The sequence below is a fragment of the Adiantum capillus-veneris genome, chromosome 7 (genome assembly GCF_014529385.1).
Source record: "Adiantum capillus-veneris isolate H3 chromosome 7, ASM1452938v2, whole genome shotgun sequence".
In the NCBI taxonomy this organism is placed as follows: Eukaryota; Viridiplantae; Streptophyta; class Polypodiopsida; order Polypodiales; family Pteridaceae; genus Adiantum; species Adiantum capillus-veneris.
This window is the reverse complement of record NC_140937.1, coordinates 85782726-85926904: the sequence shown is the minus strand read 5'-3', so window position 1 is coordinate 85926904 and position 144179 is coordinate 85782726. Positions and strand designations below refer to the sequence as shown.

The following is a 144179-nucleotide window of genomic DNA, read 5'->3' as shown; positions in this document are numbered from 1 at the left end:
CATATGCTTGTGAAGTACTCCTTTGAATTTTTCTTTAGCTAATGTAATGTCTGAGTCGCTTCCCTATTTGTTCATGATAAATTGATGACATGATGTAGTACTTTTTTCCTACAAGTCTTTGAGAGAGATCCAAAACATCTCAAAGCAATTCTTTTTGAGAAAAACAACAAGTTGTTTGCCCTTGTGTTTTACACCTTTGGATTTAATTAACTTAGATGTGAAGAGTCTCTTGGCTAGACCTTGAATTATCAAAAAAAACTTGAGTATGATTGAGTTGTGCATGGCCTCTTAGAGAGTAATTTTAAGATAGCTTTTTTTAGAAAAAATCCTTAAGGAAGCATGTATTGTTGAGCTGGCCAAGTATGGGATCGATTATAGATGTATGCAAGATATAAGCAGAGAAATAGTGTGAAGAGAATGTTTCCTACCCAAGATAGGGCCACATTCCTTATGCCCAACACAGCACTGGTATTTCTTTGTTGTTTTAGATTCCATCCTTGAAGCACCAGTTGCTACCTACCAGGTTGCAAGGGGGTAGTCCAATGAAGCTCAAGGAGAATGAAGCAAATGTCCTCCTAGGCTTTGGAGAGGCTCTTGGGAAAGTAATTCACTCACACAAGTTGCCAGGGGGTAGTCCAATTAAGCTTAAGGATAATGATGCGAATGTCCTCTTAAGGCTTTGGAGAGACTTTTGGGAAAAAGATTCATTCTCACACACAATGCTAGTAAAATTAAAGTGAAATCTCAAATCAAAGTAAAAAAGAGATGAACTTAATTAATCCAAATTTTTTGTAGCTAATTGAACCATAGGTATCCAATGTGCATGCACAATGATAGTTAGTGCAAGATTTACTAAAATGAAGGATTTAAAAATGGCTTGAAAAGAAAAATTGATACTCGATTAAAGAGCTTGTTAGGAGCTGGTTGGAATTCACAATTAGAGGCTAATTAATGTAATCTACACACTATTTACTTATTTCTAAATATGGGTGTGTGTGCGTGATCACACCTTTATTGATGCAAGAATCCCATATAAATTGAGCCCTAGTCAACTAGAAAGGTGTGGCTCAAGAGATTAATTAAGAGCATGCCCACATTAGCTAATTAGACACTAATTAGATGATGAAAATGCTAAAGGATAGGGAGTCGTTATTACAAGAAAATGATTTATTCTACAATTAGAAAGTATTTAACACCCTAAGGCTCTAATACCTCTTAATAGGGGTTAGGGTTATCAGTGAGAGTAGCATTCATGGTGTGTGTCTATGTATGTGTGTATATGATCAAAGAGAGCAAGAGAGTCTCAATGTAGACTCACACTTATCTTGATTATTCATTATGAAAAGAGATTACAAGACCTTATATAGGCATAACTCACATGGTTCTTACCTCACACAAGCGTCTTGTTTACACTCTTTTTACCTTCAAAATGATTCATTATTGTAGGCACATGATGCTCATGCTCTCTTGACTATTGTAGGTTCTCATCAAAGGGCCACATGACAGCGCATATCCGACATTTTGTGATGATATTATGCATGCGCGGCTCCACTTGAAAGTTGTATAGGGAAACCTTTGTCTTAAAAAGAAAAGAGATACGATTGGAGAATGTATGCTTGGTGTCTACCTACACACATGCTGTCTTCCTAAGGAGCATATGTATATATCTCTTGGGACATAATGCAAGCATGTCCATACATGCAACACTTATATAAACTATGTCGTTAATCTTTTCTTCGTATCGTGATTTATATTAGATTACATTACCATTTATCTATGGAAGCTCCTCACTTTCTTAAAAATAACAAAATTTTAATGACAGAAGAGGCTATGTGGAAAGGGGACAGAGAAAAGACAAACATTAACACTAAGACAACACACTTGAAAGTTGCCAAAACATTTCATATCCTTGAAGCCCCTTATTTGGAAAGAAAAACTTGAAATCAAGGCATGAGTCCGGAGCATATTTTCAGAGAAATCCCTATAGTGGGTACAATTGATGACCCCTTGGAGGTGATAAGGATGGATATGGAAATAGAAATAAAAAATTGTTGAGCTGCCTATGCAGATAGAAGAGTTTACATGTGTCCTAGAGGAATCAGTAGGGTTTGATTTCAACAAGAAACTAAATTGAGAGCTTAAAGAATGTTTTAAGGTCCACTCCAAAAGCTCTTGAAGTTGTATTGTAAGAGATTAGACAATATATCTAATGCAAAAAATGTGCATCCGTAAAGAAATGGTGATCCCACATATTAAGGATGAGATGTTTGACGATGCAATAATTGAAAATTCTACTATCTCTACTACTCCCAAAATAGCTAGATGAAGATCTACCACAAAACTGTGGGAAGCGGTGCAATAAAAGTTGCAAGGTCTAGAGGAAATTTCTCCTTGCCTCTATCTATGATTCCTCCCACTCCAAAAGTTCAAAGTGAGGATGAATTAGACGTGCCCAAGAGAACTATGGGATGGATTAAATGGTGAGGATGATGAGAGGCTAGCTATCACTATATATGTGCTATGCAAATACATAGAATAGATGAGGCTCATTCAAACCTTTTCTCAATACCTTCTAGGATACAAAATTGGCCTACGAGCAAAATACTTCAAACTTACAAGCCATGACGATGGGTCCAATCACCTACACCATACCTGTGTAGACCTTTTGCACATTATATCCACCTTCTGGGGCGACATTGTTAAGCTACCTAAGGTCCATCAGTTCCCTCAAAATCATATACCTCTACTCAAAAATCATGAAAAAGGACCTAAATTTTTTAAGGTAAGTGCCATCCTTTTTAAAAGAGAAAGAAAAAATATGAGAAATACTACTCTATTGGTAGATCAAAGGCTGACAAAACCATTTCCATATTAGACACAAGTACATATAGGATGATTGTCATCGAAGTAATGTAAAGTAATGAAGAAATGGAGTATAATAGAGTGCTAGTTCAATATTAATATGTTGGTAGAACAAAAGACTGAAAGGACCACATCGATAACAAGTAGAGAGCCCATTGAGGTGTGTAAAACGCATAGACTAACAATTAGTCTTTTTTTGTACGAATGAAGGTGAGGATCTCTCTTTCTCTCTTATTTCCGGATGGATACTATTCAAAAGAAGAGTGAAGGTCTTCAACTATAGATAAACAACTTGTTTTTAAAATTGCTCATCCCTCTTGCACTGCGTCTAAAGAACTTTTGGGTTTTAGTAAATACAACTTTATTGTCTCCCATTAGTTGTCATTTGTAACAAAAAAAATTGTTCAATTGTGGATATTTTAGTTTATATTAAACAAATAAACACACACACACACATAGATACAACACAAATAAATGTTATAGCAAACCCACACATGTAGAAAGTAGATACACAACACCAAAATTTTTCTCCACTTGAGATTTATGTAGGAACCTTCCTATAGTTTTAAAATTTCTATCATTAAGCATTTTTGGCTAAATCTATAAGAGTACCAAGTGACCTGGGCAGCTATTATGCAAGAGGGGTTAACACTAGAATGGTAACCTAACAGGACGTAAAAGTGTCCTTTCAGGGTTTTGGGAAAAAATTCCAAAACCATAGTAGATCCACTCATTTTGAAAAATCCTTTCATGAGCTTATAGTTCAATAACTACTACATATGGAAAAAATGAGAAACTTGTAATTTTTCTCATCACTTGGTCACTACAAGCCTCCAAAGTTGATGGACCAGTGCATTTTGCCTAAAACAGCAATTCCTTACGGTTGATTGTATATAAATAAGAGTGGGGATTTTTGTAGGACATGAGATAAAATGCCCCGTTAACTTCAATGGGTTGGTGACCAAAACATATGGTTGCTTTTACCTCACTAATTTTGTTTTGGGCAAAAAAATAGGTACAAAAAAGTTGCATTTTTGCCATTCTTCGGACCTATCATCAAAGTTTCTATAGTCACGCTCAATACAAATAATATATACATGTTTTCTTGGTTCCCTTTGGGCCTTTGGATTCAAAAGGAGCCATGGAGCATGTCAAAAGGATAATGGATCTCTTAGAATTGGAACCTTGGGGGCAATGATAAAGTGCTAAATACAACAAATATGAAAAAACTGGGTTTAGCATTATGACCTCTAGAAACCCATAGAAACTACTCAATATTCAGCCAAGTTTGTAGTCTATGATTAGATATGGTTACTACCTACAAAATACACACAATTGGCCTAAGAAACTAGCAATATTGAGAAAATTATACTTGTTACTCTAAAACGTATCGTATTCTTCAGCAATCAAAAAACTCAACCATCATCATATACTATGCTATATAGCATATTAGGTCCCCCAAAACTCAAGGAAGATTAGCTTTATGTTATACATTACACTTACACAATCAAAATTGAATTTAGATATCAAGAAAGCCACCAAAAAAATCATAAAAGTGCTAATTTTGGCCAAAAAACAGGATTATGCAATTCTTGTAAATTGGTCATAACTTTCAATCTTAACACTTAGCTCTCCCTACAAGCATCAAAACATGTTGAGAACTATGAAAGCCTAACCTCTAGCCATCTAAAACTCACAAACAGGAAGTTTAGAGTGGTATGGTTACCAAAAATTGAAAAAAAAACCAAAAACAGGACCCGTTTTTTCACACAGTTTAGGTTCAAAAATGTTGTGCAAGAGTAAGGTTAATGGTGAGATCGATACTCCAAAAAAAATGCTAAGTTTTTTTCAGCTCATAAGGCAACTTTGTGGATATATAGCACCTAGAAATTCATTTTCACACTCTTCAAATAATTCAAGCAAAATGGTCACTTAACAGGACACAAAAGTGTCCAAGGACATAAAAGTGTCCTGTTACCATTCTAGTGTTAAATCAAAGTACCGCCCTACACAAATCCACTATTTCACTATCTGGGCTTAACCTTGCATGGTAGGTGTGAGAAGAAAAACCTCTTGCAAGTCCACCACCTCTCCCACACCTCCCACACCTTCACCACCGCATTCTACAATTCGAACTGCCATCAAATCCCGCCAATATTCTCATGCATGGTGCATCTTCAATTATATATGAAGGTGGTGGTCTTTGATCGTGAGGATCTCAGCTTGCAGGACTTCCTTACATGGATATCCCTACTCAAGTTTAAGGAAAAGCACGAGTAATTTCTTATCTTATTTGTGTTTAGCATATAGTGGACATAGATGGCAAATGTCCCACTTACAAGACACCTGCAGTCTATGAGTACAGTACTAACTTGTTCTTTTTCTCATAATGGATGCAGGTATCATTTGTGGAGCTTTCTATATTCTACACACAAATTCTTCTAAAAAGCACTCTGTTGTAACTACCTTTATTGAAAGCTACCTACACACACACACACACACACACACACAACTTGTTTTATGTGTATGTGTTGCACAAAAACAGGTGGCTAATAGCTTCTACACAGGTTGCTTGGCCTATGGAGCATGGTATTGAAGAAGGTGCTACAAGGAAAAGTAAGTAGGAAGCTGCCACCATGGAGAAGAGAGAGAGAAAGAGAAATGTTCAAAAGCTAGTATTGCAGACATTGATGTAGGTTTAGATACTTTGCAGCCATTAATGTTCATACTTTTTCTTGTTAGATTTTCCCAAAATTTGAAAAATAAACTGGTAGATTCGTGCCCACCCTATTTCTTCATATTCAAGTCTTCAGAAAGGGGTGACTTACGTGTGTCCAAATCACCTCTTTTTGGTACCACCAATACATACTTTGACCCTAATAACATTTTGAATGATTACTTATGACCTAAGGACCTCTCAATGACTATATGGTAGCTACCAAAAGCAAAATGGCAATAATATGTATTTTTTGTGTTTTGCTTGATTCCTTGAATCAGACGTTGAATATGACCTTTTGCTTGGATAAATCTACTTCCAATATCATGGCAAGAGTAATTATTTTTTTCTCTCTATTGCTATGCTATTGACATATTCAATGTTTGTCCTTGGTGAGAGCAATAAACATTAAGAACCCAAACTTAAAATAGATATTCAGTTATGAAGATTTGATGTGACCAAATTGGGGTATTAGCTTGGAACATAAATTTGAAACTCAATGCTAGACTAGCTTTATGCCGCTACGAGCAATCCTTCTTGAGATGGTAAGGTCGTCAGCTCTTCACCAAACTTTGAGAGAATGATGCTTGCCCCTCACTCCTAGACCATATATAGATGTGTGGCATGTCTTCTCCCCCTGAACCCTGTCCTCATGGTAATATGGTGAGAGGGTGGTTGACCTAGTCACAATCATTAGAGGCTATGTGACATAAAGAGTTTTTTCTCTTGAAAATAACATGGGAAACTCTTTTGGCAATCGCACTACGGTGTTCCCATGTGTCCATCTAACTAGTATCTCCTAGTACATCTTATGGCAGGTTTGTCTATCATGATACCTTAGAATCCTTTCTTGTTCATGCGGTATCTTTGAAGGCTTAATCAAATCAACCAAAATCTGTGTAGAAGCTGCGTTCTTTGATGAGTGATTTGATTTCTTTAGTTTACTAACGCGAAAAATAAGGTGAACTTGATAAATCTTTGGTAACTCAAGTTTATATGCTACATCCCAAATCTTTTTAATAATGTTTAAGGGATCATAGTATCTAGGAGAAAGTTTGTCACAATTTCTTGTATTTATGGTTTTCATTTCAAGAATACTTTTTCTAACTACCTTCAACATATCATTCATATATGAGGAAATCCTTGACATATTAAATCTTCTCCTTCTCTAGGCCTACATCCATAGGAGATCTCGGCTGGAAATCATACATCAACATGAATGGTGTAAATCTAGTTGTTGAATGTTTGGATCTATTGTAAGCAGTTTCCAAAATGGGTAATTACTCTTCCGAATTGGACTGCTTCTTGTTCTTCTTGTTTACATAAGAACACAACATGTTCTCTAGGATTTGGTTAACTCTTTTGGCTTGATTATCAAATTGAGTATGATATGGTGTACTCATGCTTAAGAGTAGTATCCAGATTTTTGAAGACTTCCCTCCAACATGACTATTGAACTTCCTATCTCTATCTGACACTAGATATTCGGGTAGGCCATATAGCTTGTAGAGATGTTCAATAAAGGGTTTTGCCAACTCTCATTTTCTTCGTGGCAATAAACTTTGCCATTTTAGTTTACTTATCCACTACCACCCACACTAAGTCATTCCCTTGACTAGTCTTGAGTAAATCGATAATGAAGTCTATGGAAATGCTTTCCCATTTCCCTTGAGGAATCTCCAAAGGATGGAGTAGTCCCCCAACCTCGAGATGCTCATGTTAATTGACATGACACTTATTGCATTGTAGCACATAAGTCTGGACGTCCCTAAATAAACTAAGCCAGTATATTGTCTTTTAACTAGTGCATAGGCCTTTTGAATCCTTGGAAAAAATGCACTCAGACTATAGTGACTTTCTATAAGAATGTGACGCCAAAAGTCAGCAATAGTTGGTACGCACACTCTACCGGTCGTCAATGGAGTAGTTGGCATACTTCTCCCCCCGAAGAAGTTTATTACCCCCCTTTGAATTCGTGGCTATGAAAGTTGATGAAGGGTCTATGGCAGAGCCCTCGAGTCCCAAACTATACCCAGCAGTCTTGGTTAGTCTCTTTGAACTAACTCACGGGTCCTTACCTGTCACACCTAGGCCGAGTCTCTCCGGACTAGCATTACATGCCGATGAGGGAGGTGGTCGTGGTTGTGAGATTGTGCGATCACGTATAATGCACCAGACCTCTGTAAAAGATGGATCGTGTTCACATAAGCCACACATTGACTCCAAGAATTTGTTCTTGAAGATTGTGAAGCTTAATTCATTAATTTGCGGCATGTGACTAAGTGCATCTGCCACTACGTTATATTTACCCCTTTGGTAACGTATTTGAAGGTCAAACTCATGTAGGATCTCTACCCATTGAGCTTTTCTTCCCTTCAATTCATTCCAGCTTGAAAGCCATTTTAGACTTTCTTGAAGATTGTGAAGCTTAATTCATTAATTTGCGGAATGTGACTAAGTGAATCTGCCACTACGTTATATATTTACCTCTTTGGTAATGTATTTGAAGGTCAAACTCTTGTAGGATCTCTACCCATTGAGCTTTTCTTCCCTTCAATTCATTCTAACTTGAAATCCATTTTAGACTTTCAAGATCCGTACGGATCTCAAAAGTGGCACCATATAAATAGTTTTCTTCACTTTTTAAGTGCAAATACTATAGCTAGTACCTCTCGCTCATAGGCCGAGTAGTTATGCTAGGCACGATCTAACTTTTTACTCTTAAATGAAATCGGGCATCCCCTTTGCATAAGTACAGCTCCAATGGCCTCATTACTTGCGTTTGTCTCGAAGACAAACGACACATTTGGATCCACTATAGTCAATATAGGTGTTGTTGCTACTATAGCCACCTTAAGCTTTTCAAATCTTTTTTGTTGGGCTTCCCTCCAACTTCTACTTTTTGCAATCTTTGCGTAGTCCTTCACAGATTGTTGGTAAAACCTCAACATACCAAGAAAATCCTACAAGTGTTTGAGATTTCTCGGTGTTGGCCACCTGAAAATAGCTTCCACTTTCTCAGGTTCCATCCATGTTCCCTCTACGGATATAATGTGACCCTATTAATGAATCTCAATCTCAAAAAATTCACATTTGATTTCCTTCGCAAATAGTTTATCAAAAACTCAAACACTAGACACAAATATTCTTTATGTTCTTTTTTAGATTTACTATAAACCAGTATATCAACTAGCAAAACTACTACAAAATTTTCTAAGTACGGACGTAAAATGTTGTCCATAAGCATTGTAAATGTTGATAGTGCTTTGGTTAGCCCAAATGGCATGACCAAGACTCAAAATGTCCAAAATAGGTCCTAGATGCTATCTTCGTAGTCCTTGTCATCGTCATCCAAGGGTTCCTCATCATCCCCCTTGATGACATTGGTCTCCATAAAGTATGGCTCAGCATTCAAAAGTGGGTCATGAGGATTGGTGGCCTCTACGTGAGCGTTGGGTCCAAGGGCACGGTCTACGGACATGGAGATCGTTGTTAGGTCACTTGAAGTGATCAACGAACGTGCTCTAGAACAGGAGAGAACTTGGCTTCAACGACTGGATAGTTTGGTTGGGGTTAAGCCTGCAACCGATGAGAGTAAATCCAAAAAACCCAGAGAGCTAGAGGCTTGCGAGGATACACCCGGCGAGCAAACTTTTTGTAAAAAAATTCTAGCAAATGAATGCGAGGAAAAAACAAAAAATTGATGAAGATTTGCAAAAACAAGCGCTAACAAATGAGCAATAAAGAAAAATACACCCCCATCTCTTTTGAGAGTTGCAAACTGATGTTGAGGTCAACACTGCATCGTTGTATCCACCGTGGGAGTCAAATGTGCCAAGAATTTTGTAGCTGAACTTTGCAAAACCTTCCTTGGAAAACCGTCCCTTCCTTGCACGTGAAGAGCCCCTTAGTGAGCTTAATACTTTGAATCTTTGACGTAATAATGCTTCTGTGAATACCTCAGAACTTTTCCTTAATTCTTGCTTAATAATGACGTTATTACTGAGGGCGTATCGAAGGGGCAATCAATGGCGGTGGTACAATGGCGACAAAATGGTGGTGTAACGTGTGTTCCCTGGCGGCGACGCTACAATGATGACACAACGGTGGTGTAACGCGTGTTTTCAATGACGACGGTGCTACCAAGTGCTAACAGTTGCGTGTTCAAGCAGGCGACAACTATGATGGCAAACAATGGTGGTGGTGCATAAATCTGCTTACGAGGACCTCGAAGAAATCATAAGTAAATGCGACTTTTTTATCATAATTTGAATAGCCTTAACCCAAGCAAAGCCACTATAAGATGCCAAAGATAGTGCTTAGTTCAGCTTTGATTTCTTAGAGAACTTCAAGGATCATATCTCTAAGTGCATAAATGCAATTTGGGCAAGTACTAATGGCTTGGCCTATTCGCCCAACCAAGAACAAAATAGGGAAAGTTAGTATTCGGTTATGTTTTCGGGGAAGAGAAGGTCCAAATGGTTGAGAACATACCAAATGGGAGATCAAACCACATAATACTAGACTCACATATGGGAACATGTTGTCCAGTAATTTACAAGCACAATTGATGTAAGATTGATAGATGCTCCAAATACAGTCAAAATAGTATTATGTTGTACCTTTAAAGAAGTCCATACTGCCTTTGGGTCGACCATAAAGTCATGTGGTTGAGAAGCATTTTGATGTATCCAAAAAGCTCATGGTAGTGAAGGTTTTAATAAATTCCCCTTTATCTAAGCACTATATTCCTTTCAGTACTTTAAACGGCATTCCTCAAGTGATACAGTAGGTAGACTCTCAATGAATAACCAAGTCTCCGGGAAGGGTCCATAACTTGTGTTCAATACCCATGGATTCGACTTCGATTTCTTAGACAGGTAAGAAAGGGAACACCTTCAAGACTTTAGGGACCAAGTCTCGTAAAGTGCATTCACTCATAGCACAAAGATGTGCCTAGAACTCCTTGATTGCTTCCAAAACAGTAGGACTATGAGAAAAGATATTTCCACTAGTGAGCACACTAAGGGTTGATGGGGTAGTGACAAAGGAGAGACCGTGGTCTCATAGGTTTTTTGGAAAATGCTCACAATGACTAATGGAAGAAAAGGAAGCAAGTTCCTCACTATGTGATTTCAAAAGGACAGGGAGTTGATAGACGTCATCTTTAAAGAATTTGTTACCCCCAATGGGGTTCTTATCAAGAGTAGCCAATAGCTTAACCTAATCATTAAAAGATAGAACTTAAAGCAAAGAGCCATGTGAATCAAACACATTAGAGGCCGAAATCCTTTGAGAAGCACTTTCATCATTAATACAATTAATACATTTCAAAACATAAGATCTTGCCTCGGCAATTGTCTCCCTTTTAGAGGTTAATAAATCACCTATATGTGAACAATTTGTTTGAAGTTGCCTTGACCTGACAAAATCAAAGGTCAGAGTTTAAAAAAAAAGCAGTAAATTTGATTATCTTTTCTTCCTTTAACATTGGTCAAGTCAACAAAGGACTTGAGGACTGTGAGAAGGGACCCCATTTTTTTGAAACCCTTTGAGGCCATACCAATCAGGTCTAAAAAGCCACAAGGGATATTTTCTACAAGATCCAAGAAAATAAAAATGGTATGAGTCAGTGTCATGGTATCTGCAAAAGTAGAAACCTTATGTATAATTTATGTGATTTTGTTTAATTAAAGCCAAAATGGCCACAATTGAATAGAAAAACTATTACAAATGACAATTGACAAAAGACAATAAAGTGGTTTCTACTAAAACCCAAAAGGTTCTTTAGATTCTTGAGGCTTCCCAACTAGTTTTGCTAGCATGGATTATTTTCAACAGGCTTCCACAACAAGTTCGTGCCAAAACATAGTGTTTCAATAGGATTCATGCTAACATGTGGTGTTTTCAAGAGGTTATTAAACTAGTCCATGTCCCAAGGGGTGTTTCAATAGGTTGTGCAACTAGTCCATGTAGCATAGAGTGTTTTGAGAGGATTCAAACCCACCTTATGCCGGCCCAAAGTAGTTCAATAGGTTCTAAACCAATGTGCGTTTGCACGGATTGTTTTAAGAGGCTCCAAAGTTAGTCTATGCTAGCATGAATTTGTTTTTAAGACACTTCCTTATAAGATTATGTGTTAGTTGTGAATACATTAAGAGGCTATAAAATTAGTGCATTCTAGCATAATTTATTTTTAGAGGCTTGAAAAATATCTTGTGTTCACACAAAGTGGCTCAAGAGGCTTCTAAGAATGAGGGGGCTGGAGCATGCCACTTTCCACCCAATCATGCCCTATATAGGTTTTACGTAGCTAATTATAGGGACCCCATATATCAAATGTCCATCCTGGCCCTTGGCTTGCCTGGTCTTATCCTAAGCTTGACATTACTCCCCCCTTGGAGAAGCGTTTTTGTCCTCGAAAACAAAAGTGGGTGTATCTTCATAAGAACACTAATGTTTTCCACAGTGGCATCCTTCATGAATCCAACTGTTTGTTGGACCGGAACATGGTTCATTAGGAGGTTCGATCAAATCAAGAATAACATCTTGATTTTTCACATTGTTGTCCATTTGCAATCGTTTTGTTTAACCGGTCTTTATCCAACATAGTGTGTAGACTCCATTTAGAACCCACTTGAGTATGCTAAATGAGTTATTACAACTAAGATGTAACCAAAAGAGTACCTCTTTTCACTTTTCCATGAAAGTAACTAGTTGACGTAACTTATCAGCAAAGTATAAGTCCTTGACTTGTTATCAATTTTCAGTAGTAAACAACCCCACCATAATTAGTGCTCAAGGTTTAGAACATCCTAGTTCTATCCTCTTTTGTCGAGGGAGAATTAATCTTCCTATTGCAAAAATGAAAATGTTTGGAGATCTTTGCCATAATAATAAAGGTGCATTTAAGAATTGTGGTTGCATAAATTACAAGGGTATTTTGGTAATTTTTCCCAAAAAAAAACCTTGAGCAAAGATTGAAATAAGATGCTTTGAAATTTCAAAAATTTTAAGGAAAATTTTTTCAACAGTGTCAAGCAACAATATTCCAATGGGGATTCACTAAGGGTTACCGTATGGTATCACATGAATGTACAATAGGGGGGTTTTCTAAGGCCAAATGGATAGATTTTATATAGGAGGGTCCCGTATGTAAGGGTTAAAAAGGCAATTTTGTTGCACGTAGGTGGCGTCCCCCTATTACTACAAGTGAATCCCCCGTGCAATATTCAACAGACTTTAGGTGAAATTTTGACAAAATCTTTAAAGTAACAACAAAATATTGGCTTTATCCAAAAATAGATTCTTTGCAAAGCTAGGGGAAGCAATTGTTAGCATCTCTAACCACTACAAAGATTAGGGCATGTGATATCAATCCTCCAGTTTGCACTCCCCACTTCTTATTTGCATATCATAAAGGAATAGCCCTTCAACATTGCTACTTTGCAAGCTCTATCTATGTGCCATGGGATGTTAATCCTCTAAACACCATTGTATTCCCTTCTACTACCCCGATAACTTTGCCAGCTTATAATCTTGCTGGCACCATTTGTAGAGACAGAATTCCCCATTGAAATTTGGAAATTGGAGCTTAGAGTTTATCTACCAAGGGTCCAAGAGAAGGGTAGACAAAATATATGATGGAAACAACAAGTTTCAAGGATTGTGATGCAAGCTTGGAAGCACATTTTTCCAGCACAACTGAGCTATGAGTTCTACCCCTCTATCTAGAATCCAAAGTTTCACGATGCCAAATTTCCAAATTTTAATTTTAATAATTCCATATTGCCATACATTGCTAGATGTTGTTTTAATACTATTAATATGGCCTCCTTATAGCTCTTTATTTTTTATCTTTGGAACTTCTACAACGACCCCCATGTTTTGCTTAGTTTAGGCATGGAGTTGCCCCTCTCTTACACGTTGTGCTTTTTGTGCTCTTCTTGTGTTCGCGACATTTGGAGCCAAAAAATGGATGGACATATTTTTTTAAGACATGGGTCCTAAGGAGCAGAGTTTCAAGGCTACGAGCCTAGGATGGCATGCACAAGTGGCTATATATAGAAGCCTCTATACAGGGCTGGTCAAGAGGAGTGCATAGCTATCCTATTCCCCATTCCTCATATTGGTTTTAGAGGTAATCAAGATTGGGGAATGTTAGAAGGGGATCAATGGAATGAACTCTCCTTAATGGGACAATTTTTACATTGCAATTGCATGTAACTAATTGCAATGAGTGTGCAACCTATTTGATATGCAACCTTAAGCTAAGTGTAGCTTAAACATAAAAAACAGATCAAGACTTGTTATTGACCTGAGAGAAGAAGTCAAACCAAGAGACGAAGGCAAAGCTAGGGAGGATTGGATTGCAAGGGCCAAGAGAGATTAAGAACTCTCTGTCTCATCCTCTTGACCTACAATTAGCAAATCTCTTTTTCTTTGTCATTCTGTGTGTGTGTGTGTGTGAGTGTGTGTGTGTGTGTGTGTGTGTGTGTGAGAGAGAGAGAGAGAGAGAGAGAGAGAGAGAGAGAGAGAGAGAGATAAAATCACCTGTATATGATGAGAGCATATAGTTTTCAAAATTTCCAAACAAAATTTTTAGCTCAGCATACTCTGCTTTCATCATGTTGATCACCAATGTTACAAATTAAGGAAGGCAAGTATAAGCCGGCATATACCATCATATAGTATCATGCTTGGCCTTTTACTAAACTTTTGAACCCTTCTCCTTCAACTTTTGAATCTTCAACATTTTTTTCATGTGAAACAATGCTGCAACATATTAATTGTAGCCAGCAAATCCTACATGTATGCTTTCTTACTGCCCTATCCATACCTTCCCTTGTTGCCCCTTTTTTCACTCCTCGCCCTCTTGTGGCTTCTCTTTACCTTGCTCTCTACCATTTTGTGCGCCCCCCGCCCCCCTTTCCCGCTGTCTCTCGGCCTCTCTCTATGTTGCTCTCACTCCCACCTTCTCCCCCTAAAAATGGAATGATCATTCATGTGTCCTAAGTTGTAGGGTCTGCCCATGATTCCCCCTACCAAATTTGTGCTATCTTTCTTGTCCATTACCCATGATGTCATTCAAAGCATTTCCCTTGCAATTCTATATTGGAGGCACCATTGTACTCACTTTTCAAGTTAATTCATGGTGTACCTAGAGTTATTTTTGAAATTTCACTCTAACCGTCTCACAACTATGAATGCCACTTTGGCTACCCACCTTATATTTTAAGACTTTATCTTCAAACACTCAGTGTCAGCATAAACTAGTTTGGGAACCTCTTAAAACATTTTGTGCCAACCTGAACTAGTTTCGAAGCCATTTGAAAATGCTATGTACTAGAATGGTCTAGTCATAGAGCCTCTTGCAAAACTCCATGCCATGACAAATTAGACAAGGAGTCCCTTGAAAACACATGTGTTGGGCATAGAGTAGTTATGGAGCATCTACAAGCCTTCCCTGCTAACATAGACTAGTTGTGGAACCTCTTTAAACACTTTATGCCAGCATGGTCTAGTCTTAGAACCTCTTGAACTAATGAGGGAAACACAAACTATTTTTGTAGCCGCTTTAAACATGCCATGATGGTGTGGACTAGTTGTAGAGCCTCTTTAAAAAATTTGTGCTAGTACAAATTAATTTTGAAGCTTTGAAAAAACACTCAATGTTGGCATGGACTAGTTTTATACCTTATTAAAACACTTTGTGCTAGCACACACTAGTTTTGGAGCCTTGTCAGGCCTAGGGTAAGATCAGACAGGCCAAGGTCCAAGAAGAACATGCGGTATAGGGGGGTCCCTATAATTAGCTAGGCAAGGCCTATATAGGGCACAACTGGGTGGAAAGTGGCATGCTTCGGTCCCCTGAGTCTTAGATTGGTATCATAGCTCAGGGGATGGGGAAGCTATGGAGGAGGGGGGGAAAGCAAGGCTTCTTGGCTTTGCATTCTCTCTCTCTCTCTCTCTCTCTCTCTCTCTCTCTCTCTCTCTCTCTCTCTCTCTCTCTCTCTCTCGGCGTGCTTGCATGGCTACAAGGACGACAATGGTGTCAGCTATGGGAGCGGTTTCTTGCAACCGAGACAAGACGAGACTCAAGTTTGGTCATGTGTAGGTGCCCTTGGAGCGGGGGAATGTCGATACTCGACCATCACGGAGATCGCCAAGCAAGTGGGCTCGTTGAAGTTGCAGGGACCTGCTGGGGAATTCTCGACCCTGCACCGGAGACCGAGAAAGCAACATAGTCCGGTCTCTCTCCTTCTCTCTCTTGATGCATTGTTGTAGATCTTCCATCCCTGGGATTTGGAGAAGCATTCACACACAACACCCAAGGTTCGCCCAAGGGTTCAAAAGCCATTGAAATTGGCTTTTAAGGGTGCCTACCCACCCCAGGACACACCTTCGAAACCTTCCGTCTCTCCAAGATCGGCAAGCCGAGGCTTGATTTCCAAATAGTACGTAGCAAGTACCCATCAAAGGCTGTAATTTTTTTAGAAGTACAACCAAAGAGCATGCAAGGTAATCTTCTTGGTTACAATCAGCATGTGACAAGGGAGTGATCCAAGGATACGGCCTCAAGAGTATGGCAAGGGCCATTTCAATGACCACTTCAAGCAATCTTGATGAGGACACGGTCCTCTGAAAGGAAATTTCTCGAGTTTCTAGCTGCTATCCAGAGAGGATCGACATTGGCATCACAACATACATTACCGTAAGAGCGTTAAGCAAGTTGATTTTAACGTTTTAAATTATAACTTCATGGAATCTTACAGATCTATCCGCATTCCAATCACGGCAAGCAAAGGCATGGAAAATTGGTAATATTCTAGCATCTCAAGGAGATCGGCAAGACCTATTGCTAGACTTGGTGATGGGTGCAAAGTTGGTCGGCATGGCCGACCACTTATCACAACTTGCGAAGCCAACAGGGGGTTTCTCTATTTTCTAGAGTTTCTGTTGATTAAGACGAATCTATCGGGATCAAGGACTGCAAATCGCTCGACATACATGGTAAGAAAAATTAATGACCAATGTCAGAGAGCAGGTCGACAAGTTTCTTAACCTTTATCTTAGCATGGAGACCTTGCTACGAACTACTGAAAATTTACCTACATCTGCCGCGATACCAAGTATTCACTTTCAAGTTATAATTACAATTTTGCATTGATTGTGCAATCATCTAATATTGTTTAGGGTTGTGCTTTCCAACCTGTGCAATGATTGCCGTCCAAGGGTTATGTTGGAGTTATCAAGCATGGCTTGACTGTCTTTAGCAAGTCTGTTATTGAGCTTCGCCAATTCCATTTATATGCATGGATTGTATATTAAGCGGTGGTGCATTTCAAGGAAATTCAACCACTTTCAGAGCTCCTCTCAAGGAGAGGAAGCACACAATGTTTTTCACTTGGGAACATGGCTTACAACCTTGGGGCCAAAGGACTTTAATTGAACATTACTCCATAAGATCTACAATTAGACAAGGTCAATTTTTTGTGAATGATTGACAAGGTCGACTTTCTTTTGCTATGACATTTGTCTGTGAGCAAGACTATCTATAGCTATGAGCAATGGTAGCATCCAAAGAGGGGCTACTGAGATGTATCATGCAAAGACAAGACTTCCCACGTTTGGCATATGCTATGAGCTTACGAACTTGGGGGGGGGGGACTTGGCAAGTGTCTATAGGTTATTTCTTCATTATGTGCCAAGACGGCGTATATGGTGCATACGACAACTCTCTCTCGCGGAGAAGATATGGCTATGAGCCAAATTCAAGCGAGTTTTTATTTTGAAAACTAGAGACAATTGGCCACAACAGTGCAACTAGGATATACAGTTTCAAATTTTCTTGTTTTTCTACATTTTAACTTTTAAGTTGGAAAGGATTTCCTATTGTAAAAAGTATAGTGCTTTGACAACATTCGTGAGAAGCAAGGCTTCTAACCCGTGCCAAGATCCTACCGTTGACTTCGAATCAATGACATTGGCACACAATTGTGGGAATCGGGTAAAGTGAGGATATAAGCTCACAATTTATGTATGACAACAACGAATTGTGATGTATCCATGTCCGCTTATGCAAGGCACTTCTGGTATCAACTCAATCTATAGGGGCCGTCATTGTCGCCAAGGGTTTACACCTCTACATGCACCACATGCTAGTGAGGTAGACATAATTTTATGCCAAATGTTTACGCTTCGCTATAACACTAGCTACTCTGTCAAGGATGAGGTAAGTTATTGATGTCTTAATTTTTTATTTATTTATGTTTATTCAAAGGCAAAGTGCCATAAATCACCTTGGTACAATCACGACCACATACAAGGTAGGTGGATCGAGGATGTGACGCATGTTACCTCTCTCAACAAGAGCGTTGTACAAGCATATTGTTGTACATTTATAGGATAAGTTATGACGACACGGCCATTGTCTGCACAGAGGCATACGTAGGGGGCATACAACACAGTAGAATAAGGAATTTACTCATCCCATGTCTCTCTCTCTCTCTCTCTCTCTCTCTCTCTCACCACTTGCTGCAAAAACAGCACACCCCACACTCAGCCCCAAAATGGCCTCTTCTAATCAGGTTTTGTGAGTCTATTGTTTTCTTGCTGTGTGCATTAGATGGACATCTATAACATGTAGGAGCATCTCATGACACCTGCCCTCCACCTAATGGACTAACAGTCTCTTGTTTTCTTGTGGGTGATGGTGGCAGGTAACAAGATACTCCTTTGTCTAATACACATGCATGGCAAGATCCTCCATATAGCAAGATTGTGTATTGAAAACTCTTCTTTTTTCCTCACTATCATGACATCTATTATACTCAAAATGCTTGGATTAATTTCAAATGGGTGGTTGCAAATATTGGTTGTCTTTTTCCATGGTTGGCTTTTAAAAGATAAAATTGTCTGAATACCTACTCTCTCTCTCTCTCTCTCTCTCTCTCTCTCTCTCTCTCTCTCTCTCTCTCTCTCTCTCTCTCCCCCCTACTTCTCTATGGGAAAAGTGAAATTAGGCATGATTTTATTAAAATCTTTCTATGTCGATATGGTAACAGGAAGGGCTAAGAGCCATCTATTTTCAAAGAGCTAATAGTCATCTATTTTGGAATGTCTAAGAGCCATCTTTTTGTAATCCATCAATGATTGCTTTCAAGATCAAATAATTCTATCCAGTTGAGTACCCATCGATTCTAATGGAAAAGCGAGAGTCTTGCCATTATTGATTTTTTGGGTGTTATCTTAGCATTACATACTTTAAGTATGAAGATTAAGTTGCGTTTTTTAAAAGTATTACACTCGTAAAGGCTTATCTCTACTAAGGTGTATAGATGAAGCAAGCATTTCAGACAACACAACTGCTCACAAAAACTCAAGAGTATGGAATTTCAGGTCTAGAAAAGATCCAATTGTGAATATGATTCCAACTTGAGCGGATCTCCTATTTTGTCTATAGCATTGGGAGTGTCTATACGAGCACAGTTTTGGGGGTAAGACCCAGTTCGTGATTACTGAATCACTTACTAATTGTTGATGGTCAATTCTTGGAACCTTCACACTTGCACTTTCAAGGAAAGAAGTCCACAAGCTGCCAAGGGGGAGTGGACAAGTTCAACTTCCAAAGCCTAACTAAGGGGTTTGGATTGCAAAGGCAAGACCCATGGTTTTTCCAATTATTTCTTTCAGGTTTGCAAAGTGCACATGACTAAGGGTAAGTGCATGCTATGTTCAACCTCCAGGTATGGATATGATTTGGTTTTATTCTCCTTTTGAATATGCTTTGCTTGACTTTTTCAGGTCAGATAAATAAGCTTGAATCCTTTCATCCGTTTTGCTCTTCAGAGACATGACAAGGTCATGTAAGAGCAAAGTATTTTGGGCCACAATGTCCCAAATATATTTCTGCATTATGCAGTTATGGACTTATATGTAGGGTTTTCTTTGGCACATGTTTTCACATGGGATACAACATGGTCTAAGAACTCAAGGAGTTCGGTTTAGCCACTGAGGAGCAAAGTATATGAGGGCCCCTCTCGCTCATATTGCTAAGTGTTTACAATCCCTCTACACCTGTCAGGACAAGGATCCTAAGCCTAGGGGGTCAGGGACGTGAGCCAGGGGCTCGGACTGGACTAGTGTGGACTGGGGATCCATATGATGGCTAGGGCTAGGAGCCGGTCTATACATAGGGTGGTAGGGCGGTGGATCCGGTATCACAGTCTCCTAGGTCTTATATTGGTATCAAAGCTCAGGGATGGAGGAGGGAGGAAGGATATCGGCATGCATAGTCTTGCTCTCTCTCTCTCTCTCTCTCTCTCTCTCTCTCTCTCTCTCTCTCTCTCTCTCTTGTTGGAATTAGGGTTGTAGAGAAACGCACACAGCTTGGAGAAGACGAATGAAGCTCAAGGCACACAATAGAGAGTGTGTTACTTAGTGTGCAATGGAAAGATAGATAGCCCTAGAGTGATGGGCGTATATACAATGCACGAGGGGAAAAACCTCCTAAAGAGGGAAAAAATGCCCCGGCGGTCCTAGTGTGTTCACACACATCACTATCACATGTATATCGTAACAAATCCCCCCTGGAGTGATGCGGTGAACGAGAGCCGGCCCATGAGTAAAGGGAAGTGCCATGCCCTAAGGACATGATCAATCCACAAAGGGGAGTAAGCCCAAAGCTTTGCGGAAAGCTTCGAGCTTCTCACGAGACAATGCCTTTGTGAAAAGATCTGCAAGGTTGTCCTGTGTTGGCACATAAGCCAAGCTGATATCTCCTGCTGAGAGCCTCTCCCTGACATAGTGGTAATGCACCTCAATGTGCTTTGTGTGAGCATGAAAAATTGGGTTCCTCGCAACTGCCAATGCACTCTGACTGTCAGTGTAGATAGTGTTGGCAGTGTCCTGTCCAACACCCAAATCCAGCCATAAGGCATCTGAGCCATACACACTCAACCGTAGCTGTGAAGACTGCCCTGCACTCAGCCTCACAACTCGAAGTGGCCACAGTAGGCTGCTTCTTGCTCAACCATGATATACATGAACTGCCAAGCATGAAACAAAAACCACTTGTGGACACTCGCGTGTCAAAACAACCAGCCCAATCTGAGTCCGAAAAAGCATGCAAGTCTGGTGGCAATCCCCCCTTGGGATAAAACAAGCCAAGATGTGAAGTGCCACTAAGGTAGCAGAAAATCCTCTTGACAGCCTGCCAATGCTTAGACCCTGAGCTATGCATAAATCTATTGACCTATGAGACTGCAAACTGAATATACGGCCTCGTGTTGCATACATAAATGAGGCAGCCAACAACGGTTTGGTAAAGAGTGACATCAAAAGGATCGCCAGCATAATGTAGACTCAACTTCAAACTTGTTTCCATGGGAGTGGCAATAGGTTTGCAGTCCTCAAGTCCAAACTTACATAGCAATGTCTCTATGTAACTTTTCTGACACAAGGCAATACCACCATCACACTGCTTAAACTGTATACGCAAGTGATGATGCAACATCCCTAAATCTTTCATCTTGAAAGTAGCATTCAAATCAGCCTTAAATTCAGCAATATGTCTCTCATTTGGTGAGTCTTACAAGATGGCGAGCAAGTTTTTCCGAGCAACAAAAGAAATGAGCGAGTCCTTCAATAAAGTTAGCTGTGAATTAGAGAGATTTCCAAAAGGGATAAGGGAAAAGAGATGGTCGTAGAGTATGAAAAAGAACTAGAGATGGTCTCTACGTAGAGATGGTCCTCTGTCCACATGTAAATGGATATCATTCCCCTCATCCACACATGGAGCCACCTCGGACACTATGTGAAAAGGCACAAGCTCCAAAGTAGCTTCTTGCCTAGTCGTCTCTAGATCTTTAGTCACTGAACCAAACCCAAAGGTCTGTACTCTCACTCTCATCAACATGATTGTCAGAACCATCAAAATCTTTGGTGACAGACACTGAACTGAATTGATCACTGTAGAGAGGATCATGAGTCAAGAAAGCCCTTCCCCATCTTTGGGAACCACGGCCAATTACTGAACTACATAATTAAATGGCGTCATTGTTTGAGTATTTAATTTTTACGTGTATGAGATATATACTTGGAATTGGCCAACAATGTGAACATTAGGAAAAATATGAACCCTCTAGGGGCCCTTTGGGATTAAGGTTAATTAGAGGCCAGCCAATAGGAAGAGGGTGGTGGACACACTCTATACCCTCAAAAAAGTAGGGGGACAAGGTAGCCTTATACCTTTTAATGGCCTCTTACCTAGTGAGAAGGTAAGGGAGGTGGCTAGGGGAAAGGGAGGGGGGGGGGGGGGGGGGGGACCACTTTGACCTTTTTTCCCCCACTTTTTGGCCCGGATTTAAAAATACACTAAAAATTTCAAATTTCAAGTTTTCCCTCCTTAAAAGGTCCCCTAACCTATTTTATGGTCAAAAAAGTATTTTTGACCTCCAAAAGTCAAAAACGTGCAATAAAAAATTCCAAAAAATTAAAATTTTTCAAAAAATTTCAAAACATCATTTTCCACCCTCCAAAGTCTTTTCAAACCTATTCTATAGCTAAAAGTGATTTTCTCTCTCTACAAACCCTTTTCCAAGCTCTTCATGGCTGCAACAACCACATGCACCCCCTATAGTCCAACATTATCTCTCTACTAGCTTTCTCCCATCTCCATTGTAGCACTAAGCAAGCTTCTTCCCCATCTCTTCCCCTTGCCCACCACATAGTTCCACACCAAGCTAGCTCCTCTCCCTTCTCTCACCTCCATTACAGCATGAAACAAGATTCTCCTCCTTCTACTTTCATTCACTCACACTACATGGAAACCTCTACTCCCGAAGGTGGAAAAAACATCAACTCGCATGACTTGCATACCACAAGAACAGGAGGTGTGAATAGTGCATGGGCATTGCAAGGATTCATCTCCAACATAAAGATAGAATGGTGAGAAAACTACCCTTGTAGCTTACATTCAGAGCTTAAGATCATCTCCATCTTTAAGTTTATCATGCTGGAGGGAATTAACCTCTTTATGGCTTTCAATGTTTAGGCTTCACACCTCATAACATTGGGTGGTGCTATTTTGTTGATGGCTTTGGTGCGCCGTCTATAGTTTTGTAGCATGTGATTGAGTCTCACAATGTAAGTAAGTTGTGTTATCTACGGAGAGTCATCAAAGACTTTTCTTATAATTTATTCTTTGTATAGTTGTCATTAGATTATTAGAATGATATCATTTTGTACTTTATAACTTTGTGCTCACATAATCTGTTGTTTACTTACAGAGTCAACTTGTTTTGAGAGGACATGAGCAAGCAACCATGTGCAGAGATGGAAATCACCCTATTTTTGTTCCGTGAGGAACCTTTCACTACCGTGTTAAAAGATTTTGATAAGAATAGTAGGATTTTTGTAGAATCTTGAACCAATAGGTACTCTCTAGGAGCTCTTAGAAAAGCCATCCCTATAGTACTACTATCTTCCCTAGTGTCATAGACACACAAATACTCGTGTATATGAATCTTTAGATGAGAAAGACAAATACTTGTAAGAGAAGCCTAACAGCAACAACATTGTCTCCATTTGTAATTATTTTTATGAGGCTGGATTCCTCTATAAATGCAATATAAATATTTCTTTTTGTTAAATGGTGTCGCACTGAGTGAGAGTATTTTATTTAGATTACTGGAGTTTCATACAGATTTGAGAAATATTGTTGATTTTTTTGGATTAACTGATTTGTCTGTAAGATGTTTGAAGTTTCAAGTCTTAATCATTCCACCATGAAGAAATTCATGCAATATTTTGATTTCAGTTTAATCACTAATGGTTATTCTTATTAAGTGGATCATAACCTTTGTCAAGATGTCCTCATTTGGGGATGTTGAATATATATCAATAGCAACATTTCAAAAGTTGAGAAAGCTAAATTCTTGCTTTCCAAAATGTTATTGTTTCCATACTATTCCTATGCCAAGCTTGACTTAGAGAAATGACAACTTGAGATGGAGGTGTAGATATATAGGGGTGAATTATTATTGATTCTTGTTTCATCATATATATTATAAAGCCTTTGAGTTTTCACCTTTTTGAGTAGTGTTGACAAGTTTTTGGTATCAAACCTTCTTAAATATCCCTATTCATTCGCTATTGGTAGCTATTTATTTGGTATTGTTAAAGATCATACCAATATCTATCACCTTGTGAACTTAATTGTTGAATTGCGGATTTGATTTTTACTATGTAGCTCATTTGGATAGAGAAAGTGTAAACATAAATTATAGATACATGCATTGTTAACATAGAAGATATGTATCACTCGAACCTATATAATTGCTAATCAAGAAACCTTTGGTCGGATACTATAACAATAGGGGTCACATGTGGTTTTAAATACCAAAGAAATGGCTTAACCAAAACATTTCCAAGAACACGAGGTGAACACAAGGAAGTAAAAATTGGCTCCTTGTTTGGTTGATTTCTAGTGCTAAATGTTCTAAGTGCACAAAATTTGTGACGCCTTTGACCTTGCGAGTTCACTAAAGTATATGTAACATAGCACATGTGTTCAACAGAAGGGAATTTATATTCTTGTAAAGTTACAGAAACATGTGTAGGTAAGGCCTATAAGGGCTACTTTCAATCCATTGTGGTGAACGGACATGATATAGGAAAATTTGACATAGTGAATACTCCGGACATCAAACACTACAACTCTATCTCATGGCCATACATTAAAACAAAGCCCCTATTTGTCATTTTGAAGCCCCAGAGACCCTCAACAAGAGGGACCACAACGGCGCGTAGAATGCCCATCCAGGCACAAATAGGGACCAAGATATTTCCAAGAACAGGGGATGGACACAAGGAAGTAAAAAATGGTTGATAAGCATGATACAAGGTTTAGGTATCTGCCATTTGGGGGGGGGAGGGGTTGCTATGAACACATTAAACTGCCCAGTTCTATCTCATGGACATGCATTAAGAAAAGCTTGTACTTGTCATTTTAGGGGCCCAGGGACCCTCAACAAGAGGGGCCACAAGGGCGCGCAAACTAGCCATCCAAAATTTTGGATGGCTGAAATGACAAGTACAAGATTTATTTTTATGCATGGCATGATACAATGTTTAGCTATTTGCCATTGTGGGGGGGCGGGGGGGAGTTTGCCATGAATACATCAATTTGCCCAATTCTATCTCATGGCTATGCATCAAAAAAAGCCTGTACTTGTCATTTTAGGGCCCCAGGGACCCTCAACATGAGGGGCCACAAGGGCGCGCAAAATTTTGGATGGCTGATTTGCGCGCCTTTGTGGCCCCTCATGTTGAGGGTCCCTGGGGCCCTAAAATGACAAGTACAAGATTTATTTTTATGCATGGCATGATACAATGTTTAGCTATTTGCCATTGTGGGGGGGAGGGGGGGGGGGGGGGGGGGGGGGGGGGGGGAGTTTTCTATGAATACATCAATTTGCCCAATTCTATCTCATGGCTATGCATCAAAAAAAGCTTGTACTTGTCATTTTAGGGCCCCAGGGACCCTCAACATGAGGGGCCACAAGGGCGCGCAAATCAGCCATCCAAAAATTTGGGTCCCTAGGGCCCTAAAATGACAAGTACAAGATTTATTTTTATGCATGGACTTTTAGTTGAGTGGCGTTGGACTTTTAGGCTGTTTTCAAGAGCTTCTAGTGTTCAATTGGCTCTGAATCTGTCTGGGCTTGTCTCACATAAATTTGTTCATCTCGTCGCGCTCTTCGACTATCGTGTGATGCAAAAAAATCATATCCTACTCGGATTTTCCAAAAATCAACGTGCAAGTTGGCAATTTCTTAAAAAATGATGTAAAACAGACATTTCTTACTTTTTCCTTAATCTACGGGCTCGAACGGGCATTAAAACCATGGAATCTGAAAATACTCAGAGAACCAATGTTTTTTATTGTGTTAAGGACTGCATTTCCTACATACAAAACTTTCTCAAAATCTCACCCTAACACCTTCAAAAGTGGCTTCCAAGGAGTGCCCTCGATCAAAAATTGAAACTGAAGGAAAACAATCAGAATGAACTCCTAGACTGTGTACAAACTTTAAAATAACCAAAATTTCCTTTTAAAAAAATTTATTGCTAAAAATTTGAAAATAGACCACCCTTAAACTTCCCACAATGATAGAAATCAAAAGGTTCAAGGAGAGGTCTGGTGTCACAAGTGCATGGTAGGAATCTAATCGAGGCTTATTCCGTCAAGATCTCTTATACTTTATTATGTCTTCTCATGTACAATCTTACCAAACAAAAACAAACTTACACTTTAAATGACTACAAATTTTATTTAACTTATCAAACAATCTAAAATATGGTAGACCTAGAGTGCTCTTACACATCAACAAACAAAAAAGTCCAAATTTCTTCTCATTAACTTTGATAAACATACATCTATGAACACTTTACAAGGAGTAGTGTGGTCATAGTTCTTACATCCATTCCATGACATGGTATGCTCGTGGGGTGACCTATCACATAAAAATATCTTTGGTAGGAGTGCCCTCATGTTAGGAAAGAGTGTGTTGCTGCTGATGAAAAGTTGTTGCATTGTCCTACTAGGGATCTCTTCATGTCAGCATAATGATTTTTGGTGTAGTGGGATCCACATTGCCGCTGAGGAGAGCTTTGTGCCACCGTAAAAGCTTTATGTTATGCCAGTTCCTTGAGCCGTTCTTGCAAACAACGCCACTCAACTAGCATAACAAGAGTTCACCTTGTAACAAAAACATGTATGAATTCAACATTTGCAAGCTATATAATGAAGACACTTGTTAAGTATATGTTGTACAAATTTGCAAGTATTTCTATCTAGCTGGGAATAAACAATATAAAAATATACATTAGGATGAGACTACCACCCCTAATAAGCATGGATTTGAAGCACCTACCTGCAAGATGTAACAAAGAAGACTGTTTTAGAGGAAAAGTGGTGACACTTGGCCTCTCTAACCTGCAGCCTTTCACTATTTGTGCATAAAAGCAACCTTTGTGCCAAGCACTACAAAACAAGTAGAGGCAACACCTTAGACTTCAAAGTTTATGATAAGAAGAACACAATCAAAAGTAAGAAGTATATTGTTACCTTGCATAAAGGGGTGTTTTATTCAAATATGTGATGGTATTGGCAAGATATTGAAGAATCGTCAACATTCATCTCACCGATGCTACGACGTTCCTGGGATGACCTCTGCTCACCCTCACGTGCGGCCTTCGATGCAAACGTTGCGAACAAGCAAATATGTATGCATACGATTTGTGATGTCCTTGAGCACCATGGTAGTTGTTGCATGAGGAAGCAAAGGATGAAAAGAGAGAGGGGGGAGGGAGAGAGAGGAACATGGGAGAAGACAAGGGGGTAGTGGGGGAGAGAGAGAGAGAGAGTGGAGAAGGAGGAGAGAAGGGGGCAGGGAGGGAGAGGGAGGAACATGGGAGGAGAGAAGGGGACAGTGGGAGAGAGGGAGAGAGGGGAGGAGGAGTTGAGTGGCGTTGGACATTTAGGCTGTTTTCAAGATTTACAAGGTTGATTAGGGGTATATGGGAATTGTGGTACAATTGAAGGACATTTTGGGATTTTTTGGCCACATGTGAGGAATTCATTGGGAATTTTTAAATTTGAGGGGTATTTTGGTAATTCCCCCTTAAAAAAAAGGCTCTTGGGCATGTTGGCAAAGTTAGACAGCTACTAGTATCGGTTTTCGGTGTCATGAACCCATTCCGTTTGGCTTCTCCAACATGCCTGTCTTTTTTTTTATAACTATGATCAATCTTTACCAAGTTGCCGAGCTTATATAGAAAATAAAAAAATATACAACAATGCCCGCTCCCGTCGCAATAGGGCTTGGATCTGCCATCACTGGCAATGGCGACCGCCCTTGCTGAAACCGGTCTGCACAACCATGGATTGATTTGAATTATGATCTCATAAGTCATACAAACTCTTGCTGAAATTGATATTGTTTAAAAAAATAAAAAAACCTTCATAGTAGCTTTGAAAAGCTATGATTGGGAAGCTGTCGAAACCAGTCCGCGCCGGCGCGGACTGGTTTGGACAGGTTTCACAAGAGAGAGCCGTGTCGACAGAAACCTGCTGCAAATACCAACATCACTCCATTGCTTTGATCTAACCCCGTCCACACTGAGCGACTTCAACTACACCTTCTAAGTAGTAGCAATTATAGACCCCGACAGAAACGAATTAGCTTTGTTCGATCTGTCCACCAGTTAAGTAAATCCAATGGGGGCTGATTTGAGAGAGAGAGAGAGAGAAACAGAGAGAGTGAGTGAAAGAGAGGTCCTATTGCAGGCGGGGAGAGAGAGAGAGCTGGGTGCAACTGTGCTGTGTATGAGAGAGATGAGAGAGAGAGATGGGTCTCGTTTTCAACAGAGTTGTGTATGAGAGAGAGAGAGAGAGAGAGAGAGAGAGAGAGAGAGAGAGAGAGAGAGAGAGAGAGAGAGAGAGAGAGAGAGAGAGAGAGAGAGAGAGAGAGAGAGAGAGATGGGTCTCGTTTTCAACTGAGTTGTGTATGAGAGAGAGAGAGAGGTCCTGTTGCAGGCGGAGAGAGAGAGAGAGAGAGAGAGAGAGAGAGAGAGAGAGAGAGAGAGAGAGAGAGAGAGAGAGAGAGAGAGAGAGAGAGATGGGTCTCGTTTGCAACTGCGTTGTGTATGTGTGTGTGCGAGAGAGAGAGAGAGAGAGAGAGAGAGAGAGAGAGAGAGAGAGAGAGAGAGAGAGAGAGAGAGAGAGAGAGAGAGAGAGAGAGAGAGAGAGAGAGAGAGAGAGAGAGAGAAGAAGAAGAAGAAGAAGAAGAGAATTTTAAAGTCATAGGAAACTATCCCTAGAGACCTTAAAAACCTAATATCTAGATTCTATCTAACTGAGGGAATTTTCACTCATTTTCTCATATCATTGATGGCAGTGTTTACATCTACTTTGGTGGCTTCTTCACCCGAATGCCTCACCATCAGGGACGCTATATATGCCCGTTGCCTACTTTGGTGGCTATCCCTAGAGACCTTAAAAACCTAATATCTAGATTCTATCTAACTGAGGGAATTTTCACTCATTTTCTCATATCATTGATGGCAGTGTTTACATCTACTTTGGTGGCTTCTTCACCCGAATGCCTCACCATCAGGGACGCTATATATGCCCGTTGCCTCTACTAAGCAACTCACTTTTGACCGGTCGATGAGGACCTTCTTTGACTCCTATTACATACTAAACAGAGGAGTAGAAGAGAATAGTCTTCTTGAGGGAGTTCTATTGTTGACCTCCTCAACAAGGACATTGTTGACCTCCCCAGAATGTCCTTGTTTTTCTCCAGAGGTCGGGGCTTTCTAGCAAGCATATCTGTATAAGCTTCACTCCAACCAAAAGCTCTTCGCTCACTTCTATCCTTAGCAACATCCACCAACAAGGCGTTCAGTTGACCTTTGACGTTGCCAATGACAAAGTGGGCATCACTATGGTAGGTTGAGAAATGAAATGGCAACAACTATGAGACATGATTGTTAATCCTCTGCGACCTGCACGTGGAACTTGGATAGTGGTAGAGGCCACTAAACTACAACCATTTGAAGTTGAAATGTTGCGGCACAATTGGTTTGTTCTTAAAGACACCGATGTAAGCATATAGTGCAACCGCAATGTCAGAGCTGGTGGATTTGTAGTTAGTGCATTTCGTCCCAAGTTCAACGATCCTAAGGAGGCTAGATGGAGATAAAAAATAACAAGAGATTTTCAAAACAAAATTGCAGAGGGAAAATCTCTTATGGGTTGAGGTGCTGCTTGAATCCAGCATGACATGATTATTTACTTCAATATACCTTGTGCTCACATCAATTTGTCAAGGGCGTTGTCTATATTTGCTCGGAAATTGGTTTCGCTCGATTTTCTTTGCTCATTGATTGGAAACCCCCTCATTTGGTACAGTGATCAGCAAATCATCGACATAAAGAACCACAATGAGAAGTACATCACCCTCACGCTTTACATACAATGCGCTTTATATTGGACTGTTACAAAAGCCTCGTTTGACCAAATGAGTGTCAGCTTTCTCATACCAAGCACGAGGAGATTGCTTCAACCCATACAAAGCCTTCTTAAACCTACACACTTTGTCCTCTTGTCCTTTTGACAAAACCGCGAAGCTGTGTTACATAAACTTCCTCAAATATGTCACCATTCAAGAAAGCAGTAACAATGTCTGATTGATGTACATCCCAACCAAAATGAGCTGCCAATGCACATAGAAAACGCACAATAGTCATACGACAAGTGGGAACAAAGGTCTCTTCATAATCTATGCCTTTTTGTTGTGCATAACCCTTTGCAACAAGTCGAGCCTTATGGAAATCGATCTCACCATCCGGCTTGTGTTTCAGCTTGTAAACACACTTTGTACCAATGGCCTTTTTGCCAGGAGGCAAATCATATAAAGTCCATGTGTCATTTTCTATAAGTGCATCATATTCTGATTGCATGGCAGCCATCCAATTTTCTGAATTTTGTGCTTCATCAAAAGACAGAGGCTCCTCAACATCACGTAAGCTAGACACAGCCAAAGCATAACAATCTGATGCATAAGATGTATGGTGAGAGCTTGAACGAGTACGACTAGACAAAGGTGCATCCAATTTACTGTCACGCAAAGTGTGCATCAGCCATTTTGGCATACCTATAGCCTGCTCATTTTCAACCCTTTCCTCATCAAGTACATCATGTACATCTACATCAATAATAGGCTGATCTATAACATTTTCAGAAACCCCCATAGGCTGTACATTTGCCTCATTGGAACTTACATTCGTATTTCCACCACTGAAAAGAGGCAACAAAGTGTCATAAATGTCATGTGAGCTTACATTACTGTCTCTAGTACATGACAGCAAGGGTTGAACAGAATCTTCCACAAACACTACATCCTGTGAAACCAGAATACGTTTTGTTTGCAGATGATACAACCTGTAACCTTTGCTTTCAGCACTATAACCAACAAAAATACATTTCATAGCCTTATCATCCAATTTTTTGCGCTGTGTTTGTGGCACCAAAGCATATGCCAAACAGCCAAAAACACGCACGTGCTCAGTAGAAGGCTTTCTATCATGCCATGTTTCATATGGAGTAATAGACTGCAAAGCTTTCGTAGGACATCTGTTTAGTACATAAGTGGCACACATGATGGCCTCAAGCCAAAAAGAATGCGGCAAAGCTTGACTTTTGACCATACATCGTGCCATTTCCATACGTGACCTATTTTTCCTCTGAGCAACACCATTTTGGTGAGGTTTATAAGGCATTGTACATTGGTGTTTTATCCCACGACTAGCCAGAAATGCATTAAATTCATGAGACATATACTCCCCCCATCGATCGGAACGGAGGGTGCCCATAGTACATTTTGATACATTTTCAGCCATAGCCAGAAATTGTTTGAAGCACATAAAAACTTCGGACTTCGCTTTGAGCGGAAATACCCATGCATGCCTGGAGTAATCATCAATGAAAGTCACAAAGTACAGGTAATTGCCCAAGGACGGAGTTTGCATGGGCCCACAAACATCACTATTCACAAGCTGCAATCTGCATGTGGCCCTAACTGAACCATCCTTTGGAAACTTCAAACGCTGCATCTTACCCAAAATACAGCCTTCACAAAAATGTTTGACAGGTGCTTCAAGAGGCAGCAAAGAAGCAACCATATCAGATTTTTGCAAACGCAGGAAATTGGCAAAATTCAGATGACCAAAATGTGCATGCCAAAGTTTTGCATATGAAATAGCCCTTGAATCTGCAACAGCATTTGCAAAATTTTGTCCACACTTGTCATACAAAGTGAGCTTATACAGCCCACGGCACAAAAGTCCAGATGCAACAATTTCATCACCAAAACTGAGATCATGAACTATCCATCTATCATCCACAAATTTGACTACAAGTCCAAGTCTAGCAAGTGCGGATACAGACAAGAGATTCTTGATCCCATGTACATAAAGTGCATCAACAAGTGTGAAGGGACTGCCATTTGCAGCAATAATCACAATCTTTCCAACTCCCTGAACCGGATAAGAGGCATTGTTGGCACAAGTGACTGAATTCCCATGAGGGACAGACTCAAGAGAGGTGAACAATTCACGATGTGAGGTAATGTGCTTTGTAGCACCACTGTCAAAATACCACACATGTGAATATGCAACAACTGACATGCATGCATCATGGACATCAAGATTGTAAGTGCACTCTGTGCTAAAAGCCCATTCTGTATCAACATTAGCATTACAGTCTCCTTTTACAGAAGACTCAACAATGGCTGCATTTGTAGTGGAACCTCTTTTGCCTTCAACTTAGGACACGACTTGATCAAGTGATCACTAGCTTCACAATATTGGCAACGCATTTTCTTTTTGCCCTTATCACCAGAATTTCTAGACAAATTGATACCAGCAGAAGCATTAGGAACATAATTTTTTCTAGTTCGCAGCAAAACCATCAGAAGTGGCTGTATTTCTATTACCACCCTTTCTCTGAGAAGCAATAAAAGCCTATTCAACTGCATGCTGCCCAGTCCTGTTTTTTCTAGAAAGTGACTCTTGCAACAACGACATACATAATGCATCAAACTTGACAACTTCAGAATTTCCTTGGGTCATAAGTCTCCAAGTACAAGCAAAAGTCTGGTAAAAATCTGGTAAGGCATCAAGAACAGTTTGCACAAGGGAACTGTCTGAAATGACTTCACCTACAGAAATAAGTTGCTCATTGATATCCTTGACACTAGCAAGGAAAGTGTCCATATCATCTTCCTCATGCATAATCTTCGACTCCAGCTCTTTACGCAGCAAAGAAATTTTAGCCTCATTGCGACTTTCATAAAGACTGGCCAAAATATCCCAAGCCTATTTTGCAGATTTTGCTGAACGGATGTAAGGAACAATGGTGAGCTTCACAGACAATGCAATCAATGCATGAGCCCGCGATCCTTGCAGCAAGACCTGCAACATCGCCTACATCCTCAGAACCAGGACGTACATCAATGCCCTGCAAAATATTCCAGACTCCCTTTGACACAAGAACGTGTTGCATCATATAAGCCCACATAGGGTACTTGTCCCCATCCAACCTATCCTCAACAGCAAACATCTTGAAGACATCTGTGTTGTTGTCAGCATGGTAAATGCTGCACCTGATGTGAAAACTACCCAAAAATAGGAGAAACGGAGGGGGAACAACACATGCTATATAGCACAAACCGTAGAAGTAAGGCACCTGTTATGCAGAAATCGGCACTAACAGAAATTCTGCACAAAATGACGAAATTGCCTGTGCAGATCTGCCAGTAGTGGAAACGGAGGCCGAAATGAGCCCGAATCAGAAATCTGAGCAAACTAAGCTCTACAAGCTTATCCAAAATATTTGTCGACCTACGAACGCTCGCCAAATCTCACTGTAATCGGAGAAAGTGAGCAAGCGTGTGCTGGAGCAGCTGATGACTAAGCCTGGGAGGACGTAACTTGCTCTGATACCAATTGTTGGAATTAGGGTTGTAGAGAAACACACACAGCTTGGAGAAGACGAAGGAAGCTCAAGGCACACAATAGAGAGTGTGTTACTTAGTGTGCAATGGAAAGATAGATAGCCCTAGAGTGATGGGCGTATATACAATGCACAGGGGGAAAAACCTCCTAAGGAGGGAAAAATGCCCCGACGGTCCTAGTGTGTTCACACACATCACTACCACATGTATATCATAACATCTCTCTCTCTCTCTCTCTCTCTCTCTCGGGTTGAGCCATCAGGTCGTGGAGACAAGAGATCGTGTAGATTTGGCAGGGCAAAGCCGTGGGCATGGTCCCAACAGGAGCTCGTGCAGATTCGGCAGGGCAGAGCCGTGGGCAAGGTCCCTGGGCAGCCAAGGACGGTTGGTCCGTGTGCACGGCCGCTTAAGGGAGGAGGAAGGCCGTCATGGACATGCATGGAATCGTTGGTTTGCGGGCTTGAAGGGTGCATGCCTAGCAAGACAGAATAACTCGTTTCTGCTGCGTTTTGAACCAAGGCTTGTTGCATGCGCGATCTCCTTCCCTTGCCTCTGCGCAGTGGCCGCCATAGCTGTTGAAGTTATTTTCATTTATTTATTTTTTTGTTCCTCTAAGTGGGCACCCAATTGCTAGCCCTAAACCAATTAAAAGGCGCCTTCCCACCAAGACTTTGAGTTGCAAGCTTATACCAGGACGTGCCGAAGAATTCGAGCTATGAGCTTATACCATGATGCACTGCAGCATTCAAGATGTGTGCTTATGCCATGATGCGCTGCAGAATTCGAGATGAGAGCTTATGCCATGCACCATAGAATTCGTTTTTTGTGACCTCAATAACGGGCCATGATTTGTTACACAAAGTAAGGGCGTAGTACTCCACCACGTCGCATTTGACGACCATGAAAGCATGGCGCATCAAGGAAGGCTCTATGGTCATGTTTTCGTCTTGCCTAGAAGTCGAGAGTGGCAATTATATCGTCATGTTTTCGAGTTTCCCAGGAATAGATGGTGAAGAAAGTGCTTGACCTCGGACAGGCACACGAACGGATGCTCAGGTTTGCAATTTTACGTTCTTGCAATTTTCATAGCTTTATGTATACAATTGAATTGCAGGAGTATGTTCTTATGTTAATCTCGGCCATGGTGCCCTGAGTGATTACCTACAGGTCCAGTATGATCAAGGTCAACCTATTACGGTTCTGATAGAGATGGCCTCTACATGAGTTTCTACGAGGCATAGTTGTCTAGTAGTAGCGATAACTTCGGCATGGCATGTGCCTTCTAAGGCAACAATGATTGGCACGTCCGATCATTAATTCAATTCTAAGAAGCAGGCAATCTGAAATAGTTTGAATCTAAATCCACTAGCGGCCATGTCTATTGAACCAATTACCATCAGTATTTGGAAAATCATTTCTTGGTTTTTTTCTCGCTGGTAACTCATCTGATTCTTACAACGGCAAGCTTCGTCGACAGGTGTACTTAATGAGGTACGCAGTTAATATTTGTTCACTGAGCATATGCTTGATAACTATGGTATGCAATGGGAGTCTATGATTGCTTTGGGCTATCATTCATAGACTCAACTATGTACAAGATGCACATACTTTACGCATATAATTCTGTTTTTCTAGCAGATCTACAAGTAGACAAGGTCTATTTTTTGTGAATGATTGACACGGTCGACTTTCTTTTGTTGTTGAGGGAAGCAAGGCTTCCAGTTCGGCATCTTGCATTGCGATTTTCCCATTTGTATGTCAATAGCCGCATCAGTTGGCTATTAGAACTAACAAATTTTGGTGAAGCAAGGCTTCAATTTAGGGACTTTGCATTGCGGCTTCTCCCGTTTGGCATATGCTATGAGCATACGGATTTGGGAGGGATTAGGCAATGGGCTTGCCAGTTATTTTATTTCGTGTCCGACGGGCATATATGGCGCAAGAGGGCGAGTTGTGTATACGACAACTTCCACTCGTTGTGTATACGACCAGTCCCACTCCCACTCACACAGCAGATATGGCTATGAGCCATCTATGGGACAACCAATATGGCTATGAGCCATCTGTCCGACAACCAAATATGGCTATGAGCCATCTGTGAGCAAGTTTCTCCAATTGAAGGCGTGGAATCCTTTTAGCATTATTTTGGGATCCATCCCTACAACGCGTATTGACTCAAGCTGAATCTTACCATCATTGCTAGATGCTAATAACCACTCAAGTCTCGCTGCACTGCCATATTATCAACAGAGTGCATGCACTGAGTGCTGTCGAGGATATGCCATCTATTGTTCCACACTACCCTAGCAATACCTGTTGCATCAGCCACTTGCAACCACTGCATCCAGGCCAAACGTGAGTCCCAAATACTGAGAAACTTGATTGCGCCACGCACCACACTACGCTTCAAGGCTTTCAACCATTGCATTACCTTCAAAATTCCCCAATTGCTACAAAGAGCTTTTAATTCACCATCTCCTAATAAAGACCAACACATCAAAGCCAAGGATTTGAATAAGCTCGAAACTCACGTAGTAGAAAGCTATCTAGGCATTCAATCAAGGATTCAAGCATCAAGTTTGGAAGAATTCTTGTGAGCAGTTACAAGTCGAAGTAGACGATTTTTATCACCAACTTTGCTCATTGTGATAGAGGATCAAAGCTCAAAGGGGAACTATACTCACTTGCAATCGGCACATATGTATGCTCAATCCATCATGTATGAAGCACATGTGCATAAAGCTCACATTAAAATGTTCTTTTACACATGTATCTTTGAGGATAATTTCATGAACATGCCAACATATGCAAGAGGACTAGACATTGCCATGATACATGGTAAGACCTTCCTCATGAGGCATCATATTATGCACACATGGACACCCACAACACTCGAATTATATGTGTATTTTACTCCATTTTTCATGGAGATTGCATCCTTGTTAGTCTAGACAAACAACATCAATGAAGAATGGCACCACTGAATGATGACAACGTACGAAGCCAACATCAACAATAACGAACGACAACTACAACATGAGGGACGAGAATCACATTCCGCTAAGGTTGTACGATATTGAATTTCTACATACTACAGTACCCTACGCCACTTGCATGATGTATCCGAACGTAAACAAAACATGATGTATCCAATTGAGAACCATGTTTATGCATCCAAATGTGAACCCATGCATCTAGCTAAGAAAGCCTTGTATGAACCATGACTTGTTGAATGCATTGAGATTCAGTCATGCCGTATCTTAGGCAATCCTAGGATGAAATCAAGTTCAAGGGGGCGATTGTTAGGGTTAAACCTACTTACATCCTATGCTTATGTGAACAAACCCTTATGATGCTATTCTCACACACTTTAGTGGGAAATATGCATACACCTAGTACTTTATTTTCATGTCACATGGAGCACACACTTGTCCTAAAACTCCTCATGCACACAACACCTAGCCATATATGTGGATGCACTAGCATCGACCACTTCTACTACTTGCATGTATCACTCCATCTATAAATGGAGTTCCATTGTACAAACTCACTCTCTCTTGAATCAATGCAAGCTATGTGCTAAAATTGATTTACAAGTTGATTAGTATTTGTACACTTAATTAGTTATTGTAATTCTCCTTAATTAATTATGAACTCTACATTGGTGTATCCATCATAGCCTTGCAAGTGGTATCAGAGCGCAATTGTGAGGCTTATTGTAATTATTATTAGCATTATTATTCATTGTAAATATCCTACCCTTGAGGTGTCTATCTTAGAGATAAATTAGGTGTTCTTTTGCATGCATGTTAAGCTAGCCCAAAAACCAAGTGTCAAGTTTCTATCTTTTCTCATTTAATGAAAAAGGTTTGAGGCCTTTGAATTGAAGGCATGGAATCCTTTTAGCATTATCTTGAGGTCCATCCTTACAACGCGTATTGACTCAAGCCGACTCTTACCATCATTGCTAGCTGCTATTAACCACTCAAGTCTCGTTGCGTTGCCATATTATCAACACATTGCATTCAATGAGTGCTTTCAAGGATACGCCATCTATTGGCCCACGCTACCCTAGCACTACTTCCTGCAACGGCCACTTACAACCACTGCATCCAAGCAAAATGTAAGCCCCAAATACTAGGAAACTTGATTGCGTCACACGCCACACTATACTTCTAGGCTTTCAACGATTGCATTACCTTCCGAAATCCCCGATTGCTGCAAAGAGCTTTTGATTCACTAGCACCTAATAAAGGCCAACACATCAAAGCCAAGAATTTTAAAAACCTCGAAACTCACATAGTAGAAGGCTATCTAGGCATTCAATCAAGGATTCAAGCATCAAGTTTGGAAGAATTCTCGTGAGCAGTCACAAGTCGAAGTAGACGATTTTTTATCAACTTTGCTCATTGTGAAGAGGTGCTTCACAATCGGTGTGATAGAGGATCAAAGTTCAAAGGGGAACTATACTCACTTGCAATCGGCACATATGTATGTTCAATCCACCATGTATGAAACGCCTGCATAAAGCTCACATTCAAATGTATGTTTACACATGTATCTTTGAGGATAATTTCATGAATATGCCAACATATGCAAGAGGACTAGACACTGCCATGATACATGGTAAGACCTTCCTCATGAGGCATCAGATTATGCACACATGAACACTCACAACACTTGAAATATATGTGTATTTTAATCCATTTTTTATGGAGATTGCATCCTTGTTAGTCAGACAAACTACATCAACGAAGAATGGCACAACTACATGATGACAACGTACGAAGCTGACATCAACAATAACAAACGACTACAACATGAGGATTAAGAATCACATTACACTACCCTATGCCACTTGCATGATATATCCGAATGTGAGCAAAGCATGAAGTATCTAGTTGAGAACCATGTTTATGCATCCAAATGTGAACCCATGCATCTAGATAAAGAAGCCTTGTATGAACCATGACCTGTTGAATCAATTGAGATACATGCATGATGTATCTTAGGTAATCCTAAGATGAATCAAGTTTTAAGGGGGCAATTGTTAGGGTTTAAACCTACTAACATCCTATGCCTATGTGGACAACCCCTTATGGTGCTATTCTCACACACTCTAGTGGGAAATATGCCTACACCTAGTACTATTTTCATGCCACATGGAGCACACACTTGTCCTAAAACTCCTCATGCAACACCTAGCCACATATGTGGATGCACTATCATCGAGCACTTCTACTACTTGCATGTAACACTCCATCCATAAATGGAGTTCCACTGTACAAACTCTCTCTCTCTTGAATCAATGCAAACTATCCTATTTCTCTACATTGTGTGCTAAATTTGATTTGCAAGTTGATTAGTATTTGTGCACTTAATTAGTTATTGAAATTATGCTTAATTAATTATGAACGCTGCATTGGTGTATCCACCAAAGCCTTGCAAACATCAAATAAAGTTCATTCATTCAAAGTAGGATGAATTCTCCATCAAGCAATGAACTCCATTGAAAGCATGGTCTCAGAAATTTATGCCATATGTGACTGCACAATGAATATTGATGCTACCACTCTTAATTGATGTGCTGATGCAACTCTCACCTAGCATCTGGTAGAATCTATTGCCGTGTCCGAGCATGAGCTCAAGTGTAGAGTGCTCACCCTCGAGAGTTTTTAAACATATGACTAGGAATTTTGTAACTCCTATGAAATGCAGAACTTCTGTTTAATAGAATAACTTTTTTGTACACAAGTGATTAATGTCTGTACGTATGCAGCCGCTAAATGATTCTTTTTATCTTCACATATATCACACAAAGCATCTAGCCTATTTACAAATACAGCTCAGTACAAAAAACATGGCTGTGGATTTGAGCAAAAAGCATACAAGTTCTTAATCTTCCTGTAGAGTGAGATGATCGAGGGGAGTGACTTCTGCAAGTTGTGACCTCCTTACTCCCCAAAAGAGCCTGGGATGCAAGCCCCTCCTTACAGTCTTGTAGAGCCAACCCATATGAGCCTTGCAGACACTACAAAAGGCCGTTGTCCAGGAGTACCTACAAGTTTAATGGGTTCAGCTAGGGAATCACAGTAAAAAAAAATGGTTTTTACATTCGACAAATTCTACAAAGAATCACATGCCATACTCATAGAACCTCATACCCAGGAAACCAGCTATGCTCTGTTTCTGGATTCCCTAATAAGATCAGTCCTTCTGTATGAGTAAGTGTTAAAGTCTCATGGACAATTCCGTAGGTGTTTACGAACGCATCAACAGGTCCCTCAGCAGACATAACAAGAATATCACTACGCCTTGCTATCAAAGCCTGCAAGACAAGAAAAACTTAACCAGCCCTTAATGAACCTTGGTTTTTTGGGACTAATTGGTAATCAAAACGTCATAAATACACCAACTGACCAAACACCATCTACAGTTCAAGTTGTTCATCGACTCCAACAATTGAATCTCTCTTTGAAGCCGAAAAACCACTCCATTGATCTCCAGCAACTCCTGCCGAGTGGAATCTTGCACAGGTATCTTACTTGCAATGTGATAGGCCAACATTTCAGGATTTCTGACCATGTTGTATATGGTTGGAAGCTGAACCACTTGCTGCCATAAATCTGAACCAGAGATCCTTAGGAACATGAGCAGACAAAAAGGTAAGAACAGACCTTAGAACTGCATGAATCTTAATTTAACCTGCTGCACGTTGAGCAAGATAATAGGCATCATGCATCCGGTATACCCAATGGGGCCATGCAGAACATTGTGGCATAGATAGGCACTTAGATGCATCCAGCGCCCACCTTTTCCGAAACCCCCCTCTTCTGTCAAAACTGCTCTCCTCTCTCTGAGAGCAGTCGTGGATGGGATAATCATCGTTATCATGTGTTTGCCTTGCATGGGCTGCTCTGTGGTCTGTTTTCTCTTGTCTTGGCCTGTAATGCTGGGCTTCAACCTCTCCTTGAACAACCCCAATGCCCCAATTCTCCCCAGCATGATGGGCACCCCTCAAACATTGCGTTGCTTCATGAGCCACAGAATTGAGCTCTCTCAAGTGTTTTGGTTCTTCTCTCTTCTGTTCTAGAATTATGGAAGGATCTCTGCCACTTTGAAAACTTAAAACACAAGCCAACTTCCCAAAGGCGTCCCTTGGAATATGCAGAGGTAAGTCTTCTGACAAGATGCACACCTGTGCGCACACCTATATCATGAAAAGCTAGTCAACCAGATGGCAAACATTCACATGGAGCGCCAGAATCCAGAAACAATATGCCTCTTACAACGCCATCAGCATTTGTCCAAACATGAGCTGTGCGGAACCTCTGGCAGCCTTTCGCAACAAGGTTAACAGAACCATCAGCCACAGATCTCAACTGCCTTATCTGCCATATGAGCACACCTGTGAGAATAGCTGAATTAGAGAAAACAGTTTTATCTGTTAACACTATCCATCAGATATCTTGGCCTAAACACTACAAAACACAGAGCTAGCCAAGAACTGCAACCATGCCAACAATTTTCATCGGCAAATCCAAGCCATCATTGCCCGTCACTTGAAACACAGAGCACGCACGTGCATACATGAACTAACACCCACCCAGGCAGACGCGTGCACACTCTGAGAGAGAGAGAGAGAGAGAGAGAGAGAGAGAGAGAGAGAGAGAGAGAGATGAAATGATATATTAATGTCTTCAAAAGGCCAAAATGACCTATGAGATCAAACCGATACAAACTGGTGAATCTGTTACCGTGTCTGGGTACAAAAAAGAGATGCTAAAAATGAAACTAGGAGTGCTACTAGCTGGTACTGTGTGGGATATGTGTGATCACTGATACGATGGGTGCCTAGTACAAGAGGGTGATATAATGGGTCATGAATCTATCCTCATCTGTACTCTGGGTGTCAAGATAGTATGGCTCAAATCCTCAGCTGCAGTCTCCGTCAAAGCTGTGAAGCTCCTCTCCTTAGTCGCGAGTGCCCACTGTCTCCGTCTCCCTAGCTCCAGTGCTATATCGATGAGGGTCCTGCAAGTGTGAGTATGAGTTGAGCTTTGCAGAGGCGGCTGCTCCTCTGTCACTCCAGTGTCTGGTGTGAAGAAATTGGTAATCTGTCTCTGGGATTGGGTCCGCAGCCGTCTCTGAATAGACAGTGGAAGCGAACCCGTATCTCCTGTGCACTGACATATATAATGCATCTCTGTCTCTGGCTCTGTATGGCATAGGCGGCATATCCTGCTGGCTGCTGGTATCCCTGTGAATCTACCAGTCTCAATCTCAAGCTGGTGGGAAGATGTCCGCCGTATCTGGTCAATGGCACACCGTAACCCATGAGAAAGACGTGCATCCATATAGCTGGGTCGAATCACAAACCCTCTATCAGTTCTATCCATGTCCTCCTGGTGTCCAACTGGGTCGGGTCTTGGCGAATGAGTCTAGTAATCTCCACCCATGTAAGAGACATCGATGGTGCATCAAGGGCATACTGGAAGGGGGGTAAGCTGTCCATGCTAAAGCCATGTATCTGGAACCATGATGACATCTCGGCATACCAGCATTATGCGTTCCCTTGTGAAGCTAATTGTCTGGAGGACTCAAGGGCCAATTGGGCATATAGATACATACATACATACATTATATATGTATGTATATATATATATATATATATATATATATAGAGAGAGAGAGAGAGAGAGAGAGAGAGAGAGAGAGAGAGAGAGAGAGAGAGAGAGAGAGAGAGAGAGAGAGAGAGAATGAAATGAAATGAAATGATATATTAACGTCTACAAGAGGCCAAAATGACCTATGAGACCAACTGATTACAATGATGAGTCTAGTACCAAGTCTGGGTACAAACAAGAAAACTACAAACAAAGAACTGATAGGAGTGCTACCGACTCCTATGGGTGGCTGGTAGGCTGAGCAATGGTATCACCATAAAGGTACAAAGTGGGGAGAGAGAGAAATGAAATGTTATATTAACGTCTTCAAAAGGCCAGAGTGACCTATGAGACCAAAATGATACAAAAGTGGTGAATCTGTTACAATGTGTGAAAGTGTGAAAATAAATGCGAAAAAACTAAATACAAAGTATTAGATAAACTTCTTAGGAGCATTCTAGGTGTCTGGCTAGAATGCTTCTAATCCTTTGTTGTAGTCTCCTCCGGTGAAGTGTGCTTCTGCATCTCGGTCGTGGTCGTCTCGATTTCCTAAGCTCAATCGCCCTGTCAATGAGGGTGCCTTTGGTATGAATGTGGGTACTCCTTTGTGCTCGCTGCTGGCCTCTTGCTTCTCCTTCCATTCCTGCTTCTCTCGATCCGAAGAAATCTGTGATCTGCCTCTGAGGCTGTAGTGCTCTTTGTCTTCTCATTAGATTATCCCTGTGCCGATGTAGTTCCAGTAGGTACAGGCCTAAGCACCTTTGATCTTGGTATTGCATGACTCTATCTAGAGGTCCAAAGCCTTCTTTAAATAGGCAATGGAAACGCCCACGTATCTCATAGTATATGGTGCAATGACATATGTAGTGTAATTCTGTCTCCGACTCCATTCCGCATAACTTGCAAATTCTGCTCTCAGGCGGGATTCCTCTAAATCTGCCAAATTCAATTTCCAGCTGGTGTGAGGATGTACGAATTTGACCAATAGCACATCTCAAACCATGAGACAGGTGGGTATCCATGTAGCTCGGGCGAATCACAAAACCATCTTCAGATATCTGTAGGAAGTTTTCTTTGTAGTCGGCCATCTTCGTGCCCAATTCTTGTGTAGGGTCTACCCATGTCCTCTTAGTGTCCAACTGTATAAGATCCTGGCGGATGATTTTATTAATCTCCGTTCGTGTGATTGCCAATGATGGAGCCTCAAGAGAGTATTGGAAGGGGGGTAATCTTTCCATACTGAACCCGTGTCTCTGAAACCACGAGGACAGTTGCGCATACCAGCATGATGTATCTCCTTTCATTGCTAATTGTCGAGAGGATTCGAGGGCCAATCTAGTATATCGGCAATTATTTGTATCCCGTAAACCATGTATGAAGGACACTGATCTGGTAAGAGCTTCAATTTCTATCGGAGGGGCAGCTAGTTCCGCTCGGGTAATTGCGTGTGGTACGGAGGCCTTGGCTCTAATCATTCGGGAAATCATAGATACCAAAGGTCTCTCCATTGACTTCCAATTATCCTGATCCACAGATGGTCCCCAAATCTGGACCCCATAAAGCATAGCCGAAGCCACCACAGTATCAAAGAGCCAAAGTTTTGTTCGTGGTTCCTGAAACTGCACTTGTGAACACATCCTCTCCAACCTCCCAAGGCCGTAGAGGCTTTGGACAATCTAGCATCCGCTGCTTTCTTAAGAGTAAACTTCGGTCCTGTAAATACCACACCAAGGTATGTGTATGCATATGTGTACTCTACTGTATCCTGGCCATAAGCAAATGTAGGTGCCGATCTCCTAACCCACTGCGGTGTGGTGTTAAACACCATAACTTTGGTTTTACCCAAATTTACCAACAGCTCGCTGTCCTCCGCGAATTTATGTAATGCATCTAACTGCCTCTGCATTCCATCTGGTGATTCTGCTATCAATACAATATCATCTGCATACAACAACAAAGGGATCCATGACCCTGCAAGTTGAGCAGTAATCTGATACCTCATCTATATACATACCAAATAACGTAGGGGACAGTGGGCATCCCTGCTTTACTCCAACGATGGAATGAAAAATGTCGGAATCCCCTTCTGGAGTACGTACATAACCAGTTACTGACCCGTATAAGGCCATGATCCCCCAAATAATCTCTTTGGGACCCCTAACTCTTGCATTCTGCGCATCAATCTTGCCCTTGGTACTGTATCAAAAACTTTCCGAAAATCCACAAAGCAACAATACATCCTTCTCCCGCTTGCTCTTCCTTCCTCAATAATGGCTCTGAGCGTAAGAATATGATCTAAAGTGGAATAACCCCTCATTCTCTGCCCATCTACTCAATTTTTGTTCCAGAATGGATGCGTACAATCGGGTCAATGTGTGACCCACCATAATGGTACGGTAGTTCCCGGGTATCATAGGATCCCCTGACTTCAAAATAGGTACGATAGTAGATAATTTCCAAGATTCAGGTAATCCTTCACACATGACCCGATTAAACAGACGAGCAAGGACTTCTGAAAGTAGATCCCTTCCATGGATCAGATGTTCTGCTACTAAACCCTCATGATCATATGCTCTTCTTGTCTTCATCTTATCAATGGCTTTTCCCACCATTTCCGTAGTAAAGAAAGTACTAGTAGCAGGGCATGGCTCGAGCGGATCTGGTAATGGAGGCTGTCCAAATACCGTATATAATGATGTTACATATTGACCCCAAATCTCAGGAGAAGTAATTGTCGGAGGCGATGAGTGCTCGTGAAATAAACGCCAGGCCTCATGTGAGTCTTGACTCAAGAAGAGCTGATATAAATCCTTCTCCAGTTTGGCTAAAAATGCCCTTTTCTTGCGACGTACTATACGCCGAAGAGCAATCCGAGACTGCTTATATGTGATAATCCCAAGTGTAAAGTCTTTCTGGACCTGGGTTCTCGTCTCTCTGCATTCCTCGTCGTACCAACTGTTTTGAGGCATGTTCCCAGATCCTCTCTTCTGATCAGGCTGAGTATGTGGGTATGCCTCTTGTGCTGCTCCATGTAGTATCTCTGTTAGCTGAGAAGTAATCTCCTCTACAGTATATACTAGCTCGGCTGCCCACATCCTATTATAGATCTTTTCCACATAGACTGAATCAGTCTCTGGCGTGAAAGTATATCTTGTGTGTGTCTTCTTCCTTTGTACTTGAGAGGCATTGTATTGGAAGGAGATTGATAAGGTCAAGAGAGCATGATCCACTGCGATCCCAACCGGTCTCGGTCCCACCTTAAAGTCCTCGATACTAGAAATAAAGCTTGGTGAAGTCATGACATAATCCACTGTACTGGCCCCATGCCTGTGTGGGAAGCATGTGAATCCCCCAGATAAAGGGAAATTCTCTAGACCATTAAGTATGGCCAAACCATGTGTAGTTGCCATTTCCATGAGATGTCTCCCATATTCAGTGTGTTCTTTATCCTGTGAGTTTCTAGTAAGCCCCTCCTGTGATAAATCCACTTCTCTGAGCATTTCCTCAGAAGTATCATAGAATACTGCTTGAGAGTTGGCCGCTCTGGTATTAAAGTCTCCTAAGAGAACGATGTCTCCATCTCTAGAGAACTCCCATATGTCATTATTCAATATGGAGAAAGGGGACTGTCCTTTAGGTGAGGAGTAGACTGATGTACTTGGAGGGAAGTAGCATATAGCGATATATAGAAATCTACCTGTCTCGGCTCTCATTCTCACCCACATATACCTTGCTTGTTCATCTTTCCTGATAATCTGTAGTAGTGGTTTCAGCTCCTCTTTAAATAAGACTGCTACTCCTCCTGAACCCCGGCTACCTCGCAGAGATCTCTTGTCTGGTCGACGAGCTGTTTCCCATAAATACCCCTTCACATGTGGCATAAGCTGTCCCTGTATCTGGTGTGTCTCTGAGTAGAAAACTATGTCTCTGTCCTTAAAGCTGTCTTCAAAGGCACCTACATCTAGCCTATATGATCCATTACAATTCCACGCCGCTATCCAGAGCGTCGCCCCATAGCTCTCGCACCGTCATGATGAGCGCTTTTCCAGAACCACTACTTTCCCTCCTCTATAAAAGGCGATTTTCCCCTTTTCTCTTGCTGCCCTGATCTCTGGCATCAACTCTTGCATGTGTGCCACTTGTGCCAATGTAAGGCCATCTCCCAAGAAAATACCGGTTTTCTTAAGAGTTGGCCTCTTCTTTAGAAATTCCTTCCTTATTTCTATATTCGGGAAGCGGAGAATAAGTGCCCTATCCTTTACGTTTCCCTTCTCGTCGATTCCTTTCTTGCCCACTCTCCATGCACTTGTGTGAGTAGGCTTTGTGATGCCCATGCGTTGTAGCAGTTCCCTCACTTCGTCATCTACATTCTCTTTGTCTTTGACTCCTGTGACCCGCACATGCAGAGCCCGATTCTTCCTTTTTTGCTCTTCCTCAATGGTCATATTAATCATGGTGGAGGTAGGTGTGGTCTCAGGCATCTGGGCCTTCCCTTTCTTCGCATCCTCAATCCATTTCTCTGCTTCATCAACCTTTTCTTGTGTCTTAACAAGACGTTCCGCCCATGAAGATGCCGTTTTCGATTTCTGTTCATCTCCTTCCCGTAGAGCTTTCATCTGATCCTTCATGTCCTCGAGCTCCTTCGGCACCGAAGGTTGGTCGTCTCCCTTCTCCTTAGTTGCAGATTTGCAAGCCGCAAGTTCTCCTTTTAGCTCCTCAATTATTGCATCTTTTTCCCCCATGTGCTTTTCCATATTTGTTCTCCATGCTTCAAAACTTGCTACTGCCTCATCGAGTTTCTTTTGCATAACGCATTCTATTACATTTACTTCGGCCTTCAAATGAAATGAAAGAGAGAGAGATGAAATGAAATGTTATATTAACGTCTTCAAAAGGCCAAAATGACCTATGAGACTACAAAATGGTGAATCTAATACCATGTCTGGGTACAAAAGAACTAGAAACTACTACTAGAATACATCCTCATCTGCACTCTGGATATCGAGAGAGTATGGCTCGAATCCTCTACCGTAGTCTCCGTCGATGCTGTGTAGCCCCTCTCCTCAATCGTGGCCGTCTAGATCTCTGTAGCTCCAATGCTCGGTCGATGAGAGTGCCGGTAGTGGTCGAATGAGTGTGCCCGAGCTCTGCAATGATGACTGCTCCTCTGGCTGTCCCATATCTAGTGAAAAGAAATCTGTAATCTGTCTCTGGGACTATCTCTCTCTATCTCTCCCCAATAAAGTGTCTCTATATCTGTGTAACTCAAGTAGATATAGCCCAAGACATCTCTGATCCTCATAACTCATGACCCTAGAGAAAGGACCGAAACCCTCTCTGAATAAGCAGTGGAAACGGCCCCGTATCTCATAGTACACTGTGCAATGACATATGTAATGTAGCTCTGATAGCAGGAGGCTGCGTCACATCTGCTCTGCTGCACATCTCTAGAGACCTGACGGTCTTGGCATCTTCTCCCTCTTGCACATATTCGGCTCCGTCACCTTGCTGTATCTCCTGCCGTCCAGCGCTCTACTCTGGTCGTTGCCACTGTTCTCTCTTCTGCTGTAGGTTTGCAGCCAAAGGCATTTCCCCCCCCCCCCCCCCCCCCCCCCAAAAAAAAAACAGCCCCGCCCACACACACACATGCACACAATTTCTTCCGTTGCCTGTGATGCATGCCATTTGTTTTTTTGTTTCCCCTTTGTTTTTCCTATGCAGGCAAGTTTCTTCTTAGTTTGCTCTTTTTCATGCTTGTTAGTCTGCTTGCTTGCTTGTGGTTGCTTTCTTTTGTCTGCAGTTGCTTGTGCACGGGGTGTGTCTGTTCTGCATGATGCTTGTGTGTGGAGGGTGTGTGCGCGCTTGCATGTTCTGATTGTTTTGTCCTTGGATTCTTCTTTGTTTGGTAGGTGCCTTTGGTGTTGGTAGTTAGTGGGTGTGGTGTTCGGTGGGGTTGGGTCTTAGCTTCATCTCCAACTTGCTTCTCTTCAACACCTTTTGCTTTTGCAGTTTGCAGGAGTATCATAGCCCTGTTTATTCTGCTAGGGATGGTCCCTCTGGCAATGGTGGAAGATTGTTTCTCTTTGCCTCTCTCAAGATTCTTCAATATTGGCTGCTCTTCAAGTTTTGGAAGGGGGTTTAGCCCACGATGTGCCCTGATGGTTTGGCCATTGGTCAGTCTGGGAAGCTCCACAGGTTGCAGTACTTCAAAGTTTCTTCTGCTGGTCTTCGTGTCTCAGCTTCCTCCTTTGCCCCTTTTACATGTATTTTTTGTCTCATACTGATCCCTAGGTTCCCCCTCAGCTGTATAATCCCTCAACATCTTAAGGGTTTTTTTGACCCATGATTGTATCTTGATATTTGGCTATGGCTGTGTTTTGTAATGCCAATTTCATCATTATGTATTATGAAAGGTAGAAGCCTAGCATTCTCTTAAACACACGGGCTCGTGTGCACACGCACAAAATAACAAACAAAAAGCAAAAATGTCTGGGCAAAATATCAAATGTGTAGCTCTTACACTCCTTCCTGGCCAAAATATCAAATTTGTAGCTCCTCTCTGCACTTACACTCCTTCCTTGCAAGACCCCTAAAGAATCGCAACACTTAGGTTCTCTCTTTACTTCTTCTCTTTTTGCCAACACTAATCCCAAGTTTTTGCCTTTCTGGCACATAAACATGTCTTTACTCTTTAAAAAAGAGTCATCGCTCTCCCAAGTCTTTGAGCACCAAAAGCTTGTGCTTTCTTGGCTCACGTTTGCATGTCTACACAAAATCAAGGTGGAACAATGGCCCATCCTTTTGCCAAGATCACAGTGTCATAGTTCTCAAACTTAAGTGGATGCTATGATATCACACACAAAGAAATGGCAAGCACACATATACAATGGTTTGCAAATACATCTCAATATACATTTTCAATCTTTCAACTTTGTAAAACAATGACGGGAGTGTTAAGTGTGGCAACATACCTCAGCTGTTGTACCCACCACAAGTTGACGACTTGACATTCTCGAGCGACCATGGACCTATAAACATGTTACACACATTACACAACCCTATGTAATATCAACATCAGAAAAGAGAGTATTCTCATAAATATAAACAAGTGTTTAGCCAATTAGTTGATTGTAATGTCTTTAGCTTGTTCAGCCAATTTGTAAATAGTAATGTCTCAAGTATGTTTTTGGTGGATAGTCTTGGTTTCCTTGTGGTCATTTCTCATAATCATAGAGTTCGTGATAATGAGGGTTGTATGGGATCAAATAGTAGTCCTAAAATGAAATCTATCCCCAGAAAATTCAAAATAGGGACCTCGAAATCCAAAAATCAGTACAAAAATACCTGCAAAGACGAAATGAACATAACATGCACATGCTTGCACACCACATAGCAAGTACATGACCATAACAAGGTCTCATGCTAGTCCTAGGCTACATGCCAAAGCCACCAATGCATCAGACTCCGCCTTGTAAAATCAATTATGCAAAGCAGGTTATGTAGGGTCCTAGCTAGTCTCATGGATCTGTCCAAACATGATTTCCTACAGAGGATCACAAAGATGCCAGCAAAAGCTACGTACCATTGCCTGAAGGTGGGCAACCTTATATTTTGCTCACTGTGGGTGTGTAATTGCAGGTGTAAGAGCAAACTAAGGTGCAATCAACTGTTGGAAATTGTCTCATTGTTTTATGTTTGGAGCATAGGATTTTGAACTATTGCTCACCATGTCAAGCTTTGTGTTTCAGGGAAATAAAGTGGGCAGAAGGTTTACTTTAGATGTAAATGTGCCTAAGGTGAATGTTACCATGTTTGCATAAGGTGTAGGAGTTGTTGCAGATATGGAAATCTGGCATAGAGCGAATTGGTCATGTGAATTCACAACAATTGAAGACAATGCAAACTAAGGAGACGTTTTTAGGTTTGTCAGCATTTGAAGTTGCTGAAATACATAAAATTTGTAAAGCCTGTCAATTTGAAAGGCAAGCCAAAGCATCCTTTCCCTAATAAGCATGTAAGTAGGCATGTATTGGAATTCGTACATACAAATGTATGGGGTCCAGCGAAAACAGCGTCGGGTGGATGCAGGAACAGCACCTCCAATGACACAGGCTACGGTTTGGGGGGCGTTTGGTTATAAAAGGCCTCTATATCTCATGGCCCAGACCTTTTTAGGTTATTTGCGGGAGGAGTGATGAGGGATTTGTTGAACAGCTCATGGCCCAGACGAAGATGGTTATTTGCGGGGGGAGTGTTCATCGGCGACTTTATATTTCTATGTATTGTAACATGCATATGTGAGCATTTGTGTTGCATTGTGATGTGCCACCCATTGAACATTCCTTATTGGATGAGATACTTCTGGGAAGTCAACGACCCAAGATATCAAGAGTTCCAATTTGGAATGAGACTCCTTATTGGATAAGATTCTTCTGGGAAGCCAACGACCTAGGAAATCAAGAGCTCCAATTTGGAATGAGAAAACTGATTGTCTCTCGGAATGTCCCTCGAAAATTTTTGAGCTAACCTGAGTTGTTTTGCAGATATGTTGTAATCGTGGACGATTACTTTCTTTCAAGAAGGGGAGATATCACAAACTATTGACGTGTCAAGTCACTGAAGCACGGAGCCAACCTTTAGATCCCGGTCGAGAAGCCAAAACCCTAAGGAGCAGCAACAATAGAAGAAGAAGCAGAAGAAGTTCCCACCAACTTATGGGACCCAGTTCGATGGGGCCCAAGTGACTCAAAATAAAGCAGGATCAGCACGCACACAATTTCTTGCGTCAAAGTTGATGATGTGGCAGTTGTACGGATTTCCACAATCTACGTTGGACTCCTAACGTGGCAAACAGTACAAAATTTCGCAATTTGCGTTGACTGTGATGACGTGACAGCCTGTACGGATTTTCGTAAAACGCACTGGCAGCTTTTTGGGTGCAGTGCTTTTGGACCCAATGCTTTTGAGTTTGAATGCTTTTCATGTAATCGCTTTTCTAGGCCAAGGGCCTTTAAATATGTGCAGAGGGCTCATTCTCTAGCACTCTTCTTGGTGAAGGTGCAGAGCGTGAGTACCCGCATGGTACTGAGTTCAAGTAACATAAAGATATACCGAAAGGGGCGCCAAGGTTTGGGGCAGTACTCTCTAGGGTGGAATTCCCCCACTCCGTGTTGCGTGTGCTCTCTCTCTCTCTCTTTCAGTTCAGGTATTGTTAAAGTGCTAAAAGTCTGTTCAGTCTATTCTTATCCGTGCCGTCCCCGTGACCAATACTGTTCCCACTCGCCCTTATTATCTGACACATAACATTTCATCAGAATCTAAGACAGTAGAATTAGCCTCTTCTGATTATCCATCAGTTTGTGGATGAAATGAGGATGAAAACTTGAGCGTGGTGCCCATGTTTTCAAACAAGCCTCTCCAAAACAGGCTCGTCATACGAGGATCACGATCACTAACAATAGATTGTGGCATACCATGGTACTTGAAAACATTGTACATAAACAACCGTGCCATCTCGTCAGATTTAATCTTCTTCCTGACATAAAAAAAATGGGCCTACTTGCTGAACCTGCAAATAACGGTCCATATACCATTGTTCCCTGTTGGGGTTCTTGGAAGGTCAAAGATAAAATCCATAGCACTGCTTTCCCATGATTTATCTGGAATAGACAATGGCTGTAATAACCCTGGTGCCTTTTGCCTGTCAAACTTGACCTTTTGGCAAATCACGCATGCTCGCACAAAGGCATCCACATCTCTCCTCGTCTCGACCACTTTTACTATCGCATCTATTTCACAACGCCCTGCACACGGTGGGACATGGCTTTCTACCATAACCTTATGTCGCAATGGCCTAGTGATACATAATCTGCCATGAATCGTCATAAAACCATCCTTGAGGTGTCCCCAAAGAGTTGGTCTAACGGTAAGGCTCTGGCCTCTCAACCTAGGGGTTGTGGGTTCAAATCTCCCATGGGGTCACACTCTAGAGGGACACCTTGTGCTCACCTGGTGTTCACGTTGCTAGGGCTCTTGCCCTTGGTGCATCAATTAGGTTGAGAGGCCAAAGCCTTACCATCATGTCGTCAAAGAATGTGCCAAAAAACTTTTGATGTGGGAGAGGTTGTGGGACTCCAGACACCCAAGGCGAGTCACTTTGTTCCAGTGGCTGGTTGCACACCGAGCTATAGCAGTTGGGAGCTGGCTTGTACATAGTGGTCTCTCGGCAGCATGTGCAGCTTGTGACTATCTTGTGGAAAGTCAACATCACTGTCTTTGGGACTGCCCTTTGGCACAACAGGTTTGGCTTCGTGTTCTTCGGTTGATGCCATCTCTTTCCACAGCTCGACAGTACACTTGGGGGCAACTGCTTGGTCCACTCTCACGGGCCCGGCACTTCAGTTTGAGCTATCCTCCACCAGCTAGATGATAGTGATGCAGGGGGATCGACCTACACTCCAGCCTGCTACAGAGCTTACTCCACATGACTGGTGCAGTGAGAGGAGTGTTGGGAGCTCATCTGTGGCCTGACACTCAGTGATTCATCTGGCGGGCCCGCTGCTTCCGCATCTTCGAGGCTCGCCTTGTACCACCAGCAGAGACTGTTCGAGATTTTTGGCTAGAGCTGATCCATACTCTCAGAGGACAATTCGAGAGACTCCAGGGCAACTCTAATCGCATGCAGGAGCGCAGAGAGACTTTCCTTCGACTCTGGCGCCCGAGCCTTTTTTCACCATGGTCCAGGGTGTGCTCAGATGGCACTACCGTCCACCTGTGTGGCTTTTCCCTCCTCCCATCTCTTGATTTAGCCTCATTGTACATATGCTGTTTTTTCATTGGGAGAGTCTCCCCATCGTGATTGTTGTAGCCCTCTCTTGTAGAGGTAGTTGTAGCCCTATGGGTAGTTTCATTAACTAATAGAAGGATCTCTTTCTAGGAAAAAAAAAAAGAAAAACTTTTGATGTGGGCGGAAGATTTGATCCATCATCCTATTAACGTAGCAGGAGCATTTGTAAGACCGAACGCCATCACTAAGAACTCATACAGACCAAATGTCGTCCTAAACACCGTCTTGAACACATCCTCTGGCCTGATACGAATCTGATGGTACCCACTCTTAAGGTCTATCCTGCTGAAAATTGCAGCACCCTCTAGTTGGTCAAGAATATCATGAATCCTTGGGACAGGAAACCAGTTCTTGATGGTATTCTTATTCAACACACAGTAATCAATACACATGCGCCAAGAGCCATCCTTCTTTTGCACTAGAAGCACTCGGGAGCAAAAGGGAAAGAACTAGGTTGAATCAGCCCTTTCTCTAGATGCTCCTCTACTTGGCCTATAATCTTTCTACTGAGCCACATTGACCCCGTAGGGAGGCCTATTTGGTGGGCTACAACCTGGCACCAAATCTATCGCATGATCCTCCAACCTCTCCGGCGGCAACCGAGACGGTAATGAGTCAGAAAAACACTCATTAAACTCTCGCAAAAATGTCAACCTTTCTTTATCTAACACAGATAAATTTGACTGACAATTATCTGAAACATAACGTGCAAAAATCAAGTACGCAAAAAGATGATTCTTAATTACAGAAGTGATAGCCGAAGCAGATACAATAGGGACAGACTCCCTGTCACCAGCGTGTGACTACTATCTATCCTTTTTGTTGATTTCTTTCTTATTATCTATTTACTTTCACTTTTTGGAAACACCCCTCGGGAAATCTAACTGCCCTGCATTGCATAGCTAGTGTGGAACTGTCCAGAGGGAGTCCAGGCCTGAGGGCAAGAGAGCACTAAGGTTGGACAAGGACTATGGTTAGCCAAGTGGGGTCATTGACTAGCCAAAGTGGAATCCTTTGCTACAGAGGCTACATTTCAGTTTTGGATGTGGCCGCAGTGTACAAAGAGGGTCGGATGACCTAGAAAGATACAATGGCAGCATCTCCTAAAATTTAGGGAACTGCTATTTTGGGACCTGAAAATGTGTTGACGTCATTACCTCCGGAATGACAAGGGGAACATTTTCTTACTCTGCTGTGAAGTCAACTGGGCAACAGGTTGGGATATTTTTAGACGGCAACCTCAAAACGGGAAAATGCTTATAAATGTGCCAAGTGGCACCTTCTGGTGCACTTGCCTCATGCAACAAGAAGTGGCGCTAAATTTAGGAGGGGGGGAGCCTCATTTTCAGATTTGCCACAGGTTAAGAGCTATGGAGTGCTTGCTTTCCCTCTTATGCACAGTGCGGTGCCAGGAGTGATGCCTTGCACGCTACGCACTGCCCTCTCTCTCCCCTTTGGCAGTATGTTATGCCCCTCTAGTGGGCTCTTCATTTGACCAATGTACAATTGTGTGGGTTCATGCGCGATTGCCGAGGCAAGAGCCTCTTGCACAGGTACCGGATTAGCTAGCGGCTAATTCCCCCGTAGGTACAGGTGAATTCGGAGAGGTTTCACGCCAAAAATCTCGTCCGATTCAAAGGGCAAGTAGCCCTACACGTGCGGGAGCTCGAGGACTTGCTACGGATGCGACCGGCACGCAAAACGGAGCCCGAAACAGTAAATTACAGCCTGCTGTGTATTTTTGCAGGTTTAGGGTTTTGGCCCTAAACGGACCCTAATACCCCCAGGAGGTTCGGGGACGCAAGGGGACCGCTGTACAGGTGATCTGGCGCATTTTCAGGGCTGAAAACAGAGAATTCAGCGTGCTGCAGATTCTCACCAGGTTTTGCAAAGTGCCCGTATGCGTCGGGAAAGTCAGTCAATGCGTGGGAATACTGACTATGAAGGGTCCTAGTACAGTTATGCTGCCAAAATCAGGCCGGAACAGTTGAAATTCAGCCAAGTTTGTGCGGGGCAGCTTGTAGGGATCCACAACATTTATTCCCTCTTTGTAAGAATAAAGAAATACCGAAAGGGGCGCCTAAGTTAGGGGCCAATCTGGTGTTGGTCTTCTCATACAGGTGCATTCTAGCATCTGTATCCCATTCCCCTCTCTTGTGTCACTATAGCGCAGGTATAATAGACGACTAATAATGGGTGAAAGCTAAATCAAGGTTTGAAGTAAAGTCTACCGTCCTTTTTGGATTGTACAGGCCGGTTTCATGGTTCCATCGACGGGATTAAATCACTTTTTCCCATAGAAGTGAGCCTTGGTCATATTGGGCTTGAAGACACAGGGGATCATAGACCAGACACAGGGAATTGCAATTATGGCTGACAGACCAGATGATGTGACTGAAGAGGTTTCCTCTTCACAGGGTCAACAGACACATGAAGTGGGTGAGTCCTCAAGACCACCACAGACAGATGACTAAAGGAAAAGATGACTTCGGATCCAGTCATTGTGTTGCCAGATCTTAGGAAGTCATTTGTGGTCCAGTGTGATGCCTGCGGTAGTAGCATTGGTGCAGTGCTAATGCAAGATGGCAAGGTAGTAGCCTATGAGAGCAGAATTTTGCAAGGGCCAGAGATGACCATGCAGGTCTATGAGAAAGAGTTACTGGCTGTGATTCATGCGCTCTTAAGTTGGAAACACTACCTGCTAGGTGCAGATTTCGTTGTCCAAACGGATCATCAATCCTTGCGATACTTCTTGACACAAACAAAGTTATCTGAGAAGCATATGCGATGGGCAAATATCTTGTCCATGTTCCATTTTCAGATTGTGCATGTGGAAGGCAAGAAGAACGTTGTGGCTGATGCCTTGTCAAGGAAGCCACAAATTTCAGCTGTGTCGATTCCTTATCATCATGAACTTGATGATATGACAGAACAAGATGCAAATGATGAAGATTTTGCAAGGGTCTTCGAGCAACTAATGGATGGACAACGTCATGAACACTATCTTCTTAAAGACGGGTTCATGATGATGCATGGCAGATTGTGTGTCACAAAGCCATTGCGACGCAAAGTTATGGAAGAGAGTCATGTCCCACCGTATGCAGGGCATCGTGGTATCGATGCTACTAGTAAAAGCGGTTGAGACATTCTTCTATTGGCCTACATTGAGAAGGGATGTGGATGCCTTTGTGCGAGAATGCCTAATATGCCAAAAGGTCAAGTTTGACAAGCAAAAGGCACCAGGGTTATTGCAACCACTACCTATTCCAGATAAACCATGGGAAAGTATTGCTATGGATTTTATCTTTGATCTTCCGAGAACGCAGACAGGTAACGATGGTATTTGGACCATTATTTGCAGATTCAGCAAACAGGCTCATTTTATTCCTGTCAGGAAGAAGATAAAGCCAGATCAAATGGCACGCTTGTTTATGAGCAATATTCTCAAGTATCATGGCATGCCACAGTCGATTGTTAGCGACCGTGATCCACGCATGACAAGTTTGTTCTGGAGAGGCTTGTTTGAGAATATGGGCACCACGCTCAAATTCTCTTCGTCATTTCATCCTCAAACAGATGGGCAGTCAGAAGAGGCAAATTCTACTATCCTAGATCTGCTGAAGTGTTATGTGTCAGAGCATAAAGGAAAGTGGGAGCAGTATTTGCCATTGGTGGAGTATGCATACAATAATACAGTGCATTCATCAACTGGCAAGGCACCCTTTGAGATAGTTGAAGGTGGCAAGAAAGTTCCTCCCATACTGCATACAAAGGACAAGATATTTGAAGCAGATAAATATGTTCAAGACATGGATGAAATGTACAAGAAGGTCAAAGTGGCCTTCGAAAGGACTCAGGCAAAACAAAAGAAAGCAGCTGATCGTCACAGTCGTGAAGTGGTATATTCACTTGGTGATTGGGTGCTTTTACACTTTGAAAAGGTAAGGTTAAAGAAGATGAAGGGCAAGGAAAGACTGTTTCCAAAGCTCAGCATGCGTTACTATGGGCCTTTTCAAGTGTGCGACATAATCAATGATGTTGCATATAGGCTGAAATTTCCTGACAGTTGGAAGATTCACAATGCGTTTCATGTGAGTCTTCTCAGACCCTATGTGGGTGATGTGCCAGAAGATATGCCAACTGAAGATCAGCCGGAAGTCGAGGAACTTGACGAGATCTTGGTCCCTGTACAGATTGTCAGTTTGGCAATTGCTCTTATGGAATGTCCAAAAGTTTGGTTAGTGCTATAGAAGTGAGTATTTCTTGTCAGTTTGTCAAGGATACAGTGATTGCTTCTATTGAAGAGTACATGTGTAACTGCATTCTTAAACTGTCGGTTTGGGTATGCTCGAAAGTGTTACGGGATCCAACGTGTACTATAAGATAGTGGCAAAATGTGCAGCTACCATTTTGTCATTGGAAAGTTAGTGACTCAAAGCAATGGCAGAGTGCGAAGCTACCACTATGTCATTGGGACAGGGTTCACACGCAGGCAATACATGAGTTGACGAGGTGTTGAATACACCAGGGTTGACAATGAGCATGTATGTGTCGTACATGTGTCGACAGGTGTTGAATACATCAATGTTGACTAGGAGCCTGGTCGACAGTATGTCACCAGCGTGTGACTACTATCTATCCTTTTTGTTGATTTCTTTCTTATTATCTATTTACTTTCACTTTTTGGAAACACCCCTCGAGAAATCTAACTGCCCTGCATTGCATAGCTACTGTGGAACTGTCCAGAGGGAGTCCAGGCCTGAGGGCAAGAGAGCACTAAGGTTGGACAAGGACTATGGTTAGCCAAGTGGGGTCATTGACTAGCCAAAGTGGAATCCTTTGCTACAGAGGCTACATTTCAGTTCTGGATGTGGCCGCAGTGTACAAAGAGGGTCGGATGACCTAGAAAGATACAATGGCAGCATCTCCTAAAATTTAGGGAACTGCTATTTTGGGACCTGAAAATGTGTTGACATCATTACCTCCGGAATGACAAGGGGAACATTTTCTTACTCTGCTGTGAAGTCAACTGGGCAACAGGTTGTGATATTTTTAGACGGCAACCCCGAAACGGGAAAATGCTTATAAATGTGCCAAGTGGCACCTTCTGGTGCACTTGCCTCATGCAACAAGAAGTGGCGCTGAATTTAGGAGGGGGGGAGCCTCATTTTCAGATTTGTCACAGGTTAAGAGCTATGGAGTGCTTGCTTTCCCTCTTATGCACAGTGCGGTGCCAGGAGTGATGCCCTGCACGCTACGCACTGCCCTCTCTCTCCCCTTTGGCAGTATGTTATGCCCCTCTAGTGGGCTCTTCATTTGACCAATGTACAGTTGTGTGGGTTCATGCGCGATTGCCGAGGCAAGAGCCTCTTGCACAGGTACTGGATTAGCTAGCGACTAATTCCCCCGCAAGTACAGGTGAATTCGGAGAGGTTTCACGCCAAAAATCTCGTCCGATTCAAAGGGCAAGTAGCCCTACACGTGCGGGAGCTCGAGGACTTGCTACGGATGCGACCGGCACGCGAAACGGAGCCCGAAACAGTAAATTACAGCCTGCTGTGTATTTTTGCAGGCTTAGGGTTTTGGCCCTAAACGGACCCTAATACCCCTAGGAGATTCGGGGACGCAAGGGGACCGCTGTACAGGTGATCTGGCGCGTTTTCAGGGCTGAAAACAGAGAATTCAGCGTGCTGAAGATTCTCGCCAGGTTTTGCAAAGTGCCCGTATGCGTCGGGAAAGTCAGTCAATGCGTGGGAATACTGACTGTGAAGGGTCCTAGTACAGTTATGCTGCCAAAATCAGGCCGGAACAGTTGAAATTCAGCCAAGTTTGTGCGGGGCAGCTTGTAGGGTTCCACAGCATTTATTCCCTCTTTGTAAGAGTAAAGAAATACCGAAAGGGGCGCCTAAGTTAGGGGCCAATCTGGTGTCGGTCTTCTCATACAGGTATTCCATCCCCCTCTCTTGTGTCACTATAGCGCAGGTATAATAGACGACTAATAATGGGTGAAAGCTAAATCAAGGTTTGAAGTAAAGTCTACCGCCCTTTTTGGATTGTACAGGCCGGTTACACTCCCCTTTAAGCTTTACATCCAATATGTGAGTTTTGCCCCTATGCTGAAGGGTGATCTTCTTGTTGAAGACATCCAACACTCCATGTATACGGAACATCCACGGGATTCCCAACAGCGCATCGCACCCTTCCAGTGGCATGATGAAAAATTCCTCTGTGTCCACATATGACTGAATATGCAGACGCAGCTTTCCAATGATAGGCGTAACACGCTCGGAATGGCCTGGACATGCCAACCCTCCCTTTGCTGTGTACCCCATCTCTTCAACTTTGATGCCCAACTTGATGGCCAATTCTGGTGAGATAAAGTTTGCTTTAGCACCTGTATCAAAGAAGATAAGTGTTGTCCGGTCTCTGTCTTTACTCCGCGCTCTACATAACTCACTGGTATCTGAACTTGGCCTATCACCCACCATATCTGGCACTAGACTTGCCGTGGGTTTGGGCTTCTTTCCTTTCCTATCCTCTTTGTTACTCGAATCAGCTTGTCTTCTTCTTTGTGGACAATCTGTAGCAAAGTGACTAGGCTCCTCCAAGGTAGTTAGGTACGTAGTGTTCGGTACGTAAGGTGCGTAGTACAGAATGGATTGAGTTTTTAGGTACATGAAAATTCGTACTTTTTTTCACAAAGCCTAAAACTGAGAGTACTTCATACATTTATATATGTATTCACCAAGACTTTAAATAAAGACTAGCAAAATCAACAATGTCACAATTGTGACTATGTTGCAGTATTACATCTACTCCTAGTTGCAAATACGCGAAGTGCCATGCCAAGGAAGACCCCTACGCTTGGATGGTCACACCCCTTCGCCCAAAAGACATGTCTCTTCGCCAAAAGCCACACTCCTTCGACGACTGGTCACACCCCTTCGCTCTACGGGTGCGACTCTTCGCCCAATGGCTGCAGCTCTTCACCGAAAGGATGTGTCTTTACGTCTAAAGTCATGTCTCTTCACCAAGAGACGTGTCTTTTCATTTGTCTCTTCGTCTCCTATATAAGGAGCCTATTGTACTCAATTTTAGGCACTCATTCAATCAACCAAACAGAGAGTCTTCTAAGTCTTGTTTCTGAGTTCAGTTCAAGTTTCTTAAGTCTTAATCATGAGTTTAAGTACTTAATTAAGGATAATTAAGAATTAGTAACTAGAATTCTTACAGTGGTATCATAGCAAATTTTTTTCCCAGAACCCGAAGTTGTGAGCCTCTCACCCTCGCCGCTATACTCTACCCCCTTCCCGGAGTTGCATGGAAGCAAAAGAAAGGTGGTACACACACACACAAACGAGCATGAGATAACTTGAAATTTTTTTCTGTTCCAATCCTATAAGAAAGACAAAACAAAGATGTGTGTGCGCGGCGTACCCGGAGAACTTCGTGCACCCTTTCATGCGAAAGGGCACTGACCCGGCAGAAGGCCACCCAACTCTCCCTTGCTCGCACCTTTTCCCAAGGCGATGTGCCCCTTCGCGGCACCCTTCCCCACACAACCCGAAGGGCTGAATTGAACCTTTCGTGTTCGCGCCCCTTCCCGATGGCGTACCCCTTCGTGCTCGCACCCTTGGCGCATGCTTTGCTGGGCTGAATTGCACGCTGGCTGCCCTTGCCTTTCGGTGGCTGCTGCACATCAACGGGCGCCCCTCTTCATGAAAGGGCACGGGCACCCCTTTCACTCACGCCACACCCCTTGCCCCCGTGATCTGCCTTGTGCAAATCGCTGAAATTGCTGAATTGCTGAAATCGCTGGACTGAAGCGTTGGGCTGAATTCAGTGCTGGCTGAACTTTTCACTGGTCTTTTGTTTTTACGTAAGCAATCCACAATGCATCATTTTTTTTAAAACATCAGCCAAAGGTTTTAAGTGGCCGGCCAACCCCAAATTAGCCCGACCGCCCCAAATTTAATAAAGTGTGGACAAACCAATAATCTGATAATTATAAAAATCACAAAATGACAAGCGACAGCCAGATTTGCTCCCTCTCCCCCAGCGCTGGCACACTCTATCACAAAGTGATGACGTGGCTGCCCGAGAGCATTATGGAAACCCTAACCCTAACTGCTTCTGAAACCCTAATTCTGGAAACCCTAACCCTAAAACCTGCAAACCTAAAACCTGCCAGAAACCCTAACCCTAAAAGGGCAGCAAGGAGAACCCGTGATGACGTGGCACCGTACGGCAGAATCCCGCTTTTTTGCCGCGCCGATTACGGCAGATTTTCGGAAATTGCGGCAGCTTTGCTTTTCTCTACACAATTATGAGAGAGAGAGAGAGAGAGAGAGAGAGAGAGAGAGAGAGAGAGAGAGAGAGAGAGAGAGAGAGAGAAACTTTGCTTTATTTTGAAAGCTCAAGAGAGAGAGCTTGTGAGAGAAAAGAACCTTTGCTTTATTTTAAGCTTTTGGGGCTCTGCTTTTGGCAACCCTTGTAAACAGATAAATACGTGGTTTGGGCTCCCACTCTGCAAAGCATTTGGACGCAGAGTCTGAGAGTGAGACCCAACCACTCTTGTACTTTTGAACATTGATTAATACAAAAAGAAATACCGAAAGGGGTGCCAGTCTTTGGGGCCAATATCTCTAGGCACGGAACTCCGCCGGGCCAATGCAAATCTATTGTGAATTGTGGAATGTTTTGAAGTGGTTATTTGGTGCTGTCGTGATTGATTCTTGACTTGGAGTGTCCAAGTCTGTTACAGTGGTATCAGAGCACGGCCGATTTCTCTTCTACGGGAAATCCGATCCCAATTTTTTTTCCGCGGCACCTATGGCTTTATGCAAGGATCAATCGACTCCCTCTGCATCCGCAGATGCGGGAAGGGATCACAACGAAGATTCCGGCAGAGAGTATGGCCCGCTTTGGCCTACTCAGGCGGAGTAACGAGAGATGAAGCGTAGTCAATTGATCGGCGATGCAACAAAGATGATGCTCAATTTTGAGAAGGACCCAAAATTGGCAAAATATATGAGCAAGACTTCTTTTCAGGAAGTGCACGAGCAGTGGCAGAAAACCACACCACCACCCCCGAAACCTGCTCTCAAGAAACCTTCTGCTCACAAGGAATATTCAGAGGAGGAGTTAGAAGAGGTGGTTGATGCACGGATTGCTCAGCTTTTTGACGCGCAAAACAAAGCTAAAAAGCATGGCAAAAAGCAGAAGAAAGGCACTGACTTCCCGGGATATTTGGGTCGTCAGTCGACATTTGCTAAGGCAAAGAAACAGAAGAAGCGTGTTCGATTTGAAGGAGTACCCAGTTCTTCTTCTGACAATTCTTCTAGCTCTTCGGCTTCGAGCAAAGAAGACAGAAAAGGCAAAAAGCGAAGCAAGAAACAACACTTCGGAAAGAGCAAAAAAAAGGCAAAGAAGTCTAAATCTCGCCCAGTGAGTGATAGTTCTACAGAGGACTCGTCTACAGACAGTTCAGACTCTGATGATGGCAACTTTTATGCGAACAAGAAGAATTTTTATAAAGCCAACCAATATGACTTTCTGGAAGATAAAAGCAAGAAAGTCCGAGAGTTTAAGGAAGGTGGACAGTCGATCAAATTTGACACTTTTTCAGAATATAAAGATGCTTCGAAGGCTTTGTCTTTTATACAGCAGTTTGACATCGCTTTCGCGGGAGGACGCTACTCAGAGCACTCCAAGATTCGGAGAGCTGCCTCTTATTTTAAGGGAAATGCTCAAACTTAGTGGTCCACGCTTCTTTTAAACAAGACTGCGCCAGTCAAAATGGCTAAAATTTAAGAAGCTTTTTATTTCTTCTTGGTTGACTCAAGAGTATGAACGTGATATACGAGCTGCTTGGAACCATCTTCGGATGACCAAGAGAGATACAGTGGATGCTTATTGCGAGAGATTCTAGAGCTCTTTTCTACCCGCCTCTTCATTCAAGAAGATCTCGTTCAGAGAACAGATTGAGCGGTTTACCTTGGGTCTACCTACAGAGATCCGAAATCACTGCTTGGAACAGAAGTCGGCTTCTATTCAGGAGTTGATGAGTCATGCGAAACGGGGCTTTGCCATTCACTCTGGCAATCTGACCTACCCCACCGATGAGGTCATGACACAACGAGCCGAACAGACTTCAGCGAATGAAAGTAGAAAGAGAAAGAGCAACCCAGAAAAGAAGGATGTACGAATGTCACGTGACACATCCAACCCTATGTGTCCGTGGACAAGCTACAGCATGATCAGGGTTCAGTCAGTCCAGTCAGTCTAGATTAGAAGTGATCTGGCACTTCTGTGAGTCTATTCGTAGACCGTGCATGCCCAGTCACTTAGTATAGATGCATATCCTCTGGTTGCACACAACATGATCATCAGTATTCCCACTAGAATCTATCAGATTCCATCAGGAGAATTTTCCGGTGCATTTAGCCTATTTTACCTATTTTTGGCATTTTTCACTTATTAATTTAAGTGACTTTCCAACAAAAGTAGGTAGAGCAATTTGGGTAAGAAATAATATAAGCAAACCAAAGTTAGCACTAAATGGCAGAAGAGGCAACAGGAGCCAAGCTCAACAAGCAACTTCTCCAACAAGACCCTTGGTGGATTCCCTCCAAGCCAGAAGAACCTCCCCTAGCGTTTCCATCTTCAACATCTCATAGCGTTTTCAGCAGATGCACCATTGCCAGCAAGCCCAGCCCCTTGGTGTTTTTGCACCAGATCTTCCCGCAGCACCCCACAGCGCCTAGCGTTTTTGGAAGCATCATCAGCCTTGCGCTTTTGCATCAGATCTGCACCGCCAGAATATCTCAGCCTGCAGCGTTTTTCAGCAATGAAAGACTTGCAAATTCAGCCCTAAAGAAGTAGCAGATTCAGCCCGCGTCAAAGAACCACAGAAAACAGCCCCCAAATCAGCGCTTTTGGACTAGTCGCAGGTTTCAGCCCATAGTGTTTTTGGACAACAGTAGAAAGATTACAGATTTCAGCCCTTAGGTCGGTCTCGTCATCACCGTCGTCATCGCCGACATAGCTTAGACTTGCATCAGTCTCATGCATACCATTTGTACCAGATTGTGCAATCATAAGTAGACCACTCTCACCGACGAGAGTGGGGCCTTCTGAGGAGGGTTTTACAACGTCTCTGGTGTCGTATCTCTCTTCTCTCTCTATCTCTCAATCTCATACACTTGCACGCACAGTGTCCATTCACTTTGTTTGTGATCATAGCATTCTCTCATTAAGAACGGAAGGCTCTCCCTTCCATAAGAACAAAGGAACCTTGAGCACAGTTCGGAGCACTTATCTTGAGCAAAGCGCAAACATTCATTCCGCTGCACCTAACATAGCTCGCTTCATCAGGTGCTTTGGACGTGGACATATCTCCGCGAAGTGCCCTAAAAAGGCACAAAAAGAACAGAATGACAAGGACGACGAAAGGCCTGAGAGTTCGAGAGCAGCTAAGGAACGTGGAAGAAAAGGCAAGATGAAAACAGGACTGGTTCCAGATTATGTGAATACCGATCCCAACACCATGGACGAGAGTACAGAACTTTGCCGAGCTTGGGGCAAAGTGAAAGACCAAGAGGCCCTGATCTTCTTTGATGGAGGAGACAAGGCCAACTTCACTTCACCAGAATTCGCGGCACGGCTCGAGATCACTCCCGATCGGATGAGACCACTTGCGGAGGCTGTTCTAGCGGCACCAGGCAGGGACGTAGCCATTACACCTGTCATTGGCAAACTTCGGTTGCATTGTCAGGGGTATTTGGGGCATGAGGACTTTTTCATAATGCCTTTGGAAGGTTGTGATGTTCTCTTGGGGATTCCCTAGTATCACAAGAACAACGCCCTGGTCGATTATCGGGCGAGGAAAGCGACATTGACTACAGAGAAGGGCAGAACCATTGTACTTGACATTAAACTGAAGGACGGGTTTGTCCCTATTGTATCTGCTTCGGCCATTTCTAAATTAATGAAATCCAATTTGTTTGTTTACTCGATCTTTATGAAAGAATTGAGTGATAAGGATAGGACAAATATGTCTAAACTTGATAAAGAACGCCAAGATTTTCTCCACTCTCACACCGACTGCTTCTCAGAGGGCCTACCAGGCGTGTTACCACCTCCTCGTCCTGAAGATCATATCATTGATCTGATACCTGGAAGCACACCACCAAACCGGCCACCTTACCATGTGAGCCGAGCACAGAATGAAGAGATTATGAACGAAGTGAAAGACCTCTTGGAAAAGGGTCTTGTCTAGCCTAGTACTTCACCGTATTGCTCTCAAGTATCATTGGTTTTGAAGAAAGACGGATCTTGGAGAATGTGCATCGGTTATAGAGCTCTCAACAAAATCACCATCAAGAACAGATTTCCGATTCCTAGGATTGATGATATACTCGACAGATTACAGGGATCCTCGTGCTTTAGCAGGATTGATTTGAAGAGTGGATATCATCAAATCAGAATAGCGCCGGGAGACGTCTACAAGACAGCCTTTCGAACGACTTTTGGGTTATTATGATGGACAGGATTTTTCGAGAGTACAAGCTATTTGTTGGCACTTTCTTTGATGATATCATTGTTTTCTCCAAGAATGAGGCAGAACACAGAGATCATCTGCTTCAGATCTTTCAGGCATTACAAGATCACAAGTTAGTGATTAATGCAAAGAAAAGTGATTTTTTCCTACCAGAGATACACTTTTTGGGACACATTGTCTCAGCAGCGGGAGTGCAAATAGATCCGGCCAAGATAGAGACTATCCGTGATTGGCCCGATTTGAAGAATGTCCGTGAAGTTAGAAGCTTCTTGGGACTATGTTCGTACTAAAGGCGGTTCATTCGAAAGTTTGCAGAGGTTGCTTCCCCTTTGCATATCTTGACACAGAAAGGAGTCCCTTTCTCGTGGGGACCCACAGAGGTGCCTTTCAGACATTGAAAGAGAAATTGACTACAGGACCAGTTTTGACTTTGCCAGACTTGCAAAAGTCATTTGAAGTATATTGTGATGCTTGTGGTCGTAGTCTGGGTGCGGTCTTAATGCAAGAAGGCCATGTCATTGCTTACGAGAGCCGATTGTTCTCAAGGTCGGAGATGACAGCACAGATTTATGAGAAAGAGCTTTTGGCCGTAATCCATGCTCTTACTCAGTAGCCGCATTACCTACTCGGAGCGGATTTTAATGTCTTTATAGACCATCAGAGTTTGCACTACTTCTTGTCACACAAGTAGCTTTCGGAAAAGCAGATGCGGTGGGCGAACATCTTGTCATAGTTTCATTTCCAGACTGTCCATGTGCAGCGACAGAAGAATGTGGTGGCAGATGCTTTGTCTCGGAAGCCGTTGGTTCTGGCTATTTCCCGATACATCATAGGAGCTTCGAGGATATGGTCGACCAGTATGCCACAGATATAGATTTTGCAGACGTTTTCACACAAATACGGGATGGGGAGGCAGTAGCGGGATATTCCATTCGGGATGGCTACTTGATGAGAAAAACCATGTTGTGCGTTACACGGCCGTTGAGAAAAGGTTATGATTGAATGCCATTGTCCACCTTTTACGGGTCACCGCGGCATTGCTACCACCATGAAAGGGGTAGAGAGATACTTCTTTTGGCCGAGACTCAAAAAGGATGTGGAAGAATTTGTGCGCAGTTGCTTAGTATGCCAGAAGGTCAAGTTTGACAGGCATAAAGCACAGGGATTGTTACAGCCTTTACCCATACCCACCCGCCCCTGGGAAAGTATTGCAATGGATTTCATTTTTGATCTCCTGAGAACACAAAGTGGTCACAATGGTACCTGAGAACACAAAGTGGTCACAATGGTATCTGGACTGTTATTGACAGATTTAGCAAACAGGCTCATTTCATTCCAGTGAAGAAAAAAGTCAAGCCGGATCACTTAGCGAGACTGTTTGTGGCCCAGATTTCAGATTACATGGCATGTCTGAGACAATTGTCTTCGACATGGACCCCAAATTTACGAGTTTGTTTTGGAAGGCAATTTGGGAGAACATTGGCACGCGGTTGCAGTTCTCGTCATCATCCACCCGCAGACTGACGGGCAATCTGAGATTGCCAACTCAGTGGTTTTAGATTTATTGAAGTCTTATATATCGGATCAGAAGACTCAATGGGAAAAGTACCTACCTTTGGTTGAATTTGCCTACAATAACACGATTCACTCTTCGACGGGGAAGGCGCCATTTGAGATTGTTGAAGGTGCTGCGAAGGTTCCACCCTTCCTAAGCACGAAAAATAAAATTTTTGAAGCAGATGAATATACGCGAGACTTAGATACGGCTTTTACCAAGGTTCACGAGGCTTTGCAAAAATATCAAGAACGACAGAAAAAGGCAGCGGATCGCCATCGTCGCGACTTGAAATTGAAGGAGGATGATTGGGTGCTCTTACGTTTTGAGAAGGCACACCTGAGAAAGAAAAAGGGAAAGGAGAGGCTTTTTCCAAAGCTTAGAATGCGATACTGCGGACCTCTCCAGATCTTTGAAAAGATAAATGATGTCTCCTTCCGACTAAAACTGCCTGACACTTAAAGGATTCACAATGCATTTCATGTGAGTCTCTTGAAACCTTTTAAAGGTGATGTGCCTGATGATGAGGCTACTGATGAGCAACCGGAAGTGGAAGAAAACGAGGAGATCCTTGTTCCTTAACAGATTTTGGCACACAAGGATACAAAGAATAAAGGTAAAGTCCGAAGGCGGTTCTTGGTTAAGTTCAAGAACTATCCTGCATTGGATGCGAAGTGGATGGAGGAGGAGGACCTAGCAGATACTCCTCAGATTGTGAAACTTTACCTTGAGGCTTTTGGTTTAGCATAGTCTACTCCAAATGGAACCCAAAATTCAGCTTGGCCGGAGATCTGGTGCAGTGGGATGCACAAGAGGGGAGTTACTCCGCTCCTTTGTCAATAGATGCATTGATTTTGATACTAGAGTCACTGATGTCTCTTTGAGCTTCAAGGATACTGAAAGCTGACAGTATTCTGTTGTATGACTTTATGAAATGGAATTCCTGAATATGATACTGATTTGTTCTTGACTTCTTTTTAAGTGCAGGAATTGATAGACGAAATGACTGCAGCATTTTGGTCTACTTGATCTCGAATAGACATGGTTGCAATAGGGGTTAGTCAATCGAACATCGATGAGGTCCCGACTGCATCTAGATGTGATAGCTACATTACCAATAAATCATGGTCTAAGATCCGAATGAATGTTGAATGTCATGTGATATCCTGTGATGTCTAGTGATGTCCTGTGATGTCGTGTGATGTGACTGTCGATTGGTACATGTGCTAGATGTGTGTTCCTAGTACGTAGGACTAACAGTCAATGTCTACTAAGACGGTTTATGGCCTATGTCTGTTTTGCAGGCGTAATCGAGGGCGATTACAATGCTTTCAAGTGGGGGGTATGTCACAAAGTGATGACGTGGTTGCCCGAGAGCATTCTGGAAACCCTAACCCTAACTGCTGCTGAAACCCTAATTCTGGAAACCCTAACCCTAAAACCTGCAAACCCTAAAACCTGCCAAAAATCCTAACCCTAACCCAAAACCTAAAAGGGCAGTAGGGAGACCCGTGATGACGTGGCACAGTACGGCAGAATCTCGCTTTTTGCGGTGCCAATTACGGCAGATTTTCGGAAATTGCGGAAGCTTTGCTTTTCTCTACGCAATTATCATAGAGAGAGAGAGAGAGAGAGAGAGAGAGAGAGAGAGAGAGAGAGAGAGAGAGAGAGAGAGAGAGAAATATATACCTTCATAAGTTCAGAATAGTCTGAACTCACGAATTATAAGAGGGAATAAAGCACTCATAAAACTATAAAAGCAAGGGACGCACGAAAAGAAGAGAAAAACAAAAACAAACAAACAAACAAACTAAATCACTTTGCTTTATTGAATAAGAGAGAAAGAAACTTTGCTTTATTGAAAGCTCAAGAGAGAGAGCTTGTGAGAGAAAAGAACCTTTGCTTTATTTTAAGCTTTTGGGGCTCTGCTTTTGGCAACCCTTGTAACCAGATAAATACGTGGTTTGGGCTCCCACTCTGCAAAACATCTGGACGCAGAGTCTGAGAGTGAGACCCAACCACTCTTGTACTTTGAACACTGATTAATACAAAAAGAAATACCGAATGTCACATGACACATCCAACCCTATGTGTCCGTGGACAAGCTACTTCATAACAAGGGTTCGGTCACTCCAATCAATCTAGATTAGAAGTGTTATGGCACTTTTGTGAGTCTGTTTGCAGACCGTGCATGCCCAGGCACTTAGTGTAGATGCATATCCTCTACTTGCACACAGCATGATCATAAGCATTCCCATCAGAATTCATCAGAATCCTTCAGGGGAATTTTCCAATGTATTTTTCCTATTTTTGACATTTTTCGCTTATTATTTTAAGTAACTTTTGTTGGGAACTCAGTAGGGCAAATTGGGTAAGATAATATATAAGCAAACCAAGGCTAGCACTATTTGGCAGATGAGCAAGGAGAACAAAGGCCCTCGGCAGCAAGTTCCCCCTCTCTCAGCAAGACTCCCACCCCTTGGGCAATTCCTTCACAGCACGCGATCCCCCATACGTAGCGTTTTCATCAGCAAGCAACTAGCACCAGAGAACTTCAATCCTTGGCGTTTTCAGCATCAGCTACCCTCGTCGTAGCCTCTCATCAGTAGCGTTTTTCATCATAGCAGCATCGCTAGAAGACTCCTCAAGCCTAGCGTTTTTCATCCAAGCCTTTGTCGCCACAGATCTCAGCCCTTGGGCGTTTTCAGCAGGCCTTTGTCGCCCTCTTTCCATAGCCATTTCAGCCTCACGACAGCAGTAGAATTTCAGAGATAAAGACCAGCAAACCAGCGTTTTTCCTTGGCGTTTTCAGCAGTAGAAAATACAGCCAGCGGCGTTTTTGGACAGCAGAAAAGAGCATCAGATTTCAGCCACAATGTCAGTCTCGTCATCCCCGTCGTCGCCATCGACCTAGCCTAGACTTGCATCAGTCACATGCATCCACTTTGTACCAGTTTGTGCAATCAATCGTAGACCACTCTCGCTAACGAGAGTGAGGCCTTGGGAGGAGGGTTTTACGTTGTCCTTGGTGTCGTATTTCTCTTCTCTCTCTATCTCTGTTAGGTGCAGCGGAATGAATGTTGTATTTTCTCAAGATTAGTGATCTTTATTGCTCAAGGTTCCTTTTAGTCCTTGGGGAAAGAGAGAGCTTTCCGTCTTGTAGAGTGATGTGGTCACGAACAAAGTGAGAGGATATTGTCCATGCAAGTGAGTGAGACTGAGAGAAGGAGAGTTAAGAGATACAACACCGAGGGGTTTGTAAAACCCTCCTCCGAAGGCCCCACTCTCGTCGCCGAGAGTGGTCTAACTTGATTGCACAAAGGTGTACAATGCGAATGCAATGGACTAATGCAATGGGACTATGCCGATGACGACGACAACGACTTCGTGGCTGAAATCTGAGGTCTTCTATCTGCTGATTTTCGGGACTGTTTCGGTGGCTGAAAATGACTGTTTTGGCTGCGTTTTTATGGTTGAAAATGGGGGAACATCTGCAACCAACTTGGGGCTGATCTGCTGCTATTCCATAGGCTGAAAATCTGCGTTTCTGACTGCTGCAGATCTGCGTTTTAGGGCTGATAACTGAGGTTCTTCATGGCTGGAAACTGATGATCTTTACGGGGCTGAATCTGCTACTTCTTGTGGTCTGAATCTGCTACTTTTTCTATTGCTGAAATCCAAAACGCTAGCTGATCTTGCATTTCCAAAAACGCTGGGCATGTGAAAAACGCCAGGCGTGTGATGGTCTTTCAGGCGACGATCTGGTGCAAAAACGCCAAGGGCTTGGCTTTCCGGCGATGAATGCTATTGAAAGCGCTAGGGATAGGAATCTGTTGCTTGGAGAAAACGCCAAGGCTTGGGATCTTGCTTGGAGGGAATCCACCAAGGTTTTGCTGAGATGTTGCCTGTTGAGCAAGGTGCTCCTGCTGCCTCTTCTGCCAGAAAGTGTGAACTTTGGTTTGCTTATATATTGACTTAGCCAAATTGCCTTACCTACTTTTGTTGGAAAGTCACTTAAAAATAATAAGTGAAAATAACCAATAAATAGGAAAATAGGCTAAATGCACTGGAAAATTCCCCTAACTGATGCTAATGGATTCTGATGGGAATTCCGATGATCATGCTGTGCGCAACCGGAGGATATGCATCTATGCTAAGTGACTGGGCATGCACAGTCTACGAATAGACTCACAAAAGTGCCAGATCACTGCTAATCTAAACTGACTGAACCCTGATGTGGTGTAGCTTGTCCACGGACACATAGGGTTGGGATGTGTCACGTGACATCCCCTCCTTTTCAAAGTGAGGTACTGGTACCGAACTGTATGGCGTCGAGGGAGATCGCCAACAACATCCGGAATCCTGGAAGGGACTCTTCGTCAGCCCACTCTGATGTGTGGGTCGTGCGGTACTTGAACTTCATAAAGGTCTGCAACGCTTGCTTCTTTGGGCCGCGCCGAAAGCGACACAAAGTCTTCTGAATCTCCTTTCTTGCTTCAACTTCGTCTAGAGTCCTGCTTCTTTCGTCTTCAAGAATCTCCATGGCTGAAAATCCCTGAAACCATCTCCAACACAAAACCATGAACATACCCATTCCATGTAAAGTGAAGGAAACAAATCTTGTCTTTGCTAAAGACTGTGTATGCCATGTAGATGAACAAATAGATAAAGTGACAACCCGTTCATCAAACACATGCAAACAATGAGATCGAATCTTTTCTGTTTGATCGAAATCAATCAACTGTGACAAATCACAATGGAAATGCCCATGCTTGGTGCTCATACAATCATACGCTCTTTCGGAAACAGTGTCATGCCAAGGAAGAGACATGGAATGTGACTTCCTGACATACAAACTTTTCAACTTTTCATGGACAATCCGCATACATTCGTGTTCATCCATGAGAGAAACGTGCTCAACATACAATATGTCATGCCTAGGAAAAGGGATCACATAACGATGCTGACTAAAATACAGGAAACCTTCACGAGTGAAACACTCGAACAATGCGTGCGTATCAATCATGCGAACACATAATATTTCCTGTGATGGTTCTTTGGACCAAGGCTCGAGAGCCAAGTTCGGTTCTTCGGGATCTAGAAAATCTTCTTGCGGGGGATCTGTGGACCTCGACTCGAAAGCCAAAATCGATTCTTTGTGATTGATCGAATCTGCAACGAGGTTAGCTTCGCTAGAAAAAGCATCAACTAACACATCATCCTTGTGAACAATCACATCTTCTTCATGCATCTCATCATGCTTGTGAGAAATCACATCTTGATCATGCAAATCATCATGCTTGTCTTTGACATCCAAATCATCATGCTTAGCAATATCATTCAAATCATCATGCTTATCTTTGTCATCCAAATCATCATGCTCATCATTGTCATTCAAACCATCATCATGCTTCACACAATCATGCAAAGCTTGTATATCATGCTGTGGAGAAGAAGAGACTGAGAGAGTCTGCTTTCCCCAAATCTCTTGCATCTGTGCTTAAACTTGAGAATAGAGTCGCCAAAACTCTTTGTTGTGGTGGTCGCTCTTTTCTTTGAGGGCTTTGTTCTGGCCATCAAATTCTGCTTGTCTTGCTGTGTTCTCTCGTGCTATGGCTGCCATTCTTTCTTGGTACTTACACTCGATGGCTGCCATGTCTTCTTCGTAGGCTTTTCTTTCTGCTTCTCTTTCTTGGTCCAACTCCTCCATAGGAGTTAGTGCAATCGGTGTCGTAGATGGGGAAGGGTCGGAAAAACCTCCTGGTGTGGAAAATTCTTAGTCGCCTCTCTCATGCTCATCACCTCCAAGCGAAGTATCCATTCCGCTTCAAGTGATGATCATTCTGAAGTCGTGGGTTCTTGTGGGTCTTGGGTTCTTAAGTCCACGAGGAACTTGGGTTCTTACGGGTCCTGGGTTCTTAAGTTCACGAGGAACTTGGGTTCTTGGGGGTCTTGGGTTCTTGAGGTTTTCTTTCGCTTGCAAATCGCATTGGAGAAGGATCTCCTCTTCACCCGAGTTCTACCCTTTTCTGCGGGCGCACCCCTTGGGGGCCTTGCGCTCACACCAAGGTTGCTTTTTCCCACCTCACGTCGATTGGCCGGCCGCTAAGTGCACGGTCTGCTCTCAATGAGTGAAAAGAGACACAAGGGGAGGCTAGACAAGCCCTTCTTTCTTGGGATTCCTGTCACTCTTCAACAAAACAAGATTAGGAATCGCCACGCCCAAGTAAACTTGGGTTCGTGCGATCGCAACAAGCAAAAAAAATTCTTGTGGTTCTTTTCTTGAGTAATGTAGAACACTTCCAAAGCTCTGATACCAATGTTAGGTGCAGCGGAATGAATGTTGTATTTTCTCAAGATTAGTGATCTTTATTGCTCAAGGTTCCTTTTACTCCTTAGGGAAAGAGAGAGCTTTCCGTCTTGTAGAGTGTTGTGGTCACGAACAAAGTGAGAGGATATTGTGCGTGCAAGTCAGTGAGACTGAGAGAAGGAGAGAGAAGAGATACGACACCGAGGGGTTTGTAAAACCCTCCTCCGAAGGCCCCACTCTCGTCGGTGAGAGTGGTCTAACTTGATTGCACAAAGGTGTACAATGCGAATGCAATGGATTGATGCAATGGGATTATGCCGATGACGACGACGGTGATGACGACGACGACTTCGTGGCTGAAATCTGAGGTCTTCTATCTGCTGATTTTCGGGACTGTTTCGGTGGCTGAAAATGACTGTTTTGGCTGCGTTTTTATGGTTGAAAATGGGGGAACATCTGCAACCAACTTGGGGCTGATCTGCTGCTATTCCATAGGCTGAAAATCTGCGTTTCTGACTGCTGCAGATCTGCGTTTTAGGGCTGATAACTGAGGTTCTTCATGGCTGAAAACCGATGATCTTTACGGGGCTGAATCTGCTACTTCTTGTGGTCTGAATCTGCTACTTTTTCTATTGCTGAAATCCAAAACGCTAGAGACTAAGGTTGACCAAAAACGCTAGCTGATCTTGCATTTCCAAAAACGCCGGGCATGTGAAAAACGCCAGGCATGTGATGGTCTTTCCGGCGACGATCTGGTGCAAAAACGCCAAGGGCTTGGCTTTCCAGCGATGAATGCTATTGAAAGCGCTAGGGATAGGAATCTGCTGCTTGGAGAAAACGCCAAGGCTTGGGATCTTGCTTAGAGGGAATCCACCAAGGTTCTGCTGAGAAGTTGCCTGTTGAGCAAGGTGCTCCTACTGCCTCTTTTGCCAGAAAGTGTGAACTTTGGTTTGCTTATATATTAACTTAGCCAAATTGCCCTACCTACTTTTGTTGGAAAGTCACTTAAAAATAATAAGTGAAAATAACCAATAAATAGGAAAATAGGCTAAATGCACTGGAAAATTCCCCTAATTGATGCTAATGGATTCAGATGGGAATTTCGATGATCATGCTGTGTGCAACCGGAGGATATGCATCTATGCTAAGTGACTGGGCATGCACGGTCTACGAATAGACTCACAAAAGTGCCAGATCACTGCTAATCTAAATTGATTGAACCCTAATGTGGTGTAGCTTGTCCACGGACACGTAGGGTTGGGATGTGTCACGTGACAATCTCTCAGTCTCATACTCTTGCACGCACAGTGTCCATTCACTTTGTTTATGATCATTGCACTCTCTCATTAAGAACGGAAGGCTCTCCCTTCCATAAGAACAAAAAGGAACGTTGAACATATTATAAAGCACTCATCTTGAGAAAGAACAACATTCATTCCATGGCACCTTACATTGGTATCAGAGCTTTGGCAGTGTTCTGTATTACTCAAGGAAAGAACCACAAGAATCACAAGATTTCTTTTTGCTTGCTGGGGTCGCACGAACCCAAGTTTGCTTGGGCGTGTCGATTCCTAATTGTGTTTTTGAAGAGTGACAGGAATCCCAGGAAAGAAGGGCTTGTCCAGCCTCCCCTTGTGCCTCTTTTCACTCATTGAGAGCGCACTATGCACTTAGCGGCCAGCCAATCGACGTGAGGTGGGAAAAAGCAACCTTGGTGTGAGCGCAAGGCCGCCAAGGGGTGCGCCCCCGGACAAGAGCAAAACTCGGGTGAAGAGAAGATTCTTCTCAAACACAGATTGCAAGCAAAAGAAGACCCTCAAGAACCTCAAGAACCCAAGACCCGCAAGAACCCAAGTTCCTCGTGAACTTAAGAACCAAAGATCATAGTGCATGGTCATCCCTCAAAGCGGAATGGATACTTCGCTTGGAGGTGATGAGCATGAGAGAGGCGACGAAGGATTTTCCCCACCATGTGGTTTTTCCGACCCTCCCCCTTCCCCATCTACGCCACGGGTTGTACCAACTTCCATGGAGGCGATGGTCAAGTCGATGTTGGACATGATGGCCCAACAACAGGAAGCGAATCGCGAAGCGACTCGCCTTGCGCTGGCACAACAAGAAGCGAATCGAGTTGCGCTGGCACAACAAGAAGCGACTTGCATTGCTTTGGAACGCGAATGCGAAGAACGAAACGAAAGAAATGCAATACAACAAGAAGCGACTCGCATTGCTTTGGAACGCGAGCGCGATGAACGAAACGAAAGAAAAGCACAAGAAAAGAGGAAGCTGAAGCAAGACGAGCGGCCTTGGAGGCCGATCGGGAGGCTCAAAGAGACCTCCGCACTCAAGAATTGGTTCGACAAGTTCTTGCCTCGAAGTCTGAACCAGCCAAAGATGTTGGAAGTTCCTCAAGTGGCGCAAGCCAGGATGCGGACTCCAACAACCCAGTCACAGAGAAGTTGACTTTCAGTAAGTATGATGGTAAGATGGATGCTACGGTTATTCGTTCTTGGTTGCATCTATTTAATGCTTATTTTGCGACAACTAAGAAGATAGGAAATAGCAAAGTTTTGATGGCAGCCATGTACCTTGCCGGTGATGCCATCAATTGGTACCATGCATGGCAAGAGGCACAGTTAGCCGCGTACCTAGAGAAAGTCGACGAATTCACGCCTTAGTTGGGCTGATTTCCAAGACAAGCTCAAGGCGCGGTTTATGCCTCCTCAGTACCTAACACGATTGAAGGAAGATTGGCGCAATCTCAAGCAACATGGTATGCCAGTCATGTCTTTTTCTAACCGTGTTTTGCAGCTCGGCACTCAATTACGCAAATCGGATGATGAGCGCAAAGAGGCTTTCTTGTTTGGGTTAGACGAATACATCAAGTTTGATGTAGAAGTCTTTGACCCCGCGGATCTCAATAAGGCGATATCGATTGCTCTCTCCCAAGAGATGAAGCACAACAAGGGAAAGCCTAAGGAGAACAAGACTTCTCAAGGAACATCTCAGAATTCTCAGAACACGCAGAATGGTAAGAACGGTAAGAATGGTAATTCTTCTAGCCCTTCTCTCTCTAATTCCTCGGAAAAGAATTCTAACAATGAATCTAAGGGTAAAGCTAAAGCACCTGCAAAACCTAAGCTAACCCGAGATGAAAAGATGCACGAGGAATTATAGGAGAATACATCATGGCTGAAGAACAAGTGATTTATGCTAAGGAAGGTAGATGTTATCAATGTCACGTCAAGGGTCACATTAAGAAGGTTTGTCCTAAGATAGCCCCACCTAAAGAACCAAAGGCACCCACAGCAGCCACAAGCACTTTAATGAACCAAGCTCAATCTTCTCATGTCTCTGACACACACATTGATGAGTCTCTTATGAAGTGTTATGGTCATGTAAAGGGTCAGCGTTTTATCATATTGTTTGATCCAGGCAGTATGCATGATGTGATTAGTGCCTCTTGTTGAGAGAGCCCGCCCAGAGGTTAGTCAGAAAACTCCTCTCGAGGTTTCTGGCTTCACTCCTAGTATGGACTCTCTCATCACGAAAGAGTGCCTTGATGTGATGTTTACCGTTCAACAAGCTGCTTTCCGTCGGAAATTTCTTGTGTCTCCTCTCTCAAGATGTGATATGATTTTGGAAATTTCTTGTGTCTCCTCTCTCAGGATGTGATATGATTTTGGGCATAAGATGGTTTCGTGAGCATAACCCTCTCATTGATTGGGAGGCTAACACTCTTACTTTAAATGCCAAAACTGACTCCCCCCTCATCATTCGTGCTAAGGAGGGCTTGCATTCTTTGCCTCTCATCTCTCATGTGCATGTAAAGCGTGAATTACGACGAGGAGCATAAGCGGCATTCATCTATGCTGCTCCAGTTTCCCAGAGCATTCAAGCTCCAGCTAAGTATTCAGATTTGTTTACCAAGTTTGAACATCTCTTTTTGCAAGATGATCTTCCACCTCGTCTCCCACCCGAGCGGCCGGAGGACCATCGCATCGAGCTTATGGAGGGGGCATAGCCTGTCAGTAAGGCTCCCTATCGTTTGAACAAGACACGGGAGGAAGAGTTAGAGCGAAAACTCACGGAGTTGGTGGCTAGAGGATTCATACGTCCTAGTGTAAGTCCTTTTGCTGCTCCTATTTTGTTTGTTCGCAAGAAGGATGATTCGTCTCGTTTGTGTGTTGATTACAGGGCATTAAACAAGATGACCGTCAAGAACAAGTTTCCGATGCCTCGCATTGAGTATATCCTAGATAGGCTCAATGGGGCTAAGGTTTTCAGCAAGGTCGATCTCAAGAGTGGATACCATCAGGTACGGGTATTCAAAGGCGACATCTTCAAGACCGCTTTTCGCACCGAGCGAGGGCAATGGGAGTATATTGTTATGCCTTTTGGATTGACAGGTGCCGTGGGTACATTTAATTGTCTCATGGTAGGTCGTTTCGGCGATATGGTCGGTGTATGTGTGTTCATCTTTTTGGATGATATTCTCATTTTTTCTGCATCGTGGGAACAACATGAAAGACATGTCAAAAGGGTACTAACCCGTTTGAATGAGTGTCAGTTGTACATTGCAACTAAGAAGTCTTCTTACTGAAGTCACTTATCTGGGTTATATCATTTTTGCAGACGGCGTCAAGCTAGACCCCGCGAAGGTGGAACAGGTTCGTAATTGGGATTTGCCCAAAACTGCGTATGATGTGCGTTCTTTTCTTGGGTTATATCAAGCATATAGTTCGCACATAGAGAATTTTGCACGCATTGCTGCACCTCTGACTGATGTTTTGAAAGGGGTAAAGACTCGCCGTCAGCGCGTAGACTTGCCCGAGACAGCCATTGAGGCTTTCGCAGCTCTCAAGGTTGCAGTGACTGAAGCACTGTGTCTTATCCTTGTCTGATCCCTTTGAGATATGGACGGATGCAAGCAATGTCGCCATAGGCGCTGTGCTTCAGCAACATGGTCGTCCTATAGCTTTCCTTAGCCGGAAGCTCAATAGTGCAGAAAAGAATTATTCAGTTTATGATAAAGAACTTTTGTCTGTCATTCACTGTCTTAAGCATTGGAAGCATTTTCTTTATGGTAGAGAGTTTACAGTTCGCACATATCATCAAGCCCTCAAGTGGCTCCAGTCTATGCCTAGTGCACATTGGAGTGATCGCCAAGCACGGTGGTCACAATTTTTTAAGCAATTTGGAGGTTTGATTGAGTATGTGTCTGGAAAAGCTAACCCTATTGTAGATGCGTTTGAGTCGCAAAGGACAGATTTTGGCTCTTGAGTCAAGATCCACATTTTCTATTCAGGGTGAGTCTTTCGACAGCATGAAGAATCAGTATGCGGATTCCGAGTTTGATAAGCATTGGTTGCAGGCTCTTGCTTCCCAAGGGCCAAGCAACTATCTCATTCGTGATGGTTTGTTGTATTTTCGTCAATGTTTATGTGTGTTGCCCTCTCTCAGGCCAACCATATTGCATGAGGCACATGATTCTCTCACGGGTGGGCACAAGGGAATGAACATCACTTTGGAAAAAATTGAAAGATTCTTTTATTGGCCTAAAATGCGAAAGGATGTGTTTCATTATGTCACACAGTGCACTATATGTCAAAAAGTAAAAGCTCCTTGAGGTACGCAGCAAGGCCTCTTACTTCCACTGCCTATTCCCGATGGAACTTTTCAAGATATTTCCATGGATTTTGTGACTAACCTACCACCAAGTTTGCATTCAAGGAACACTCAATGTTTGACAATTGTTGATCGTTTCAGCAAGTTTTGCATGTTGATTCCTTGTAAAGCCACAGTTACTGCACAAGATGTAGCACGGTTGTTCATTAAGCATTGGTACCCCCTCTGTGGTTTGCCAAAATCAATTGTTTCAGATAGGGATGTTTAAGTTCACATCCAATTTTTGGCGCGCACTCTTTGAAAATTTTGGCACTAAGTTGAATTTTTCATCGGCTTTTCATCCACAGTCAGATGGTCAAACAGAGATTTACAATCAATTGGCTTTTGATGTTTTAAAGTCATATGTGCATGATCAGCAGTCTCAGTGGGAGCTCTATCTCCCATTGGTTCAGGCTATCTTGAATGACTCTTTTTCCTCCGCCATTGGTCGAACTCCGTATGAGGCAGCTTTTGGCCGTCCGTTCCAGTCACTTTTGACTCGCTCGGTCAGTCAAATGCCTGATGCCAATCTGAAAGTCAGTCATTGGATGAGATTTCTGAGAGTGTGAAGCTTCGGCTAAGCAAGACTCAGGAATCTTATTCACGGCAGGCTAACAAGCATCGTCATGATGTTTCGATCAAGAAAGGAGATTGGGTGTATTTAAGAATCATGAAGCAACGTCTTAAGCAAGTTGGAAAGAAGTGTCCCAAGTTATCTTTTTATATGTATGGTCCATTTCCAGTCATTAAAAAGATAAATGAAGTTTCAATGAAATTGCAGTTACCTAACTCATGGTCAATGCACAACGTTTTCCATGTTTCTTGGTTGAAAGTGTTTCAGGTAACACCTCCAAATGACATTTTGGAAGAAGAAGAACTGGAGATCATTGATGAAGCTGAAGTCATGGAGCCGAAGCAAGTGTTGTTGCATCGCTTTCGACATGGTACGAAGAAGCAAGTGAGACAATACTTTTTGAAGTTCAAGGATCGAGGGACCCACGAAGCGGTGTGTATCGACGAAGAGTTTTTCAAAGACTATCCCGAGTTGTTGGCAGACTACAAGGAAGCCATGCAGCTCGGTACCAGTACCTCACTTTAAAAAGAAGGGGATGTTACGTGACACATCCAACCCTATGTGTCCATGGACAAGCTAATTTATAACAAGGGTTCCGTCAATCCAGTCAGTCTAGATTAGAAGTGTTCTGGCACTTTTGTGAGTCTGTTCGCAGACCGTGCATGCCCAGGCACTTAGTGTAGATGCATATCCTCTGATTGCACACAGCATGATCATAGCATTCCCATCAAAATCCATCAGAATCGTTCAGGGGAATTTTCCGGTGTATTTTACCTATTTTCCCTATTTTTGACATTTTTCACTTATTATTTTAAGTGACTTTTGTTGGGAACTCAATAGGGCAAATTGGGTAAGATAATATATAAGCAAACCAAGGCTAGCGCTATTTGGCAGATGAGCAAGGAGAACACAGGCCCTCGGCAGCAAGTTCCCCCTCTCTCTTAGCAAGACTCCCACCCCTTGGGCAATTCCTTCACAGCAAGGGATCCCCCATACCTAGCGTTTTCATCAGCAAGCAACTAGCACCAAAGAACTTCAACCCTTGGCGTTTTCAGCATCAGCCACCCTCGCCATAGCCTCTCATCAGTAGCGTTTTTCATCATAGCAGCATGGCTAGAAGACTCCTCAGGCCTAGCGTTTTTCATCCAAGCCTTTGTCGCCACAGATCTCAGCCCTTGGGCATTTTCAGCAGGCCTTTGTCGCCCTCTTTCCATAGCCATTTCAGCCTCACGACAGCAGCAGAATTTCAGCGATAGAGACCAGCAAACCAGTGTTTTTCCTTGGCGTTTTCAGCAGTAGCAAAATTCAGCCAGCAGCGTTTTTGGACAGCAGATAAAGAGCATCAGATTTCAGCCACAACGTCGGTCTCGTCATCCCCGTTGTCGACATCGACCTAGCCTAGACTTGCATCAGTCACATGCATCCACTTTGTACCAGTTTGTGCAATCAATCGTAGACCACTCTCGCCAATGAGAGTAGGGCCTTCGAAGAAGGGTTTTAGATCGTCCTTGGTGTCGTATTTCTCTTCTCTCTCTATCTCTCAGTCTCATACTCTTGCACGCACAGTGTCCATTCACTTTGTTTATGATCATTGCACTCTCTCATTAAGAACGGAAGGCTCTCCCATCCATAAGAACAAAAAGGAACCTTGAGCATATTATAAAGCACTCATCTTGAGAAAGAACAACATTCATTCCGCTGCACCTTACACCGAAAGGGACACCAGTCTTTGGGGCCAATATCTCTAGGCACGGAACTCCGCCAGGCCAGTGCAAATCTATTGTGAACTGTGAACTGTTTTGAAGTGGTTATTTGGTGCTGTCGTGATTGATTCTTGACTTGGAGTGTCCAAGTCTGTTACACACTCTCCACCACCACTCCGCACGATGGCAAACGAATTGTTCGACGCGTCCGTGCCGTACCTCTTGTGTGTAGATGAGGTCCCCGAAGAAGACTTGTCGGCGAATCCTCTTCCTTCACAGGAGGTTATTGTCATTCTGGAATCACACCTACGAGCTGGAGGTTGTCATAATTCCCGATTCCCCGACTCCAAAGCCGAAACCCGTTCCAAACGCAGTTTCCGCTCCCGAAGTATCAGTTTCTGTTGAAAAGTCGGCATGGCCGAATCACAAGAAGGCGACAACAATATTTTACCCGAGGAACCAATAGCAGTTCTCAAAAAGCAGATGGCAACACTTTCAACAAGCCTCGCATCCATTCACACTCGCTTGGAGCAGATGCAGACGCAAACTTCTTCTCGGAGTCACCCAACTGCTTCTCGGACTACACATGCAATTTCTCTGCCATCTTCTTCCGACGCTTCAGTGGTCGACCACTAAGAACCACTCAAACAACAGCCTCTGGAACTCAAATTTTCTCAGCCAAAGCATGGTTTCTCAGAGACAACTAGACACAAAGTATCTTTCGTGTGAGCAGCAAAAGTCTCAGCATGAATATTCTTGGAAATGTTACGGTGCTAAGCGACCAACTTCTTATTCAAATCATCAACAACAAAAAAAAGCAATAATATGAAGCTTCCAGAGGATCACCACCAATATCAAGATGGGCTTATTTAGTGGCACATATATCCGACCATAGTTGAGTATTCGATCGTGAACGACGCAACGTTAGACAAGTTCCCTCTCGCGAGCCATGCCCTACATTTAAGTTTTTCTTATTTGATGGTGGTAAAGTTGAAGATTTATTGATCCTTTCCTTGTGCAAGAGGATCCTTCAGAGGTCTAGGAAGCAACAGCTCCCTCGACCTCTCCCTTATCAATTGGAAGCCTTAATACCCGCTGAGAAAGCTGAAGATTCAGAAGATTCGAGTTCTTGTGCGACAACCAACAAGCACATAACCACTTCTTTGGCCGTGATCCAGGCAGGAAAATTCGCCTCGTCACCGCCCTTGCAGAATACAATCTTTGTCTCTAAACAGATACCAGATGCTATGGTGAATGATAATTCTTCAAACTCGAAGACTCCAGTCCTTACCTTCAATGGTGCAAAGGACAAAACAGATGCAGACTCTTACAGCATAACTTCAGTCACTGCAATTGAATCTTTGGACACAACTTGTTCCACAGATAAACCTTTACAGATGGATATACCTCCAAACACTACTCTGTCTCAGTCTATGACATCCCTTCACGAGGATTTTACTGTTCCAGACAAACCAATGGAATACCTTATAGATTTCCAACCAGTGGTCATCACTCAACAGAAAACTCAAGTCAATTTACCAATAATTTCACTCGAAGCAGATACAGATTCAACCTTTTATTGGACAAAGCTCGAAGTATCTCCCTTGGTCATCTGAAAATGATTCCAAGCAGTAATCACATCACGTTTGTACTCTTGAGTGAGCCAAGAGGAAATAAAAGTCGCTTGAACTTCAGCCACTTTGTCGGTGTTGCTTTTTGTAACAGAAGAGTGGACCACCATGTTCGTGCATGTCCTTTCAAATAGGATACTACCCTCCTGATCTTGGAGTGCTTTGAATAGTGCCCTCCACAAAAAGTTATGTCAAATTGTTGAATAAAAGCGAGGGCCTTGTGAGCATCTCGAAAACTTGAAAAGGTATTAAATTTTAGTGCTTGTCCACCCTCCTTGAATTTTTTGGTCTTCTTGGTCTTATCCTCGAGAAAGTCGTATAATTGGCTCGATAGAAGTGCTTCCTCTTAGAATAAAACATCTGGTTATCAAAGTCCGAACTCTCAGAAGAGGATGAGTCCTCCTCAAAACTGTCAAAAAAATAAAGAGACAAATATGCCAGTCTAGCACTTAAGAGTCCTCTAGACAGTTAGATTTGCAAGGAGACGCCACATGCTGGTATGGGGAGATGACATCATGGTTTCAGGTACATGGGTTCAACATGGACAGATTGCCCCCCTTCCAGTATTCATCGGATGCACCATCTCTGACTCTTACATAGTCCGAGATCACCAGGCTCATCCGCCAAGACTTGGCTCAACTAGATACTAGGAGGACTTGGATACAGACGACACAGGATTTGGGTACGAAGATGGCTTTCTATAGAGAGCATCTTCTCCAGCTTACTGAGGATGGTTTTGTGACGCAGCCCAAATACATGGACACCCACTTATCCCAAGGGATGCGATGTGCTATTGGCCAGATACACACATCTTCACACCAGCTTCGGATCGAGACTGGTAGATACAGCGGAGTACCTGTAGAGGCCAGGACATGTCCCCTATTGTCACATGGAGCCTGAGACAAAGTTGCACTACACATGCCACTGCCTAGTTTACTATGAGATGCGAGGCCTCTTTCACTGCCCGTTCAGAGAGGGCTTTGGACCACTCTCTAGAGTCATGGGGTATGAGGACCACAGATGTTTGGGTCTGTTTTTTCTCAAATTGCGCAGACATAGAGAGACCTGATGAGAGGCGAGGCTAGCTAGTCTTAAGAGACGAATCACAGACTTCTTTAGAGTGGACAATGGGCAGCCTACCACAGCAGAGCTCACATTCTCCTCACACCAGAGGCACGTTGATCGATCAAGCGACCGAGCTAGGGAGATCTAGACGCCCACGACTACGGAGGACTACACGGCATCGACGGAGGCTGCATCAGAGGATTCGGATAACTTTGGCCCGACATGCACGACGCCCGGTCAAACTATCCTTTTGAAGACGTTTAATATATCATTTCGTTTCGTTTCATTTCTCTCTCTCTCTCTCTCTCTCTCTCTCTCTCTCTCTCTCTCTCTCTCTCTCTCTCTCTCTCTCTCTCTCTCTCTCTCTCTCTCTCTCTCTCTCTCACACACACACACACACACACACACACACCCATTATATTTCCACACGCACACCCACATTGTGTTGTATTAGCCCCCAGTCACTACTTTCACCCCCCCCTACTCATATCCTATACAGTTCCAACTAGCTGCTTAGCAGTTAAGATTTTAGTTTTTCACTTTACTTCATTTTATTTTTGTACCCAGACATTGTGTTACATCCACCAAGATTGTATCAGTTTGGTCTCATTGGTCGTTTTGGCCTTTTGAAGACGTTTAATATAACATTTCATTTCTCTCTCTCTCTCTCTCTCTCTCTCTCTCTCTCTCTCTCTCTCTCTCTCTCTCTCTCTCTCTCTCTCTCTCTCTCTCTTTTTCAAAGAACAGTTGCTATATATTGAGTATAGAGAGACTTCTAGAGATACTCAAGAGAGCATGTCTTCTAGAAGAGTACAAACTGTGGATGATCACTGGCAGGGCTGTATGTACATCAAGGTGGAAACTGAGAAGAATGATGAGTAAACCACCGTGGAGGGGCATAATGCCACGTGATCGTGCCTCTATCCATACTGAAAAGAACTGTGGTACACGCCCAGAGTCGAAAAAACTGACGTCGTCTCCTCTCTGCTGCCCTAGAGAGGCCTGCTGAAGAATCCCATTGGCTGCGCAAGGTATGCAAAGGCTCAGACCAACCTGCACCCAAAGTAGTGGTCACATGGGAAGGACAACCACCCAGAACCTGAGCACAGCGAGCCTTCCATATAATCCACAATACTATGCTGCATATCACAGCAAATAGAATATCACGAGGCTGTATGTCAAACTCATGTACTAAAGCAGGTGCCATGTCCAGTGTGCCCCGTCTGTATCCCAAGGCTCTCTCTCTCTCTCTCTCTCTCTCTCTCTCTCTCTCTCTCTCTCTCTCTCTCTCTCTCTCTCTCTCTCTCTCTCTGCCCAAAGAATAGGACTTGACACTTTGATACACAAAAGATAGCGGCAGACTCTTGCCACTTTCAAAATACAACTAAAAGCCACATAACAGATACAATTACAGGTGAAAAGCCCCCTCAAGATCATGAGGGAATGCACAACTCCAGGGAAAAACCAATGGATTGATACAGGTATCGACATGTGCAGACAGGGCGAACAACATACATACCACACCAAGGGTAGAAGGGGCTTCTGCAGAACTTTGTGCAAGGTCCACTGCAGCTTTGTCACCCGGGTCCAGAATTCGCATCGGCAATGTTGCCCCTGGAAACAGCACTATTCCTGTCCCAGACAACAAGTCTTAGCTGAGACATTGTGCTGATTGAATTTGCCAAAAAAGGTTGATCAAAAGTTTCTTACAGCCTAAGAGAAATTGTTCAAAATAAAAGCTTGCAAATGCAGCTACCTTCTATATAAAATATCGGTAACATAAGTAGGGATCCCTCCTCCAGAAAAACACTGTTGCATGCTACATCATCCACTTCTGCATGAGCATTTTAGTCATGTTATTGAAAAAGAAGGCAGTCTTACATCAAGATTCAGTTGAATAATTTTACACTAACCACCCAGATACGAATGTGGTGTTGCAGTGCTCCCATATCTAAAACTATAATCAAACAGAAAGAAAAGAGTTAGATGTCTCATATCATTAATATTTTACATTGAGATAAATCTTATACATGACATTTAAAGCATTAATGTCCTTTACAGTGTTTGCTCTCAGAACCATGTAAAACATCACTATTATTTGCGAACCATGCAAGGTGTTTGCAGTAAGCTCTTAAAACTTCCAAAGGTATGTTCCTTATAATCTCAATCTTACACTGCCCTACGAGCATAAAAAAGAACTTACCGTTGATCCTCCTAAAGATAGAAAAGTCTTAACCATATTGCAGTACATAGAAACTTCTGAGCCAAAATTGTGACAAATTTGAATTTAACAGAGGAAGAGAAACTTTTATAAAGATACTTTACTATATAAAGATAAAGAAGACAGGACACAATACTAGCACACTAGAATTGATCCCTCAACAAACAAAATCGAAAAAGCAAACACAAATAGCTCAAAAGTTAATTGCAATGCTAGATGAAACGATGTGAATTCTAATAGATTAGCGCGCTGAAATTAAGGATCAACAAAGTCAAATACTAATCACAAGTGAGTAAAAGAATTTAGTTGTGTAATGAAGCACCCTGAACCCCAACAAAATGAAGCATATTGGGTATATCCACCTTGAGAGCTGGGTCTCCACCCTCACCTTTTCCTGCCTACTTCCTCTAAATCTCCAGCTACCGCCCTCATGCTCCTGCACTGCTCTCCACCCACGATGCCATCCCTGCACACGCACTACCTCCACTGATTGTCCAAAGCCCTGCCTCTGTCACCACAGTTGCTGCTCCCTGCCATCACCTACAGGTCCACCATATGCCCTTCCAAGCACAGCCAGCCACCCTTGATCTTCCCCACGTGAGAGGATAACCCAGGTTAGGGTTAGCGTAGGTAGCCTTAATATCCTAGGGCTGGTCCACCCTAGCCTCCTTGTACTGCAGTAATTTTTTCTACTCCTTGTTCCCACTTATAGCCATAGACATAATCAACTATGGCCTAATAGTTATAAGCATGGATATAAATGGAGATATTTATCTCACATTTTTCCACATGGGAAGCAACATCATGTCACAAAGTGATGACGTGGCGGACAGTAGAAACCCTAATTTCTGCCAGAAACCCTAAAATTCCTGCAAACCCTAATTTTTGCCAAAAACCCTAAATTTCCGGAAATCGCGGAGGCGGATTATTAAAATTTTATTTTATTTTTATTTTTATTTTTTTTTGGAAAATGATGAGCGACGCGAATTTTGCTTTTGCTTTTTTTTTATAAAAAAAAAAAGAAAAGACTCTCTAAGAGAGAGAGAGAACTGATGCTTTTGATTTTAAAAGCTTTTGGGGCTCTGCTTTTGGGCATCCCTTGTAACCTTTAAATTAGTGGTGAGGGCCTCACTTCTCAGAGCATTTGGACGCAGAGTCTGAGAGTGAAACCCTAACCGCTCTCTTGTACTTTGATGATTGATTAATACAAAAAGAAATACCGAAAGGGGCGCCAGTCTTTGGGGCCAATATCTCTAGGCACGGAACTCCGTCGGGCCAGTGCAAATCTATTGTGATCTGTGAATTGTTTTGAAGTGGTTATTTGGTGCTGTCGCGGTTGATTCTTGACTTGGAGTGTCCAAGTTTGTTACAGTGGTATCAGAGCACGGCCGATTTCTCTTCTACGGGAAATCCGATCTCCGAATTTTTTTTCCGCGGCACCTATGGCTTCAGGCAATGATCAGTCGACTCCCTCTGCATCTGGAGATGCGGGCTGGGATCACAACGAAGATTCAGGCAGAGAGTATGGCCCGCCTTGGCCTACTTAGGCGGAGCGGCGAGAGATAGAGCATCGCCAGTTGATAAGCGATGCAACAAAGATGATGCTCAATTTTGCCAAGGACCCGAAGATGGCAAAATATATGAACCATACCTCTTTGGAAGAGGTACAGATGGAGTGGCAGAGAACCACAACACCACTCCCGAAACCCGCTCTCAAGAAACCTTCTGCCTCCAAGAAATATACGGAGAAGGAACTGGAGAACGTGGTTGATGCACGGATTGCTCAGCTTTTCGACGTGCAAAAGAAAGGCAAAAAGCACGGCAAAAAGCAGAACAAAGGTACTGACTTCCCGGGATATTTGGGTCGTCAGTCGACATTCGACAAAGCAAAGAAACGGAAGAAGCGTGTTTGATTTGAAGGAGTACCCAGTTCTTCTTCTTCTTCTTCTGACAGTTCTTCTAGCTCCTCGGATTATAGCGAAGAAGACAGAAAAAAAGCAAAAAGCGAAGCAAGACACAAAGCTTCGGAACGGGCAAGAAAAAGGCAAAGAAGGCTACATCTCGCCCAGAGACTGACAGTTCTACTGAGGACTCGTCTACAGACAGCTCAGATTCCGATGACGGAAAGTTTTATGCGAACAAGAAGAATTTTTACAAAGCCAACCAGTATGACTTTCTCGAAGATAACAGCAAGAAAGTCCGAGAGTTTAAGGAAGGTGGCCACTCGATCAAGTTTGATACTTTTCAGGATACTCAGATGCTTCGAAGGCTTTGTCTTTTATACAGCAGTTTGACATCGCTTTCGCGGGAGGACGCTATTCAGAGCACTCCAAGATTCGGAGAGCTGCCTCTTACTCTGAGGGGAATGCTCGTACTTGGTGGTCCACGCTTCTATCAAGCAAGACTGTGCCAGTTACATGGCTGAAATTCAAGAGGCTTTTTATTTCTTCTTGGTTGACTCAAGAGTTTGAGCGAGATATACGAGCTGCTTGGAACCATCTCTGGATGACCAAGAGCGATACAGTGAATTCTTATTGTGAAAGATTCTGGAGCTCTTTTCTACCCGCCTCTTCATTCAAGAAGATCTCGTTCAGAGAACAGATTGAGCGGTTTACCTTGGGTCTACCTACAGAGATCCGAGATCACTGCTTGGAACAGAAGTCAGCTTCTATTCAAGAGTTGATGAGTCATGCGAAGCGGGGCTTTGCCATTCACTCTGGCAGTCTGACCTACCCCACAGATGAGGCCATGACACAACGAGCCGAACAGACTTCTGGGAATGAAAGTAGAATGAAAAAGAGCAACCCAGAGAAAAAAAGGATGCACGACCCAAGCTTACTCCTGAGGAGAGAGCTCGCTTCATCAGATAGGGGAAGTGCTTTGGATGCGGGGAACATGGACATATTTCCGCGAAGTGCCCTGATAAGGCACAGAAAGAACAGAATGATAAAGACGACGACAGGTCTGAGAGTTCGAGAGCAGCTGAGGAATGTGGCAGAAAAGGCAGATAGAAAAGTAGACCGGTACCACATGGAGTGGGACTTGCACCGAATCAAATGAATGAAAGTACAAACTTTGCCGTTTTTTTTTGGGGCAAAGTGAAGGATCAGGAAGCTCTTTTGAAGGAGCCAAGGCCAACTTCTTTTCACTTGGAATTGGCGGCTCGATTTGGAACTACGCCCGACAGACTAACGCCATAGGCGGAGGTAGTTCGACTGGCACCCGGATGGGATGTTGCCATTACACCGAGCATTGGCAAACTTCGTTTGCAATGATAGGGGTGTTCAGGGCACGTGAGTGACGTTCTACTCGGGATCCCTTGGTACCACAAGAACTACGCCGTGGTTGACTACCGGGCCGAGAAAGCGACTTTGATAAATGAAGGGCTTAGAGATTGTACTTGATGAACTTCAGTTTTCTTACTCATTCTTTTGGGAGAACTGAACGATGGATAAAGGTTGAATATGTTTTGACCTGAAGAAACGAACGCCAAGATTTTTTTTTCTCCACGCTCATGCCGATTGCTTTTGAGAGGGCCTGAGATCATACCATTGATTTGATATCTGGAAGCACGCCACCGAATCGGCCACCTTATCGTGTGAGCCGAGTACAGAATGAAGAGATTATGAACCAAGTGAAAGACCTCTTGGAAAAGGGTCTTGTCCAGCCTAGTACTTCACCGTATTGCTCTCCAGTATTGTTGGTTTTGAAGAAAGACGGATCTTGGAGAATGTGCATCGATTATAGCACTCTCAACGAAATCACCATCAAGAACAGATTTCTGATTCCTAGGATCGATGATATACTGGACAGGTTACAGGGATCCTCGTGCTTTAGCAGGATTGACTTGAAGAGTGGATATCATCAGATCAGGATAGCACCAGGAGATGTCTACAAGACAGCTTTTCGGACGGCTTTTGGGTTATTTGAGTTTTTGGTGATGCCTTTTGGCTTAACCAATGCTCCTGCGACATTTAACCGGATGATGGACAAGATTTTTCGAGAGTACAGGCTATTTGTTGGCACTTTCTTTGACGACATCATTGTTTTCTCCAAGAATGAGGCAGAACACAGAGATCATCTGCTTCAAGTCTTTCAGGCATTACGAGATCACACGTTAGTGATTAATGCAAAGAAAAGTGAATTTTTCCTACTAGAGATACACTTTTTGGGACACATTGTGTCAGCAGCAGGAGTGCGAATGGACCCGGCCAAGATAGAGACTATCCGTGATTGGCCCGATTTGAGGAATGTCCATGAAGTTAGAAGCTTCTTGGGACTGTGTTCGTACTACAGGCGGTTCATACGAAAGTTTGTAGAGGTTGCTTCCCCTTTGCATACCTTGACACAGAAAGGAGTACCTTTTCCGTGGGGACCCACAGAGGTGACTGCCTTTCGGACATTGAAAGAGAAATTGACTACGGGACCAGATTTGACTTTGCCGGACTTGCAGAAGTCATTTGAAGTATATTGTTATGCTTGTGGTCGTAGTCTGGGTGCGGTCTTGATGCAAGAAGGCCATGTCATAGCTTACGAGAGCCGTTTGTTCTCTAGGCCGGAGATGACAGCACAGATCTATGGGAAAGAGCTTTTGGCGGTTATCCATGCTCTTACTCAGTGGCGGCATTACCTACTCGGAGCGGATTTTACTGTCTTTACAGACCATCAGAGTTTGCGCTACTTCTTGTCACAGAAGCAGCTTTCGGAAAAGCAGATGCGGTGGGTGAACATCTTGTCACAGTTCCACTTCCAGATTGTCCATGTGCAGGGACAGAAGAATGTGGTGGCAGATGCTTTGTCTCGGAAACCGTTGGTTCTGGCTATTTCCGCGATACATCATAGGAGCTTCGAGGATATGGTCGATCAGTGTGCCACACATACAGATTTTGCAGATATTTTCACACGGATACGGGATGGGAGACAGTAGCTGGATACTCCCTTCAGGAAGGCTACTTGATGAAAAAGACTATGTTGTGCGTTACACAGCCGTTGAGGAAAAAGGTTATGACTGATTGCCACTGTCCACCTTTTACGGGTCACCGCGGCATTGCTACCACCATGAAAGGGGTAGAGAGAGATTTCTTTTGGCGGAGACTGAAGAAGGATGTGGAAGAGTTTGTGCGCAGTTGCTTGGTATGCCAGAAGGTCAAGTTTGACAGGCATAAGGCACAGGGATTGTTACAGCCTTTACCCATACCCACCCGCCCCTGGGAAAATATTGAAATGGATTTCATTTTTGATCTCCCGAGAATACAGAATGATCACGATGATTTTCCGATTACATGGCACGTCTAAGACGATTCTCTCCGACATAGACCCCAGATTTATGAGTTGGTTTTGGAAGGCAATTTGGGAGAACATTGGCACGTAGTTGCAGTTCTCGTCATCGTTCCACTTGCAGACTGACGGGCAATTTGAGATTGCCAATTCAGTGATTTTAGATTTATTGAAGTCTTGTATCTCGCATCAGAAGACTCAATGGGAAAAGAACTTACCTTTGGTGGAATTTGCCTACAATAACACGATACACTCTTCGACGCGGAAGATGCCATGTGAGATTGTTGAAACTGCTGCGAAGGTTCCATCCTTCCTGAGCACGAAAAATTAGAAATTTGAAGCGGATGAATATTCGCGAGATTTGGATACGGCTTTTGCCAAGGTTCGCGAGACTTTGCAGGAGTCTCAAGAACGACAGAAAAAAGGCAGCGGATCGCCATCGTCGCGACTGGAAACTGAAGGAGGATGATTGGGTGCTCTTACTTTTGAGAAGGCACGCCTAAGAAAGAAACAGGGAAAGGAGAGGCTTTTTCCAAAGCTTAGTATGTGATACTACGGACCTTTCCAGATTACTGACAAGATAAATGATGTCTCCTTCCGATTGAAACTGCCAGATACTTGGAGGATTCATAATGCATTGCATGTGAGTCTCTTGAACCCTGTTAAGGGTGACGTGCCTGATGATGGGGAGCCCGATGAGCAACCCGAAGTGGAAGAAAACGAGGAGATCCTTGTTCCTGAACAGATTTTGGCACATAATGATACGAAGAAAGGTAAAGTCCGAAGGCGGTTCTTGGTTAAGTTCAAGAACTTTCCTGCATTTGATGCGAAGTGGATGGAGGAGGAGGACCTAGCAGATACTTCTCGGATTGTGAAACTTTACCTCGATGTTTTGGTTTAGCATAGTCTACTCCAAACGGAACCCAGAACTCAGCTTGGCCGAAGATCTGGTGCAGTGGGATGCACAAGAGGGGAGTTACTCCGCTCCCTTGTCAACAGATGCCTCATTTTGATACTAAAGTCACTGATGTCTCTTTGAGCTTCAGGGATACTGAGAGCTGACAGTATTCTGCTGGATGACTTTATGAAATGGAATTCCTGATTATGATACTGATTTGTTCTTGACTTCTTGTGAGTGCAGGAACTGATGCCGAAATGACTGCAGCATTTTGGTTTGATTGATCTCGAATAGACATGGTTGCAATAGGGGTTAGTCAATTGGACATCGATGAGGTCCCGATTGGACCTAGATGTGATTGCTAGCTACATTGCCGATAAATCATGGTCTAAGATCCGAATGAATGTTGAATGTCATGTGATGTCCTGTGATGTCTGGTGATGTCCTGTGATGTCGTGTGATGTGACTGTCGATTTTGTACATGTGCTAGATGTGTGTTCCTAGTACGTAGGTACTAACAGTCCGTGTCTGCTAAGACGGTTTATGGCTTTTGTCGGTTTTGCAGGCGTAATCGCGGTCGATTACAATGCTTTCAAGAGGGGGGTATGTCACAAAGTGATGACGTGGCGGACAGCAGAAACCCTAATTTCTGCCAGAAACCCTAAAATTCCTGCAAACCCTAATTTTTGCCAAAAACCCTAAATTCCGGAAATCGCGGAGGCGGATTATTAAAAAAAATTATTTTTTTTTTTTTTTTTGGAAAATGATGAGCGACGCGAATTTTGCTTTTGCTTTTTTTTTATAAAAAAAAAAGAAAAGACTCTCTAAGAGAGAGAGAGAACTGATGCTTTTGATTTTAAAAGCTTTTGGGGCTCTGCTTTTGGGCATCCCTTGTAACCTTTAAATTAGTGGTGAGGGCCTCACTTCTCAGAGCATCTGGACGCAGAGTCTGAGAGTGAAACCCTAACCGCTCTCTTGTACTTTGATGATTGATTAATACAAAAAGAAATACCGAAAGGGGCGCCAGTCTTTGGGGCCAATATCTCTAGGCACGGAACTCCGCCGGGCCAGTGCAAATCTATTGTGATCTGTGAATTGTTTTGAAGTGGTTATTTGGTGCTGTCGCGGTTGATTCTTGACTTGGAGTGTCCAAGTTTGTTACACATCAAGAATCTATTTAGAGGCTTGCTACACATCGAGCCAGTTTTGTTTTGGAGGTGCTTCACACCAACCTTTGTGGACCTATGCAAACCCCTTCCATCGGCAATGCTCTTTATTTCATGCTATTGGTGGATGATTTTAGCCGCTTTACTTAGGTATACTTTCTGCAGCACAAGCACGAGGCATTTGGCCTCTTCAAGAATTGGCACTCTCTTGTGGAGAAAGAAAGCAATCAAGGGACCGTAATCAAGGTAGATATTGATCGACCATATCCTCGAAGCTCCTATGATGTATCACGGAAATAGCCAAAACCAACGACTTCCGAGACAAAGCATCTGCCACCAAATTCTTTTGTCCCCGCACATGGACAATCTGGAAGTGAAACTGTGACAAGATGTTCGCCCACCGCATCTGCTTTTCCGAAAGCTGCTTCTGTCACAAGAAGTAGCATAAACTTTGATGGTCTGTAAAGACAATAAAATCTGCTCCGAGTAGGTAATGCCGCCACTGAGTAAGAGCATGGATAACCGCCAAAAGCTCTTTCTCATAAATCTGTGCTGTCAATTCCGGCCTTGAGAACAATCGGCTCTGTAAGCAATTACATGGCCTTCTTACATTAAGACCGCACCCAGACTACGACCACAAGCATCACAATATACTTCAAATGACTTCTGCAAGTCCAGCAAAGTCAAAATTGGTCCCGTAGTCAATTTCTCTTTCAATGTCTGAAAGACAGTCACCTCTGTGGTTTCCCACGAGAAAGGGACTCCTTTCTGTGTCAAGATATGCAAAGGGGAAGCAACCTCTGGAAACTTTCTAATGAACCACCTGGGCCCTGTATTACGAACACAAGCCCAAGAAGCTTCTAACCTCATGGACATTCTTCAAATCGGGCCAATCACAGATAGTCTCTATCTTGGCCGGATCCATCTGCACTCCCGCTGCTGAGACAATGTGTCCCAAAAAGTGTATCTCTGGTGTAAGGTGCAACAAAAGTGAATGTTGAACTTTGCTCAAGATGAGTGCTCCGAACTGCGCTCAAGGTTCCTTTTACTTACGGAAGGGAGAGCCTTCCGTTCCTTTAGTGAGAGAGTGCAAATGATCACAAACAAAGTGGTAAACACTGTGAATGAAGGTGTTGAGACTGAGAGATAGAGAGAGAAGAATATGACACCGGAATGTTGTCAAACCCTCCTCCGAAGGCCCCAGTCTCTATGGCGAGAGCGATCTACTATTGATTGCACAAATCTCTAGAATGCTTTGGACTTGCCGACGATGTTGACGACGATGAGGACGAGGACGGGCTAAAATCTGAAAACGCTAATGGCTGAAATCTGCAAATCTTTATCTGCTGAATTCTGACTCTATGTCGGTGACAACGGCGATGACGGCGATGCAACGACGACGGGCTGAAAACGCAGATGCTGAAATCTGCGTTTTCCGGGTTGAAACTGCAAAGTTCAATGGATCTAACCGTGAGGCGAGGATCTGTTGCGGGAAGGTGAGATCTGCGAGGTTCGGGACTTGTTCTACGGAAACTGACTGCTGAAAACTGAAAACGCTGGTGCTTCTTGGGGTTCCATCGCGGTGAGTCTGCAAAACGCTAGGGCTGAATGTTGTCTTGCTATGGAAATCTGCTAACGCTAGGGCTGATCTGTTGTTCTGCTACTGCCGGGGCTGATCTGCTATGCAAAATGCCAAGGCTGGTCTGTCACGCAAAAACGCTAGGCCTTGCTTGTTGCAAAACGCTAGGGCCTGCTGGGGGGATCTTGTTGAGAAGGTGTGTTGAACGTTGTGTTACTGCTGTCTCTTCTACCAGAAAGTGCTAGCATTAGGTTTCTTATGTACTTGCTTGGTAAAATTGCCCTACCCAATTTCCCAACAAAAGTCACTTAAAAATAATAAGTGAAAAATGTCAAAAATAGGGAAAATAGGTCTATGCAGTGTAAAAATGCTCCTAATGGGTTTTGATGGAAATCTAATGATCATGCTGTGTGCAACCAGAGGATATGCATCTACTCTAAGTGCCTGGACATGCACGTCTGCGATCAGACTCACAAAAGTGCCATAACACTTCCTAATCTAACTGAACTGAACCCATGTCATGAAGTAGCTTGTCCACGTCCACATACGGTTAGATGTGCACGTGACATCGGTAGGAAAAATTCACTTTTCTTCGCATTAATCACCAACTTGTGATCTCGTAATGCCTGCAAATGTACTCTATGTTCTGCCTCATCCTTGGAGAAAACAATGATGTCGTCAAAGAAAGTGCCAACAAATAATCTGTACTCTCGAAAAATCTTGTCCATCATCCGATTAAATGTCGCAAGGGCATTGGCTAGGCTAAAAGGCATCACCAAAAACTCAAATAACCCAAAAGTCGTCCAAAAGGCCGTCTTGTAGACATCTCCCGGCACAATTCGGATCTAGTGATATCCACTTTTCAAGTCGATCCTGCAAAAGCACGAGGATCCCTGAAGTCGATGAAGTATATCATCGATTCTAAGAATCGGAAATTTGTTCTTGATGGTGATTTTGTTGAGAGCTCTATAATCGATGCACATCCTCCAAGATCCGTCTTTCTTCAAAACCAACAACACTGGAGAGCAGTACAGTGAAGTACTAAGCTGGACAAGACCCTTTTCCAAGAGGTCTTTCACTTTGTTCATAAATTCTTCGTTTTAAGCTCAGCTCACATGGTAAGGTGGCCGGTTTGGTGGTGTGCTTCGAGGTATCAGATCAATGGTATGATCTTCAGGACGAGCGGGCGGCAACTCGCCTGGCAGGCCCTCTAAGAAGCAATTGGCATGAGTGTGGAGAAAATCTTGGCGTTCTTTATCAAGTTCAGACATATTTGCCTCTGCAAGTGGTCCCATCCGATTGGGAGTGATCTCGAGGGGCGCCGCCAATTCCGGTGAAATGAAGTTGGCCTTGGCGAAGAAGATCAGGGCTTCTTGGTCTTTCACTTGGCCCCAAGCTCAGTAAAGTTCTGTACTCTCGTCCAACGTGCTAGGAACGGTACCCATGCAATGTGGAACCAATCCTGTTTTCATCTTGCCTTTTCTTCCACGTTCCTCAGCTGCTCTCGAACTCTTAGGCCTCTCATCATCCTTGTCGTTCTGTTCTTTCTGTGCCTTTTTAGGGCACTTCGCGGAGATATGCCCAGTTTCCCCGCATCCAAAGCACTTCCCTTCCCTGATGTAGCGAGCTCTCTCCTGAGGAGTGAGCTTGGGTCGTGCATCTTTCTTTTCTGGGTTGCTCTTCCTCTTTCTACTTTCATTTCTTGAAGTCTGTTCGGCTCTTTGCGTCATGATCTCATCGGTGGGGTAGGTCAAACTACCAGAGTGAATGGCAAAACCCCGTTTCACATGACTCATCAACTCATGAATGGAAGCTTACTTTTGTTCCAAGCAGTGATCTTGGATCTCTGTAGGAAGACCCAAGGTAAACGCTCAATCTGTTCTTTGAACAAGATCTTCTTAAATGAAGAGGCGGGTAGAAAAGAGCTCCAGAATCTCTTGCAATAAGCGCCAATGTATCCTTCTTGGTCATCCGAAGATGGTTCCAAGCAGCTCGTATGTCGCGTTCATACTCTCGAATCAGCCAAGAAGAAATAAAAAGCCTTTTGAATTTCAACCATTTAACTGATTTTGTCTTGTTTAATAGAAGCGTGGACCACCAAGTTCGAGCATTCCCTTGAATCATACCCAAGTTCGGGAAGCAGATCCACGGATTGAAGAGAGGTAGACTCTCAAGATGTGATCCGGAACTTGAAATTCCTAAGGAAAGGACTTCGTGTCCAAGAAAGCGGAGTTACTCTGCAGGAACAGGACTCTGGAAACAGAGTCGGAAAAGCGTTGCAGGGATGCCATGCCCTGAGTAGGACGGCAGAAAGGAAGGAGCCATTCCGAGATTCCAAGCAAAGAAAAGCTTTCATTAAGCTTGAATACTCTTTAAGCCCACACCCCCTACCCGGTCAGGGAGGACATGGTAGTGCTTTTCGCACAAATGAATGAACACTCTCTTTATGAGAGAAGGAACATGCGACGACTACGGCCTGTGCTCGAGGAATCCAAGGATTGAAATCCTAGTTATTTAATGAGCGGGTTTTGCTCTAAGATCGAGCCAAGGGATCGTCAAGTTGAGCGTCTTCGCTCTAAGGATCTTATGAAGGGAAGGTAATTTCCCAGGTTCACCAAAACTCTAACACAGCTTAAGAATTATGTACACCTTTGGGTACATGGATAACACACGAAGATGCAAACCTATGCCAAGGAACTGGACGAGAGTTTGTTATACTCTCTTGAGCGCCTTTTTATGCGCAAGGATATTCCGACACGAGAATTAGATGTGTTCGGTAGAAGGATTCCCTACAGAGAAGAGGTTTTCTAATGGTCGTTGATTATTGAGTACGCTATGTGCTTTTATTATTACAGTAGCAACTTTTGGTTGCGGTATATGTTTCTCCATGAGCAGGTCAAGTAGCATTTACACGCTGCTGGAATAAATTCGAACTATTATGTTCGTAAGAGTAAAATTTGCCAACCATTTTAAAATGGTAAGAATTACCTTAACCACATATGGGAGAACATCCTTGAGATCCAAAGCGGGTTCACCCTTAAGTGGGCCAAGTTTGAACTTATGTTCACAGAATGGTATGGCTAGAATTTTATATGCCTAAGATTTTGCGAAAAATCCTAGATGCTTGCAAGGATTGCCTCTGCAAGGAAGAGACGCTAGTAGGCGTCATGAGAACACTGCTAGTGGTAATAACTTACAGGAGGAAAAGATTGGAAGGAAGTGCCGCCGTGCACAAGGAATCTTGGGATTGGAACCGCTCGCCTACGTTGAGCGACGGCCCGAAACAAGAACCTTCTTTAAGGTGATCGAAGACCTTGTTTGTGAAGGAAGATATCGAAATTAATACTCTTATGATTTGGGCATTCCCTATGTGGGAGGACACAAGAGGTTTAATACCCTCTGGACTAACAGCGCAGGATTATGCGCAAGGACAGATGCCTAGATTGATTTCTAGGAGGATTATTCTTCTCGGGATTGAGAAGGTGGAATTGAGTTAACAGATTCTCGGATAAGAAAACTTCCAATCTGTTAGAAAGACGCGAATGACGAGTTCTTACATGGCTCGTAAGTTTGATGAATGGTGAAGGATATCCTCGAGGTACTAGAGGAAGGACATGAACCGGTAAGGTAAGTATTGAATTCTTGAATTTTATTTAAATTAATTTTTAAGCTCTCTTTTGATAAAGGACTAGCTCAACTCACCATTGAGTAAGATTTGGAATCTTTCCGGTTTCTCCCCGACAGTTCAGTTGGACCTCTACAGTTGAGGGCAACTGTTTATAGGTGAGAGGGATGAAACTAATTTGACTATTTTGTTTCTAATTTCTATTTTCTAGAATTAGGACTTTAATAAGAAATGTGCACAAGTTAACTAATAAGTTAAGGAATCACAGATCTGGAAGAAAAGCCATCAAGAAACAGACAACTCTAGTGTGTCATATGATGGGTGACAAGAAGCACCGTGAAGGAGTTGGCCTGTTAGTTCGGTGGGAGAAGACCAGGTAATGGTGGTCCCTGATGAGTCACAAGATGGGTGACAGGTTCATCGGTACGGGGACACACTAAGGGTCTAAGGAGGAAATCCGAACTGAGTAAGAAAATACGCGTAAGAACGCAAGCACAAGAATAAAGATGGGTTCAATGAAGCTTTTTACAAAAAGCAGGAACAATCGCGGGAAGGCAGACGCTTTCCCGCGAGGAATCTATGTTTGCATTGCATTCGTGCATGTGGTTGCATCCAGGGACGCCTGGGAAGTGTTGTCAAATGCATTGGTTTTAACTTATAAGGTTTTATTGAGTTTTTGAAGATAAAGCAACAAAACCAGCCAACGAATTCTCTCTCCCTATTTCGGGTAGAACAGTGCCAAAAAAAAAAAAAAAAAACGGCCGCGATCTCTATGCGAGCAGTTATTCAGTGCCGTGGCCAGGGAGCTATAAAAGCACCACATGCCCTCACTCACGGGGGGTACCAACATCAGCAAGAGAAGACTCTGCCGCAAGAGATCGCGAGACTACGAAGCACGGAAGTCGCTTTTCCCGCGCAAGAGCGACAGGTATCTATTGTGGATTCGCCATACGAATTGGTGTCGCATGTTTGTGTGGTTTGTTTTGCAGGAATCTCCCGTCTTACGGGAAGGCCCTTCACGGGAAGTACGGCTTCACGCCTAAGTCCCTTACGGGAAAGTACGGCTTCGCGCCTAAGTTCCTTACGGGAAGGAACGGACTTGTGCCCAAGCCCTTTACGGGAAAGCACGACCTTCGGGTCTAGATTACAGAACGGAGGGGTTTCCTCGGGTCTCGTGCTTGTATACGAATTCTCCCTGAATAAAAGAATACTCTTAACGGGGGGGGGCAGCCCATCTTCTGGTCCCCAATACTGTGTCGATCTTCTCCCTTCTCTCACATTTGCAAAGTATTTTAATTTTCAGATTTTCAAGTGCTTGTGTACGCTCCCGTCTTGTGACAGGAGTCCCACAGCCTCTGCCAAAAGGCTGCCAAGAACTCGACTGTGAGGCCCTCCTCCTGCCAATGACGTGCTGCAGCGGGGTAGGCCTCTCTCTGTGTTGCAAGTATATGACGTCCAAGCCGAACAGTGTACTGAAAGAAGGGGACTCCTGGGCGGTTTACAGAAGAGAAGGGGTCCCTCCATAGCCACTCACCAGGATCCCACTGTACTCGTGCCAGTGGACAACACTCCCAAGCCCATAGCCTCAGGTGTCCAGTCTCAAGAGCTGCTGGGTCAGGGTCTATGACGCAAGTCCTCCCACAGATGCCCACAACTCGGATCCTCTGGAAACAGCACTCTGCTACGTGCGGGGCCTCTACTGCAACTCGCTGTAATCGTCGCCCACCCTGAAGCTCGAAGAAAAGGGCTGGGACAGTCTCTGAGCAGGCCCTGACTGAAATGAGAACCTCCAGTCGAGTGAAGGCTCCCATCCACCGGGGTGCTACTGGCTCGAGAGGCGTGAACCACTCAGCTGGAACTGACTCTGAGATGTCCTGACACATGCTCTGCACCCCTCTCATGCCCTGTAACTGGACACCTTGCACCTCCTCTGACAAACCTGTGAACTCTAGTCAGTCACCTAGAGAGCGCGCTGGACCTGCTGCCATGGGACCCCAAGAAACATGAGGCCGACTCCCAACCAAGTGGCCTCTCTGAGTGCTAACCATGGGGTTCCAGACGAGGGGCTGCCGTATGCGCTCCTCCGTGCACGTCGGCTGTCTCTGCTCTAGGCCACGCCGTAGGAGCTCCCAAGATCGAAGCAAACTCACAGCGAAGCGGTCCTCCAGTCTCCTTCTCAAACCAACTCGACGCAACTCTGTAAAGATCCATCTGGTCGAAGGTTGCCAAGGGCCTCCTGACTGAGGCACCCTGGCACGAAGCCTCTGCAGCAAGAACTCCTTCCAGGGCTCCTCGCCTGGAAGAAGTCCTCTGACGACGAACTTTCCAAGAAGGGCTCTGCTCTGCTGTGCTGGATCAATGATCCCAAGCCCTCCTTGAGAACAAGTGTGATGACCGACCAAGCCACCTTCGCTCGGGCAATCTGAGTGTCACGACCTGACCAAAGGAAGTTCCTGATCGGCCTCTCTACCTGGCTGATACAAGAACTCGAGAAGATCCAGCAAGAAGTGATGTACCACAGTCGCCAACAACACCTGGTTGGCAACTACTACTCTACCAGCCAGCGAAAGTCGTGCTGAGCTCCAATGTAACAGCTTTCTCCTGATGGACAGGAGAAGAGGAGCAATCTGCTGCTCGGGGGACAAGTCCAAACCAACCTGACAACCCAAGTACCGAACTGCAGTCCCTGGAGGAATCCACCTGAAACCCTCTCCTGGCATCCAATCTGGCACAGGAGCACTCCCAACCGAGAAAGCCACTGTCTTTCTCCAGTTGATAGGTGCGCCCGATGCACAGCAGAAGGTCTCCAAAGCCTGCTCACATCTGTGTAGATTGGCCTCCTGGCCCTCTAAGTACAAGGTTGAGTCGTCGGCAAACTCAGGGTCCAAAAGCTCATCTCCCCGTATAGGGAGTGCTAAGCCCCTCAGACCAACATGCTGTGACACCAAAAATCTGCTCATCGCCTCCGCATAGAACAGAAAGAGAAAGGGGCAAAGAGGACAACCCTGTCTGACCGATCGTGTGAGCATGAAGCGCTCACCTCTACCTCCTGCCAAAAGCACCTGACTGTGAGCCTGTCTGTACAAAGCTAACACCCCTCTGATCCAAGCATCTGAGAAGCCCATCTTGCGTAGAGTGCCCTCTAGAAAGTCCCAGTCAACTCTGTCGTATGCCTTCTCAAAATCGAGAAGAAGAATCACAAGGTCCTCCCCACGGAGCCGTGCCAGGGCAGAAGCCTCCCAGAAAGTGAAGATGTTGTCAAGGATACTGCGTTCCTTGACAAAACCTGTCTGAGTCCCATGTATAAGGCTCCACAAAAGTGGCTGAATCCTCAAACTCAGAGCCTTATATATATACCTTCATAAGTTCAGAATAGTTTGAACTCACGAATTATAAGAGGGAATAAAGCACTCATAAAACTATAAAAGCAAGGGACACACGAAAAGAAAAGAAAAACAAAAACAAACAAACTAACTAACTAAATCACTTTGATTGCTTTGAAACAAAACTAGATAAAACAAAACATTATTAACTTAAAAATGTTTTCAAAAAAGGTATGTGTAAAATAAGTTGACGCAACTTACTTGGCTTAAAACAAGTACTCAACTTTAAGCAAAAAAAGGATAAGACATCTTAAAAACTTATTCACACAACCTATAACGGAACACATTCTTAAGTCCTCAGGTAAGCTAAATATGAAATCGAAAAATGAATACTACTACAAACCTACGAAGAGCAAAGAACCAAACTTGACAATATGTGATCTCAACTTCACTGCTTGTCCAAACAGGAAGAATAAGATTATCACCTTTATCATGCATAGCTTGGACAACAGCTATGACATCCCTACTAACGTCGTCAGTGCCCAAGAGTAGGTGCAGGTTTATATAGAGGTCATTCATGCTTTGAACGTACTCTACAAAACCAATGAGCTGAGTTTCTATCACCCTCCGGAGGTGATGGGCATACTCAGCCATGATAAAGGCTAGCAATTGTCAAGCTATAGTGAAAATACTAGAAACGCTAAAGATCAAAACAACAACATAAGGTGTTATTAAGTCAAACAATAAGTCGGCTTTTTAGCTCCCCACTTCTATTGAATTTACTACTGATTATCTTGAACATTCCAAAGGAAGAAACACTAAAAATAAACTTACTACGATGCAAAAATGAACGAACTTTTTTCATGATTCTTTTGAATGAGTATCCTTTTTCAATTAGTAAAGAAATAAGATGGCAAGATTGAACAACAAAAGTAGATTTACTAGAACAAAGACGAGAAAATCTAAATAGTTGAGAGCAAATGACACCGTACTTAGCTAAAAGAGAAATGTTCGAAGAAATGTGAGGCATGCGGATGATTTTTAGATTGGCATATTCTCGTTCAAGGCGCTTATCATAGATATCTACTTCTAATCCCAAGGGAGTCTGAAAAATCTTAAGGTCTAAATTTGTAGGCTGAGTTGAGGATGGTGATGGGGCGCCACTGTCGAATCTCATCCAAGGAGCCACCCTCCTTTGGAATGAGGTAAATCGGGCCCTCACTCATGCTATCCGGCATCACTCCTGTGTGCAGAATGTACTGAAAGGCACTACAAAGATCTGGGCCAAGCAAGTCCCAGAGCCTTGGCAAGAATTTTGTAGGCTGAGTTGAGGATGGTGATGGGGCGCCACTGTCGAATCTCATCCAAGGAGCCACCCTCCTTTGGAATGAGGTAAATCGGGCCCTCACTCATGCTATCTGGCATCACTCCTGTGTGCAGAATGTACTGAAAGGCACTACAAAGATCTGGGCCAAGCAAGTCCCAGAACTCCAAGAAGAAGCTGGGAGTCAACCCATCCTCACCTGGACAGCTACCACGAGGGAGGGCCCTAAGAGCCGTGTGCAGCTCCTCAAGCTGAAGAGGCATCTCTAGCCTCTGGCGCATCTCCTCAGTCACAAGACAAGGCATCTGTGCCCAAACCTGCTCCCTGCATGCATCCTGCCGCTCTGACTGAGGCTCAGCCGACAGTAGCTCACGGTAAAAGTCAGTAGCAACTGCACGCATATCCTCGGGCTCACAAACAATTGACCCATCGGGTCTCCTCAACTGATTGACCTTGGCATGCGAGTACCGAGGTCCCACTGTCTCAAAAAAAGCACCTGTCACTCTGTCACCCACCTGAGTCCACTGAGATGCCTGTCGGTGAAAGGCAAACTCATGACGCCTCTCCTCTGTGCAAGCAAGCTCCTGGCGAGCATGCTGTAACTGCTCCTCCAACCATGAACTGTCTGGATGCTGCTCCTACATCCTCTGTAGTGAAGCAATGCCTCGTCTGAGACGTTGCTCCTCCTCTCTCGCTGCAGCCCGTCAAGCCAGAGACTCCCGGAGAAAAAACTGGCTAAGCTGAGCTAGGCCTAAGGCCACTCTGTCTGCGGGTAGAGCCTGGCTGTCCATGCCCTCTGTCCAGAGAGCCTCTACCCTCTCTCTGAGTGCTGAGTCCAACAAGACCGGCTCTGGGATGCGGAGCATCGTGCTCCCACTCCTCTGCCTGTCTGCCACTGTGAGGATCACTGGTGCATGGTCCGAGAAGGATGTCCCTGCCAGGATGCCCATTGATCCCCCCAAGTCACTGAAGTGGTCACTAGTGTAGAAGCGATCTATCCGCGATAGATTCACTCCTCCCACTCTGCGGTCCGACCTAGAGAAGGCAAGACTCTTTGGAGGCCTCACAAAGCCAGAGTGCTGCCATGTATCCGAGACCCTCAAAGTCATACACAACCTCTCCCAAGCTGCTAACTCGACTCCATGCACAGTAGCATGGCTGCCTCCAATCCTGTCAGAAGGGTCCTCCAACATGTTGAAGTCCCCTCCTACACACCAATGGTCAGCCTGTGGCAAAGACTCAACAATCAGTGACCAAAACTCTGCACGAGCACTCGCCACATTGGGCGCATAGATGTTCAGGAAGCCCACAAGGCCACCCTAAACCTCCATAGTAATCCACTGAGCCCTGCCTGGCACAATAATCCCTCTGCCCACAATGGCCTGCTGCAATGAGTCCGCAATAGTCATACATACCCCACCCTGGATGCCTCCAGGTCCAAAAGCAGCTGACCAAAAGGTATCATATCGTCCACGCAAAATCTAACCACATCGCCGAATGCGGCTCTCAGACAGATGGTGCTCCTGAAGCATAAGGAGATCAATCTCTCCTCCCACAAGGCAACGTTGAAGCTCCTGACGCAATCGGCCCCGCTGTCCTCGCTGAAACTGGGGCCCACCTAGTCCCTGTACGTTCCACGAGACGATCATCATGGGGAGCGAGAGAGAACAGATGCTACCGCAGCAGCAAGACGGGCTATCTTCGAGGCTCGCTTGGATGGGGAGTAATCCGCATCCGAGCGTCCTCTAGATAGGCAAGACTGTAGTGAGTGTCTAACCCAAGCCCAAGCAAAGCGAGCCGTGCGTAAAGCAACCTCCTCTGTCCAGGAGTCCTCATGAATGTATACATAGCAAGGCAAACACTGCGTATCAGCAAAAAAGTACACCACAATGTGCCTACATCCTGCTGAGTCTAGGGGTGTCACTGCAAACTTGGCCGGTTCCTTTTAGTTCTTATGGAAAGAGAGCTTTCCGTCTTGTAGAGTGTTGTGGTCACGAACAAAGTGAGTGGATATTGTGCGTGCAAGTGAATGAGACTGAGAGAAGGAGAGAAAAGAGATACGACACCGAGAGGTTGTAAAACCCTCCTCCGAAAGTCCCACTCTCGTCGGCGAGAGTGGTGGTCTACTTTGATTGCACCAAGGTGCACAATGCGTATGCAATGGACTGATGCAATGGGGCTATGCCGATGACGACGACGGTGATGACGACGACGACTTGATGGCTGAAATCTGTAGTCTTCTATATGCTGTTTTTCGGGACTGTTTTGGTGGCTGAAAATGACTGTTTTGGCTGCGTTTTCTTGGGCTAAAGTTGGGGGAACTTCTGCAACCGGTCTGGGGCTGATCTGCTACTGTTCATCTGCTGAAAAACTGCGTCTTTCAAAGGCTGGAATTTCTGCTGCAAAAACGCTACCAAAAGCTGAGATCTGCTGGCGTTTTTGAGGCTGAAAACAAACTCTGAATCTGCCAGTATCCTAGCGTTAGTGTTGGGGCTGAAAACGCTGGAAAAGCTGAGGTCAAGGCTGGCGTTTTTATGGCTGAAAACGCTGGGCTGGTCATGCACAAAAACGCTAATGGGCTGAGATGCTGCTGGTGTCAAAACGCTGATCTGAGATGCTTGAGGGAGATGGTTTGCTATAGGGAGAAAACGCCAAGGGAGGGGTGGTGATGGCGAGGGTCTACTGTTTGGGGGGGGTACTGCTGAGAAGTTGCCTGTTGAGCGGGAAGCTCCTGCTGCCTCTTCTGCCAGAAAGTGCTAACTTGGGTTTGCTTATATGTTAACTTAGCAAAATTGCCCTACTTAATTTTGTTGGAAAGTCACTTAAAAATAATAAGTGAAAATAACCAAAAATAGGAAAATAGGCTAAATGCACTGGAAAATTCCCCTAACTGATGCTACTGGATTCTGATGGGAATTCCGATGATCATGCTGTGTGCAACCGAAGGATATGCATCTATGCTAAGTAACTGGGCATGCACGGTCTACGAATAGACTCACAAAAGTGCCAGATCACTGCTAATCTAAACTGACTTGACTGACGGGAACCCTGCTATGGTGTAGCTTCTCCACGGACACATAGGGTTGGGATGTGTCACGTGACATCCCCTCCTTTTCAAAGTGAGGTACTGGAACCGAACTGTATGGCGTCGAGGGAGATCGCCAACAGCATCCGGAATCCTGGAAGGGACTCTTCGTCGGCCCACTATGCTGTGTGGGTCGTGCGGTACTTGAACTTCATAAAGGTCTGCAACGCTTGCTTCTTTGGGCCGCGCCGAAAGCGACTCAAAGTCTTCTGTGGCTCCTTCCTTGCTTTAACTTCGTCTAGAGACCTGCATCTTTCGTCTTCAAGAATCTCCATGGCTGAAAATTCCTGAAACCATCTCCAACACAAAACCATGAACATACCCATTCCATGTAAAGTGAAGAAAAAAAATATTGTCTTCTCTAAAGACTGTGTATGCAATGTAGATGAACATAGAGACGGAGTGACAAACCGTTTATCAAACACATGTAAACAATGAGGTCGAATCTTTTCTGTTTGATCGAAATCAATCAACTGTGGCAAATCACAATGGAAATGCCCATGCTTGGTGCTCATAGTGTCATGTGCTCTTTCGAAAATTGTGTCATGCCAAGGAAGAGACATAGAATGTGACTTCCTGACATACAAACTTTTCAACTTTTCATGAACAATCCGCATACATTCGTGCTCATCCATGAGAGAAACGTGCTCAACATACAATATGTCATGCCTAGGAAAAGGGATCACCTAACGATGCTGACTAAAATACAGGAAACCGTCACGAATGAAACACTCGAACAATGCGTGCGTATCAATCATGCGAACACATAATACTTCCTGTGAGGGTTCTTTGGACCAAGGCTCGAGAGCCAAGATCGCTTCTTCGGGATCTATCGAATCGTCTTGTGAGGGATCTGTGGACCTCGACTCGAAAGCCAAGATTGGATCTTCGTGATTGATCGAATCTACGATGAGGTTAGCTTCGCTAGGAAAAGCATCCACTAACACATCATCCTTGTGAACAATCACATCATCTTCATGAAATTTATCATGTTTGTCTTTTTTATCCAAATCATCGTGCAAATCATTATCAGTCAAATTATCATGCTTCTCATAATCATGCAAGTTCTGTGTGTCATGTTGTGGAGACAAAGAGACTGAGAGAGTCTCCTTATCCCGAATCCTTTCAACCTTGTCCTGCATATTAGCAATGAGAGATGGAGAATGAACAATGTCCTCTCCATGAAAGATAGTAGGAGAATCACTTTTGGCATTGAGAGTTAAAGTGTTAGCCTCAAAATCAATGAGAGCGTTAGTCTCACGAAACCATTGAATGCCGAAAATCATCACATCCTGAAAGAGGAGAAACAACAAATCTTCTAGTGAAGGCAGTCTCTTGAATTGCAAACAACACATCAAGGCACTCCTTCGTGATGAGAGCGTCCATACCAGGACGAAAACCAAAGACCTCGATAGGAGATCTCGGACTAACTTCTAGGCGGGCTCTCTCAACAAGAGAGGAACTGATCACATCATGCATACTACCTGGGTCAAATAATATGACAAAACAGTGCCCCGACGTACGACCATAACATTTAATAAGAGAATCATCAATGGGAGGGTCCTGAGAAACTTTGGGCACAATCGTGTTATCATTCATTGCATTGACAGATGTATGGGTGCTGTGGGTTCTTTAGATTCATTCGACTCAAGCTTAGGACATGTTCTTTTTACGCGACCCTTAATGTGACAATGAAAACAACGACCTTCCTTAGAAAAAGTGCTTTGTTCTTCCGAAGTGATGTATCCTCCTACAATTCCTTGTGCTACCTTTTCATCTGGAGTAAGCTTAGGTTTAGCAATTGTGTTAGCCTTACCCTTAGATTTATTGGAAGAATTCTTTGATGAGAGACTGTTGGAAAATTGATTGGAAGAGTTATCATTCTTACATTCTTACCGTTCTGAGGGTTCTGAGAAGTCTGCGAGGTACTTGTGGAAGTCTTGTTCTCCTTAGGCTTTCCCTTGTTGTGCTTCATCTCCTGTGCGAGAGCAATCGCTACCGCCTTGTTGAGATCGATTGGATCGAATACCTCGACATCGTACTTGATATACTCGTCCAATCCAAAGAGAAAAGCCTCTTCAGACATGCGTAATTGGGTACCTAGCTGCAAAACACGATTAGAAAAAGACATAACCGGCATACCATTTTGCTTGAGAGCGCGCCAATCATGCGAGATACTGAGGTGGCATAAACCGCGCCTTGAGCTTGTCTTGGAAATCAGCCCAACTAAAAGAGGGGTGTGAAATCGTCGGCTACCTCTAGGTGCACAGCTAGCTTTGCCTCTTGCCATGCGTGGTACCAATTGATGGCATCACCGGCAAGGTACATGGCTGTCGTCAAAACCTTGCTATTTTCTGTCTTCTTAGTTGTCGCAAAATAAGCATTAAATTGATGCAACCAAGAATGAATAACTGTAGCATCCATCTTACCGTCATACTTACTGAAATTCAACGGTCATGCACAAAAACGCTAATGGGCTGAGATGCTGCTGATGTCAAAACGCTGATCTGAGATGCTTGAGGGCGATGGTTTGCTGTAGGGAGGAAAACGCCAAGGGAGGGGTGGTGATGGCGAGGGTCTACTGTTGGGGGGGGGGGGGGGGGGGGGGGTTAGTGCTGAGAAGTTGCCTGTTGAGCGGGAAGCTCCTGCTGCCTCTTCTTCCAGAAAGTGCTAACTTGGGTTTGCTTATATGTTAACTTAGCAAAATTGCCCTACTTAATTTTGTTGGAAAGTCACTTAAAAATAATAAGTGAAAATAACCAAAAATAGGAAAATAGCCTAAATGCACTGAAAAATTCCCCTAATTGATGCTACTGGATTCTGATGGAAATTCCGATGATCATGCTGTGTGCAACCAGAGAATATGCATCTATGCTAAGTGACTGGGCATGCACGGTCTACGAATAGACTCACAAAAGTGCCAGATCACTGCTAATCTAAACTGACTTGACTGACGGGAACCCTGCTATGGTGTAGCTTGTCCACGGATACATAGGGTTGGGATGTGTCACGTGACACATCTACTATTGATCTATTGCAGCCCGTTTTTAGTACCGTACGTACGGATCTGTAAAATACGTTCGGAACGAAACGATCCATGCGTACGTACTGCAACAACCTTGATCCAATCATCCATAGTTTCTGCTTCTGTTGCTCGGCCAAATATAGCAATTGTCAAACCATATACTAAGCATGTGTCTCCTTTAGTTGCTTCTGAATAGAAGGAGTAGGTGGATTTCCACCTTCTCCGTTGTGATCTCCATGTTCTCTGTCCATGTTGCGTGCTTCGATTTGCAAACGCAAGGAAGCAAGCTGAGCTCTGATACACTTTCAGCGAGGGACCAGATGGAAACACAAAGCTAATTGGTAGAGAGAATCTGTGACTAGCCAAACGAACACAGTGATCAAATGCATCTATGACCTCGTCGCAAAAACCCTAACCCTAAAACCCGTCACGAATACCCTTTTGTACTCTCCCAATTTTTTGTTCCAAGATACACGGGAACGAGTCGGAACAACAAAAGTTTGGGAATGGAGTTGGTGAAAAAAATGGCCCAAAGAAGAAGAAAAGAAACCGAGTTTTGACAATTTCTCTTCTCATATGCGTGCGCGCTCGCATGAGTGTGTAAATAAGAAGAGAAAACTGGAATGGGTGTGGTAGATTGATAATGCCATTCCATCTTAAATCTTTGAGGTCGCTTGGGATTTTCCTACAGCATTAAAAATTCCCTTTCCTTCTCTTTCTTTTTCTAGATGGGATGATTGCCATTGTTGGTGTGTATCACAGGTGCACACACCCATGAGTATGGGGAGTACGCAATGGTCACAAATACGCCTAACGTCAACAAGATTCAGCATTAAACCCTTCAAAGTGCTCTACGCAGCTAGAGGATTGTGAAATGTTCCCTTTAAGGCCTACAGGTGACCACCCCTACTCCCCAAACACAAGGAATCCTGCCAACCCATCTGCGTGCACCCCGCAGTGTGTGCACATTGCACATTGTTGGGGTCTATTATGGAGACACTGACAGGATTTCCCTTCCAAGTGTCATGGTGGGCCATAAAGCATCGGGCAAGAGCAGTTTAACTACGGCAAAAGATGATGCATTAGAAAAGTGGAGGGATCCCTAAAAGATCCTCCTCGTCAGATGCCTCGATAAGGTGGACAAATCTCAATCCTGCCAGATCCCTGCAGAAGATCCTCCACCTTAGATGATTGAGGAAGGTAAGGAAAAACAAAATTGAGCAAGATCCGTGTAAAATTCGAGCAATCAGCACACCGAGGAATCATAAGCATCACATTTTCATGAGAGTCCTATGCAGAACGCTGGGCATAACAAGCAATTAAATGAATCAGGAGTCGAGAAACTCGGAATATGGAGTTCAAAAATCATACACGTCTTCGTCGTCGCTTGAAGAGGAGCCAGCGACCTCCTGCGCCTCCACTGCTACTAGTTCCTCGTCGCTTGAGTTCTCCATGACTGTGTTCTACCAATTGTTTTCTTATTTTGGAAGACTTGTAGGTGGTTAATGTTTATTTGGTTGGTAGCCCTATGAGGAATGAGTCTCGTAGCATAATAGCAATCATTAGATGTATAGGATAGGATGGTTGAGATTCTCTACTAGACAGCAGCGGAGTTTGAACAAAATAGCTTTCTAGTGGCGTTGACTAAAATAGCACTCCATGCTTTGTTTAGGAGGCTAACATGACTAAGGCTTTTCAGAGTCACTCACAGCATCGAGCAAGTCTATGGAAGCAGGATGGGTGATACTCTCAAAATCACTTTAATAGGTAACTCTCTCTCTCTCTCTCTCTCTCTCTCTCTCTCTCTCTCTCTCTCTCTCTCTCTCTCTCCCCCCCCCCAACCCAAAACAGACTTGCAACAGAAACAATCTAGAAACCCAAGCTCTATGCCAACAAATTGGAGGGATTCAACCCCCCACACCTGCAAGTGTCTCCCAAATGGCTTGCCTCAAGCAATCATTGTTAAGCTCACCATGCCAACATCCCTGATCCCTTGGCGGTTTCAACGCGATGTAGGGCAAGCTTGCCAATCATAGGTGAAAGTGGTTGGTTGAGGAGCAGGCATACGCAAGGGAGTCATCCCTCATCAAGATTCATAGACATGTATAGTTGGTAGCAAGAGGTGCATCCTATATGGCAACGCATGCTCTAGTTAGTTATTTCACTAAGCATATGAAAATGCGCAACAGAACCTATTTACCACCTCCAATTTTGATAAAAGAAAAACCTTCAACCTTCGCATGCATGGAAAGCTAGTCATAACCTTAATCTGCATGTGCACATTGTAGCAATCAAAAGCACGCTATGTTCTACGAGCATGCGACATGTACAGTGCTACAATTGACGCATCCCAAGGTAGTGCATGGTAGACTTGATAGCAAAAGAGAACTCCAAAGCTGACACAATGGCAGAAGTCGCACACAAGGTGATGATGGAGATCGCAGTAGACAAGATTGACACGATGATGGAGATCCCAATAGACATGATCAACATGAACGAAGGTGTGAAAGATGAAGGGACCATGACAGAGAGGATGAATCTAGAAGGGATCTTAATGAGGATGAACCAACCTACTTAATAGGGCAAACAAAGTACTCCATTGATTTTTCAGTTGAAGAAACATGTTGTGCTTCACAATGCTTTGGTCAATATGTAGGCCAAATGTGGTGCCCTTATGAGAGCATATTAAAGCACATCAAGTTCTTAATGAGCTTTCTATTCAAAATGTCATCTCTTGGAATGCGGCGATTGTAGGATATGCCCAACATGGCAATGGCAAGGAAGCTCTAGGTTGTTTTTTTTTAATGCAAAGGAAATGCCTTTTGCCAACTACCCACCTCCTATGATTGCACCTTGAAGCATGTGACCTTACAGTAGACCTTCACATGGGTGAGGGAATTCACGATAAAATTGCTAGTCAAGGGCTGCTGGAGAAACATGTTGTGCTTGCAATGCTTTGTTTCATATGTGTGCCAACTTTGGCGGCCTTACAAAAGCACACAAAGCTCGTAACAAGCTTTCTACCAAAAATGTAGTCTCTTGGAACATATTGATTGTAGATATGCGTGACATGGCTACGGCAAGGACTTGAAGGAAATTACAAGACAAATTCAATGGTCGTAGCAAGGAATTAAATGCCAAGATAAATGCAGGTATGTTATCATGTTCTTGAATACCATGTCTATGTAGTATGAACTAGACTACAGGGCAGGGCACGACTTTCATCTTTTATAAATTTTGGAGACACAATGCCAACTCTCAACCATAATTCTGTATAGCACTCACTTAGTTTGTGCACTATCTACATTTTAAGAAAAATCATAGTATAGAAAGTTTAATTGGAGTTCTACTTTTATTTGTAGTTCATCAAAGGCAAGCTTTTTGAAGTGCAGGCTTGTTCAAGTGAACACAATATGAATAAAATGAGTACTCTATATTGATGTATACATTTCACTAGTGCTTTACACAAAAATGAGTATTTGATTTCAGCATAACAATAACAATCTAAATTTAAAATCAAAAATATGTTTCATAAAATATTTTATGCTTTGATATATTATTCACTAAAAAAAGTTTATCTAAGAGTAATCCTACTATATCTTTGAGAAGATAAATCGCTTCGACTAGACCAGCCAAGCAAGATGTATTTCACACAATCTTCTATTTTTATTTTGGATTGTCTTTTTTGTTTGAAAAAATCTTATCAAGCAATTTACTCATAGTACCTAGTTACATGTTAACTATTATGACTGTTATTTACACATTTACACCAATTCACACATTAACTAGGCCTACCAAGCAAGACTAGTTTCATGGTGTGAAGGTGTGAAGAGTGGTCTCATGTGAATTGTGGAAGGGTATGTTCAAAGAATCATTTACCAACTAGCTATGCATGTGAATTGACACAATAGTATTGGGAGAGGGATCGGTTATAACAATATCGACAAGTTACAAGATGAAGGCATCGTCATACGAGAACATTACATGTCTGAGCATTAATCTAAGTTGTGATTGAGAAAGAGTTACATTGCTCTACAAAATTAGGGAATTGTTGAAGGCGCATCAAGATCTTAATATTGGGGCAAGCAAGGTGGTGTCCTACTATCTGTAGGCTATCGAAGAGAAGACACTCACGCAAGTGTTGCCTTGGATAAGAGCTAGCATAAGAACAAGCAATCTAAAGAGTGTGTGGTGTGTGCGGAGTGAGAGGGAGAAGAAGAGCAGACACACAGTGCTGGTGGACCTCTCAGTGAGGATTGGAATGCCTCACTACTCCTTATTGTTTTATATGATCAAAAGAATTGGTAAGTTTAGTATAATGAGTGTGATGTGTGTCCGGTCAGTTGGCGTGATGTCACATTTACATGGCTCAGTGTGCCACATGGACACGCTTCATCGACTTCCAGAGCCATTTTTCCCCTTCTTCCTAGATAGGAGTGTCTGAAAGCCTAGGAGGATTAGTACCGGCAATTTTGTAAGCATGTTCGTAGGACCTAATCAGTGTGATGTGTGTCCGGTCAGTTGGCGTGATGTCAGATGTACATGGCTCAGTGTGCCACATGGACATGCTTCATCGACTTCCAGAGCCATTTTTCCCCTTCTTCCTAGATAGGAGTGTCTGAAAGCCTAAGAGGATTAGTACCGTCAATTTTGTAAGCATGTTCGTAGGACCTGCATGTCCGGACAAGTCCATTAGATTAAATTTTCCAGTTTTGGAATCCTCTTGCATTAATGGCTTGTATATGTGTTTAACAAATGTTATTACACTACGGTGGGCATCTGGCATGACGTGCATGTAGTTCTAGGTTAGAGGAATCCAACGAGTCGTCCCCCACGTCGATCGAATTTCTGAGTGGACAGATGTGTGATAGTTTCATCTGAAACTTAGCCTTGGTCAAAAAATCATTTAATGATTTAATTTGTTGGTTTGGTTGATAGTTTGCCCTACCTAAGTCTTAAAAAGTTTGTAGCCATTATCTTGCCCTATAAAGGGAGCAGTAGAGACAATGTTTTGGATCAGATGAGCTGATAATATCTAACTTTACCAAATGATTTCTCATATTAAACTAATCACTTAATATAGGAAGATAAAAGGGGAACAAGAGTTAGGATCACTTAATATAGGAAGATAAAAGGGGAACAAGAGTTAGGATATATATATATGTGCTTCTAGACCTATCTCAATAGGGGACCAAAAGGAGAAATGGTTGCATCTCAATAGGTGTCCAAAAGGAGACGGTCTACCAAAGAGCAATGTGCAATAAGTGCTTATAGATTTACCTCAGCAAGGGACCAAGAGGAGAGATGGTTACATCTCAAAAGGGGTCCAAATGGAGGTAGTCTATCAAAGAGCAACGTGCATCTAATGGAGCCTAAAAGACCTTAGGGTTAGCTTCATTAAAGACCCCAAAAGTTAGTGTTAAAAATTCCTTTGACCTTACGCAAGCTAGGGCTAACCTCGAGTGGGGAATCCTACCCAAGCATGAGGCGCTAAGATGCTTAAAGTGGTTGTGGGAACCTTGCCCAAAGCTTGAGGTGATTTTTATGCTTAAATGACTAAGGACTAAGGTTTTTGAAATGTTAAATTTAAATTCTCAAGAGGCATGAAAGTTTCCATGCTTGATTGACTAAGGCTTGAAGTATTCAATTCAAAACAAATGATTTAAGAAGCATAAAAGACACATGCTTGCTTGATTGACTAAGTCATTGAAGTATTCAATTCAACCAAATGACTTAATAAGCATAAAAGACACATGTTCAAATGATCCTCCACATGTGGCCCTCATGATGTGCTTGAATGCTATTGAATAGGTTTTAAAGGGGTCCAATGAGAATTTAGATACATAAAAATAAATAATTAAGTTCTTTCTCTCAAAGAGGAAAAATAGGACACATGTCCAAATGAAATAATAAAATAATACAAGAGAGAGAGAGAGAGAGAGAGAGGTATGGACCAAGCATGAGAGGGGGGTATACTCTCCCACACACACACACACACATTCTCTCATTGTGTGGAGTTCAAAGGTAAGAGCTCCATCTCCTTCTCCAAGCTTGTTGAGAAGTGGAGAGCCCACACCAACACTCTTGGTTATGGAATGAAAATCCAACAAAGAGACATGCTTCAATGCTTAAGTTTGCCATCTTCTTCATCTTCATTACTATGCTCTTATGCCATGCTAAGCAACAAGAGTGATGATAAGTAAGGAACTATTTCTTTCTCCTATGAAATGTTTCTACTTCCTCTTCCCTACCCTCATTCCCTGCTAGCTCTCTCCACCTTTGAAGGTGTTTGAGGCCTTGGGACTGAGGCTTGGGATAGTTAATGCTTTTTGCAAAGTTTATGTTAAGCTCGTAATGCATGAAGCTTTCCATCTTCATAGCATCACAAAGGTCACAAGGAACACAAAGATTGTATTGTAACAAAGTCTCTCTTGATGGGAGAATCTATAATACAAACGTCTTTTGGAGGGGGGATCGGCTCCAAGTAAATCCGGTCCTCAACTATTGTCATGTTCTCTAATACTCTCTCTCTTCCAAAAGTATTGTTCATGCCAATTTAATTAAGTACTATGTTTATGTTGCTACCATCAATTCTCACAAAAATGCTCACCTTATCCTCAAAGTTCATAGGCCATTTCCATTCCATGAGCCAACGCCAGAGATGACCCCAAAAATTTTGCACATCAGCCCCTTGGCATTTTGGACCTTCATCGCGAGCATCCATGCCGGATCATCCATAATGGCCAATGTTTTCAAATTTCAGTCCTTTCCATTGCCACAAGAGCCACGGATCTGCTAATGCTAGTCCCTTTGCTGCAGCCCCGAGCTTTTGGCAATAGATCGAGCCTCTCTCTCCGGCCATTCCCTCGCCGCATCGAGTGCTCACATCGCTATCCATCATCAGTTGCATTTTTAGCCCTACTTTACGCGAAAGATCTACTGTGTTTTGCATGCCAGATCTGCATTTTTGTGGCCAGCTTTGAGCCCTTCATTCCTCTCACATCGGGAGTGCAATTCAGTCCCAAATCTTCCTCTTGGTGGCCATAAACAATCCCACATTGAGACGGGTCTAAAGGTGCATCAAGTTAGCCATGGAGGTGCTTCATCTTGAAGAGTTACCGAGGCGACGTTCTCCATTTGAGTGAGTAGAGTTTTCACTTGAGGTATTGCATGTGTGCGCATTCCACTTACGCAATCTAAAGCAAATACCACATTGGAAACATTGTGGGAGGCCCTTGAGAGGGTTGGTTGGGACCCCATCGGGTGTCATTCTCCTCTTCTCTCTCTTTTTCTCTCCCTCTACACATCTCTATTGCACTCTCTCATTCCCTCTCTTTAGGGAAAAGTAAAAGGAACCATCATTCAAGCTAAAAGGAAACGCTAAGCAAGAAAGAAAGAAAAGGATTTGTGAAAGTGTAAAACCTAGATCTTCACCATTTCAATTTTGTTGCACCTGACATTGGTATCAAAGCTTTGTAATTTTGCACTAATATGCTAATCTTTGGATTTTTTTTTTCTTTTTAGTGTTTGAGTGTGTGTTGTAGCGTTTTGTCGAAGGAGGCTTCTCTCACTCAGGGAACTGCAAGACCTTCCATTATGCATAAGACAGTGCGCTTTGAGCATAGGAAATTCAAATACTGTATGCCGAGGGTTACCGTTGTGGTGTGCCTATGAGAGGGTAGGTTACTAGGTGTGCGCACTTGACCACCTTGACATAAAGAAATCCCAGTATGGATATTTACCGTCATAAGTTCTTTGATATGACAGATTTGCATCATTGAAGACATGCATTGGAAACATGAAGATGATGATTACGAGTATCAGGATTTGTTAGCGGCCTAAGACGACAAAGGAAGGCACCATCTAGATTAGCCTATTAGCTTTGAAGTCTTGGCATTGTTTTAAGAACCACCTCTCCCAATTTCTTGGCATCATTCCAGGAGAGGCATTGCATTGTCATCGATCTATACACATCTTTGGAAACACATTGGCTCCACACCATCTGCATCTTATTGCAGTTAGTAGCCATCAATCCGGAGCCAAAGGGTTCCAATTCAAGGCAACCACTACAAGAGTTTGCAAGCATCGTGAGCCTACATTCGCAGTCACATCCGTTGCAGAGACACGGATTTATTTAGAGCTTTCATCATACAGAGATCTAGTTGAAGCCCCAAGAGGAGCCTCTATCTTTGAGGAGTTACTTGGCGGTTTCATGTGACATCATACATAGGAGTTGCAATGGTTCAAGGGCATTTCAAAGGACGGTTAATCTTCATCCCATTAGGCATTGCTCTCATCAATCTTCCTGTGTAGGGGCAACATAGGCTAGTTGATAACCTTTGTGGACATTAGTGTTTGCATATCCAGCCATCCGTCCAGTTTGTAGTTTGGTTCAAACCATCCAAGTTGGGGCTGCAAAGGTTATTGTTTGCCAGTAACCAACAAGGGCATCATTGATCCAAGAGGCAGGCCATGGTTTGCGAGTAGATGCATCATCACCATCGTTGTGTTTTGGACATTTCCACATCACCTAGGTAAGCCTCTCTCTCCAAAGTTCCTGTGGAGGACATCATCTAGAAGGAACTTCATTCGAGACCATCTTATTTTGTGCATGGAATTTGGTACCATTACCTCACCTTAAGCAAGAGGGGATGTCACGTGCACACTCTATGTGCTACATGGACATGCTTCATTGATTTCCAGAGCCATTTTTCCCCTTCTTCCTTGATAGGAGTGTCTAGAGTCCTAGGAGGATTAATGCCAACAATTTTGTGAGCCTGTTTGTTGGCATGTCCAGACAGTCCATTAGATTAGATTTTCTAGTTTTGGAACCCTCTTGCATTAATAGTTTGTATACACGTTTGACAAATGTTATACTACTACGATGGGCATCTGGCATGACGTGCATGTAGTTCTAGGTTAGAGGAATCCAACGAGCCATTCCATGCATCGATTGGATTCTCGGGTGGACAGATGTGCGACCATTTTACTCAAAACTTAGCCCTGGTAAAAAACGTATACATTAAATCATTTAATGATTTAATTTTTTGGGTTGGCGGGCAGTTTTCCTACCTAAGTCTTAAGAACTTTATAACCAGTATCTTGCCCTAGAAAGGAAGCAACAGAGCCATCATTTTTCATTAGATGAGCCATCCCCAGAGATCAGCCCATCGTTTTTAAAGACCAGTCCCTTGATTTTTTGGACCTTCATCGCAAACATCAGTGCCAGATCAGCCACAACATCCAGCATTTTTAGTTTCAGTCCTTTCCCTAGTTGGAAGTCCTTTCCCTTGCCAAAAAGACACATATCTGCTTACGCTAGTCCCTCTGTTGTAGCCCGGAGTTTTTGGCAGTACATCGAGCCTCTCTCCTAGCCATTCCCTTGTCGCATCTAGTGCTCACATTGTTGCCTATCATCAACTAAGTTTTTAGCCTTGCTTTATGCAATAGATTTGTTGTGTTTTGCGTGCCAGATCTATGTTTTTGCATTCAAATTTTAGCCCTTCATTCCTCTCACATCAGGAGCACAATTCAACCTCAGATCTTTGCCTTGGTAGCCATCAACAATTCCACATAAAGACGGGTCCAAAGGTGCATCAAATCAGTGATGCCTCATCTTGAAGATTTACTGAGGAGACATTCTCCATTCGAGTCAGTAGAGTCTGCACTTGAGGTATTGCACGTGTACACATTCCATTTACGCAATCTAAAGCAAATACCACATTGGCAATAATGTGGAGGGACCTTAAAAGGGTTGGTTGGAACCCCATCGGGTGTCATTCTCCTCTTCTCTCTCCCTCTACACATCTCTACCGCACTCTCTCATTCCCTCTCTTCAGGGAAAAGTAAAAGGAAACATCATTCAAGCTAGAAGGAGTCAATAATGCAAGGAAAGAAAGAAAAGGATTTGTGGAAGTGTAAAACCTAGATCTTCACCATTTCAATTTTGATGCACTTGACACCTGAACCCTTACAATCTCCCACTTGACAGACAATGTGGCCCAAGTGGTTGTAATATGTACATTTGTACAATCATGAAGCAATCATGTGGCTTCGCCCTACACCCATCATCTCCATGCAAAGTTGTTAACCCTCATGCATCATTCCTATCACCTAAGACGGACGCCGTATTATTTATTTGGTAGAGTCAGGTATCGGGCTTGTCGGTTCAATAGGAAAAGGGTAAGAGTGATCGCCGATGAGAGGTGCACTCTATCTAGGACATTCAAGGGATTAGTTGGCTAAGCATGGGTACCCAAGTGTAAATGGGGCGAGCTCATATAAAAGTCAACTAAACTTAAAATTCTCACATTCTTTCATTTGTGCAATTGAAGAGTGCTCTTGCTCCATCTCCATCTTCTTCTTCTTCTTCTTCTTCTTCTTCTTCTTCTTCTTCATCTCCTTGTGTGTGTGTATGCATGAGAGAGAGAGAGAGAGTGTGTGATCGAGCATTGCGACGGTGGCACGATGGCGGCGAGGTGTAGCGGCATCTCCCTCTTCTTCGCGGCAAGGAATCCTCCACGATAGCAGGCGTAGAGCGGTGAGTGACACACCATCGTCATCTTTGAGCTTACTAGTTTAGGCTAGTTGCTTGCTTGGAGCCATTTGTGGCTCGCAAACAATGAATCGGCAAGTCCCTTGCATTGACACGTGCGACATATGCGCACATTTTTGGCGCCGTTGCCGGGGAATGCCATACACTAAGCTTGAATGGCACTCTGTGCTTCTTTGTGGTGCAATTTCAATTGTAGGAAAGGTAGAGAAGGAAGGTGTGTGTGTTGAGAAGAAGGATTTTGTTTTGTTGCTGTGTATTATTTTGTTAATAAGGGATTGAAAGGTACTGTGTTTTCTTTGTTAATAAGGTTTTGAAGGTACCGTGTTTTCTCTATGATAAGGTGTTAGTATTAAGGTTGTAGATCCATAATGTTAGTTCTGTGTAAAGTACAGTAAGTAGTTCTGTTAGACAGTGAGTTGTTGTAGTATTGTGCTAGTGTGTAATAGTAGTTGTATTAGTGGTAAGTAGGTAGGTTAGGTGTGTGTGTGTGTGTGCGCGCGCGTGCGCACATCGCGGCCGCGGCAACCTTATCCCCAAAAAAAAATTTAAAAAAAAATAATAAAAAAATTTAAAGGTAAGACCGGGATCGGGAATATCCCCCAGACCCAAGCCCAAGCTCACGCTCAGGCTCAGGCCTCAGTCGCCCTTTAAAATTACGTATTTTAGCTTCACACGTAGCTAAAAATCGACCTTTTTGAGGACCAACAGAGCTTCAGGTGACCGAACGTTGTGCTGTAAAGCACACCGCGACCCTCTGAGTGATACGCTCATTTCGAGCTATCACATACTTTAATCATAAAAAACGATCATTAAAAAAACATCAAAAAACGAGTGAAAACGGATGCCTAAAAAAGTAAGCGGTTAACCTTCGAGGTTATTCGCCGATGCTTGTAGGGTGCCAAAGGCACATGCATCTGCGCTCTGGTCGTGTGCCAGAGACCGAGCAACTAAAGAGCATTTCGACTTACACGAGTTCTCAATATCCACCTACCTTAGGTTCCGGGCCCTCGGCGGGGACCCAAGGTAGTACAAACCAAGACCCAAACATAGCAACTAGTGACTCTTTCTCTGACTACAACGTCATGGAGGGTTTCCCAATGCCTAATCCTGATAGCTCAAGCCAAGACATGCATGCCATGGGTCCACGGTCCGGGCCGAGCGTGCTTAGTCGCTTGAAAGAAACCTTTAGTAGAGCCACTCGCTCCGAACATGGAGCTAACGGTGTAAATGAGGGGGGTGGGGAAGTAAATTCGCCATTCATGACCAACGTAGACCCTATTCCCTTAGAGAATGTGCATGTAAATACTCCATTCACTGCACCCCCTGACTCTTCAAAGCTATTCTCCTCCGAGGTCATATTACCTGATGGGAGAAGCCTTGTCGAAGTGCAAAAGGTTGAGTGATATATCATCGCGGCTAGGGAAAAGGAAATTGAGAGCTTACGCAAGGCGGAGCAACGAAGAGAGTTAAAAGACAAAGCTCCCATGTCAATATCTTTGTTAGGAGAGCAATCGAGTGCTCCTGAATTAGTGACCACTAAGGGTCAACCCATAGAGATCCACATTGCATCTAGTTCAAAGGACACCCCTAGCAGCTCAAGCTTAGATGAAGCGTTCTTAAATGAGAATTGGGAGTATGAATTACAAATGAAAACTCTAACCGACCTATACATAGGTCACACCTATGATGTGGGTTGGTTAGATGTCCTACAATCCACAATGGGTGCTACTAGTTTGGAGGATCAACAACAAAGAGTTTGTGAGGTCATCCATAGAGTCATTGAGCTAGAGAGATAGAACAAGGGGATTTCCACATGCCTTCAATTGGTCTCAGATTCTTGGATACAGGGAAGGCTAAACAACCGACCTTATGGCAAATGGAGACTCCCTCGGTAAGTCCGATGGATCCTCCATATGTTGTTTCGCCAGCGGTCTCAGTGCAATCTAAGCCCACAAGTGATAGCTTTACCTTTCCAAGTCTATCTCATCTTCCCCTTGATGACACCACGGCTACCATGCCTACCCCAATGATGGACATGCCAAGAAACACGCCATGGACCTCATTTGTTAGTAAAGCACCGCTACATGGTAGCTCAATGCCTGCAACAGTACCTACAAGTGTGTACCGATCGTATACACCCATGGATCCTCGTACTCATGTAGTTCCTACCCCTCCCATTGTTCAACAACCTATGCTCCACAACCACAACACCCAACTCTTATTTCCATGGGACTATACCGGCTAGCATTAGCATGTCACATCCGACGTCCGCTATGTCTATGGCCACACATATAAACTTTGGGCCACCACATGGCACAACATCGTACCCAACATGGAACCCAAGGGCTTCCTATGCGCCAAGCCCAATGCCAGTACCTACTCCACATGTAGTCTCCAGAGCACCTTCACCCACGATGCCTGCTCACTTAGGTGACTTGGCAATGTTTACTCAAGCTATTGGTCAATCTATTGCTGAGAATATGCCTGACACGCCTGATAGAGAGCCTAGAAGTAAGGTAGTACAAATAGCCAAGCTCACACAAAAATTTAGTGGAGACGGGGATGTGAGAAAGCATATCGAAGTGTTTGAACAAATATGCGATTCTTTAGGAGAACACAATGACCTGCATAAGAGTAATGCTTTAAAGATGATGAGTGAAACATCGTTCAACTTTTGAGTATACAAGCAGTGATCTTCTTCGCTCCTTTCATACCCTTGGGACTCCATGTACTTGTCAAACTTCATGTCCCATTGCCTTGGGCCTTGTTTTAGGCCATACAATGCCTTGTGCAATTCACACACCAATTATGAACTCATAGGCTTCTCAGGTTTGACTTCGAAACCCTCTGGCTGTTTCATGTAGACATCTTCATCAAGATCCCTATGAATGAAAGCCGTCTTCATGTCCATCTGGACAAGTTCCATGTCCTCAATGGCTACTAGTCCAAGCACAAGATGCAATGTAGTTATCTTGACTACCGGAGAGAAGATCTCATCAAAGTCCACACCTTTCTTCCACTTGAATACCTTAGCAATCAATCCCTTTCTTCTTCTTGAATCCCTTAGCAATCAATCTAGCCTTGTACCTACGCTCGGGATCATCTGCCGTGTACTTCTTCTTATACACCCATTTGCAAGGCAAGACTTGTTTCCCCTCTTGAAATTCTATCAATCCCCAAGTTATACTCATATTCCATAGCATGCTCCCACTTCACGCTATCTTCCATCTCAAAGCTTCTTGGTAGCTGACTGCTGGACTTTGCTCTCTTAGGAGCATCACTAGCTCTCTCTAGAGCACTCCTAATGGTAGATACATTGAGATGTTTGCATGGCTGGACTTGAGGCTACATCCTCGAAGCTCACTTTGCGATACTCAACATCTTTCATAGGTTGTCTGTGCATCTTTGATTTGTTAAAGATTACTTGTGAGTTGCAAATAACTCTTCAAGATTCCGAGTGCCAGAGACGATAATTCATCTCTCCATTTTTACCATATCCAATGAAGATGCATTTGTGTGACTTGGGGTCTGACTTCTTTTTGAGCTCTTAAGGCAGATGTGAAAATTGCCTCACATCCAAATACATGTAACCTATCATAATTAGGCTTCTTGACTGTCCACATCTCCTGCAGAATCTTGTACTTCAATGGTGTACTGGGCAACCTATTGATTATATGCATTGTTGTCATAACAATCTCTCCCCAAAACTCTTGAGGTAAATTTTCCATGGATAGCATGGAAGCGACCCTCTCCTAAATAGTTCTATTCATGCGTTCAACGACTCCATTTTGAGCAGGTGTGAATGGTGTAGTAAACTGTCTTCTATTGACTCATTTGCTATAGAAGTCCTTAAACGTAGTGGAGATGTATTCTCCCCCGGTGCTGGTGGACAAAGCCTTCAATTCTTGCCTAACCATAACTAGGAATCCCCCCCCCTCCGAGACTTATGTAGCATAGGTCCACATAGATCACTATGAGCCAAATCTAGGGGCTTGCCTTTCTTTCAATCTAATGGCAAAGTGGTAAGCCTAATCTGTTTCTCGTATATGCAATGCTCACACAAAACTAAAATTAGAATACTTTTAACGTAGGGATATAGCCAAAATGTTGTAACTGCTTCATTTCCTTTTGACTCTTATGACCAAGCCGGCTATGCCACAACTCAATAGAAGGAAGCTTGGCACATAGATAGAATTATCTTTCATAGAAGAGACATACAAGGAATTCAATGGGCCAAAATTTTGGCCTTTGAGTATGACCAAGTTACTTTTTTTGATAATCAAGTTGAAGTGAAGTTATCTCTTTCTCTTTCTCTATACTCTCTCCCCTCTCTTACTCAACTCGAATGCACAACCTAACTTGAGGAAAAAAACCTCTGTGTTTTTAATTTTAGACATACCTGCACTCCAAACCAACTAATAAGCTGCTCTACAAATCTGTAGAGCTTGAAGAGATCTCCATTTTGATAAAAAAAGATTTTGAATCCAAGTTTTTTAGCTCAAGTTATGAGCAAAATAGTGACCTGCTATCAATCTGTCCTAAACCAAGCAGCGTGCTTCTCTCTCTCTCTCTCTCTCTCTCTCTCTCTGACTCTCTCTCTCTCTCTCTCTCTCTCTCTCTCTCTCTCTTTGAGCTCACACAAAGCTCGATCTCTCACCCCTTGTGGTTTGTGGAGTTCATACCCTTGCCATCTTGATACACGAGCTTTATGTGCCTAGCTCACTATGCCTCAATAGCCATGGAAGATCTGGTTTTGATACGTTGCAGATATAACCGATATGAAGCTTTTTGAGAAGAGAGAAATGCCGAGAGAGGAGTATCACTATGTTAAGCAAGAGAAACTTTAGTTAAGTATGAAAAGGTATGTGTGCTGATTGGAAATGGTACAACCCTTTGTACTGGTATGTCGAAAGGAGGTCTATAAGTCAAGCGCGTTCTACATTCTACGTGTGTGATGAAGCAGATTTTATGCATTTTGTTTTGATATTGCACACATGTAACACTGATGACGATGATCAACCACGATCAACGGTGCCTACGGAGTCAGGGTTCATGGTGCTGACCATTGAGGCACGAAGGATACCATGTTTTTGTAGACAAGGTCTCGTTCTCCCATTCTTTCTTCATCAAGAAAGGCATGTGGATTGCGTCAATCTTGCATAATTGAAGACAGCACTCTGGTGGAATTGGAAGATCCATGGAGGGAAAGGGCGTTGAAGAGGAAATGGTAGAAGTCACATACACATCCACCCAAGCGAACCCGACAGAATTGGGTCGATTGGCAAAAGCGCAATGAGGGTCCGATTCCATGTCGAAATTCCTGCAAACATCTCCCCCTTCTGTGAACCAAAATTATGATCCAAATGGTGTGGATCTGTCCGAATTGCTCCTTCCTGCATAAGTCGGATAAGGTCTTGGAGGGAGTGCTGCCGCAATTGTGGGAATTTTACCAACTTCCATTGCAATTCGGGACCCTATTTCATTTAGATCCTCTATTTTGGATCCACTCGAACCAACAGGAGGCCCAAGTGGGACTACAAGATTCTCATGTGGAATTCTAGTGACCACAATTGTACTTGTTCCGATTGGACCGGCAGAACTAGGACCTTTTGATATGGTAGGGCCCGACAGTCAGCATCATGGGCTCAAGTACAACAAATTTGCGGGTAAATTCAATGAAGATGAAGATTCACATGTACAATACTTTGAAAAGCAGTATGCACTACTAGATGGCAGTGGTGATGTGGTGCATAAGGAAGCGGTATTCAAAACCACCTTGAGCGGGAAAGCTTCAAAGTGGCTTGCAGAATATTTGGTTATTTACTTCAAAACCTTTTTAGATCTTTTTGCAACATTCCTGAAGGGATTTTGTACGGGGAAAATAACTGCGCGGATGTTAGAGCGCGCACAGTTGTGCAAGCGGGAAAGATCTGCTTATCAATTGCAAGCATAACACGTCGTTGATTGCTTGCAATTCATGTATCAAGTCAATAGGCATTGGCAAAAGCAAAACCAGCAAATGTAGCCATCCCGACACAAAAGCAACAAATGTTTGAGCTCATAACTCAGAATCATTTGTTAGTTGAGCAACTTGCTAAAATGGAGAAGAGATTGCACCGCGATGGGTCACGTCAAGTTCTCCTCAGAGCAGCGCGATAAGGAAGTACGACGTTAAGTTTGTGAGGTGACTGAGGTAACGACTGTGGCTAAGGAGAGGTAGGAAAAATTTGTGAGGAATGTTTCAAAAGTGTTGGCACGGACTACTCATTGAAGATGGCATATTAGAAGGCCAGCTCCGACCTGCTGTGCCATCAACGAAAGATGACTTGGATGTAGCGGTGTCAATTTTAAAAGAAGATATCCAAGTACATTGGGAGGGGGAGATTAAGAAGTGGTAGTCTGCACTCAACACCCTCTGGGGTACCAATGCTACCCGCACCATAGGGTCAACCGAGGGGGCATCAATCAACTTGGGTGACTGGGGCAAGTCCCCCGGCATCCACTAGGAAATATGTAAGCAAGTGTGAACAAAATAAGGGATTTATAATTAGGTACATTTACATAAAATTGTACTTACATAAAGGGTTTTTTAATTGAGAAAGCAAAAATTTTCATATATAAGGGTTGGTTTTTTTTAACAAAAATGCACACATAAGGGGTACATATAATACTTGAAAATATAGAGGTAAGGGATTATTTAAATACCTCTTGGCTGCACGTGCTATGTGCAATTTTTATATAATGGACTCCCCGGGGGTAAGTCAGACACTCATGATTGTAACCCAATTACCTAAAGAGCTATTTTTCCAAACCCTGTATTTGATGTAGACCCTAATAATTGATTCTAGAATGTGGAGGTGGTCCTTCGAGCAATAGAGACGAAGTTGGACAACCTGAAAACTTAATTGTAATTGAGCAAGGAGGAGGAGGAGCAATTGCGGGAGGAGGTGGCCTTCCAAAAGCAGTGTCAAAAAGTATAAAACTCTCTTCCAGTGTCCTCCTTTGCATTAGTGTTATAAATATCCTTGCACACAAGGATGATTGAAGAAAATATACTATACTTAGTAGCATTATGGCAAACTATTTGATAATATTCTCACTAAAAAAGCACAATCTTAACATTGACATAGACTACCACATCAAAGAAAGCAAAGAGGTCAAAAAAGAGATTGTTACAATTATAGGCGAAGCATAGAGAGCGAACATTGTTCTTCCTTTGTGGAGTTTCTTTCCTTGCAAACATAGACAAAAGAAATGTGGTGCTAGTGAAGGCCTCAAGAAGCAAAATTGGTGAGATCATCACAGTGGTTGCTTGCCTAAACATGTGACATATCATGCAAAGCTATTGACAAACCACATTAGTTATACAATGTGCTTATTGGTTTATATGGTGGCTCAAGTTGTGCAAGTTAAGTGAGAAAGGTTTTGCTGGATCATCATACATGACCATGCTTTGTATGGTGTGAACAATGGGGCTTGCTAAAAAAGGCACACTATTGAAGCACTTGGAGGATGAAGTGCTCGATTGATTAAAAAGAGCTCGATACTTAGGTGAATCATCGAGAAAATGAATGATAGTGGTACAAAGTCCTGTTGATTGTCCAACTCCAGCTAGTATTTTGGGTTAGTAGTATTATTTATGGGCCTTCTTTGCATTCAAATACTGGTAGCCAACCATGCTATGTGTTTTCCATGGCTCAATGTAGGCAAAGTATGGGTAAAGCTTGCGAGAAATAATCTAGAAATGCAATGAGGTGACAAAAGGGAAATTTGAGTCAAAGTACAAAAAAGAATTCTATAATGGACAAAAAAGGGGAATTCGAGTTAGAGTACACAAACGAATTCTATAATGCAGACAAAAAGACACACAAAATGACAAGCAAGCCTCCACCATGGCGGACCTAACCTTGGTGGAGGTGAGAGAACCTTTTAAAGCAAGCCAATTGTTGACCCATGGGTCAACAATACGACATAACTCAACAAAGCCTTATTTTCTAAGAGTTATAAAATGTTGCGGATTATGGTTAAAAACATCATTTGTAATGAGTAGCTAGTCTAGTTGCAAAAGTCGGGGTGCAATGGAACTTCCAAATTGTACATACAAAGCCAATTGACCCATTGAACTCTATTTTAGGTTTAACCTATGATAGTATATAAGGTACCTAGGTCATTTTGTAAAAAGAACTTTTATCATAATCAAGTTTTAAGCTGCCGTCAACTGTGTGTGAGAGAGAAAGAACATGAGCTTCATCCTGGTGCTACTCCCCGCTCCCTCATAGCATTGGAGATCCAACTGCACCATCGTGCTAGGCTCGTCAAGAGCTACACATCAATACCAAGCATTCCATGCGAGACGGAGAAAACGCGCTCGCACATCTACGAGCTATTTGTGGACGTAAGCATACCAAATGATGTTTGTTTTTTGCGTGCAAGTAGTCATTAGAATCATGCTGACATAAGCTACGCATAGGTACTCATAAACTTTAGTTTTGGGCACTGGCTTTGTCTTCACAAGCCTACACCATCACGGACCTAACCTTGGTGAGGAGTGGTGGAGGTGAGAGAACCTTTTAAAGCAAGCCAATTGTTGACCCATGGGTCAACAATACGACACGAATCAACAAAGCCTTATTTTCTAAGAGTTATTAAATGCTCTGAATTATGGTTAAAAACATCATTTGTAATGAGTAGCTAGTCTAGTTGCAAAAGCCGGGGTGCAATGGATCTTCCAAATTGTACATACAAAGCCATTTGACCCATTGAACTCTATTTTAGGTTTAATCTATGGTAGCCTTAGTATATAAGGTACCTAGGTCATTTTGTAAAAAGAACTTTTATCATAATCAAGTTTTAAGATGCCGTCAACTGTGTGTGAGAGAGAAAGAGAGAGAGAGAGAGAGTGTAAGCTTCATCCTGGCGCTACTCCCCACTCGCTCATAGCATTGGAGATCTGACTACACCATCGTGCTAGGCTCGGCAAGAGCTACGCATCAACACCAAGCATTCCACGCGAGACGGAGCAAGCACGCTCACACATCTATGAGCTATTTGTGGCTGTAAGCATACCAAATGATGTCTGTTTTTTGCATTCAAGTAGTCATTAGAATCGTGCCGACATAAGCTAAGCATAGGTACCCATAAACTTCAGTTTTAGGCACTTTAGAATTTTGGCTCTGTCTTCATACACATTTTTTGCAGATGAGTCTAGAGTGATGGTTTTGAATGTAGAGACTTTGGGACATGTGTATCCTAGTGAGGGGATGGTGTTCCTTGAGTTTTGTATGATTCTGGCATGGTTTGGTGAGTTTCCTTCCGTTTGTGCATATGTGGGTTGGGTGGTGTAGTTGAGAGCAGTGAGATTCTAGTTAGCCTTCCAGAGTGTTGTATGAGTGGGAAGGTCTCAACTTGACAAGCTAAAGAGATTGCTTCCGTGCACCTATCGTGTCATTTGTGTCCTCGATTGACATTATGTTGATCTAGGTAGTGTTGCATGTACTTTATGGGTGGTGCTCACTCTCTCTCTCTCTCTCTCTCTCTCTCTCTCACACACACACACACACACACACACACACACATGCCAATCCCTCTAGAGGTGTTTCTTGTCCAGAAAATTTGGACATGATACTTTGTCTTCCACCTCTCAAAAATACTCGCACGATGCTAGCGATCATTCCAATTATTGAGGATGTTATAAACCCAACTATTAGCACATGCCTTTGTTGTGTTTTAGTGAAGTGTAGCTCATGCAAACAAAGTGTAACCAAGGAGTATCAAGCAAGTAGAAAGTGCATATATCCCGAGAGAGTCAAAGAAAGGGAAGCTAGAATTAAACATGTCAACTTCAATGAATTCAAGCGCCACAAAATTACTACACAGGTGATCAAGTTTTTCAAGCGTTGCACAAAGGGTCTTGACAAGACAAAATTGCCTTCTTTGCGAGGGAATTTGTGACAAATTACATGCTAAGCACTAAAAAATGGATCTCAATTGTCAAAAAGGAATAAAGATTAGAAAATCTTGAACAATCGGAGCAAAATAGATAAAAGGGTATTTTGGGAGTTTTTGAAACTTGAGGGGTATGTTGAGAATTTCCACAAATTAGAGGGGTATTTTGATAATTTTCCCTTTCAATTCTAAATCTATATATATATCATATCCTCTGTCTTTCTACTCTCTCTCTCTCTCTCTCTCTCGTCTGCGTTTTTAGTAGTAGCTGAGCGCTAGCGCCCCTGACAACAGCTAATGCTTAAAAGCTCTCTTCTTCTCCCTGTCTACCCATGATCGCCTTGCAAGTTGCAAGACGACTGATTCTCTTTCAAGTAGACGCTAATCATGAGCCATTCACTGTGCGAAAAGAGACAAGACAAAGCTGTTGCTTTGCGAAAGCTGCGAGCAAAGGGACACTGATTTGCCGGCTGATCATGTGGACCCTGGTTCGTCGATTGGCCTGCACCACAGACGTAGCAAAACAACAACTCAAACGTTGTAGGAATGGCTAGAGTCTAGTAGCAGCATCTGTGCAAAGAGCTAGAGGTGGGCGATGGGAAGTACGAGAGTGCACCATGTGCGCACTTTAACCTTCTATGCAGCTGAGCGCTAGGGCTCTCCGTAGCTAATGGTTGGGGACACACATATTCACACACAAAGAGAGAGCCATGAAGTCTGCCTATATATTATGATGATGCGATCAAGGAGGGTGGGTCGAAGCAATTGCAATCACCTTCTCACATGGATGACAACGTGCATGTGATTGGCACAAGCCTTAGGAAGGGGGGTTGGAGGGCAGCTTGCTTCATACTTGGTATGCTCTCTAGTTTGAAAGCTCTAACTCGGGATGGCGGTTCATGGGTCTAGATTCAACCAGAAAAATCTGTTTAGCTTAGCTAGTTTCTTGCATTTGATAGCCACAGAAGCAATGGAGAGACTGGCATTTTACTCGATTTCGGCAAACTTGGTCACGTACTTGTAGGATGAGATGCACAAGCCATGCACATGGCTACACCATTGGCATTAACTAGTGAAGACTCCTTGGCCACCTACTTCATCACTTGTGTCTGCACGTCGGTGTGCATGCATGCACTCATGCACACACACACAAAGGGTTAGTTACCTACAACACTTTCACTTCTTGTCTTTGCAACATCACATGATGCTAGCCTTGGAGCTTTGCATGTACACGTTCTTGATGCTCATCAACTGCACAGAAGGCTAAGAATGGAGCCTTTGCTCCAGACTTCATGGCATGAACTTATCATGATGTTAATGTTTGGTGGAACCGTAGGGACTAACGCTCATAATGCTCTCGGCAACGATCAGATCTCTGAGGCCATCATTTGAGACGGGGGCCATTGAATGTGGGGGGCCATCAAGTTCACATGAAGGGGTTCTACTTGCAGGCATGTACATGGTAGCAGTGGGGACAGGGGGGAACAAGCCATGCGTATCAACATTCGAGGTGGACTGGCTTGAGAACGAGCGGGGTGTGGCAAAGAAGATGATGGCGTCCTTCTTCAATTGGTTCTTTTTTGCGGTGAACATAGGAGCGCTCTTTGCATTTACAGTAGTGGTGTATGTGCAGGACAATGTGGGGTGGGAGCCGGGTTGGTTGAAGGCACTATGTGCTTTTGGCACATTGCGTTATTTGGAGTCTTTTTCAACATAGTCCTCTTATTCAAATACATGCTTCAGGAGGGGAGTGGCGCTTTGGCAAGGGAAGCGAACAATTGGATGGGCTCTATGTTCTTGGCCTCCTTGCTCTGAGATTTCATAGCAGAATCCTCTGGTGGGCATCTGTGGGCGTGTGCTTTGTGCCAAACCATTGCACTAGTGGTGGGTGTACACCATGATTATGCATTCCCATTTCAACACCACATGAGGAGATTTGTTTCTTGCTTTTTGGATTTCGAAAGGGCATGGTTTTGATGATGGTAGCAACAAAGATGATACCTCCAGCACTAGAAATGACAATAACTTTAGTGCGAGCTTTCCATTATCTTCTATCCATTGGCTATTACTCATTTGTGCTAGCGCACGTTCGCTAGGGGTAGATCAATTTGATGCCGACGCACGTTCTCTCTCTCTCTCTCTCTCTCTCTCTCTAGCTCTATCTCTTGCGATCACTATGAGAGGGTGCTAGCACCCAATTGAAGAAAAAGAGAGATAGAAAGTTGCTAATATAGTGCATCAATAAACTCCAAGTAAGATTTTACTTGGATTAGAAGGTATGATTTTAGAATAATTGAGAGAGAGAGAGAGAGAGAGAGAGAAGAGGGGGAAAGAGAGGGAGAGAGATAGAGAGAGGGGGGAAGAGGGAGAGAGAATATATATATATATATATCTACCTATATATAAATATAAATAAATAAATAAATTATATATATATATATATATATATATATATATATATAGAGAGAGAGAGAGAGAGAGAGAGAGGGGGGGATAAGAGAGAGAGAGAAAGAGAAGTGTAGGGAGAGGGGTAGAGAAAGTGAGGATAGAGAGATGGGAATAGTGAGAGGGAAGAGAGGTAGGGGGGAATAGAGATTGTCTATAAATATAGGCTTTGGTGTCAGCTAAAATATATGTAGATAGCCACTAAGCTCTTGTTACGAGACTGGGCACCCTCCTGTTGTAGTGGTTAGCTGCAAGTGGGATAGCTGGGCGTAATGGTTAATTATGTGCTGTCTATTTATTTTACTAATTGAGCTGATGATGATTTTGTAGAGTGGAATGCGGGGAGTTGATGAAGAGGCAACGGCAACTACTCTTGGCCACTTTATATTTGCACAATATCTTAAAACATCATTTCAATAAGCCACTATGGCTCTGTAAATAGTTGTAGTGGGAACTCCCCTTATGGGTCATGCAAGAACTAATGAGCTTCACTCATTTGCAAAAGTAAAGTGGTTGTAAAAGAGGGGCCTCAATTTTTGGCACCTTAAACTCAAAGTAATATATGAAATACCAACTCCACAAGAGAGGTGCAGTGGAGTGTGGGGCTAGATTTAGGCCTTTCTCTTGCAGATTCTCTTCTCTACTCTTTTAAGCTATGGTTATGTTGCTGTGTACTCTCTAATCTAGTCTCCATCTCTTACACATCTCTTACACTCTCTTATAAGCTTGTCTATGTCAATTCTATGTTTACTGTGTGTGTGTGTGTGTGTGTCATAGTCTAAGTGAGTGTGTGTGCTTGGAAATTGGAAGAAGAGGTGGACAATTTGATGGTGATGGCTTGAAATCTTGTGTTGAATATTCTAAGCGGTCGATCTCCCCCTCTTCTCCCAACAGTGGTATGAGAGCGAGGCGATGCTCTTGGAAATGCGACGACCATGGGGATGAAGATTTAAATTGAAAATTGGAGCTTTTGAAATCCTCTTGGTGCCAAAGAAAAATTCACAACCACGAAGATCTTGTTGATCAATCATTACAGCTAAGTTTAATTTTGTTTATATCTTCATATAATTTATTCTTAAGATTAGTTTTAAGGATGTGTATCATGCATCTAAATCGAGGACACAATCAATAATTACTCCCTCGTGCCATTCTTGGTACCAAAGGGAAGAGCTCTCCAATAAGCCTATGAGAGAGGCTGAGTCTATAATAGTAGGAATTAGGAATCAAAGCAGTGGTTAATGTCAAAGAAGACTCTAATTGTCAATTAAATGATATTAGTATATAGGGAATATTCATAAAGCAATACGTGGATTGAATTGGCGAACATAGTAATAGAGAGGCAAAATGGTAGAGAGAAACATAGGTGCCGTTGTAGAAAAAAAAAGAGGAATTTGAAAAGGTTGCCAAAGGTTGCCGAGACAATTCTAAGCAAAAATATATTTAAAATTATAGACTCCACAATTGTGGGAACAAGACCCGAGCTTGTACTGTCAGCCAATCTTTGAAAAAAAAAAACGGCTTTGAAAAAAAAAACAAAAAAACTTATGAGGTACTTCGTACACTATTGCACCATCGTTTTCTTTCTCTGGAATTGAGAGCAAACTGTGCGACCAACGAGGCCCTCCACGCTTCGATTTATTCCACGCTGCTGGCCCCTACCCTCTTGCTAAGCTATCGACATCACCCAATTCATTGGGCCTGTTGAGATTTGAGAACGAGGTCGCCTAAGCCTCAAAAGGCTTTTTGTCTTCGATGCTATCATCAAATTCATCAACTGCTGGCAGGTACAAGCCGAAATTAATTACCTAATTGTCTCATCCCCTCCCAGCTTCTCAAGGCCGCCACACTGCAAGCTCAAGGGCTGACTCAGGTAAGCTATAGGTGCCATGTGGGCCCACCAGTCTCGCAATTCTTACACCAGCAACTTGTGAGTTAAGGCGAACGCAAATCAACCCGCTGCCTGCAACAGCACAAGCCGGTCACATCTTCTCCTTCCGTTGTCGTCCTCAGACCCTGCGCACTCTCTGCTCGCTGCCACTTTACTTTCCTCCATGCATTCACATGCAAATTAAGTGGTGCTTACTAAAGCACTGGCCAGCCGCTTCTCTCCACCCCTTTTGGCCGCCCACTCAGCTCAAGGACTCAAAGTCCTTAAGGGTGCAATCACCCCTCTTATTCAACCTCTTGGCCAGTTACCAAATGCAATAATAAAATAAAGCCCTTGCTACTCCCTTGGTCTCCAATCAACCCCCCCGCGCCCTCAAATACTTGGGTGTCCGTGAAAAATGTGTCTCAGTTGAATATCGTGCCATTTTCAAGTTCGAACAAATGCCAATTGAAGGCATAGAGTAAAGGAGAAATTCTGCCCCAAACTCGAGAAACATAGTGTAAAAACCCGAAAAATAAACCTAGTGTTCTAAAATTTCCTCTTGGAAAATTCATGAAAAGGAATTTTGTATGTTTGACAAAAATGAAGTTTCCTAAACACTCTCAACCACCCACTTGGTACTCATTTAAAATCTTTCTCAGTCGATTACCCAACTAGACTTGCACTTGACCAAGCTTCACAGCCACCCACTTAAAATTCTTCCGACCACCCAACTTACACCTTATTTTGACCGCCTAACCTTGGTTATTTCGTCCGCCCTTATCCCATTTTGTTGCCCATTGCATGTCTAGTCTTTTAAGAGGCAATCCTTTGCCATCGAACTCTTGTTTACTAGTCTCCCATTATAATCTTGCACTATTTTATTAAAAATGACCTTGTGACCTTAACTTTTGAGCTTTGAAACTTGACTTTATGAGAAGTCGGCCCTATTCCCACCAAGGCCTTTGAAGCTGCCCCCCCCCCCCCCCCCCCCCCCCAGTTGATGCATCCTGATTCATAAAAGCTCAGACCCAATTTCACTCAACAACCAAACAGGATAGCTAACTTACAAATCATTTCCGACATTGACATTATCATTCCAAGAGAACTTGGAAGTAGTGGCTTTTTTTTCTGACGATTTCCAGGAACAATACCATTGTCGAGCTTATTGTACAAATTAAGTACCACTAATGCTGATGATGTTCAAAAGCTCTCAAAGTAGATAGAAACTGTCAAAAGGACTTACAAAAGAAGCCTACTAGATTTGACACCCAGGTACATTAATTTAAATTTATTACATTTTCTTGAATTTACTTGCAACACGTCTTCAAACAAGTTTTATCAGATGAACTTTGTACTATTAACTCTCCATGGAGTTTTCTCTATTTGTAAGTTACAGAGATGGCACCGAGAAGATAGTGGAAGAATCCACTAAGCACATGCCTGCATTTGAAGCCATTTGGATTGGCTGACCACCAACAATCAAAATATGTATCTTAAAAGTTTATACTGACCTTGGATATGTATCTCTTTCTTTCTTTTTCATCAATACCAAGACAAGGACACCTGATCACATTCCATGTAGAGTGTATGTCTGTGAATATAATTCATAAGTTTCTATCCTTTCTATCTCTTTACAAAAAAAATTATTGATATTCATGGTAATATTCGTTTTTTGTTATCATTTATAGAAAATTTATGTGACATTTGTAGTTAAGCATTGATGATTCCATGTTACATGTTTCTCAATATTTATGCTACTGATCAAAGCATGAAAAACACTTTTACTTCTAATATTGACACACATTCTCTCACGAATTGTGAGCTTCAAACTCCACATAAGTATCCAATTTACAATGGTTCATAATCTTTTAAAAAATGTGATAAACTTGCATCATTAATTTACTACTTATCTGCTAGCTTAAATTCAAAGATACAAACATGTCTGTATAATGCAATAGACCAATTGTTCCATAATGGTATTTAATTATTTTCTTCAAAAAAGTTTATCTATTACTACATCTCTTGAATTGTTTCCATCCATACATTGGGATTCCTAGCCCTATAAGGTACTAAATTTCTGGTGAAGTTTTCTTTTCAGATATTCAGTCTTGTAGCCACTTTATGTGCCAATTTCTATGGTTTAATGGAGGATATGTTGGGCACGAGGACTGTTTACATGCCTTCAGCTCATGCTTAGATAGTCACTATCTTTTGGATCATGCTGTAATGCCCAAACAGATTTAAACAACAAGCCTAACCTTGTAATGTACTTTAATAGTTAAATACCTGCACATTGGCACAGTCACAATGCCTTTCACATTAGTCTTTTACGCCCATTCCGAGGACCCTTACCTACACACCACATTTATGAAGACCCACTTTCACTTGTAGACCAAGAAGAGCAACTCATCCCTGACAAAATAGTTGACCATGACACCACCACTACACGCACTGGAATGGTTTATAACCGTTACCTTTTGACTTTCAAAGGCCACCCTAGAGAGGATGCCAAATGGATGCCTGAAAAGTTTTTTCTCAACTTTCCCGACCTTCTCCACACTTTCCATCACTCACGATCCAGTTGATTTCTCTATTGAGCAACTGAGGACAGTTGCTATCCCTGGTGGGAGGGATGTTACGAGACTGGGCACCCTCCTGTTGTAGTGGTTAGCTGCAATTGGGATAGCTGGGCGTAATGGTTAATTATGTGCTGTCTATTTATTTTAATTGAGTTGATGATGATTTTGTAGAGTGGAATGCGGGGAGTTGATGAAGAGGCAACGGCAACTACTCTTGGCCACTTTATATTTGCACAGTATCTTAGAACATCATTTCAATAAGCCACTATGGCTCTGTAAATAGTTGTAGTGGGAACTCCCCTTATGGATCATGCAAGAACTAATGAGCTTCACTCATTTGCAAAAGTAAAGTGGTTGTAAAAGAGGGGCCTCAATTTTTGGCACCTTAAACTCAAAGTAATATATTAAATACCAACTCCACAAGAGAGGTGCCGTGGAGTTTGGGGCTAGATTTAGGCCTTTCTCTTGCAGATTCTCTTCTCTACTCTTTTAAGCTATGGTTATGTTGCTGTGTACTCTCTAATCTAGTCTCCATCTCTTACACATCTCTTACACTCTCTTATAAGCTTGTCTATGTCAATTCTATGTTTATTGTGTGTGTGTGTGTGTCATAGTCTAGGTGAGTGTGTGTGCTTGGAAATTGGAAGAAGAGGTGGACAATTTGATGGTGATGGCTTGAAATCTTGTGTTGAATATTCTAAGCGGTCGATCTCCCCCTCTTCTCATAACAGCTCTAAAATCATCCTTCTCCTATGTTGAATCATAATTATTTTCGATGTACATGCTAGTGTGAAGGTTCTATTGGATTGTGAAATAACAAAAAAAGCTTCCTACAAAAAGCTCTCTCCAACTAGGCGTGGAAAGCTTTTTCCTTGCAAACACTATACCAGTAAAAGGCTTAGAAAAAGCTCCCTGCAAAGCTCCCTCCAAAAGATCTCTCCATTCCCATCCCCCTTAATATTCAATCTACAAGAGTTGAGGTTTTCAATAATGAGCAGAAGGTTTGATAAGTGGAATGCACAACACTCTCAAGGCAATGAAGATACCAAAAGGCTTGAAAGAGTTGTTTATTAAACGAACGAGCATCATGATGGTTACGAGTTCAACAAGCATGAAACCAAATATAGTAGTTGCATCGAGGCTTCTTGTTTTACATTGAAGGAACTTCTATGAAACTAGATACTGATTGAAACATAATCATGCACAACTGCCATTGCATTTGGGTGAGCGCCAACCATACACAAACAATTTAATTACAGAGGAAGTGAAGGCCATAGTTGTGACATTTTGAACTAATAATAACACGTATCACCCAACAAGAAGGATGTGTGTCGAAAGCGTATTGCATGGAAAGTGTTCGAGAAACACCCAATGCATCTTCTTGAAAAACCTCAGGTTTGTTTTGACTTCTTGAGCAATTTTCATTGTTATGAAACCACTTTGATTGTCCTTCAGTTGCCTCTGGTACTTTAATAATAGTTTTTTGGTTGCTGCACATTGCTTCAGACCTGGTAACTACCAGTGTCAGATAGGTAGCTAACTCTACATGCTCCCTCTCTCAAGGATTGGTACCACGACCACTTTGATCCTTTTAGTCACCACTGTCAGACAACGGTAGCTTCCATGCTATCCTCAATAAAGGTAGCCACTAGTCTGATAGTACCAATTTTCCATGGTGATCCAGGTAGATTGGTAGCACTATCAACTTGCTAGTTACCAGTTTCATAACTAGTGCTAGCTACCATGGTAGTCCTAGGAGAGGGAGCTACCATTATGATACCACAATGTCTTGTTATTTTTCTCCTTCCACCCACCACAAAAGTGTCACTTACCAGCCTCAGACTAACGCCCACCAGATTGATTTTAGTTTTGCATGTTGGCAATAAGTTTGGATTGTGCCATATATATATGTGATTGATTATCATCATTTAATGCAGGTAGAATTATTTCTTGCCTTCAAATAGAGTCACCAAGAGGTACACATTTACTAGATAACATTTGAAAAACTGAAGCCTTATTTCATATGCAAGCTTCAAGATCAATACAATTGTTGTTGCATGAGGCATGTTCAAATGTCATTCTTGAGGGATGCCTTGAACCATATAAGGCAAGTTTCTTATGGAGTAAATGGGAAAGACTGTAGCTATCAATGTGACATTTGTGGTGCAGATGTGAAACGGAATGCTCATACAAAAAATTTCTCTAGCCTTACAAAGCTTTGGGAATCAGTTTTATGCTCGAAGGCTAGCGGTTCAAGTTTCTTTGCACTGAAGTGTTTGATGGGTGAATGCTCCTCATGTGGGCCTTTAAAGAAGCTACCCATTTTCCCAGTTGAGGATTCAAATAGTGCACGCATGGTAACAGTCAAGATATTGGAAGATCTCAAAGTTGGCAAAACAGATACCGAGAAAAAGAAGAAAATAAATTTTTTGTCGCACAAGGAGATGTAGTGTGGTCAAATTTTGTATTGTTCAGGGATCATATAAGCAAGTATATAAAGCACAATTTTGTTTACAGATGGAAGACTGAGCAATTTAAAGAGTGTCTACATATCTTCCCTGAAGTTGTGGATTTCGCTGAAAATTACACATTCAAAGAACAAAATGAGATTCAGCCCATGCATTGGTTTTCTAGCCATGTCATAATCTTTGTCCACATCAGATATGTGTGGATTGCAGGTAACGTTCAAAAATACTATCATTTCTTTATATCTGATGATAAAAGTCATAATACTCTTTTTGTCCAACATCGCTTTATGCTCCATCATGGATGGTTGAAAGAGCTAGACTTGTAGCTCAAAGAACATTGGGTGTGGTTAGATGATGCAGCCTCACAGTTCAAAGCGAAGAGGCTTTTCTATTTCGTTGCTCAATCTGGAACTTTGATAAGTTTGAAAATGACACATCACTTTTTCAGGTTCAGGTCATGAGAAGGGTGAACATGATGGTGCAGATGCTGTGATTAAGAGGCATCTCACTCAGAAGCAGCTAAAGCCAGACCGTTGAAAATTATAATGTGCAGCAGATGTGGTGCCATTTTTGAGAGAAAGCATGTCCAATGGGGCTATAACCAGTTATTCTTCTCAAGTACGACCAATTACACGAGTGTTTTGGTAGGTCAAGGACGGTGAAGTGGATAGAAGCCAACATTGGGATTGTAAACATGTGCCTAATGCACGTGGGTTACATTATGTCAGTGGGTACTCGTTAACAAATGGAAAAGCTCTTATGTGTAGGAGATTCTCATGCTTCTGTATTGCTTGTATGCAAGGCAACTGGAGGAGGTGTTCTAATAAATCACATGTTCCTACATGGGATTACGGCAACCTTGAATGGGGGAATGTTTGCAATGCCGGCTCATTTGTTGTCAAGGGGTTTTGGTACGAACAAACAGATGGAAATCCCTACGACTTCAAGCTGCTGAATTGTAAGCCCGAAGCTACCTTGCAATCCCACCTCGTACGAGCTATTAAGTTGCCAATGCAGAAAGTGGGATGTCTACAAGGATGACTCTAGTAGCTACTAGTGCTACTAGCAAGACTATGTAGCTAATATGCACAGAGTGGTAGCCACTATGCACAATGGTAGATACCAATGCAGTAAATACTAGTGGCTACCACTATTATACATCGGTAGCTACTGTTGCTTCCCAATATTAGAGTCAATACAAGGGTTGTTACCAGATAGATTGGTGACTACCACTAAATACTCTGGAAGATACCACTCAATACATGGACTCAAGTTAGTTACCATGCATGTCTTTATGAGCTACCAATGGTATCGTGGTGGCTACCAAAGATATCCTGGTAGCTACCAAGCATATCGTCGTAGCTACAAGTATTATCCTGCTAGCTGAGTGAGTGAGAGCTACCAAGATGACGCTAGTAGCTTTCAATGTATGTATACCTCATACACATAAATACTTTGGAAGCTAGTAGTGGTACTCAATTCACAGACTTTAGGATTTCAATGTATGCAGACCTCATACCAATAAATAGTTTAAAGTTTAAATCGTGATAGCTTGTCACACACAGGTCACTACAATGCCTAGAGACCTTGCACATCAAGTTGATTGTGCATCAAAAAAAGAGGCATGAGACTTTGGTTCAAGATAAGAAAAAGAAAGGGGTTTTTATCAACTTGTTCAAAAAAATCAGGAGGAGGAAACACCCATATCCTTTCATGATATCATGGAAACCTTGCACAATAAGTCGACTCTGCAACAAAAATAGATGCATGAGACTTATCGTTTGAGACAAGTCAAAGTAAGGGGGTTTTATCGACTCTTTCAAAAAAAGCAGCAAGAAACATAGGAAACGTGTTTTTGGCTTTCAAAAATAGGAGGAAACACCCGTACTCTTTTCTAGTATCACAAAAACACAGTCAAAATGTGTTGCTTTGTAGGTGCAATGATAAACAATGCGAAAATGTAAACAAGTGCACTATAAGTCAACAAAACTCGCTTTACAACATTAAGCACTTAACATTCATCCTCTTGGTTCAATACAAAAGAGGATACATGTATCACCATTCCTAGTGAGCAAAATATCGTTTAAGACAATTACACCGCTTAGTGTGATAACATGTCAAAATACAATGTCTAGTAATCATATTCTTTGTGCCATTTCCTTGCAACTTCTATGCTCACATCATCGACCAGTTGCGGCAACGGTGAGCGGATGGCAAATTGGAGGCGATCTTTGGCATAAAGCTAAGAAATGAGCCAAGATCAACACTTGTAGTGAGATTTTCTTGAATCTTAGTGGAATTTTGATCTTCCATTGTCTTCACTAGTGCATGTTGTGCCTTTAGGATTCCACAACAGCTTGTACTCTGAGTCATCCACTACAATTGTGGACGTGGGAGTGTACCGGTAACTTGTCTCCCAGAAGTCACATAGCTTTTTGTAAAATACAGGCTTCCCACCTTGTAGTGCAAATCTGTTATCTTGTGTGCATTTTTCTCATGAAAACACTGCCTTGAACCTGGGAAAGTGCTTTGGGAAGCAACTTTTCAACCGTTTTTTTGCTTTCCTCCTCATACAACATGTCCACACAAAAACATCAAAGTGCTCACGACACCAGTCCAAGAAGGCAAGTGCATCCCTTTTGAGCCCAACAGACTCCCATATTGCCATTTTTACAATTGAGAGCCGATCCTAGTAGGAAGGCACATTTTGAATGTGCTTGCTATCTATTGAAGTCAACAAGACACATCAATGCCAAGGATTACCGCTGGCTTCGACTCAAATAGTGTATGCTTTGGATCCTCCCATGGCTGATACACTATTGCGCTTCACATATCCACTGGCCCCATATGCATCACCACGTGCCACACCTACATCACCCCCATCAACACTTCCAAATGCATCACCCCCGGAGGCATCACCACCTGCATCACTATTTGCAACACTCCCAGATGCATCACCAACTGCATCACCCCCACTTGCACCAGCACGTGCACAACCTACATCACCATCACACCCAAATGCATCACCAATTGAATCACCCCCAAAAGCATCACACCACCTGTACAACCTAAATCACCATCACTCCCAGATGCACCACCATCTAGTTTATCAGAAATATCCATAGATGCATCGCCACTATCCTCAGTTTCTTCAGACTTTCCAACAAAAAAAGCTTTGATTGCCATTAATAACTCACCTGTGTCGACCACATTTAGCCCATAACCCAACTCATTGAGTGCCTTATGCAGTGAAGAAAATCTTGCTAGCTTCCAGCAATCCCAACTAAGACCAAATCTTGTGTCCTTATCCTCTTGCTCCACAAGAGTGCTAGCACCTAAAACTTTGTCCTCAACCCTAAATGAAAGTACCTACATCGGGAGGGTCTTGCGTTGCAAACTTTACAACCACATTTATTATGTGATCTAGATCCCCAACAAGGCTACTGGGAGCTTTTGAGCATAAAAAACAACAATAAGATAAAAGACAACAATAGATGGACAAAAAAAATAATCAATTTTGCTTGTCTTAATACAAAGGAAAGGGAGAGCTGTTACAAAGCCATGCTTTAGGAAAAATTCCAAAAATGGGGATAGGCCACAAAGCAAAAATACAGAGACTAAGTTTGGAGTCTTTTTCTGACTCCGATTGTAGTAGCACCTTTTCTTCCAGCATCTATGGAACTATTTCCTCTTGCATATTTCTCTTCCAGGTCCTTTGATATGTTTGTTGGCCCCTCTACATCTTTTGTAGGCTTTCTAGCAGCCTCATCTGCAAGGAAGAAGATACAATGAACATGAATCAACTTGACATAGTATTATCTATCTGAAGGACAAAACAAAACCAAAATTACCACATGTCATCTTTCTCATTCTTTCCCTTTGCATCATTCGTATGGTCTGCAAGATGGGAGGATTGGTGTCTATGGCTTCAACAACATTTCTCTTCTCAAGTGAAGGATCATCTTTGGCTCCATCCTCCTTCTGAAGACCATCCTTGTCTAACACACCTTCCTTATCAACATGTATGTGCACCTCTGGAAATTTCTCTTCACAATTACCATAGTCTTTTACTATATCCTTTACTACCACATCAATTATGTGATCTAGATCATCATTGAGGCTAGTGGTAGCATCTGAGCATACAAAAAATAAAGAGATAAAAATCAATGATAGTCAGGACATTGCAAAAATTTAGTTTTGGCTTTCAAAATACATAGGAAATGGTAAACTGTTACAGAGTCAAAAAGGGTGACAGGCTAATTAAAAACAAGCAAAAATGGGTTATGACTATGAAAGTAGCACCTTTTCTTCCCAGATATCTGGAAATATTTTCTTTTGCTGTTTTGTTTGCTCGGTCCTTTGATGTCTCTCTTGGCCCTTGTCCATCCTCTATAGGCTTTTTGACAGCCTCATCTGCAGGAAAGAAGCAATAATGAGCAAGAATTAACTTTAAACATTATTATCTGCCTTAAGGACATAACATAGCCATATTTGTCTCACACACCTTCCTTCTCAACTTGTACACGTGCCTCCAAAAATTGTTCTTCAAAATTGTTACCTCTTACAATCTCCACCTTTTTGGCAGGCTCAACCTATGTAGTCATGACAAGTATTAGGGAATTAAGAACACTACCTCAAGTTACATATGTCTACAACATGACAAGGGTAGCTACCAGGATAGCACTGAGAGCTACCGGTACTATGCAGGTAGCTACCAATACTATCATGGAAGCTACTGATCATATCCTGATAGCTACCAATGCTATCCTATTGGCTGAATGAGCTGGCTAGTTTGGTTGCTACCAAGCTGATAGTGGTAGTTAACATAATTAGAGCCTAGCAGTAATCTTTCCAAAGAGGAGCATGCCAGATAATTGTGTAAAGGTGGGTTCCAGGCTAGTAGTGGTTGTAATTACTCTACCAGGGAAACCATGACATATTAAAAACTACCATTATCATCTTGGTAGCTACCTTGATCAAGACACACCTAGGAGCTATACAGCTATGAGATTGGTAGCTACCAATATCAGCTTAAAAGTTCTCAATGTAATAG

At 43.0% G+C, this 144179-nt stretch overlaps 1 protein-coding gene and 1 long non-coding RNA gene across 2 annotated transcripts; both read right to left on the bottom strand.

Moving 5' to 3' along the window:
• Positions 1 to 36485: 36485 nt before the first annotated feature.
• LOC147454157 (uncharacterized) lies at positions 36486 to 37682 on the bottom strand. The gene is made up of 3 exons (XR_015188762.1): positions 37637 to 37682; positions 37362 to 37408; positions 36486 to 37268 (listed from the first exon to the last, which is right to left on the bottom strand). It is a non-coding gene; the product is annotated as an uncharacterized LOC147454157 (long non-coding RNA).
• Positions 37683 to 38872: 1190 nt separating this feature from the next.
• LOC147454156 (uncharacterized) lies at positions 38873 to 110788 on the bottom strand. Its single transcript, XM_086516182.1, has 10 exons — positions 110636 to 110788; positions 85655 to 85698; positions 85498 to 85575; positions 85261 to 85373; positions 48800 to 48856; positions 40452 to 40553; positions 39868 to 40372; positions 39583 to 39788; positions 39327 to 39490; positions 38873 to 39220 (listed from the first exon to the last, which is right to left on the bottom strand). Exons 1-10 carry the CDS (start codon positions 110716 to 110718, stop codon positions 39058 to 39060), a joined length of 1515 nt encoding a protein of 504 aa, XP_086372308.1. The 5' UTR covers positions 110719 to 110788; the 3' UTR covers positions 38873 to 39057.
• Positions 110789 to 144179: the final 33391 nt, after the last annotated feature.

Coding starts and splice junctions, on each gene's coding strand:
- LOC147454156 (XM_086516182.1), bottom strand. CDS start 110,718: ATGGAGAACTCAAGCGACGAGGAACTAGTAGCAGTGGAGGCGCAGGAG. Junction 40,373..40,451: donor GGACAAATGCTGATGGCGTT/GTAAGAGGCATA, acceptor TTCATGATATAG/GTGTGCGCACAGGTGTGCAT. Junction 39,789..39,867: donor TCTTGCTCAACGTGCAGCAG/GTTAAATTAAGA, acceptor TCTCTGGTTCAG/ATTTATGGCAGCAAGTGGTT.